General features: G+C 38.9%; 15 protein-coding genes and 3 long non-coding RNA genes across 29 annotated transcripts; 8 read left to right on the top strand and 10 right to left on the bottom strand.

Annotated features, from left to right (window-relative positions):
* Positions 1 to 3,651: 3,651 nt before the first annotated feature.
* LOC139197981 (receptor-like protein kinase HSL1) lies at positions 3,652 to 7,521 on the top strand. 3 transcript variants are annotated; one of them, XR_011583419.1, is made up of 4 exons: positions 3,652 to 6,402; positions 6,480 to 6,910; positions 6,990 to 7,081; positions 7,461 to 7,521. XR_011583419.1 is itself a non-coding variant. In XM_070826200.1 (3 exons), the coding sequence occupies exons 1-3, from the start codon at positions 3,780 to 3,782 to the stop codon at positions 7,002 to 7,004; spliced, it is 3,069 nt and encodes a 1,022-aa protein (XP_070682301.1). In that variant the 5' UTR covers positions 3,652 to 3,779; the 3' UTR covers positions 7,005 to 7,193. The 3 variants fall into 3 exon arrangements, 2 of the variants coding, with proteins under 2 accessions (XP_070682301.1, XP_070682302.1); XM_070826200.1 differs by lacking the exon at positions 7,461 to 7,521 and having other exon boundaries at positions 6,990 to 7,193; XM_070826201.1 differs by lacking the exon at positions 7,461 to 7,521 and having other exon boundaries at positions 6,480 to 7,099.
* A 72-nt stretch (positions 7,522 to 7,593) lies between these two features.
* Positions 7,594 to 13,638, bottom strand: LOC103441047 (nuclear poly(A) polymerase 4-like). Of its 8 annotated transcripts, none has more exons than XR_011583420.1 (12): positions 13,243 to 13,638; positions 13,058 to 13,135; positions 12,269 to 12,376; positions 11,315 to 11,377; positions 11,012 to 11,173; positions 10,596 to 10,709; positions 10,454 to 10,516; positions 10,022 to 10,351; positions 9,775 to 9,939; positions 8,460 to 9,693; positions 8,142 to 8,220; positions 7,594 to 8,059 (listed from the first exon to the last, which is right to left on the bottom strand). XR_011583420.1 is itself a non-coding variant. In XM_008379744.4 (10 exons), the coding sequence occupies exons 1-10, from the start codon at positions 13,372 to 13,374 to the stop codon at positions 8,857 to 8,859; spliced, it is 2,052 nt and encodes a 683-aa protein (XP_008377966.3). In that variant the 5' UTR covers positions 13,375 to 13,618; the 3' UTR covers positions 7,594 to 8,856. The 8 variants fall into 8 exon arrangements, 1 of the variants encoding a protein (XP_008377966.3); XR_011583422.1 differs by having other exon boundaries at positions 8,466 to 9,693; XR_530178.4 differs by having other exon boundaries at positions 8,147 to 8,220; positions 13,243 to 13,628.
* Positions 13,639 to 18,971: 5,333 nt separating this feature from the next.
* Positions 18,972 to 22,344, top strand: LOC139197980 (endoribonuclease YBEY, chloroplastic-like). The gene is made up of 10 exons (XM_070826199.1): positions 18,972 to 19,114; positions 19,241 to 19,299; positions 19,449 to 19,620; positions 19,952 to 20,052; positions 20,226 to 20,318; positions 20,807 to 20,878; positions 20,958 to 21,077; positions 21,181 to 21,231; positions 21,478 to 21,666; positions 21,993 to 22,344. Exons 2-10 carry the CDS (start codon positions 19,270 to 19,272, stop codon positions 22,158 to 22,160), a joined length of 996 nt encoding a protein of 331 aa, XP_070682300.1. The 5' UTR covers positions 18,972 to 19,114; positions 19,241 to 19,269; the 3' UTR covers positions 22,161 to 22,344.
* On the top strand, positions 22,293 to 26,756 carry LOC103441142 (endoribonuclease YBEY, chloroplastic-like). The gene is made up of 12 exons (XM_008379844.4): positions 22,293 to 23,290; positions 23,375 to 23,626; positions 23,710 to 23,805; positions 23,906 to 24,083; positions 24,178 to 24,246; positions 24,336 to 24,436; positions 24,662 to 24,754; positions 25,186 to 25,257; positions 25,343 to 25,462; positions 25,565 to 25,615; positions 25,784 to 25,972; positions 26,180 to 26,756. The coding sequence occupies exons 1-12, from the start codon at positions 22,883 to 22,885 to the stop codon at positions 26,345 to 26,347; spliced, it is 1,797 nt and encodes a 598-aa protein (XP_008378066.3). The 5' UTR covers positions 22,293 to 22,882; the 3' UTR covers positions 26,348 to 26,756.
* Positions 26,757 to 34,868: 8,112 nt separating this feature from the next.
* On the bottom strand, positions 34,869 to 37,570 carry LOC103421114 (early nodulin-93-like). The gene is made up of 4 exons (XM_008359150.4): positions 37,164 to 37,570; positions 36,271 to 36,332; positions 35,555 to 35,630; positions 34,869 to 35,393 (listed from the first exon to the last, which is right to left on the bottom strand). The coding sequence occupies exons 1-4, from the start codon at positions 37,273 to 37,275 to the stop codon at positions 35,290 to 35,292; spliced, it is 354 nt and encodes a 117-aa protein (XP_008357372.1). The 5' UTR covers positions 37,276 to 37,570; the 3' UTR covers positions 34,869 to 35,289.
* A 200-nt stretch (positions 37,571 to 37,770) lies between these two features.
* On the bottom strand, positions 37,771 to 38,934 carry LOC139197979 (calcineurin-binding protein 1-like). The gene is made up of 3 exons (XM_070826198.1): positions 38,650 to 38,934; positions 38,154 to 38,279; positions 37,771 to 38,061 (listed from the first exon to the last, which is right to left on the bottom strand). The coding sequence occupies exons 1-3, from the start codon at positions 38,728 to 38,730 to the stop codon at positions 37,921 to 37,923; spliced, it is 348 nt and encodes a 115-aa protein (XP_070682299.1). The 5' UTR covers positions 38,731 to 38,934; the 3' UTR covers positions 37,771 to 37,920.
* A 615-nt stretch (positions 38,935 to 39,549) lies between these two features.
* LOC103421177 (uncharacterized) lies at positions 39,550 to 41,047 on the top strand. Its single transcript, XM_029106929.2, has 4 exons — positions 39,550 to 39,734; positions 39,991 to 40,047; positions 40,275 to 40,477; positions 40,750 to 41,047. Exons 1-4 carry the CDS (start codon positions 39,692 to 39,694, stop codon positions 40,882 to 40,884), a joined length of 438 nt encoding a protein of 145 aa, XP_028962762.2. The 5' UTR covers positions 39,550 to 39,691; the 3' UTR covers positions 40,885 to 41,047.
* Positions 41,048 to 47,477: 6,430 nt separating this feature from the next.
* LOC114826517 (uncharacterized) lies at positions 47,478 to 54,337 on the bottom strand. Its single transcript, XR_011583644.1, has 4 exons — positions 54,173 to 54,337; positions 53,139 to 53,874; positions 52,748 to 52,946; positions 47,478 to 47,810 (listed from the first exon to the last, which is right to left on the bottom strand). It is a non-coding gene; the product is annotated as an uncharacterized lncRNA (long non-coding RNA).
* Positions 48,368 to 49,911, top strand: LOC139198274 (uncharacterized). The gene is made up of 4 exons (XM_070826747.1): positions 48,368 to 48,600; positions 48,858 to 48,908; positions 49,136 to 49,338; positions 49,614 to 49,911. Exons 1-4 carry the CDS (start codon positions 48,555 to 48,557, stop codon positions 49,746 to 49,748), a joined length of 435 nt encoding a protein of 144 aa, XP_070682848.1. The 5' UTR covers positions 48,368 to 48,554; the 3' UTR covers positions 49,749 to 49,911.
* A 5,843-nt stretch (positions 54,338 to 60,180) lies between the features above and the next one.
* Positions 60,181 to 60,965, bottom strand: LOC139198013 (transcription factor MYB73-like). The gene is made up of 2 exons (XM_070826244.1): positions 60,857 to 60,965; positions 60,181 to 60,479 (listed from the first exon to the last, which is right to left on the bottom strand). The coding sequence occupies exons 1-2, from the start codon at positions 60,963 to 60,965 to the stop codon at positions 60,181 to 60,183; spliced, it is 408 nt and encodes a 135-aa protein (XP_070682345.1).
* Positions 60,966 to 66,294: 5,329 nt separating this feature from the next.
* LOC108171532 (uncharacterized) lies at positions 66,295 to 74,787 on the bottom strand. 3 transcript variants are annotated; one of them, XR_011583642.1, is made up of 11 exons: positions 74,652 to 74,787; positions 74,430 to 74,544; positions 72,952 to 73,743; positions 72,774 to 72,846; positions 72,252 to 72,373; positions 70,504 to 70,600; positions 68,002 to 68,134; positions 67,606 to 67,713; positions 66,959 to 67,503; positions 66,557 to 66,705; positions 66,295 to 66,452 (listed from the first exon to the last, which is right to left on the bottom strand). It is a non-coding gene; the product is annotated as an uncharacterized lncRNA (long non-coding RNA). The 3 variants fall into 3 exon arrangements; XR_011583641.1 differs by lacking the exon at positions 70,504 to 70,600 and having other exon boundaries at positions 66,557 to 66,765; XR_011583643.1 differs by lacking the exons at positions 70,504 to 70,600; positions 72,774 to 72,846; positions 72,952 to 73,743; positions 74,430 to 74,544; positions 74,652 to 74,787 and adding an exon at positions 72,646 to 72,695.
* Positions 74,788 to 75,878: 1,091 nt separating this feature from the next.
* On the bottom strand, positions 75,879 to 77,271 carry LOC139198273 (uncharacterized). Its single transcript, XR_011583640.1, has 2 exons — positions 76,743 to 77,271; positions 75,879 to 76,659 (listed from the first exon to the last, which is right to left on the bottom strand). It is a non-coding gene; the product is annotated as an uncharacterized lncRNA (long non-coding RNA).
* Positions 77,272 to 79,057: 1,786 nt separating this feature from the next.
* Positions 79,058 to 80,652, bottom strand: LOC114826514 (profilin-3). Its single transcript, NM_001404987.1, is given in 4 exon segments — positions 79,058 to 79,407; positions 79,525 to 79,667; positions 79,916 to 80,053; positions 80,442 to 80,652. Coding segments are annotated over 3 exon segments (396 nt in total). The 5' UTR covers positions 80,565 to 80,652; the 3' UTR covers positions 79,058 to 79,407; positions 79,525 to 79,532.
* Positions 80,653 to 82,582: 1,930 nt separating this feature from the next.
* Positions 82,583 to 86,434, top strand: LOC114826515 (ATP-dependent 6-phosphofructokinase 6). The gene is made up of 13 exons (XM_029106927.2): positions 82,583 to 83,053; positions 83,158 to 83,204; positions 83,300 to 83,339; positions 83,582 to 83,644; positions 83,744 to 83,881; positions 84,045 to 84,203; positions 84,330 to 84,383; positions 84,577 to 84,645; positions 84,728 to 84,857; positions 85,028 to 85,293; positions 85,523 to 85,571; positions 85,679 to 85,833; positions 85,990 to 86,434. Exons 1-13 carry the CDS (start codon positions 82,922 to 82,924, stop codon positions 86,191 to 86,193), a joined length of 1,506 nt encoding a protein of 501 aa, XP_028962760.2. The 5' UTR covers positions 82,583 to 82,921; the 3' UTR covers positions 86,194 to 86,434.
* Positions 86,435 to 86,482: 48 nt separating this feature from the next.
* LOC114826516 (serine/threonine-protein kinase Aurora-1) lies at positions 86,483 to 89,256 on the bottom strand. Its single transcript, XM_029106928.2, has 9 exons — positions 89,062 to 89,256; positions 88,606 to 88,722; positions 88,134 to 88,280; positions 87,936 to 88,031; positions 87,706 to 87,801; positions 87,517 to 87,613; positions 87,148 to 87,265; positions 86,865 to 86,937; positions 86,483 to 86,755 (listed from the first exon to the last, which is right to left on the bottom strand). The coding sequence occupies exons 1-9, from the start codon at positions 89,098 to 89,100 to the stop codon at positions 86,654 to 86,656; spliced, it is 885 nt and encodes a 294-aa protein (XP_028962761.1). The 5' UTR covers positions 89,101 to 89,256; the 3' UTR covers positions 86,483 to 86,653.
* A 4,921-nt stretch (positions 89,257 to 94,177) lies between these two features.
* LOC114826249 (oleosin Ara h 15.0101-like) lies at positions 94,178 to 94,582 on the top strand. The gene has a single exon (XM_029106324.2). It carries the CDS (start codon positions 94,178 to 94,180, stop codon positions 94,580 to 94,582), a length of 405 nt encoding a protein of 134 aa, XP_028962157.2.
* Positions 94,583 to 98,491: 3,909 nt separating this feature from the next.
* Positions 98,492 to 100,372, bottom strand: LOC103410787 (uncharacterized). The gene is made up of 6 exons (XM_029106925.2): positions 100,298 to 100,372; positions 99,931 to 100,025; positions 99,687 to 99,825; positions 99,474 to 99,599; positions 99,280 to 99,370; positions 98,492 to 99,022 (listed from the first exon to the last, which is right to left on the bottom strand). The coding sequence occupies exons 2-6, from the start codon at positions 100,011 to 100,013 to the stop codon at positions 98,871 to 98,873; spliced, it is 591 nt and encodes a 196-aa protein (XP_028962758.1). The 5' UTR covers positions 100,014 to 100,025; positions 100,298 to 100,372; the 3' UTR covers positions 98,492 to 98,870.
* Positions 100,373 to 100,521: 149 nt separating this feature from the next.
* LOC114826513 (calcineurin-binding protein 1) lies at positions 100,522 to 109,963 on the top strand. The gene is made up of 19 exons (XM_029106924.2): positions 100,522 to 100,815; positions 100,924 to 100,998; positions 101,366 to 101,485; positions 101,579 to 101,619; positions 101,842 to 102,053; positions 102,187 to 104,057; positions 104,251 to 104,448; positions 104,552 to 105,214; positions 105,394 to 105,635; positions 105,759 to 105,969; positions 106,067 to 106,222; positions 106,551 to 106,708; positions 106,811 to 107,003; positions 107,121 to 107,500; positions 107,695 to 107,875; positions 108,018 to 108,247; positions 108,400 to 109,060; positions 109,337 to 109,415; positions 109,584 to 109,963. The coding sequence occupies exons 1-19, from the start codon at positions 100,813 to 100,815 to the stop codon at positions 109,814 to 109,816; spliced, it is 5,907 nt and encodes a 1,968-aa protein (XP_028962757.2). The 5' UTR covers positions 100,522 to 100,812; the 3' UTR covers positions 109,817 to 109,963.
* The last annotated feature ends 2,800 nt before the right edge of the window (positions 109,964 to 112,763 follow it).

Below are 112,763 nucleotides of genomic sequence, written 5' to 3'. Positions count from 1 at the left end.
CTTAGTTTTCTAAACCAACCGAAAATTACATATTCAGCCACCAAAAGTGCATATGTACATGCTCTATTTTCAAATCGTTTTCTATCTTTCTCCGACTTACCTAACCTATTCACCGTTTATTATGTTATACATAATTTACTTGATATACATTGTTGACTTATTTATTGTAAAAGGTCGGATTTCAGTTATTGTATCTCTTGAATGCTTAAAGCTTTTTGGTTTTTTTGTTGTATAACATTTACTAGATCTATATAGTTTCATTTTTCTTTCTTTTTAATCTATCATCCTTTTTTTGGTTCAAACTTTTAGTCTTGTTAAGTGATTGGTTCTTTGATTTTTCCACTCAATTGACTACTTGTTGAATGGCAACAGTCGTATAGGCGGCCGTGGCAATGAGTGTGTCCAAAAGTTGAGAGGTCTTTAATCTTTATGAAGTTCTTTTGAAAAAGGACATATTTTGACTATCATGCATATTGAGCTGGTTTGGTATTGATGTGCTTTGAAAAAAATATTACTTCTGCTATGCTGTGAAAATAAGCAGATGTGAAATAAAGTAGCTGAGTGTTTGGTAAATTTTTTTGTAAAAGTGCTTTTGGAAAAACAAGCAGTATTATAGTGTTTGATCAACTTTTATGTAAAACAGCTGTGACTGGGTGAAATGACCAAAAAAGATATAATACTAGATGTGCCATTAATTTAATTTTCTTAAGTCTTCCCCTTTTATTTTCTCCATTTGCATCGAGAAGTCTCTCCCACTACCCCACTACTGAACCAGACTAGGCTGGGTCACCGACAAATTCCACTCCCTTTATCGAAGACCACTACCGCAGCAACACCAACTGCAATCCCTCGAACACAATCCTTGCTATCTCGACGGAGATTTGGGAAAAGTCGCGGGAGAGTTCCCACTGAATGGTTTGCTGCATTTTTCACAAGTTTTAAATTGGGGCCACAGCAGCTTGCTGAAAATTATTCAAATGCTTCTATGCCCACCTTATTAGACAAGTGGGTATCCATAGATGAGTATCTTGAAGGGTACTTAGTCGATAGGAGTAGTTGATACGGAAAGAAGATGAAGATGCTTGAACTAGGAATGCAGGATATAAGAACATATTTCAAGCTCTTCTTGTTACGTCTGTTCTGTTAATGTTCATGTTCTGTTCCAAAATTTCAAAAAAGCAAGTGTCCTAGACCAATTGTTTCTGCTATTGCAATCTGATATTGAGAAACAACTACGTGTTAGAGGCTTCATGGTGTACTGTATTGATCGGCCAGCTTCCTTTCACCAATGACGCCTTTACGGGACGCCTCGAGTAGGTCGACGCCGTCAATGTCCATGGCCATGGTGGAGCTCTGGTCTTCCATGTCGTTGAAGAAGTCCATTGTCTCCGGCCTCATCACTCTGAAACCTAGATTACCCAGGATCGTAGATCACCCACATTACCCAAAAATCCAAATCTTCCAATTCTACCTTCCAATCATTCAATTCAATATTCCAATTACCCAGAAATAGAGTTGAAAAAAAGGAAATTTACCTTTTTATTGATGAAGAGTGCTCGAACCAGATGAGAGGGAGAGATTGTGCTCGAACGGAGGGAGAGAGCTGGAGAAAGGGAGTGGGCAAGAGAGAACATTGAAAAGACGAGTGAGGGTAGGTTTGGGAATTTGGAAGTTTCATTTAATGAACATTATTCATCCGTGTTTTGGAGAAAATAAGCCGATCTTTCAAAGCTCATTTTTGTTGCTTCATATTTTCAGCTTATTTTCATCCAAAACTGCAAAAAAAAAATGTTTTTAAGTGTTTACCAAACACCTTTTTGAGCTCAATTTTTTTTAATACCCACTTTTTATAAAAGCACCTTAGTACCAAACCAGTACTTAGTCAATGACCAGACCATGATTATAAAAATTTAATGGGAAAATTAGCTAATTAAAAAAATTTAAGGAGGTAATCAATTAAAATTAAAATTTCGGGAGGGGGGAAGGGAATTGGCAATTGCATACAAGTTCAAGGGACAAATCAACAAATACCTCTATTGATTTTTATACACAAATTAATAGTACAGACAAATTATCTGAAAAAAAGTTGAGGTTTTACCGTAATAACAATTGCAATATGAGGCCTTACAAGGAGCGACCCTCACTGATGTGACTATTTTATTTTCATATACTCACACGCATTTTCATGTGTGGAGAATTTTCAAAGCACACGTATCATTAATATAAATTGGGTGACATAGAGCACGGATGACCGTTAAGCTTCACATGTAAGTCACATGCTCTAATATCATAAAAAAATTAAAATTTCATTGCAAAACTAATAGTAAATATAAAGAGTAACCCAAAGTATGAAATTTCCTGTCACCTGCCATTGTCCTTCTAGTTCGTGGAATTTGTACTCTTTTTGACTTTTGATATAAACTGAACGTAGACATTGAAAATCATTAATTTAAAAAAAATATATATAAGATATAGGCTTAACGGATATTGGAGAAAGGGGTATTCACACATCATTTTTTATCGTTTACATATTTTCGATTGTTAGATTAAATGAATTTAAAAAAAAAGATAAAAATTAATAAAATATGTGCGAATAGCATCATCCTTGAAGAAATGCTTTATAAAAATAAAAAATAAAAAATAAAGCAAAGGCCCATGTTCCTTTTCACATTCACGCATATGCCCCTCAGTCACTTTTCGTAAGCTCAGAGATTATGGACGAAATATGCCACTTAGCTAATCAGCGTCACATTGAAAAATTTATCAAAATGACAAATAAATGTCTCTTTCAACATGTAAAAAAATGTATTTCTAATCTATCTTCTCACGCCATATCAAGAGATTAGTAAAACTCACATCTGCAGCTTAGCATAATCATTAGTATTAGAATATAAGCTTTGTTATCGATATTTCACAATCTACTAGTAACTGCATTACATCACCAAACTAATCAAACAATGAATTTTACTTGAAATATTCTTCAAGAATATTAGATTATAATTAAATCTAACTTGATAGAGATTAGCAGCCCCTAGATTTTGCTTTATTACTTAATATTGTTAAACGATCCATATTTTCCTTAGACAAGAGACAAGAAAATTAAAACAAGACCATATGAAAATTAAAACATACCAAATAATTATTTTTTTTTTCAATTTCTCCCTAAACATATGATTATTAGTAGGTTTGGAATTTTTTTACATGATCTGTTAATTCGACACGAAACGACACAAAAATAACAGGTTTTGAGTCAACCTGTTAACGATTCGGGTCGTTATTAGGTGGCTCATTAAGAACACATTCACAAATCGGGTCATTATCGGATCACCCATTAAGAACATGATGAGATATTATTTGTCAGATCTAGACATTAAACATGACAATTTATTGTACAACCCGTTAACTTGACACAAAATAACATGACTTGTTAATCTGTTAATAACCAATTAAAATAACGAATTTAACACGATAAGACACGTTAAAATAACGGATATGACAAAAAAAAGGAGACGAACACGACTCGTTGTCAGGTTTACTTAATAGCTCCACTTGATGCGTGTCAAAATAAACCTCTAAGTTGACTAAAACAACACAATTATTATCATTAAATCAATGTCTGTGGCATAATGTAATTTTGGCCATTATGGGTGGCATTTCTACACGCAGAAACGCATATAATCCCGCGGTTCACCCCAACCAAGTTTGAATAGCAGCAGTTGCCTCTCCCACATTTTCCCGGTAAAACACCCAACCGGAGCAAACGAACTAAGCCACATGAAATGTCGAAAACACCCCTGCCACTCCCATCCTCCCTTCTCCTCTTCCTCCTCATCTCCCTACCCTTGATCGTAATTTCACAATCCACAGAGCAGTCAATCCTCCTCAAGATCAAAGCGCAATGGGGAAATCCACCGTCCATCCAATCGTGGAACTCCTCCTCCTCACCGTGCGAGTGGCCGGGGATCAACTGCACAAACGGCATGGTCACTGGGCTCTCCCTCCCCGATGTAAACATCACGGAGAGAATCCCGGAGGCCGTCTGCGAGCTCCCAAGCCTCGCAGAGCTCCACCTCGCCTGGAATTACATTCCAGGCGAGTTCCCGAAATTTCTCTACAACTGCTCGAATCTCGAAGTCCTTGACCTCTCGCAGAACTACTTTGTCGGCCCAATTCCCCCCGATATCTACCGGATGTCGCCGTCTCTTAAGTACTTGGACCTCGGAGGAAACAATTTTTCCGGCAACATTCCTGCGGCCATCGGCCGGCTGACGGAGCTGAGGACACTCAGGCTTTATTCGAATCTGTTCAACGGGAGTGTTCCGCTGGAGATCGGGAACTTGTCAAATCTCGAAATATTCGAGATGCCTTATAACGGAAAATTGGCTGCGGCCAGCATCCCAACGGAGTTCGGGAATTTGAAGAAGCTGAAGAGCTTGTGGATGACGGATACGAACTTGATCGGAGAGATTCCGGAGAGTTTTTCAGGCCTCTCGAGCCTCGAGAACTTGAATCTCGCGAGGAACAATCTGGAAGGGAAGATTCCAGGTGGGTTGTTTTTGTTGAAGAATTTGAGCGACTTGTTTCTCTTTAACAACAAATTTTCAGGGGAGATTCCGCCGGCTGTCGAGGCGTTGAATTTATCTCAGATTGATCTGTCTACGAACAATTTGAGCGGCTCGATCCCACAAGATTTTGGGAAGATAAAGAATCTGACTGTTTTGAATCTTTTTTCGAATCAATTAACGGGTGGGATTCCGGAGAGTTTAGGCCTAATTCCGGCGATGAGGGTATTTCAGGTCTTTAAGAACATGTTGAACGGGACCTTGCCGCCGGAATTAGGCCTTCACTCGAAGCTCGAAGCTTTTGATGTCTCCGGGAATCAGCTGAGCGGCTCTCTGCCGGAACAATTATGCAGCGGAGGAGTTTTGCAAAGAGCTGTTGCCTTCTCTAATAATCTTACCGGAGAGTTGCCGAAAGGGCTTGGAAATTGTGATTCTTTGCGGTCACTGAAGGTCTACCACAACCGTTTTTCGGGTGAGATTCCTTTAGGAGTTTGGACCGGACTAACTCTGTCGAGTTTGATGCTGAGTGACAATTTGTTTTCGGGTCAGCTTCCCGCCAGCAAGCTGGCTTGGAACCTATCGAGACTGGAGATTAGCAACAACAGATTTTCCGGTGAGATTCCGGTTCAAGTTTCGTCCTGGGAACGTTTGGTTGTTTTTAAGGCGAGCGGAAATCTGTTTTCGGGGAAAATCCCAGTTGAACTGACTAGTCTTTCTGAGCTGAACACTCTGCTGCTTGACGGGAATCAATTTTCGGGCGAATTACCATCTCAGATCATCTCATGGGAATCCTTGAATACTTTGAACCTCTCAATAAATGCGCTTTCGGGCCACATTCCAGCAGCCATTGGTTCTTTGCCTAACCTGCTATACTTGGACTTGTCCGGGAACCAATTCACAGGCGAAATCCCAGCTGAGTTCGGCAGCTTGAGGCTCAGTTCTCTTAACTTGTCTTCCAACAAGCTTTCCGGCAAAATCCCAGATGTGTTTGATAATCTCGCGTATGGAAACAGTTTCTTGAACAATTCGAATCTTTGCGCCAATAGTCCAGTTCTTAACCTTCCCGGTTGTTACACCAAAGTCCGTGTCTCCCACAAGCTGTCCTCGAAAGTCCTTGCCATGATTCTAGTCCTTTCCATCGCGGTGTTCCTTGTTAGTGTTCTATTGACCTTTTTCGTGGTCAGAGACTACCGGAGGAGAAAGCGCGGTCAGGACTTGGCAACATGGAAGCTCACCTCATTCCACAGATTGAATCTCACAGAGTTCAACGTGTTGGCGAGTTTGACGGATACCAATCTCATTGGAAGTGGAGGTTCAGGGAATGTTTATCAGGTTAGCACCAACTGCCCGGGTGAATATGTCGCGGTGAAAAGGATTTGTAACACTAACAGATTGGATGAGAGGCTTGAGAAAGAATTCAATGCTGAGGTTGAGATACTGGGGACAATTCGCCATTCAAACATTGTTAAGTTGTGGTGCTGCATTTCAAGTGACAATTCCAAGCTTCTTGTGTACGAGTACATGGCAAATCAGAGCCTCGATAAGTGGCTACATGGGAAGAGGAGAAGGCCAGCATCAGGGCTGGGTGTGGCTAATCACATCGTTTTGGACTGGCCGATGAGGTTGCAGATTGCGATAGGGGCTGCACAAGGCTTGTGTTACATGCACCATGACTGCTCTCCGCCAATAATTCATCGTGATGTGAAGTCCAGCAATATCTTGTTGGATTCTGAATTCAAGGCTCGAATAGCAGATTTTGGACTGGCAAAGATTTTTTCCAAGGACGGAGATCATCACACAATGTCCGCTATCGCAGGCTCCTTCGGCTACATGGCACCAGGTAAGAGCTTAAATTGTTCTGTTTAGCATTCATATATTTCGGACATTGCTTACATTGTATGACATTTTGCTTTTCAGAGTATTCTTATACAACGCAAATCAACGAAAAGATAGACGTCTACAGCTTCGGGGTTGTACTCCTGGAACTAACAACCGGGAGAGAACCCAACTGCGGAGATGAGCATACGGGCCTAGCAGAATGGGCATGGCGGGAATACAGCGAGGGAAAGACCATAACTGATGCCCTCGATGGGCAGATCGCAAAACCGTGTTACTTGGAAGAGATGACCACCGTGCTAAAACTAGGACTCATCTGCACCAGCACATTACCTTCAACTCGTCCTTCAATGAAGGAAGTTCTGCACATTCTTCGCGGCCATGGTCCGTCGGAAGGTTTTGAAGTGAGAAAGGTGGGAAGTGACTTTGATGTTTCTCCCCTCCTCAGCACTGCCACCTACCTTTCCAGTTACAAACGCGGTAAAGAGGTGGACGATAGCTTAGTTTACAGTGTGTAATGTACATAATAATTGAGAAGAAATCTCGCCGCGAATATATGCCGGCGGGAAAGCATCGGTAGGGGTTCCATATCGAATTTCCAACTAGTTTCAACTTTCAAGATCAGTATAGCTTTATACATAAGAGACGGGAAGCATTGTAAACACTTTTGGAGTCATAAGCTTCTTAGGGCTGGTTTGGTATTGCTGTGCTTTGAAAAAAAGCTGCTGTGAGAATAAGCGGCTGTGCTGTGAGAATAAGCGGCTGTGAAATAAAGCCAGTAGAATGTTTGGTAAACTTTTTTGTGAAAGTGCTTTTGAAAAAAAAAACAGGATGATAGTGTGTCTTTTCATTAAAGGAGCATTGTAGCTCTGTGTGCTTTGAAAAAACTAGCTTTTTTTCAAAGCAGCAAATAGCAGCTCCAGCTTTTCCTTTGATTTTCAGCTTATTCTCACAGCAGCTTCCAAAATAAGCCATTTTTTTTCAGTTTACCAAACACAAAAATGACCCTCAGCTTTTTTTCACAGTGGCTTTTTTTAAAATCACCTCAATCCCAAACGGGGCCTTAGTCTCAGTTTTGCAGTAAATGTTCACTTGGTACTGCTGTTTCGATATCGTGACAAAATCGAGCTTTTATTTCCACACACAGAGAGAGAGAGAGAGAGAGAGAGAGAGAGAGAGAGAGAGAGAGGGAGAATTGCTAAAAATCTGTATTACAATGGCGGGTTGTACAAACTCCAGAAGTTTGATGAGTGTTTAATTTATATATAGACAATAAGAAAGCAAAACCCCTCACAGCCTGCTCAGCTCAGTTCTTGATGAACTCTTGCCCTGATAAAAGTGACTTCCATACAAATCTATACAGCTCAAATAACAGGGTTCTTGGCGACTGCAATGACACTTTTTCATGAATTCATGGTGCTTAACTTTAGCAGGCCACATTGAAGCCGAAGATACCAAGCCATGCGGCATTCTGTTTTGCACGGATGAAACTTCCACACTACTTTGGAAAGGCATCACACACCTTGAAACCGTAATGAAATCCACCAGTTAAAATGGCACTTACCCTTGTGCTACCTTTTTTTCCTTGGAAAAGTGAGATTCCACCATCAATGATTTGTTGCCGAAAGTTGAAAGGTCATTCCAATGACCTCAGATTTCACCTGTTGCAAAAGAGCCACCAAACAGGCCAGTATAAAAATATAATGGTTTGTTTAAAAAATATTATGAGTTGCAAATGCATGCCTTACTGTTGGCCTCTGCATAGATCCTGACCTAGCTCCATCTTCAAAATTGACGGTACTCCCGATTGCTACAGCTGGCTCTACAATGCAAGATCGAGAATAAAAAGACTTTTCAGGTTCCTAAAAATGTGTTGGAGAAAAGAGATGAGATAAACACGAAGGGTACACAAAACTTGTAAGGTATTAAGCACAGTTACTGGGAACAAATCACGTATAGTGGTGCAGAACCTGCCACCACAATATGCACCAGTTAAAGACATTGTCTGTGCTAAAAAAAGGAAAATAGAGAAAACATGTATAGGAGAGTTTATGTTAAAACCTTAACCTCTTCTGACAAGGCATTTTGAAATACCCTATTCGCATTTATAAAGCACCATTTCCCAAGCAACTCTGGCAATTCCAAAAGTGAATCATCCTGCAAATATCCCCTTCTCCCACCATCTTCTCCAGAACTTTCAGTTTTCTCACTTCCATCTGGTACATTTCCTAATCCAGAGTTCACAAATCAAGTAACTCACTTTGCAATTGAGTTTATGAGTGATAGAAGTGACCCCAATGCACATTCAGCATTCTCCACCCCCGTCTTCCGACTACATGGTTTGACTAGTTCTTGGTCAACATCAATAGCATCTGCTGTCCAATTCAGTAGTCTTCCAGTAGAGCCAGCCTCCAAAGTCTGCATTCAGCCAATGTCACATTTCCAATTCTGTACTTATTTAGGTCATCTCACATGTTTCCTTGGACTCTGAGATAGAAGCTGCACATGGAATTACCAGCTCCTTCCAGGGAAGAGGTTTCTCCAACTGTTCAGATGGTTTTACCTCATAATCCTCTTGTGAAGGCTTGACCTCATTTCTGACTTTGGGGAATTCAGGAACATGCATAGATGTGCACTCGCTTATAGTATTGGATTCGTGCACAACATTATCAACCATTCTCACGTTTCCAACACTTCCCCTTTCACTCTCTAACTGTTCAACAGGCAATCTACTATCAGATTTCTTTTCTGCATCTCCAGTTGCCAGACACTCTAACCTAATGCTGTTACTGAAGCTGGTATCAGGTGCTCCACCTGTACTACTTTCTGGGGCCACAGACTCCATCAATTGTGAACTAACAGATGTCTGCTTCTCGAGTTTGATTGCCCTCACATCCTCTGTTTTATGATCAATTTTCCTCCTGGTATGTCTTTCCGCAGACCCAGAACTACAACCTGCAGAATCTTCATAAGTTCTTTCGTCCTGCTGACTTACATGCATTGATAATCGAGGCCGCTTACACCCATCGGGGAAAACAAAGGGAGGAAGCTGCTTCCGGCGAACATGAGAAACATATATATCCATCCCAGGTTTCCAGAACATGTACATGTTTATTCCTTCCCTGAACTCATCGACTGTTCCACGTATATCAAATTGCTGACCTTCTTTACCTCTCACTCCCTCTTTCCTCTGCAAACCCATAAAGAAAGCACAGTGCGGGCATGGCTTGGATACGTCGACATATTCCTTAGGATATGGATGGCACTGCAGCATCCCTTTTGTGTCTCGCTCTATCTGCACGGAGATAAAATGCAAAACATTAAGAGGAAAACCACAATAAAAGCTTTCAAAACAACTCCAGAAGAAACCGTTTACCTTCAGGGTAAGCTGTCTAAACCGGGATTCCACCCATCCCTTCCACGTCAGCAAGTCATCAACATCAGCTGCAACTATGTCCACTTGTAGATAATTTTTGTATGCCTCAAAGAAGAGATAAGGTTCAAAGAGAGCACTCCACTGGGCCTTATTCAGCTCAATCTCCTGTAATAAAACCAAAGGGCAAAGGCAATCAATAATGAAATAAAACCAGCCAACGCATAAAATATTCAATTCATGCTCTCACCTCACATATCCTATTACCATGGTCAAACTGCTCCGCTATAACACGTAAAGTACTTACTGAGACATTGTAACTAGAGTTCATGCAAGGGTATGCAGGAGTTATTATTGGCATATGATGAAGGCGGTCCCGAGGGTTTCTACGAGGGTCCCATGTAGGGAACCCAAGTTCATTCTCTTCAATTGAACATAAAATTACAGGATTTGGCCAACGCCACTGAGTATACACTCTGAAAAATTTGGAAACCAACACGCTAGGAATTGCATTGGGATAAAGCTGGCATATCCGAGCAACTAAGATAGCCCAATTTACACCACCAAGGAATCCAGTAACCTACACACAATAGAAAAAAAAAATTACGACATTTCATAAGTGTAAAAATAATGAGTTATTAATAATGAAATTCTGAACAGCTCTGAACACAGCAAAACTTACATTTGAATAAACACCACGTCTTTTAGCCCAAAACTTCAAACATCTGAGTGTAGTCCGGAAGTGCTACAGTTAAATAGAGTGTCACACCTTGAGTCAATTAAACCACAAAATAAACCAGGGCAAGAGATAAGACGTGATCAACCTCAACATTGGGGACAAGTTTAAGAATTTGATCTGCAACCCTGCAGCCGTTCAGACTTCGAACAGTTTGCTCATCAACATCATATAGCACAGATCCATATGAGATGTCTACATCCTGTTGACAAGCATGTTCCAACACCACATCAATATCATAGAGAACACCAGGATCACTCTTTGTTATCTCTATCATGGTAGCAGTGTATGCATCTTCAAATGTTAGTAATAAACCGATTTTCCACACTAGTACCAGAACCTTAGATGGCCCAGCTGACAAAACAAGTGAGGAAGGATGCAAGAGAAAAATTACATTGGCTCGGAAATAGTTTTTCATATATGGTCATATGGTCATGAAACACAATGAAATGGATAAACAGAACAAATAGCAATAGATTTTAAGAATATGTGTTCTGTACTCACTTCTGGAACAACCAAAAGAGAGATGCTTGCATACAAAAGATCTATTGATATTCCCTGGAACTTGAATTTCATGACGGGGACATGAGCATCAGGAACTGGTTGAAGTTCAGTAACCTCTTCCAATTCAGCAAGGATACCATGCAATATAATAAAGAAATCTTCCTGCAGAAATAGTCAAGTGTGAGGTAGAGCAGCAGGTAACAATTCTGGTCGAACAAATTAAGAAAGAATCGGTCACAATTCTGGTCAAACAAATTAAGAAAGAATCGGGACTATACATATGAAAATGTATGCATAAATCACCTCTCGATTCACATATGATGGCCCAACACACAAAGTGTCTATGTCAGCTCCAGGCCCATGAACCTGTCACAGAAATAAATACATCAATAATAATACAGGTACCATGGCCATAATGCTACTGGGCACAAGTAGCGTAAAAAGTTCCGCACTCAGTAGTTGGACAATACAATCAAAGCAAGAACAAAGTTAGGTATGTACAATAACATCTAATAAAGTAAAGTTGAGTAAACAATCACAACAGCAGCAAATTCTAAAATAAGACTGATCACATAGGAGTTGTTCACTGTTGTGGAACTAACTGTTGTCATAGATGCTTCTGATGATCCTCAGGTGTTTTATATGTTTGCATGATCACATCCACTGGCAATGGCATCAATTTCAATGAACAAATAAGACTGATCACATAGGAGTTGTTCACCTTGGTGGAACTAACTGTTCTCATAGACTGAAGCATTGATGATCCTCTGATATTTTATATGTTTGCATGATCACATCCACTGGCAATGGCATCATTTTCAATGAACAAAGTCCTAATAAGGGCTTGTTATTCTTATAAGGTTTCATTATAAATGTGAACCGTCCAGTAGATTTTAATATCAGCATTATCCTTGGCTAATTGACATGTACCAGTTTTTTCATTACAAAGCATGGATCCTTGCTTGCCACATCCAAGCATATGAGTGGCAAATCAAATCACCAAAAACGGATAGCATACCATTCTAGATCATAACCCAAATCTGTTCGTGAAACTCCAGAGATAAAATTGTATCCCCCACCATATAAGAACAACATGAGTTACAAGGTACTTGTAAACAGTGTTACTTAGAGGGAAAAATAATCAACTGTGGATCCACTACGAATTCAAACATAACATACCTATAAAAATGATTATACAAAGCAAAAGAAATTGATGTTGCACTACTACTAGAAGTAATCGTTGGAACTGATATTTACCCCAAGACGATAAGACCCAAAAGTAAAAATGACAGCATTCGCGTCCTCCACCATCTGATCCGTGTAGCCTCTTTCAATTGTCAACTGCTTCACCCAGCCTTTCACAATCTACAGTAAAAATAAACTCAGTATAACCATTGGTAACCTCATTGAACGAAAATACAATCCAACCGAAGCAAAATGCAAGCCTTCAAATCTATAGAAGTTTGATATACCACATGGCGTATCAATGACGACAGTAATGGTAAACATAAGCTAAGAATCCAAAGGGAACCAAATAATAAAATTTTGGGCTCATTTGATGTCTAGGATTGGCTTGGACAATCAACTAGATTCAAAGAATGTTGAATAGAAATATAGATGTCAATTTGCATATTTTGTCCAAGTGGATATGATCGAGAAGTCATGAAGAAAACTTGTCCCTTTCAATCCTACCATTTTTGTGGGGATTAGGAGGGATAAGTTTTCTTCATGATTTCTCCATCTTCTTCCATCACTTGGACAGAATATGCAAGTTGGCATCCAAATTTTCATTCAACATTAATTGAATTTAGTCAGTTGTCCAAGCCAAGCCAAGGCAAGGCAATCCTAAGCATCAAATGAGGCCTTTAGGTCACACACAACTGACAGTATGCACAGAACAACCCTACACTGGTAATGCCTTAAATCGACCCGCCAATTGTGATAAAATTCTTAGTCATTCCCAAAATCATCAGAAAAAAAGACTTCCATTGTAAACATAAGGGTCACATCACTGATATGCCAACAATAGAACAGTGAACTATATACCTGATCAATGCGACCAAGAACCTCTTCTCTCTTCGCAGCCTCGTCTTTACTCTCGTAAAGTCCCGAATCAATCAAGTACTACCAAAATCAATAGAACAGATAAAAATAGCAACTTGCAAATCAAGCCAACTAAAAATAACCAATCTTTAGCATCATAAAACAGATTTATGTACGCATCCATGTACCTTTTCGAGTTCGACATTTCGTTGAAGATCATACTCGGTAGGACCGGAAAGGAAGATTGGCCTGGTGGTGCCGTAGTGCTTTGGCGGCTGCTCAGCCGGGGAAGAGGCCACTGGATCCTCAGAACCCGCCATTTCAGCACTCGAACTATCAAGATTGAGTATTTATCGAACCTAATTGAAGAAATTGTTTAGGAAACTGGGGTTTAGAAGGCAATTCGAGAAGAGAGTGTGAGCTGCTGAAACAATCGGAACCCTAATTCGTCGGCGGAGGAGAATCGGAAATCTAATTGGTTGGTGGAGGAGACGGGAGAGAGTGAGAGCGATCAGAATTGGGCAATGAGAGAGAGGATTCAGAAGTGGCGGTAGAGACGGTTAGGGTTCGATCGGATGCGGAATAGATTAAATTAAAGACCCTGCGCACGTTACGTCCAGCTAGTCTGTTCCGTTTATTAAAATTACATTAAACTCTCAAAATTTTGATTTATTTCACTTCATAGATTTTATTATTTTATCACAAATGGTTTCTGACAATATTTTTTTTTATTTTATCAAAAGTAGTTCATAAAGTTAAAATCTATCAATTTAATCTGTAAAGTTTACAACACATCAATTTACTCATTCCCTTAAATTCTCTAATCTTCCTCCACCCTCACTCCCTCCAATTTATCTGTCTTCAACGGCGTCCATCTTCGAAGTCTCGCTTCAAATCGAGCAGTTGTCCATTGCAGACTTGGGAAGTAATGCAGTGAATTGCCATCAACCTATCTTGTAGCCCTAGCCTCTGACCTTCCCATTCAACATGCCACATTTGCTACTCTTACAAAACTTTGGTGAATAGGGTTGGGTTAATACCATGAGTTACGAGTTTGAAGATATATTTTTTTAATTATTGTAATAATTTTGGATCTTTCTGCTTAATAATAATAAATTTAAAAAAAAAAATTTGGTAGCCAAAAAACGATTCTAGTTTATTCTAGTCACGAAAAATAACGAGAATGACTTTACACCTAAACCATTGTAAAGTTTGGGAGTTCGATAAAAAACAAAGTTTCGGGGGTTAATTGTGGAAAACAATCTTTTAGCCGCTAATTTCATAAAAATGATAACATTTGGGTGACATTTGTATTAAAAAAAAAACGATTCAAAAGTTTTTATAAGAAAAAAAATATGTTTAGCCGGTAACGTCACTGTCGCTGTCCGTTTGCTATTCACAAAGCGGGAAGCGACTAACCAATCACCGCACTCACATTGCCTCAAGAGCTCCGGACGCCTAGATACATGCGCCTCCACCCACTACTTCCCCTCCTCCGCCGCTCTAATGGCGCGTTACATCCCACGCGCCGCCCTAATTTCCAGCTCATCGTTTCCATCTGCGCCGGGTTTAATCTCCACTCCAAAAACACACCGCATTGAGGCCTCCGTATCATAGGTATTTGGCCGGAGACTTCACTTGACGCTCGGAGACAAATGGAGGTGTGCAGCCAGACCGCCACTGTTAAAAGGACGAAACTGCAGTTCGCAGAAAGGCGAAAGAAAAGGTTCGGCGGCGGTCCCTGAAAAGCAAGGAGAAGGAGCTCGAGCTCGATGTCAGTATTGTAGAAACTCATGATTCTTTAACAAGTCAATAGCATATTTAGACTGGTGAAGAAAGAGTCCTGTAGCAGATCTGTGCACCTCAATTCCCAAAAAGTAGTGAAGATCACCCAAATCCTTGACAGGAAACATAGTTTGTAATTGAGAAATGATGGAAGTGCAGACAGAGGTAGAGCTCCCGGTGATGATAATGTCGTCGACATAGACTAAGATGAAGGTGATGGTAGAATCCTTTTTGATAAACAAGCTGGTATCAGAGGAAGAAGCCAAGAATCCCAAGGACAAAATAGCTTTGTAAAAGGCTTCATACCAGGCCCGAGGGGCCTGTTTTAAACCATAGAGAGAACGCTTGAGTTTACACACATGGTGAGGGTAGTTGGAGTCAACAAAACCAGGGGGCTAGATCATGTAGACATCCTCTTTTAAAGTACCATGCAAGAATGCATTACTGACATCAAGCTGATGAATGAACCAGTCATAGGAAACTGCAATGGACAGTAAAATGCGAATGGTAGTTGGTTTAGCAACTGGACTGAAGGTCTCAGTAAAATCGAGGCCCTCTTGTTGATGGAACCCTTTAGCCACCAGCCTAGCCTTATACCGTTCTATTGAACCATCTGGTCTATGCTTGACTTTAAAAACCCATTTGCAACCGACTAAATTCAAGGCAGGCTGAAAAGGAACTAGATCCCAAGTCCCAGTATGCTGCAAGGCTTGAAACTCGGCCTCCATGGCAGCCAGCCAGTGCGGATGCTTGGAAGCTTGTAAAAATGTGGTAGGGGTTGGAGGAAGACAAGTAATGGAATCAACAGAAGCAGGAAGAGAGTGTTTAGTAGCAGTGAAAACCTTCGGCTTGTGAATTCCAGCTTTAGCCCTTGTAGTCATTGGATGAAGATTAAGAGGAGTAGGTGTGGGAGTAGGGGAGGAACCCGCTGGTATAGGACAGGGAAGAGGAGAGGAAGAAGCAGCAGAGGGTGAAGAGGTAGAAGATGGTTGTAAAACACTGTCGGGATGTGCCAACTGAACTGTACTTGGGGAAGAAGAAACAGGAATAGTCAGAGGTATAGGGGCAGGAACAGTACTTGGAGGAGAAGCATCAGAAGACAGAGGAGAACCTGAGAACAACCCAGTCTTGAACGGAAATAAGTGTTCATCAAATGTAACATGTCGAGAGACATACAACTTATTAGCCACAGGATCAAAGCATCTGTAACCACTATGATGAAGACTATATCCCAAAAATACACACAGTTTGCTCTTGGTATCCAGTTTATGCGATGAGTAGGGCTGCAACCAAGGATAGCAAGCACAACCAAAAGCCTTCAAATTATGATACTTATGAGGCGCTTGAAATAGTTTCTCCCAAGGACTAACTGAAGAAGCTTGAGGTGGCAGGCGGTTGATGAGGTACACAGCAGTGTGAAAAGCTTCTACCCAGAATTTTGGTTCCAAACCACTCTGAAAAAGAAGAGTCCTGCCCATTTCGACAACATGGCGATGTTTCCTTTCGGCACACCCATTTTGTTCAGGGGTATGAGGGCAACTTAATTGATGTGTGATCCCTTGTGCATTAAGAAACCCCTGAAATTCCTTGCTTAAAAATTCACCACCAGAATCAGACCGTAAACATTGTATTTTACAATCGAAAAAGGTTTGAACTTTGTGTACAAAAGTCTTGAAGACAGAGCAAACATCAGACTTATAGAACAATGGATATAACCAGCTGTATTTCGTGTAATCATCTACTACAATGAGATAGTATTTATAACCAGTACAGGAGGAAGTGGGAGAAGGACCCCAAACATCAGTATGGAGTAAATGAAATGGCCTATTTGAAGTACACGGCAAAATGGAAAAGGGTAGTTTAGAGGCCTTTCCCAACTTACAAGCAGTACAAATAGAATCTGTGTTAACAGAACCAATCACAGGTAGTTGGTGTTTATTCACAACATTATGAAAAACTAGACTCGACGGATGACCGAGGCGTTGATGCCAGACATGAGCATCCGCTTTAGTAATCATCAATGCATGAGGAGAGAGAGCAATGCCTGAGATTCCATTGGATGCATCCCAGTAGAAAGGATATAAGCCACCTTCACAGGGGCCCTGGAAGAGCATCTTCCCAGTACTTAGGTCCTTGATATAGAACCCAAACGGATCAAAAGTCAGAGAAGCCCAATTATCACAAACAAACTTGTAAACAGATAACAAGTTACGTGAAGCTTTGGGAACTAACAACACATCATTAAGTCGAAATGTAGCATTCATAGTGCGAATTAAAGCAGATCCAGTGTGAGAGATACACAGACCTTTACCATTACCAACAAAGAGTTGATCATTGCCAGTGTAGGGAATGGCAGAATTGAGAGAAGCAGGATCCGGAGTTACATGATGAGAAGCACCACTATCAGTTAACCAATAGCTTGGTGGAGGAGAAGTAGAAGCGGTCATACCAAGAGGAGGTCCAGGATGAGATCGTTGAGATGCAAACTGAGAGAGCTTCTCACAATTGAGAGCTTCATGACCAGATTTGAGGCATAACTGACACTGAAGAAACCGACCAGAGTAAGAGGTATTATTGTGCTGACCAAATCCATTGTGCTGACCAAATCCTGTAGATCTTGAATTTGGACCCGAGCCAAGCAGACCACTAGAATTGTTAGGAGTATGACGATTGCCTCCAAACGTGCGATTGTTATGATAGCGATTACGATTCTGAAAGCGACCTCGAGAATTACCTCGGTAAGAGTTGATACCAGAAGATCCTTGTTGAGCCGTATAGGCGTGAAATGGTGCAGATGATGAAGAAGAGGCTCTGGTCTTTCGTTTCTGAAGAGAAATTTCCTTACCAAGAAGTAATCCATGAAGTTCATCAGTGTTGATAACCTCAGTTCTTGTTTCAATAGAGTCAACGAAGGAATCATACTCATCAGAAAGACCAGAAAGGATGTAGGCAACAAGATCGGATTCAGAAATCGGATCGCCAGCCGCTGCAAGTTTATCAGAGATCTCCTTGAGAGAGTTGAGGTAATCCGTCATCGAGGAGTCACCTTTCTGAATTGTTTGGATCTTCGAGCGTAAGCTGTGAATATGAGTACGAGAAGCACCAGAAAAACGACGTTCAAGAGACTGCCAGAGAGACTTGGAATCATCCATGCCAACCGTCAAAGGAAGGAGATCTTCAGATAAAGTCGAATTGATCCAAATCATCAAGAGTTGATCGCGTTCACACCAAGTTTCATACACCGGATTAGGAATTTGAGCGCCGGAAGAATCAAGCACAAACGGAGAAGGACACACATCAGTGCCATTGACAAGCCCTAAAAGCTTGAATCGCTTCAGAACAGGGAGGAAGAGACTACGCCAGGTGATGTAATTGTGACGAGTGAGTTTCGTCGCCACCATACCAGTAATGTTCTGAACGATAATCGAAGAGAGAGATTGAGCTGACAAATTTGGACCGTCGACATGAGAACCTGATGAAGCAGCCGGAGAAGAAGAGGTCGCAGCCATCCAGAAGAGTAGAGAAGAAAAATTCAAGAATTTCAAGAAATTGAAGAAATTAGGGCAGAGAAGATCTGTTTGGGAGAAGAGAAAGAGGTGAGAAAATTCAAGAAGATGGAAGCGGTGGATCGAAGTCGGTAGACAACGGCGAAGATACCATGTAGAAACTCATGATTCTTTGAGAGAACAATTAGAGATAGAAAGAGAAAGAATTTTAGAGAGAGAGAGGATTGAATAGAATGATTTTCATTATATTCAGACTATGTACAATACAATATATATAGATACAACCACCTACTCTATCAACTATATCTTAACAGATAAGAAATCTTTTTAATCAGATATGGGCTTAGTTGGTGGTCCTATTGTATCCTTAACAAGTATTTCTATCCAAGAAGCTTTGAACGATCCCGAAATCTTGGTATGTAACTATCAGTCTATCACCAACTGTTTGTATAAATGTCTCTTACGTAATACCAGTATAGCTGATTGGCTGAAGTGAAATGGAGTTTGAAAATTGCAGAGAATTGTGGAACTGCTCCGGCTGGATGCTCCGGTGGCAGTGAAGCTAGCGTTTGATTGGCTGAAAGATTCAATGTATAAAACAAGGGACAATGCTATAGGCGGTGTTGCGGGATATGAAAGTGTGGAGCTTTCGGTGCTTCTTTGCTATAACGAGTTTATCGGGAAACTTAATAAGGAGTGGAGAGCGGAGGACAATGCTACTGATGTTATTTCCATGTCCCAACACGTCCCTGATCTTAAGCTTCCCATGGTACTACTGTACTAGCTCGTTCGATAATTTATATCGTTTTCTTTATTAGAGTGAAAGCATGCATTATTAGTACATTGTATGGTTTGAAGCTTATGTTGGTGGACATTGTGATTTCTGTTGAGACAGTGGCAAGACAAGCGGAGCAAAGAGGCCATATGCTTCTTGACAAGATGCGCATTCTCATGGTTGGTTTAAGAACATTATTATTAGTGTGTTATACGCTTCTTGAACTTATGCTTCTTCGAACAAATGTGTGGTCTTCAGATATTAAGGAATTTGAATTTGTAACTTTCGGTCGTAGTTTGATAACTATAATTACTAAACCCTCCTGTAGGTACATGGATTGTTACATCTGTTAGGATTTGATCACAAGGTTAGTGAAGACACTGAAGTGGAAATGGAGGAGGAGGAGGAGGATCTTCCCTTAAAGAGTCTTGGGTGGAAGGGAAAAGGGTTAATTCAGAGTGCATATGATGCTGCGACCCATTCCGATGGGCTCAAACTAGGTGGTAAACCTTATCTTTCTACAGCTTCACTTTTACATCCTTATTTTATGGAAATTATTTTATTTGTTAATCATTAAACTCTTCATTCAATCTGTAGCCGCAATTTGCTTGGTTAAACTTTGTGATGAGATAATCTTACATCTGAGTTGTTAAAGACAGAAAGAAAGAAGGAAGCCCTCAATACTATAAGCAAATGTTCAGATATATATTCAGTGATATGGATGGCAAGTTTGGGCTTATTGTGTCATACGCCTGTATTTTATTTTACTTAGCTTGTAGGTTTGTAGCCTTGCACCGACTGTTTTTATATTGTTTTATCTTGATATACAAGGCACCCTTCTCAACAGCAAAAGCCAACTGAGCTCAACAAATGTCAAGGCTATGAAAGAGGCCTCATCAAGGGCTGTGAAAATAGTGATAGCAACCGGAAAAGTAAGAATCTCATTTTCTGTTCATTATCAGCAGGAGACATTGTAGAAATGTATTATAAATTTTACTTATTCTGGTGTTCTACTGTTGGTCAGTGTTTCTTGGTACATGATTCTTGATTGTTGAATTGTGTTGATTAAAAAAATCTTCTAATTGTTGACAGCTCTTTGGAACAGGCTCGGCCAGCTGTGATTCGCGTTTTTAAGGGGGTAGATTTAACTGGAAAAGATGGCATTGTTTCAGAATTTTCTCCTGGGGTTTTCTTGCAGGTTCTCTTTTTTCCTTTGAAAATTTCATCTCAAGCTTGCTGCCAAGTTATGTGTGATGAACATGGAATTGTCTTCACTTGATAGAAGCATGCTTACTCCTGTCCAGAGAACTGCTATCTTAACGTTTTAAGTTGCTTTGGTTATATCTCACACATGAAATAATTTTCTCACTTTTATCTGCCCTCAATCTACATGTGGTACTCTCTTTTGTAAGCTTGATAAGGACAATAGAGGGAACCGTGATATCCATTCCTGTTCCCTCTTAAACATTTACATACTCTTCGTCTGTCACCAAACTTATGTAAATTCCACCACCTCAAGTATCTTATGAATGACTTGATATCTGTAATGGTTGGTCAAGCTTTTAAGAAACAAAATTCTCAATGGTTGTTACCTTTATCATCTCTCCCTCTTAGGACTGTTTTTTGTCCGGCTCGAGTTGATATTAATACATTTTGTCCTTATCGTCTGCCTCAACTTGATTCCAGGGATTGCTTGTTTATGGTACACAAGGTCGGGAAATTTTTAGAAGGAATTTGGATACAGATGTATGCAGAGAGGTAATAGTTTGGTGAGGCGTGCATGAATATATTATTCATTGGCTTGTAATGAAATAAAAGACCAGATGTTTATGTGCAGGCATGTCGTAACTCTCTGGAAAATGAGGTTCCTCTTATAACATTCACCAAGGATCATTGCTTATCCCTTTATGATCACCCACTTGTTGATTCCATGCATACTGTATATCACGAGCAAAAGGTGCCAAAAGTTTGTTTCATCATGGTCATAAATAATAGCTTACTGGCTGAGGTTTCATTTTGCGCCATTTTATATAACTTACATGGAAAGTATTCATTTACAGGCGGAGATCATGCCTTCAGTTGAGCATCTCATGGCTGCTGCTGGTATACAGGTACGGCCCTCAAGGAGGAACAATACTGTCCCCATCCTCTCTAACAAAGAGAAAAAAAAATATTAAGCTTAGTGTTTTGCTCTTAATTTCTATTGATTCATAAAAGATTGAGGTTTTAGTCAGAAATCCATTGTCTAGCGTCTCCAGTTCATACACTTGGTCTCATTTGTAAAATTTTGATTGAATTAATATCCTATAGTTCTTGCTTCTTTCAGTTCTTGTAATGTCGCACGCCTCAATATACAGAAACTAGTCTTCATGGACACTGCTGAGGGAGTAACAACTGCTATGAGGCCATACTGGTCAGAAGCAAATGGAGATGGTGCCAGAGTTGTTCAAACCGTGCCTGACATGCTTGAAATTGTTCCCCCTGGAACCTCAAAAGGAAGTGGAGTGAGCATGCTGCTCGATCATTTGGGAATCACTCCAAAAGAGGTATGGACAACAAAGCTGTTCTCCTATCTCCTTTTTTTTAGCGTTTTTCTTGTTTTAATGGGAGTTGTTCATGTTCCTCAACTTGACCGGCACAAGGATTATCACCACAGATTGAAAAGGGGTATTTGATATTTCACTGCATCGTTCTTACCATGATAAGCAGTATGCGTTGTTCCAAGAATAGTTCAAACAGTATGTTTAACCAACCGACACAAGTTGGCGATGTTGGTGGATGATAAGGCCACTGTCATTGACTTTATTTACTTCTTGTTTGCATACAAATATCGTTGTCATTCCTGATTGATTCTTTTAATTTGTTTTTTCAGATCATGGCTATTGGCGATGGGGAAAATGATATCGAGATGCTTGAGCTGGCTTGTTTAGGCATTGCTCTTGGTAACGGAGTGGAGAAGACAAAAACTGTGGCTAACGTAATTGGTCTCAGCAACGACGAAAACGGCGTAGCTGATGCAATATACCGGTATGCATTGTGAGCTTCTCTTCAAGACAGAGGAACCGGAATACAGACATAGCTTAATAATTGTGAGCTTCTCTACCGATATCCAACCTGCGAAATTGCTACTGAGGTCAATTGTATTTGTACGTGGAGTCATTCCTCCATCCACAACACTTGTCAATAATTTTTGCCAAAGATGGAAAAGAAAAGATTGTCATTCATGGACGATGAATTGTAACTGAGAGGTTTTAGTTTGTTCGTGGAGTGTGAATTAGATAAGAGTGCAAATGTTTGTCTTCACTAAGTTTCACTGGACTTAATTAATATTGCAGTCTCGTGTTTGTTACCCACAAAGACTAGCTTTAATGAGATTAAGAGGCACTCGTCTCAACTAAGGCCTCGTTGGACGGTCCTAGTAAGACCCCTCGAAAACCAGAGAACTACTAGACTGTCCTCTCTTGCGACCTCGTCCTGCTCGAGTTCTCTGACAACGATTCCTCGTCTTTAAGTCCTAGACCCCCTTCTCTGCCCTCTTCCGCCTCGTCTTTTCCTCCAAGAAGTCTCGTCCGAGATAATCCGATGAAACGAACGCATAATTATGTTACGTTGGTCCGTAGTGTAAATTCAAAAATAAAACAAAGGAGGCATTTAAGTTCGTGCCGTCTCCGTCAGATTGTCGCTCATTTACAACACAAGGTGCGATCGAAGCAGCCACTCGCACACACTCCCTCGCGAGCTCCAAAAGCCTTGGCCCCATAAATGCTCCTCCGCCTCCCTACTCTCCTCCGCACCCTCCACCCTCCCTCCCCGTCCTCCGCCACTCAAATGGCGCGTTACATTCCGCGCGCCACCCTAATATCCATCACCCCTCTTCCCATCCGACAAACCACCGCCTCATTTCCCGCGCTCATCCATTCAATCTCCCCTCCTGAAATGCACCGTTTCAACACCTCAAAAACTTCTCTATTCGGCCGGAGATTTCACTCTCTGTGCGGACACGAACGGATACGAGCAGCCAGACCGCCATTGCTACGGGGACCAATCTTCTTCTCACAGAGAGAGTACCGAAAGGTGAGACGGCGAGCCGCAAAAAGCAAGGAGAAGGATATCGAGCTTGACGTCAGCATTTGCATCGAAGAAGGATTGCCAGACGATCCTGAAGTGCTGGTAATCTCCGACCGCCCACCAGGTGTTTGTGTAAATGCCTCTTTATATAAGCTTGGCCTGATTACCTGAAGTTTGAACTTGCAGAGTATTGCGGAATTGCTTCGTCTGAATGTTCCAATGGCAATGAAGCTGGCATTTGATGGGTTGAAAGGTTCAGTGTATAAAACAAGGGACAATTCCATAAACGACGTTGGTGGATTCGAAAGCATAGAGCTTTCGGTGCTTCTCTGCAACGATGAGTTCATCCGAAAACTTAACAAGGAATGGAGAAATGAAGACCATGCCACCGATGTTCTCTCACTGTCGCAGCATGTCCCAAATCTTAAGCTTCCCATTGTACTAGCTCATCACTTTTTCTGTTTTTTGGTTCCATTTCTTTTTGCATAACTTTAATCACTGAAGCTTTGTATCGTGTGCAGCTTATGTTGGGTGACATTGTGATTTCTGTTGAGACAGCGGCAAGGCAAGCGGAGGAAAGAGGCCACACGCTTATTGATGAGATACGTGTTCTCATGGTTAGTTGGTTTAAGGATTTTTTTCGTAGGAGAACCAATTAATTCAGAGCAATGCTTTTTAGTGTAGTTTGATGACTTTAATCACTGAATCCTCCTGCAGATACATGGGTTGTTACATTTACTAGGATTTGATCATGAGATTAGTGAAGAGGCAGAAGTGGAAATGGAGAAGGAGGAGGAGCTTCTTTTAAAGAGTCTTGGGTGGAAGGGGAAGGGATTAATTCAAAGTGCGCATGATGCCGAAACCCAAACAAATTCCCATGAGGAAAAACCAGATGGTAATCTTTTACGGTTTCATTTTCACATCTTTTGTCATTGGATTTGCCAATATAAGTTTTTAGTGGAGTAATCTTACTGGTGAATTGTTAAAAGACAGGAAGAGAGAAGGCAGCCTGCGATTTTATAAACCAAAGTTCAAATGCATTTTCTGTGATATGGATGGTAAGTTGGCGGTTACTGTAATCTAGCGCCTTCATTGTGCTATGTTAAGCTCAAAATGAACTTTATATATTATTCTCTTGATATTCAAGGCACCCTTCTCAACAGCAAAAGTCAAATTAGTTTAACAACTGCGAAAGCTCTCAAGGAGGTCTCATCAAGGGGTGTGAGAGTAGTGATAGCCACTGGAAAAGTAAGAACAACATTTTTTTTCTTCATAATGATTATCAGCATATTATGCTCGAAAATGTGTTTTCATTATGTTTGCCAATACGATTTTTTGCTTATGATTGATTTGTTCAAAAACTTTTGGAATCTAATGTTTTACTGTTGCTCTAGCCTGCAGTGTTACTTTTTATGTCAGTTTATATATTGATGTATGTGTTGCTTCTAAATATTATAATTCACATTGAAACAGTCTCGTTCAGCTGTGATGAAAATTTTTAAGGAGGTAGAATTAGCTGGAGAAGATGGCATTGTTTCAGAATTTTCTCCTGGGGTTTTTTTGCAGGTTTATCTTTTCTTCCTTGCAAATTTCATTCTCACCATGTTGCAAGTTCATCTGATGACCGAACTATTCACTTGCTACATGCTTAGTCTTCTGTTGAATGTGTTTCCATAATTTTCTCACTTGTATTTACCCAATAATCTTCTTAGACCTAGATGTTTTTTCTTCCTTTTGTAAGCTTGATGAGGACACTATACTGAACTGTGCTAACCATCCCTGCTCATCTTAAATGTTTTCATGTTCTTTTTCTGTCACCATAGGTAACTCCCTGATGAGTTTTACTTACTGAATCTTGGCAATTGCCGGTCATACTTTTAGGAACAGACTGCCGTACTGACTATTGCTTATGCTAGTCTTTTTCAGAACTGTACTTGCTTCTGTCTTGGGTTGATATTCGTACATGCTTCTTATTGTCTGCCTCTACTTGATTACAGGGGTTGCTTGTTTATGGTAGGCAAGGTCGGGAAATTTTTAGAAAAAATTTAGATACAAGTGTCTGCAGAGAGGTAATACCTTGGTGGGGATTTCTAGAATTTTGGGGTTTCACTGGAAATCTGTCTAAACAAAAGACTGTATGCTCTTTATTTGCAGGCGTGTCTCTACTCTTGTGAGAATAAGGTTCCTCTTATTGCGTTCAGCAAGGACCGTTGCTTTTCTCTGTTTGAGCATCCATTACTTGACTCAGTGCATACATTGTATAATGAGCCAAAGGTGCTATAAAAAATCAATGTTTCATCATGATGATAAATATTCTTTATCGCCTGAGCTCCCCCCTCACCATCCCCTTTTTCGTATATGGAACGATATTTACAGGTGGAAATCATGCCTTCAGTTGAGCACCTCTTGGCTGAAGCTGACATACAGGTGCGGATTTGATTGTATTACGAAAATATGCAAGCCACTAGCTCTCAGCTTTGATCTTAATTTTCCTTGAATCAACTCTTCTTGTGGATAACTAGAAGTTTCTTCGGTCTCAAACCAACTGCGACCCTAACATGAAACTAATTTATTGTTGGTCTTTTGCATATACAGAAAGTGCTCTTCATGGAGACCCCTGAGGTAGTGGCTACTACTTTGAGGCCATACTGGTCACAAGCAACTGGAGATCGTGCAACAGTTGTTCAAGCTGTGGAAGGGCACCTTGAAATTGTTCCCGCAGGAACCTCAAAAGGAAGTGGGGTGAACATGCTTCTTGATCATTTAGGAATCACTCGAAATCAGGTACAGAGTTATCTTCTTGTTTTAGCGTTTATTGTTTTAATCGGAGTTAGTCGTATGCCTATACAGAGTTATCTTCTTGTTTTAGGAATCACTCCAAAATCTTACAATCTGTGTTGGTGCTGATATCGTGTTTTGCATGTTTCCTTGTTTTAGTTATGTACCAATTATGATTTCATTCCTGATTGGTTCTAATAATATATTGTTTAGATCATGGCTATTGGCGATGGAGAAAATGATGTCGAGATGCTTGAGCTGGCTTCTTTGGGCGTTGCTCTTAGTAACGGATCAGAGAAGACAAAAGCTGTGGCTAATGCAATTGGTGCAAGCAATGATGAAGATGGTGCGGCTGATGCCATTTACCGGTACGCATTTTGAGGTTCAGTTTTGACAAAGAAGAGTTAGCATAGACAATTCATAGCATAATGAACGGATGGCTCATGCAACCTGCCGGATTCTTCAGGACAAGTCTTCCCGGTTAAAGTGATGGAAATTGTCATTTTTTTACGTTTTGGAAGAATTTTTTGGTATTTGCATACTGAATCGCCCTCGGTCCAAAAGAAAAATACTTTGGTTAGTGTGATCCCCGACGAGTATTTCATCTATCAAATGTTAATTTCGGGTGCAATAGTAGTCGGGTGAATTAGGTCGAAATACTATTTCTTTCTCTTCTCCAAAATGGTGTTTTAAGCATTGGATTGATCAAGTAAGGCTCTCAACTAAAGAATTCATGTGTATTGAAAGAAGAACGCTCCCATATAAGAAAATACTACATGTATTTCTCAAAGGTTCTGGTATCTCAATCTCATCAAACGATTCGGTGGCCACATCAAACAGCACTATGGAATCTTCGCAGAGCTTTTTTATCGCGGGGCAGAAGCCAGTGCACGGAACCATTGACGAAAACGTTCCTAGGACATGGGTTGCTCTTACCGAGAACAGGGCAACCAGCAAAAGAAACAGCAGGAGGAGCTGGAAGAGGACTAAGAATCCTCCAGGATCCCCTGGCTAAGGAGTAAATTCAACGCCATACGGGGTGTTACTGGCATGACCACAAGAAAACCTGTCCCGGAAAATTCTCAGCACCTTGCGCGAATCATAGCCGAACGCAGACGCGGTTACAATACAAAATATCGGCAATGTATTTTGGTCTAGTTTTGGTCCAAGGGAAGGTACAAATGGTAGGAGGGAGGGGGCAAAGTCACAAACATTTTACTGCAGGGTTGCCAATTTATTATGGGGCATGTGGGGGAGCAGTAGAGGTCATTAGCAGTGTTCTAAAAATCGGCTTAGGCGGTGAAGACCCACCGTGATTTAGGGCAAATTGTTTTGAAAAATAGGTCTGGAGCTAGGCAGCCGCCTAGGTGGGCTAGGCCAGTCTTAGGCAGCGGGCTAGGTGGTTCCTAGGCAGTCCTAGGTGGATTTGGTTTTTTATTTTATATTATTTATTTATTAATTGTGTGCTTTTTTATTTTTTAGTTTCATGGTGGTATATTTCTGAAAATGGTGTACCTAATTTGCAAATGATGGATTGACTACAAGTTTATCCAATTGTGAAATGAATTGGAGAGCTTTTGAGGGGATACATACAAAAAATAAATAAATAAATAAACTAGATACAATAACGTTAAATAATTTAGTCTATGTCCAATCCAATGCAAGGATCATGAACAAGAAAATCTAGTCCATCATCCAAGAATACTCCTCATTATGATTATATGCTTACTGTTTTTTAAATATTGAGCTTGTTGGATGGACATACTTTATGTATTCTTCTACTTCTATTTTTGCATTTTGTCATTCTTTTATTATCCATTTAAGTATAGTTTTTTTTAAGTGTAAATAGGCACCTATTTACAAGATATATAATAAATTTATATAAATTTGTCTAGGCTGCCTAGGCATTAGGCCCCTGCCCGCTGCTGAACTAGCGCCTAGCATTTTTAAAAACCTTGGTCTAGGGGTGGGCAAACGGGTATAGGAACTGCGGGTCAATCGGGTAATCAAGGTTCAGGGTGGGTATGGGCCGGTTCTAAATTTTTAATAAGAGAAACGGGGCGATCAAATTTTAGGGGCAGGCCGGTTTCAGAAGTATAGAAAAACGGGTACCCGAACCAGCCCGTTTGTAATTGCGTCACATAGCTCTCACCAGTCACCCCTCCACTCCTCGTTTTTATTATCTTTTTCCATGCGAAATCAAAAATTTCTCACTACAACTAGAAACCAAATCTTTCTTTAACCTCTTCAAGTTTATAAAGTGGCATCGTTTCGAGACCATCGTTATCACCGTCACCAACCATGGCATCATTGTCGAAGAAGATCACCCTCAAGAGCTCGGACGGTGAGTCATTCAAGGTAAAGGAAGCGGTGGCGCTGGAGTCACAGGCCATCAAGCACATGATCAAGGACGATTGTGCTGACAACGGCATTCCTCTGCGCAATGTCACCAACAAGATTTTGGCCAGGGTCATTGAGTATTGCAAGTAGCATGTCGACACCGCCAACCTCGACGAGATCAACAAGTCATCCTGATGGTAGGACGACATCTTCTACGCTCTCTGCAGCGCCTACGTCCTCGTCTCCTCCGTCGCTCTAGTCTCTCTCTATCTAACTTCATATATTTAGTGCATATGATTCGATTTCATGCTTCTTTTCAAAGATTTGAGGATGAGAAGAGGCAGATCTGAGTTAGGCAGTGTCGAATCTCATTGTGGGTGGCGATTTTGAACTGGGCTTGGTGGCAATTTGGTACTGGGTTCTGGAGCTCTATATCAAAACCGAAAAAAAAATAAAGTAAGAGGACCTGTTGTACCCGACCTATAACAACTGACCTCCGAAATATATATTTTCGGGAAATAATTCCGATGATAGGCCCAAATTAAACTCTTGTTTATTTAACTACCATAATTCATAATTCTTTATCTAAATTTATGAATCACTCACAAAATCTATAACCAAATTCAACATCCAAAACATAAGATTTAATTTTACAATTAATCACCAAACTTCTTTTCCTAATTCAAATTCCCAACAAAAGATTTATCTTAACTATTTAAGGCTACATCTAACCCCTGTTAGACTGCTTACGTGCCCTTGATGTGGGATCAAGTATTTCGTAGTTCACCTTTCATTGTCAATCCATTTCCAAAGACATTCAAGTAATCGAAATAACCAACATTGGGTTCAATAATCGAAACACATCAATTAGATGCCAAATCCATATTTAGAATATCAAAATTTGCACAAAATGACATCATCGGCCCACTGGCCACGCCCCGAAGTGGGTGGCGGTCGGCCGCCCCGACTCGTTGGAAAATTTCACTATTTCTAAAAATTCTCAAATTTTATAGAAATGTAGAGCAAGCCAAGGGGAACAATGTTTATACCTGGACCGAAGTGCAATTCAGCCGGAAAACACCTTAAATCATCACAAACTCGTTGAAAACCCCGGAAAGATGGGTTTTGATTCGACCTTCATACGTAGTCCTACGCCTCCACCATTGCTTGGGCCTTGTTCCTGGCCTTCAGAGGAGTACTTTGGTGGTGGTAGTGGTGGTCGAAACCTGCAGAAATGGGCGATCTCGCTGTGACCCCGTCGGAACCCACGGGTTCCATTTTTCCCAAATCAGGATCCAATCGAGGTGGATTTTGGGTGGAAATGAACGAGGGAAGGTTAGGGAGTTGTTTGGTAGGGGTGATAGGACGTAATTTGCCGGAAAAATGGACGGAAAACCCGTCGAAAATTATTGTAGGCAAGGGTCGGGTTAGAGAAGAAAACCTGGCAAGGGATTCAGTGTGGTTCTTCTCTCTCATTTCCCCTCCTTTCCTGCTCTCCCCATTGGTCACCCCTCATTTCCCTCCTTTCTCTGATTGGCCTCCTCCTCTTTTTTCTTCCTTCCTTCCTTTTTCCTGTGGCCTATTTCCACCAAAACAGAATCTGGAGCCTTCCAGATTCATGGCAAAATGACTAGTTTGCCCCTACCTTCGTTCGTTTTTATTTCATTCGTTATAACTCTGTTTCACGAACTGTTTTCACCTACGCACTCGGAGGGTCGTCCTCTATCCAAATATGTCAAAAAAAGCCGATAAAGTATATGAGTATAAAATACGTCCTAGTATAATTACGTTAAACCAAATAGGGCATTTTCGTCTTTTTAACTTAACGATAAATTTTTCAGCATAATTTATAATAACTTCCGGAACAAAACTATAAAAGTTTTCAATTCATTTTTACATACCCATAAATCGATTTATTTTCGATTTTTCTCCACATATTCATATATTAAATTTTCAAGGTATTACACGGCCCAAATCTGTTGTACCTGCCACAGACCGTCCCATTTCTTTTAAACCCCGGTCCGGTCCGACCCATTTCTTTTAAACCCTGATTTGGTCCGGTCCGATTCCTTCAAAATTTGGCCCAGCCCGGCCCGTGCCCAACCCTACCTTGGTCACAAACATTAGGTTTCATTTGACACATCGTATAAGACCATTATAGAGCATTAATAAAACGGAACAGGTGTTTGGTAAGTTTTGTATTACATAAGCACCAACTTATTTAATCTGTCCCCACCTATTTTTTAGTGTTTGTATATCGAGTCACCGTCTATCTAAAAGAAAGGGTACTTCAATTAGGGTACTTAATGTACAACTAATTATATTTGTGAAAGATAATTAAAAGAAAAAACAAGAAGATATATATATATATAGGGTTAATCTCAGTTTACTACCCTAAAATTTCTTGGTTTTCAACATTTAGTATATTATGTTTTTTTTTGTCCCAGAATGGTACCTAAAGTCATAATTCTAGGGTAGTAAACCAAGAAATTTTAGGGTAGTAAACTGAGATTCTCGGAAAGATCCAATCGGAAACTGCCCTTGGATGATTCCAAGTGCCTTTGCATCTTTGATTATGTTCTCCCTCACCAGCTTGCTCTCAGCTTCAGTGAGTTCTTCATCCTTCTTCGCCGGAGTAGCGAAACCCTTCTCGACAACATCCCAGAGTTCATGAGATTGGAATATGGTCTTCATCCGAATCTGCCAAAAATCGAAGTTGTCTCTATTGAATACCGGTGCTTGAAGATCAGCACCACTTGACCTAGCCATATGAGACTCGATTCAAGATCATTGAGATTTCTTCTCTGAATTTTCCTTCAGCAACGAAGCTCGACGATTAGTTCGAGTTCTTTGATGCGCTCTTCACAGATTCACGCCTAGTTGCAGATGGTGCAACCTGGCTCTAAGGCCATGTTAGATTGTGTGATTTAGTGTACTGTGATTCAATGGATATAAGAAGGAATTTTTTGAAGAAGAATTGAATAATTTCAGAGAGTTTCACAGTGATGGACGCCTCACTTATTTCATTGAATTGCTCACTCTCTCTCATACAAATCAATCCAATATTACCGTTTCAACTAGAAGGAATATTACCCTTCTCTCTCTTCTAAGAGAATGAAACAATCCTAGCCCTTCATGACATCTATCCTATGAGATAGTTACAAGTGTCACAAAATATCACTAACTCTAATTAATCTAGAGCATTCATTTGGAATATGATCCAAGGGCTCTGATTAAAACAAATAAAACATAAACTTATTTAAGCTAAAATCACTTAAATACCAACACGTCGTACAAATACGGGCACAAAACGAATGCACGGTACTTATTTTGAAGATACACTTCATCCTTGGCCAAAGAAAAGAAACGGGGCAGGCAGAAAACAGTACATAATAACGAAAACAAAAACTCATCTACTAAGAAGCCAAGCTACACAATCATGTGCCGTAATAAAAACAAATTATTGCGAATTGACGAGATTCGTTGCAGCTCTCGATAACTAATGAAATGATAAGCCCATGAGGGGTTTATTGCGGGAGGGTTCAGTTCACTATCCCCAACAAGTATTCACCTATCAAATGTTAATTTCGGGCGCAATAATGGTCAGGTGAATTAGGTTGAAATACCATTTCTTTCTCTTCTCCAAAACGGTGTTTTAAGCATTGGATTGATCAAGTAAAACAAGGCTCTCTACAAAAGAATTCATGTGTACTGAATGAACAGCGCTCTCATGTAAGAAAACGCTACGTGTGTTTCTCAAAGGTTCGGTAGCTCAACCTCACCAAACGATTCAGTGGCCATATCAAACGGCACTATGGCCTCTTCGCCAGAGCTTTTATCGCGGGGCAGAAGCCAGTGCGCGGAACCATTGACAAAAACCTTCCTAGGACGTGGGTTGCTCTTACCGAGAACCCGACAACCAGGAATAGAAACAGCAGGAGGAGCTGGAGGAGCTGGAGGAGCTGGAGGAGGAGGACTCCAGGAGCCCCTGGCTAAGGAGTAAACCTCAATGCCATACGAGGTGTTTCCCGGCAGGACCACAAGAAAACCCGTCACTGAAAATCCTCAAAACTTTAGTTATTGAATCACCGTCTGTCCAGAAGAAAAAGTACATTAATTAGTGCACTTCATTTGCAACTATTTATCATACTGAAAAGCCCTTCAAACATCAATCTATAGAAAAATCCATCACCTATCAACTGATCGCATGGCTACGATGGCGTGACCGTTGGCTAACAGTCACATTTCAAATTCTTTTTTTTTTTTTTTAAACTTTTTTACACTTAATATGATTGGGATCAAATAAGACCAGATCCAACGATAAAAATTAAAAGCATTCAACAGCTCAAATTTAATGGTTACAATTTTTTAAGAAATAATTAGGTCTAAATCCTAATATTCTAAGCCCCGTGCATTTGGAGATGGTCTCATTGTCAAGTGCATTGACAATTGGGCTAAAAGCCTTTTTTTCTTCTTTTATTTATTTATTTGTTTTTTTGAAGACTTGCATATATACATATATTCGTAAAGCGTATTGCTAGGGAGACTAAATTTGTAGACAAAATTTTGAAAACTAAAGGACATGAAAGTTAATGATTGGTTTATTACTTAAGCATTGATAAAAATGCTCATTCATATTGATGATACATCACTTAGTTTGTCTCTATAGCATTACCCATTTGTAAAAGATAATTAAAACAAAAAAAATAATATATTTATCATCAATACTTTTATAATTCCAAATCCATACATTTGAAGGAATGTAACACAATAATTTGAAGAAGGAATGTTAATTTACAAGTGAAAAGAAAGTGCTAACTAATTAAATCCAGAAAATTACTTGTTGCTTGCTCGCTGCTGCTTCTGCTTAGTAAGAATAAGCATCAGATTGGTCAAGTAAAATAAGGCTCTCTGCAAAAGAATGGAATAGGATTCTCTCCCCTCCTATTTCTTTCATTTCCTCTCACACTCTTCTTTTTGTCTTATTCTCTATATAAAAATTTCACAAGATGTAGACGTAGCGTAATCGCAACCATTTAAATAGGAGGGAATGGAATGGGAGAGAGATTAGGAGGGGAGAGAATCCTACTTCCAAAAGTGAATTCATGGACTCGTATTGGTACGATCGATCAGCCCTAGAACATTTTACTTGTTTAGTCTTAAAATCCACTGTCTGCATCCATTCAGATCGACCATCCTCAGTAGGCACTTTAAACACTTGTTCGCCATTGCTTTTAAAAGCGAAGTGTTCGGGAGGAGAGTACACCAACTTGTTCAAGGTTACGTTGTATAAATTAGTCCACGATTCCACCGTACCATACTGTTGCATGACCCATAACTTGTCATCACAAACGTTAGCTCTTTCCCATTGCATCTTAACTAAGGCAAGGGAATCCTCATATACTGAAACAACAAGGTCGTCATAAGGTAAACCGGCACCTGGTGTTTTTATCAAACGTTTCGGTATCTTAATTAATCTCGCCAAATGATTCAGTTGCCATATCAAACGACACTACAACATCTTCACTAGAGCTTTGATCACGGGTGCACAGCACCATTGACAAAAACATTCCTAAGACATGGGTGGTTGTTATAACAGAAAGCATGTCAACCAGGAAAAGAAACAGCAGGTGGAGCTAGAGGAGGAGGACTAAGAATCTTCCAGGAGCCTCTGGCTAAGGAGAAAACCTCAATGCCGTACGGGGTTCCCGGCAGGATCAAAAGAATGTGAATTACTAAAAATGATTCTCAAAACTTTGTAGTCGTTGGTGCGCAAATCGTAGCCAAACGAAGTGGAAATATAATAGGGCAAGTTAATAACGTTTTCTTCTTCTTCTTCGTTGGTCCAAGGGATGGTAATGGTAGAAGGGGGGCAAATTATTGCGGGGACTTCGGGGGTGAAGTCCTCATCATTAGCAAGGCATATGAGGCTGTTGCAAGTCCCGGCCAGATCGTAATCGGAAGAAGTAAGTTCGCCGTGAGTCGAACGGTAAGTGAAATTAAGCAGGCTTATCCCAATACAGCAAGTATCCCTTAAAATGGAAGGGTCCTTACAGTAGATGGAGACTACCGACATCACCATCATCATCATCAGCAAGTTGGTCATCATCATTATCAGCAACTTGGTTTTGGTTGAGGAGGATGCGGCGTCAGAGATGGGCGTCAATGATGGACGGGCTTTGGATCAGATATTTCCAAGACTTGCACACGGCGCACTTGATCACAGATTTTACCGACGGCAACCTCGCCAGGATTTCCCTATGATTTCTTCGAGGAGTAATTCCCCATCAATTTTGAAGCAGTCGGTGGTTTTTACGTCTGGTAGATACTGAAAGGCGGCGTCGGTGTTGGCATTCCGGTGGTTCTCCTCTACCGACGAAGATCACAACTTCCTCTTCTTCAGGCGAGGAGGAGTTGGTGGTGAGTTGTGTGGTGGCCATGTTGTTTGTTGTTTTTGATCAAAAACGCTGCTGCGCTTTTTTCACTACAAATTTAGGCGCTTATTTAAGCTAAAGCATAAATAAAAGATAACCCAATTCAAGTCAACCAAGAGATGAACATGTTTTCAGCAATAAATGGCAGAAGTTTGTTTTCAATAAAATGAACAAAACACAGATCAGATTGCCAAACTGAGAGCCTTGTCATACATCGTCATACAAATATGCCACAATACGAATCCACGGTACTTATTTTGAAGATATTCTTCCATGGCCAAAGAAAAGAAACGGGGAAGGCGGAAAACAGTACAGAATAACGAAACAAAAACTCATCTACCAGGCAGCCAAGCTACGACAGTCATGTGCCGTAACAAAAACAAATTATTGTGAATTGACGAGATTCATTGTAGCTCACGATCACCATAACGAATGATATGATGAGCCATGAGGGGTTTATTGCCGGAGTGTTCACTATACCCATCAAATGCACAATTTTTTCAAAGACGGGGGCACCTTCATATCGTTTTGAGCCACAATTGCATTATATTACTGCTCGCGCTGGCGTCTCAAGCTGTCTTGCAACAGGGCATTTTTTCTCGCACATGCCAAGATGGTTTTATCAACGGTGATGAAGTATGTAGAAATTGTTGCTGTTCATCAAATACATTAAAATGTCAATTTTTTCATGGTCCAGACAATTAAAGCTCTATGAGGAAGAATTAATACTTAAAAGCTCTATCTGGTAAGTAAATTGCCACAAAGCTAGAATCTCTGTAAGCCATGCAAAAAAAATTAAATAATTAAGTCATACCAGCACTGATGATGAGTGCTTGAGCGGTGTAGTTGAGGTTATACTTTGCCCAAGGTACCGTACGAACAGCACCCAACTGGGAATATGAAGAACAAGTAAATAGTAGTCATTAAAAAATATACCAAGATAGCAAGATCTCCCTCGAACTCAGGGTAAAAAACAGACTAGTAAAAGATATCCTAGACTCCTAGTGTAAGAGGTTCTCAAATGTAAAATGGGCCAATCTGGAAAGGACACAACATACACAGCCATACCCATTATTCTCAGAGAGGGCTATTTCTATGACTCGAGACGACGACCACCCAAGTTTGGAGCAAGTCCACCAAGACACAGCCTCCAAACATATACAATCTGTGTGAACTATACTACAGAGTTACTACTGACCTAAATTTTTTAAAGACAAAGCTGCAAGACCATTTCCTTTTTCTCACAGACAACCATACAATTTTGTTAGCGAGCATTTTCAAGTTCACATGGAAACCCACGGACATTCAAAATTCATAGATGTTTGGTGAATTTTACACTCAACTACGAAGGCAATACCAACAAGTTTAAGAGCATAACCCAAGAGGACATGAAGAATAAAAACAAGCAGTAGCAGAGAGTAAGAAACGAAGAATAGGATTCAGTTTTGTTGTTCAAAGCAGTGGTTATACAGCCTACCAATTTCTAACTAACAAATAAAATTATGGAAAGTTGGGGAATGCTACACATACCGTAGCCACACTTGAGATAACAGCCGCAACAGCACCATACTTGAATCCCTCCTGAACACCCTCTGCAGATAATGAAAATGTTAAGTGATATCGGACATTGTCCAAATGTCACATGCATTACCTATTATCACGTCGTAATCGATTAGCCATAAGTCTCTCTCTCTCTCTACAAATACGTTGCTGATGAATCGATCTACTGCACATACACTCTACTCAACTAGAGATGAACCTAAAACCAATTGGCAATGGGTAGCAATGCCCAAGATCAGTTAAAATATGAAGCAAGGCTTTAACCATCCCATGTGGGATTCCCGCTCTCAACACGCCCTCTCACACGTGGGGTCACTCAACCAAACACGCGAGCAACCCATGTCGAGTGATTGAACATGCATTCTACTCAATAGACATGAACCTAAAGAACCAATTGGCAATGGTGGGGATGCCCAAGATTAGTTAAACTATTAAGCACGGACCTAATAAACCGCTGTGGAATCTCACTCTCAACACGCTTCCTTACATGCTATCGCGTACGGCGGTTGGGCCTTACACGCAAATACACTACATCATTTACTACAGATAATGTAAGCATCCAACCTAACATCAGCGAGCAATGGACCCAAAGGTTTCCAACTAATTACGCAATAATTTACTTCCCCAATGTTAAATTCACACTCCCAATTCCCCAAACACAACATAGCTAGATTAAATTCACCTCAACTTAAACAAAAAGTTCCCAACTTTTACAAAACAACAGATCAAATTCTTGATTAACTTCAAATAATCAAAACATTACAGATTAAAAAACCAATCAATAAGTAACCTAGAACAATTTAAACAACCAGATGCTCCTGCTAATTGTAATTAATGGAAAGGATTAAGTAAGAAACGCAAACCGTCGATGCACTTCTTGGATCTCAGCAGCTTCGCCTCTTCAGCTGGCGAAGGAATCACCAGAGCATCCTTGCGGTTCACCCACATGTCCCTCAGTTCCGATGGAATCCCCATTTCTTCTCTTCTTCTGCAACTTCTTTTTTTTTTTTTTTTGGTCAATCTTCTGCAACTTCAATTACTCCAGATTTAGAGAGAGAGATATAGAGAGGAGAGAGAAAGCATGTAGCGGTGTGAGTAGAGTGAGGATCCTCAAATGACGAGGCGAGAGCGCCTGCGATTCTGCCACGTTTTTTTCGTTTAATCTATGGGCTGCTTTACTTTCTTGTCTCTGTCTCCCTCCCCACGCATGTGATTGTTGCTTTTACCCAATAAATATATAAATTCTAGATTTGGATATGTATGTTGGATTCGATGCCTTTTTTTGGATAATGTCTTCTCGCACTGCACATTGTATTTCATGTTATTCTTTTAATTTTCTAATGCACATTTAGTCGTTAAATTTAGTAAAATATTGTATTTGTTTGATGTATTTTCTATTTTGAAAAGCTAATAGTTTAACTTTTTAATCAACCATTATAAATATATACCCTACGACTCTTTATTAGAGGATTACGATATTAGACATAAATATTTACGCTCGGACTCCTTATTAGAGAGTCCTTGCAGACTTACTTTAGGCGAGTCTGCTTAGCCTTTCTTTAAATATATATGTTTTGACTATTATCTCACAAAAATATTAGTGAGAGAAAAGTTATAAAACTAAAATTCTACTAGAGACTGATTCCTCCTATGTGGATTAGAAAATTGTACACCGAGTCCGAGAATTGCACAAATTATGGGGTGGTGCCGAAATCCAAACCTGAGTTGCAATAGATGGCAATCGCTGACACTGCCGTCCACCTGCATGGCAATAGAAACAACAATAACTACCTATTCAGAGACAAAAAGGAAGACTGCCATCGAAAAATGTTCGTTGAAGATCTTACGCTCACCTGCGCGTTCTCTATAAGAGGATCTTCTAGGACGGATTCTAACAGCTCAGCGGCCTTTCTGTATTCTTTGACTTGCAACTTGTGATTGTGAAGCCCTTCATGATATGTTTGTGAAAGACGGAATTCCTACCAAGACCAAACTAAACAGTATGAACTCTATCTAATTACTGATCGGAAAAGGAAACATCTTCGGCTGAGAAAATCCAAACGCTTCTGAATCGGGCTACCATACAAAAAACCCGCATTCAATTCACATTTTCCGGCTCACTCATTTGTTGAAACAATGATAAGAAGTACAATAAGCTTCCCAAATATATAATGCTACACAGAAGTCAAATTTCTCTCCTCTGTTCTCATCAAGTTGACTTCTGCTAACAATGCTCGAAATTTACCCACAATAATACAATCCCATAAAATCCCAACTCATTGACCTAATCCAACAAAAAAATAGCTGAACTGTGAAAGAAAACGTAGAGAGAGAGAGAAGGAGGCATGCCTGAGCTTCTTTCGTGGGAGGCTCCCAATTGCCTTTGGACTCCGTATGATTGATAGCTGCAATCGAGAACTGAAAAAGCATAGAAATTCAGAACACAAACACCGAAACAGAATCGAAAAAAAACTAAATTAAATTAAATAAGCTCGATCGAACGAAAGAGGCGTTCGAATTACTCATCAATTCGAATGCAGTTATTAAGATAAACTTTAATTGAAAAAACAAATGTCGATGCATTAAGATAAACTTTGATTGAAAAGCCAAATGTGGGGTGCGTGAGTTGTATTCAACAATACGTGGACTGCTAACAAGCCTTATTTAATAATCACAATTAGGCTTAAATGTTAAAATGGTCCATATGTTTTAGTCATTGAGTCAATTTAGTCACTGTGTTTTCAATTTAACCAATTTGATCATTGTGTTTATCTCCGTTAGCCAATTAAGAATATTTCCATCTAATTTCTGTAAAAAAAATTATAAATTATTATAAACTTATTTATTAAATTATTTATTCAATTTAAAATATTTAAAAATTAAATTATATTAAAAGAAAAAGAAAAAATTTTCTCCTCCCAACTCCCCAACCTCCTCCCTAACACTACCCCCTCTTTTTTCTATGTCACAACCTTAATCATTTTTCAGATTGGAAGTTTTATCTCTTATATGTGTTATTTCTTATTGATTTTTATTTTTTGTTAAAGAGAAAACGTAATTATATTTAGTATAATTTTTCTTATAAAATTTTTAAAAGAGATTGAATGAAATGTTCTTAATTAGCTAACATAGACAAATACAAGAATTAAATTAGCCAATTCAAAAATACGAGAACTAAGTTGGTCATATGACTATAACACCGAGATCATTTTAATATTTAAGCCTCACAATTCAGAATCACAGGTTAAAAAAATAAAAAATTGAGAATCACATGTCATAATAATTTCTCCACCCTGAGGAGACTGAAAGTGAAATAAGATATGAAAAGCTAAAACCCTAGAGCCGGCAAAGGCCCTCCGACGGTTGGGTTGTGTCCTCGTCAGTGAGCAAAATGGCTCGTGGCGGCGGCGGCCGTTCTGGTTCCCGCTCCGGAGGTGAGAAAACACAGAATTCGATCTGTTTATGTTTATGTTGTTGATCCCAGCTTATTTCTCCATCTTATCTGTGGCTCGCAAGGTTTTGGTCGATCTTCCTTTAATAGCCACGTTGGTTTTCCCTTCTTTTTTGGGATCCGTATATAAAACTATGGTCTGGTTTGGCTTGGTAGTTAATTATTCATTTGCATAATTTTGGGGGTTTTCCCAAAACCCTAACCTAACCTGATAAAATAATTTCATGTTTAATCTGCAGGATTCAGATCCTCCCGCTTCCGTTCCCGTTCCTGTTCCTCTGGCACAAGTTTAAAGAGTACGTACGAATTTAGTTGTTTTCAATTCCGTTGCATGCTGGTGGGTGGGTGGGGCTTCAACACTTTGATAGTATTAATCTTCATGATCCGCACTTCCCCGTCACGTTAATTAGGTTTATCTCGTAATTAATTGCCGGTATCATTTCATTTCGTGGTCTATCATCAGTTCTCTCTGTATAATTACAAAACTATTATGTAATGATAATATCTAAATTAATTCTGTTAGGTCCTAGTGCCCCTGATGAGGTGGTGGTGAGATATTCGAACGGCGGCCCTGTTAGGGTTGTTCGTCCTTCAGAAGTTGAAGGAGCTGCGTTTCAGAGTAATTTATATTCCGAGTATGATAAATACGGGACTCCTTCCGGATCCTTGCCTTGTGAGGGATTTGAGTTTTGTAGCTGCAAAAAATTGCTTATGTCTGCGATTGAGGTATTTATACTTCTCTCAGTCTTCTTCTTCTTCTAGTACCATATACAAGTTTCGTCTTGCACGTAGCTTATAGCTTTTACATGATCTCCATCAGTTTTCTGGAATCGGAAACCGAATGATATAACTAGAGCACTTGTTACGTCAGTTCCTATGAATAAAATCAACTTCTGCGTGATTGGCTAGCCCTGTATTGCGATTAAATAGAGAAATCAAGCCAATATTTTGAATGAAAACCTCTTCATGTTTATTTATTTTTATTGTTTTTATGCTAGACAACCCTATTTGATGGGTGTAACAGTCCCATCGGTTTGTCTTGCCGCCTTCTCTTGGAACTTTATTGTGGTGTTGAGGTGGACATTGGTGCGTTAAAGAAAGGCTCGACTTGCAGTGGTCCGGTTCAAAAATGAACATGCTCAACAATTGCTTGCTCAAAGCTCTGGATATTGTGAAACCCTTTCTTATGTCTTATTTGTTGTTTTCATTGCTTTTTCATACATGGTTTGTAATCTCTTCATAATTCCAACGTGACATGCAATGCACTCCTAATTCCATATGCTTTTGTCGATGCAACGGAGTGGCTTAATTACTTTGTGGTATCGAATTGGAGGTAGTCATGGATGTGGTATGCTTCTTGCGGGAAGATCGATGTAAACATTTATTTGTCGTCAAATTTAATCTCTGCTTACCGAACCGAGTCTGGGGGCAAAAATTGGGGCAGTTCTTGAAGTTGAAGATCCAGCAGAGGTTGGATTTCGAGGTTTCCTGAGATTAAGGGTGGATTTTGACGCATTACGGCCCTTAATTACATGTCGTTCAGTACCATGCCCAGCTAGGGGTTCCTATGTGATTCGATTCAAGTATGAAGGATTGAGAATTTTCTGCTACCGTTGTGGGAGGTTAGGCCACTCGAGTGCGTGTCCTCATCCAGCGCCACCGCTACCATCTGGCGAAACCCGGAAATTGCATTGACAACACTCGAAAAATTATCTCGATATCAAACGACGTAGTACTAGACTGCCTACGTATCCTTGATGAAATCAAAAGACCTAGTTCGTTAATGTTTTGAATTTTTGGGGCTTCTAGCAAGTGAATGACCTCACTAAAATTTGGTACTTTTGGATTTGTGGGGTTGCGTCTAGATTGAATTTCTAGATTACTTATGTATCTTTGACGGAATCAAACCGGCGTAGTTCTAGCGTGATTTGATTTTGATGGGTTTTGTACCATTTGGATTTCGGATTGGCTTTTTGCCATTTTAGAATGATTTTGTGTTACTTGAGAAATGTGGGACAACTCTATGCCGTTTGAGACTTAACACGGTTTCGTGCCGATTGAGACTTGACGCGACTTCGTGCCATATGAGACTTGATGCGGCTTGTGTCATTTTTGGCTTAATATGTGAATGACGGATTAATTTGAAAGGATTTGGGCCCTTTGTACGATTTCGAATTCAAGAACTTGATCGAGTGGGTGATTGACGCATTGAAGAACCCTCACGGCTTTCGTACCATTAGAAAATTTGGAATTTGGAGTTGGGAGTTGTAGGCTTGATACCATTTGGGTTTGGATAATTAATAGGTCAAAAGACCCATTAACTTGGAATTTGTGTGTGATGATTTGAAAGGAAAAGTTCGGCTAAGCCGCACAAAATGGGTAACCTAATTTAGTACCGAATTCGCCATCCACGAGATTTGAACCCAATACCTCTCACTCCCAAGCGAAGAGGAATACCATCAGACCGTAATACTGAATGGCAAAATATCAAAGTTAGACAACTTCAAAAGTAGTGAATAAGGCATCTGGGAATTTTAAACGTTGAAGTGTTTCCCTTGTAACAATGATAAAATTCAAAGTGAATTTGACAAATGGCTCGGTTAATTCCGGACAAGCTCGCCCAAATTTTGTCTATAATTTAGTGTCCCTAGCATTACTCATGATAAAATTCACCACTCAAAACTCGAAAGTGGTGAATATCTTTAGACAAGCTCGCCCAACTCATGGTCTGGTAAACCAAACTACATAGTACAAACACCCGTTTCACGTAGGCATTCCGTAAAGGAGAAATAATCACACATAAGATTATAAAGGCTTAAACAGTTGTTGATGCTCAACTCAGTTAAAATCTGAGAGAGGTTGTGTGTTTGTATTTATAGGAATGAATTACATCAAAGAGTTACAAGTCAAACTGATTACAACTAACTAGTCTATATCAATCCCGAAATATAAGAGATAATACAAGAGTATATCTCCAACTCTTATCAGCAGCATCTGTAGTGGAAGAGTCACAGCAAACAACTAAGTTATGGTTTATCACGCCCCCGCAAGCTAAGCGGTCGACCAAGAACGGGAAGCTTGGAAATTAGAAATTGAAACCGAGTGGAAGACAAGCCTTTGGTCAGAAAATCTGCTACCTGATCCGGAGATGCAACATATCCCACAATAATTTCCTTCCGAGTAACCTTCTCACAAACATAATGGTAATCAACTTCAACATGACGCATGCGTGCTTGATATACAGGGTTCGAAGCAATGGCAAGAGCAATTATATTATCACACCATAACTGAGGGGGTGTAAGATAAAGATGAAGATCATGAAATAAATTGCGAAACCAAGACAAAGTAGCGGCAGTATAAGCGAGTTGACGATACTCAGCTTCAGTGCTTGAGCGAGAAACACCACGTTGTTTCTTGGAGCTCCAAGAAATTAAATTAGATCCAAGAAAAATACAATAACCGCCTGTGGAACGACGATCATTAGGATCACCGGCATAGTCCGCATCCGCATAAGCTGTGATAGATAGGGAACTTGGACGATAGAGCAAGCCATGATCATGAGTGCCCTTAAGATAACGCAAAATGCGTTTGACAGCAGCCCAGTGTACCGTTGTGGGAGAGTGCATGAACTGACATACCTGATTGGCAGAGAAGGCAATGTCGGGACGAGTAAAGAGCAAATACTGAAGGGCACCCACGACACTACAGTATTCAATAGCATCAGAAAGAGGATCTCCTTCGTGAAGAAGCAAACGACGACCAGAAGATGATGGCGTTTGGATGGGCTTGCAGTCGGCCATGTGTGTTCGTTGAAGAAGGTCCCTGATATATTTAGCCTGGGACAAATGAAATCCAGATGTGGTACGAGTAACCTCCATTCCTAGAAAATAATGTAGGGGCCCAAGATCTTTCATAGAGAAAAGGGAGCCGAGCTGAGCAATGAGTTGGGCAATCTGCGAACTACTATTTCCAGTGACCAAAATGTCATCAACGTAAATCAAGAGATAAATAATGGTGGTGCCATCAAAGTAAGTAAATAAGGATGAGTCAGCTTGGGAAGCAACGAACCCGAGTGCCTCTAGATGATTGGAGAAGCACTGAAACCACGCCCTGGGGGCTTGTTTGAGTCCGTAAAGCGAACGTTGCAATTTGCAGACATGAGTGGGAAACTGAGGATCAACAAAGCCCTGGGGTTGTCGCATATAAACATCTTCAGAGAGGGAACCATGTAAGAAGGCGTTCTGAACGTCCAACTGTCGGATAGACCAATTGTAGTGCAGTGCAACAGAAAGAATTAAGCGGATGGTGGCGTGAGTAACCACAGGACTAAACGTTTCGGCGTAGTCAAGGCCTTCCTGCTGATGAAAGCCATTAGCAACAAGGCGGGCTTTAAAGCGTTCGATGGAGCCATCGGATTTGCGTTTGATTTTGTAAACCCATTTATTTGGAAGAACATTAAGATGTGGTTGAAGCGGCACAAGAGTCCAAGTGTCAGTGCATTGGAGAACGGTGAACTCCTCAGCCGTGGCCTGACGCCACCGAGGACATTTGTTAGCCTGTGTAAAACTAGAAGGTTCAACCAAAGTATTAGTGACAGCAAGTAAAGCATAGCGGGGATTAGGTTTACGAATGCCATCTTTGGCTCGGGTAAGCATGGAGTGAGAAGGTAGAGGAGGTGTCAGTGGCACAGTGCTCGTGGTCCCAATATTCGCAGGGGAAGGTAAGGATGGGGAAGGGTTAGAGGTATGGGAAATAGTGGAGTCTGAAGGAATAGTGGATGATATGATAGGGATAGTAGGGTTGGCAAGCGGTGGAGTAGGAGTAGATAAAGGTAGAGGTGGGGTAGGATTAGGTGGCAAGGGTATAGGGTGGACACGGTGGGTAATGTGGGCGAGTGGGTTTGTAGGTGGCAGGAGAGAAGGAGTTGGCAAGGGAATAGGATTGAGATGGTGAGAGGTGGTGGGATTTGAGACTGTAGGTGGCAGGATGTGGTCAATGTTGATCATGTCAGGGGATGGAGCATGCAGAACCGGAGGAACGACCATATCCTTATAGGGAAAGCATTTTTCATCAAAAATAACATGGCGAGACATAAAAATTTTGCCTGTGGATGGATCAAAACAACGATAGCCCAGCTGATTTAAAGAATATCCAAGAAAAATACACTTTTTAGACCGAAATTGAAGTTTGGTGAGTATATGGGCGAAGATATGGGAAGCATGCACAACCAAAAACCTTTAAGAATTCATAGTTATGAGGAGTGGAGAATAATTTTTGAAAGGGAGATGCATTATGTAAAACTTTGGTGGGCAAGCGATTAATCAAATAATTGGCAGTGTGAAAGGCTTCTACCCAAAATGTGACAGGGATGGATGCATGAGCAAGAAGAGTAAGGCCAATTTCAACCATATGTCGATGTTTACGTTCGGCAAGGCCATTTTGTTCAGGGTGACGAGGACATGTAAAACGATGATGAATGCCATGAGAGGATAAATAGGTTTTAAAGACATGATTCATATATTCACCACCACCATCCGTTTGCAAAGATTTGATTTGTCTACTAAACATATTTTCAACGAGTTTCTTAAAAGTGACAAAAGTATTAAACACGTCGGATTTTAGTTTTAAAGGATATATCCAAGAGTAGCGCGAATAATATTTAAATCCATCAATCGAGTAAGACGGGGAAGTCCATACATCCGAATGAATTAAATCTAAAGGAAATTGGGAATTTGAACTGGAAAGCGGGAAGGGAAGCTTGTGACTTTTGCCTAGAGGACAAGAATGACATAGAGCAGAAGTCACATGGCCATGAATTGGCAATTTATTTCTAGCAACTAAAAACTTTAAAATAGAAGAAGAATGATGCCCTAATCTAGAGTGCCACACTGCATCAGAGACGCGACCACCATAAAATGCAAAAACGCCATGTTTATTGTTTGATGAAAGACTGGAAAAAGGATAGAAGTCGTTCTTACTCCGGCCTTGCAAAAGGATCCTCCCTGTCTGAACACGATAAGAATGGGGATATAAGGTTAGGGAGCAGTGGTTATCCATAGTAAAACGATTGATAGAAATAATATTGGTAGAAGCATTGGGACAATATAAGGTGTTGGAAAGATTAAAGGTATGGGAGGGAGTGCGAATATGTGAGTGACCAACTTTAGAGATATGCAAACCTGTGCCTCCAACTACACCATTCACATGGTGATTTCCATTGTACTCTCGGGGATCAGCCACTTGTGTGAGATCATTCGTAATATGAGCATTAGCTCCAGAATCAAAAAGCCAATTTTGAACTTGAGGGGGAGCCACGGGGAGATGGTCAGGAGCATGAGCAGCGGCAGCAAAGGCTTGAAGCTTGGGCGCAGGAACGCGACCTTCGTATGCCATGTTCATACGATTATAGCAATTGATAGTAGAGTGACCAGGTTTGTGGCAGATTTGACACTGAACACGACCATTGGGATTAAAGCCATGACCTTGTTGAGGGCCAACACCAAGAACACCATCATGAGGAGCACGAGCTCCTGGTTGTCGAATCACGCCATGACCACCTTGAACAGGACCACGGCCGCCACGACCCGCAGCAGCATGAAAACCACGACCACGACCGACCTGAAAACCGCGCCCTCCACGGCCAGCAACGAGAGCAGTAGGGGCAGCATCAAGGTGGACCACCTGACTCATCTTTTGACGACGTTCGGCACCGAGAAGCAAGGCCTCCAAAGCACCATAGGAGATGGCATCCTCTCGAGCTTGAGCAGACGAGACGGTGCTTTCAAACGCAGGACCAACGTTGTTGAGAACAATGGCTACCAAGTCCGAGTCAGAAACAGGAGACCCCGAGAGAGATAGAGTGTCAGCAAGAGAGTTCACACGATCCAAAAAATCAGCAATAGATGAATCACCACGATGTGTGTTCATCAGATCACTCCGGAGTTGCAAAAGACGACCAGTTGATGTGGAAGCATAACGCTCACGGAGAGAAGTCCAAGCGGAGTGAGAACTAGTTTTGCCAATAAGAGTGGCCAAAACAGTGGGGTGAACGGAATTGTTGATCCATGATATAACCATGGCATCCTGCTGCATCCAGAGTTCGAAAGCGGGGTTGACAATATTGGTGAGATTGCCGTCAGTATCTTTGAGAAAAGCCGAAGGGCACTGACTAGTGCCATCAACGAAGGAGACGAGGTTCCTGCTACGAAGCAGGGGTAGCATTTGCGCATGCCAAAGAGGATAGTTGGTACGATCAAGCTTGATCGTAAAAAAATTGGAGACATTAGGGATAGCGGAAGGGGTTAGGGCAGAAGAGGAGTCAGAGGGGGAAGACGCAGAAGAGGCCATGGCGAAGAAGGAAAAAAATTCTAGGGTTGTCGTGAGACTTTCTTAGCTCTGTGATACCATAAAGGAGAAATAATCACACATACGATTATAAAGGCTTAAACAGTTGTTGATGCTCAACTCAGTTAAAATCTGAGAGAGGTTGTGTGTTTGTATTTATAGGAATGAATTACATCAAAGAGTTACAAGTCAAACTGATTACAACTAACTAGTCTATATCAATCCTGAAATATAAGAGATAATACAAGAGTATATCTCCAACTCTTATCAGCAGCATCTGTAGTGGAAGAGTCACAGCAAACAACTAAGTTATGGTTTATCATTCCGGAGATAACGACACCAATTACATATGTTTTCAAGTATAAGAAGGAAGAAAATAAACTTTGGGGATAATGATTGTAAAATTAAAAGACTATCATTCACAACGACAATCCATATCCAGAGCATGAGTCGAAATTAAATTGTAACGGTCAAACAAAAGAAGGAATTCAACGTGAATTCCGGCTGATGCAAGCCAAGTCTCCAAAAACAGCAAATCACAGGAGGGGAATGGGGAGATAATCAACTCTCACCGAAGCAATTAGAGACCCTGCTCGATAAGGTAATCGCCCAGCCTCTCAACGACTATGTTGCACTGCCCAGGAGTCACAGGCTCATCATATACACCGATTAACAGGGCCTGGCTGGTCTTCTTGATAGTAATTCCACCCGAACCCTGACATAGTAGACCCATCACGTCAATAGAAATATCACAGAGTTAAACAAAATCAAACATCTGCACCTATAAAGTAGCAGTACGTGGTTTCAAAATCTAAACAATATGCGTTCTGAGGGTTTAGATTTACACTCTAATCTAAACAGTAATACAGTAAAAGTAAATCAAGCATCTGATTCAAATCAAGAACAATTACTCCGAGTTAATCAGATAAAAAACCACATAAACACTTTAGTTAAGTTCATCATTTCTCTATCAAGTTCAAATCCTATGCATGTCATCGATCGGATTAGAAAAAGTTAAAGAGAACGTAACAAAGGAGAATATTCCTGAGAGAGTTCGTTGTATGACCAACTTCAGTTTGACAAGACTCACTTGAGTTCGTTGTATCTAGTATAATTTTTCTTATAAATTTTTTAAAAGAGATTGAATGAAATATTGTTAATTAGCAAATATAGACAAACACGAGAATTAAATTAGCCAATTCAAAAATACGAGAACTAAGTTGACCTTATAACTATAATATCGAGATCATTTTAATATTTAAGCCTCACAAGTCACAATTCAGAATCACAGGCTAAAAATAAATAAAAAATAAAAAAATTGAGAATCACATGTCATAACAATTTCTCCACCCTGAGGAGACTGAAAGTGAAACAAGATACGAAAAGCTAAAGCCCTAGAGCCGGCAAAGGCCCTCCGACGGTTGGGTTGTTTTGGGTTGTGTCCTCGTCAGTGAGCAAAATGGCTCGTGGCGGCGGCGGCGGCCGTTCTGGTTCCCGCTCCGGAGGTGAGAAAACACAGAAATTCGATCTGTTTATGTTTATGTTGTTGATCCCAGCTGATTTCTTCATCTTATCTGTGGCTCGCAAGGTTTTGGTCGATCTTCCTATAATAGCCGCCTTGGTTTTCCCTTCTTTTTTGGGATCCGTATATAAAACCATGGTTTGGTTTGGCTTGGTAGATAATTATTCATTTGCATAATTTTGGGGGTTTTCCCAAAACCCTAACCTAACCTGATAAAATAATTTCATGTTTAATCTGCAGGATTCAGATCCTCCCGCTTCCGTTCCCGTTCCTCTGGCACAAGTTTAAATAGTACGTACGAATTTAGTTGTTTTCAATTCCGTTGCATGCTGGTGGGTGGGTGGGGCTTCAACACTTTGATAGTATTAATCTTCATGATCCGCACTTCCCCGTCACGTTAATTAGGTTTATCTCGTAATTAATTGCCGGTATCATTTCATTTCGTGGTCTATCATCAGTTCTCTCTGTGTAATTACAAAACTATTATGTAATGATAATATCTAAATTAATTCTGTTAGGTCCTAGTGCCCCTGATGAGGTGGTGGTGAGATATTCGAACGGCGGCCCTGTTAGGGTTGTTCGTCCTTCAGAAGTTGAAGGAGCTGCGTTTCAGAGTAATTTATATTCCGAGTATGATAAATACGGGACTCCTTCCGGATCCTTGCCTTGTGAGGGATTTGAGTTTTGTAGCTGCAAAAAATTGCTTATGCTTGCGATTGAGGTATTTATACTTCTCTCAGTCTTCTTCTTCTTCTTCTAGTACCATATACAAGTTTCGTCTTGCACGCAGCTTATAGCTTTTACATGATCTCCATCAGTTTTCTGGAATCGGAAACCGAATGATAGAACTAGAGCACTTGATACGTCAGTTCCTATGAATAAAATCAACTTCTGCGTGATTGGCTAGCCCTGTATTGCGATTAAATGGAGAAATCAAGCCAATATTTTGAATGAAAACCTCTTCATGTTTATTTATTTTTGTTGTTTTTATGCTAGACAACCCTATTTGATGGGTGTAACAGTCACACCGGTTTGTCTTGCCGCTATTTCTTGGAACGTTATTGTGGTGTTGAGGTGGACATTGGTGCGTTAAAGAAAGGCTCGACTTGTAGTGGTCCGGTTAAAAAATGAACATCCTCAACAATTGCTTGCTCAAAGCTCTGGATATTGTGAAACCCTTTCTTATGTCTTATTTGTTGTTTTCATTGCTTTTTCATACATGGTTTGTAATCTCTTCATAATTCCAACGTGACATGCAATGCACTCCTAATTCCATATGCTTTTGTCGATGCAACGGAGTGGCTTAATTACTTTGTGGTATCGAATTGGAGGTAGTCATAGATGTGGTATGCTTTTCCACGAGTTTTTATTCAATCTTCTTGCGGAAGATCGATGTAAACATTTATTTGTGGTCAAATTTAATCTCTGCTTACCGAACCGAGTTTGGGGGCAAAAATTGGGGCAGTTCTTGAAGTTGAAGATCCAGCAGAGGTTGGATTTCGAGGTTTCCTGAGATTAAGGGTGGATTTTGACGCATTACGGCCCTTAATTACATGTTGTTCAGTACCATGCCCAGCTAGGGGCTCCTATGTGATTCGATTCAAGTATGAAGGGTTGAGAATTTTCTGCTACCGTTGTGGGAGGTTAGGCCACTCGAGTGCGTGTCCTCGTCCAGCGCCACCGCTACCATCTGGCGAAACCCGAAAATTGCATCGACAACACTCGAAAAATTATCTCGATATCAAACGACGTAGTACTAGACTGCCTACGTATCCTTGATGAAATCAAAAGACCTGGTTCGTTAATGGTTTGAATTTTTGGGGCTTTTAGCAAGTGAATGACCTCACTAAAATTTGGTACTTTTGGATTTGTGCGGTTGCGTCTAGATTGAATTTCTAGATTACTTATGTATCCTTGACGGAATTAAACCGGCGTAGTTCTAGCGTGATTTGATTTTTATGGGTTTTGTACCATTTGGAATTTGGATTGGCTTTTTGCCATTTTAGAATGATTTTGTGTTACTTGAGAAATTTGGGACAACTCTATGCCGTTTGAGACTTAACACGGTTTCGTGCCGTTTGAAACTTGACGCGGCTTGTGTCATTTTTGGCTTGATATGTGAATGACGGATTAATTTGAAAGGATTTGGGCCCTTTGTACGATTTCGAATTCAAGAACTTGATCGAGTGGGTGATTGACGCATTGAAGAACTTTCGTGGTTTTCGTACCATTAGAAAATTTGGAATTTGGAGTTGGGAGTTGTAGGCTTGATACCATTTGGGTTTGGATAATTAATAGGTCAAAAGACCCATTAACTTGGAATTTGTGTGTGATGATTTGAAATGAAAAGTTCGGCTAAACCACATAAAATGGGTAATCTAATTTGGTACTGAATTCGCCATTTATAAGATTTGAACTCAATACCTCTCACTCCTAAACAAAGAGGAATACCACCAGACTGTAATACTAAATGGCAAAATATCAAAGTTAGACAACTTCAAAAGTAGTGAATAAGGCATCTGGGAATTTTCGACTTTGAAGTGTTTCCTTTGTAACAATAATAAAATTCAAAGTAAATTTGACAAATGGCTCGGTTAATTCCGGACAAGCTCACCCAAATTTGACAAATTTGCAAATTTTGTCTATAATTTAGTATCCTTAGCATTACTCATGATAAAATTCATCACTCAAAACTCGAAAGTGGTGAATATCTTTAGACAAGCTCGCCCAACACATGGTCTGGTTAACCAAACTACATAGTACAAACACCCGTTTCACGTGAATTCCGGCTGATGCAAGCAGAGACGGAGCCACAGTGGGGTCAATAGGGTCGCACGACCCCTTGGAAGCCATGGAAATAACCTTAGAGGTCCCTTGGAGCTGCTGGTGCGACCCCTTAAAACTGTGGGTGCGACCTCTTGGAGCTGCTGCATTTTTCTGGGTTTCTTCTGGTTTTCGTTCGGTTTGGCGGAAGAGGAAGACGAAGACGAAGACTCTCTCTCTTCCTTTCACACCACGTGACCACACACTCCTTATTTAATTTTTTTTCTTAGTTTCTCTCCAATCAGATTTGTACAGCTAGCATCAAATTGCTTGCTTTGTGTAAAAAGCCATAGGCTGTCAGTTCAATATTAAGTCTTGGTGCAGATTGCAAAGTTCCATGCGTCCACATCCACATATTTGACATAAATTAATGGTAATGATGTGTGTGCCCCCTTTCCACATCAACATATTTAACAACTTTATTTCTCTTTATATTCAACATAAATTAATATGATCTCTAAAAAATATTATTATGAACCACCATATTGACATCAGAATTTTATGTTTATTATGAACCATCCAACCCAATTTTATGTTTATTTTTGGTTGTAGGGAAAGTAAAGGCACCTTTCAGTATGGTAACTATCGGCGAGAGGCTGATCACGCTATCCTACCAAGACCTGATGAAATGACGATATGCATGCCGTTTTTGTTAAAAAAAAATTTTGCGCTGCGCGCGCTATTCTTGTTGACCCCCCAAACATTATTTCCTGGATCCGCCACTGGATGCAAGCCAAGTCTCTTAAAACAGCAAATCACAGGAGGGGAATGGGGAGATAATCAACTCTCACCGAAGCAATTAGAGACCCTGCTCGATAAGGTAATCGCCCAGCCTCTCAACGACTATGTTGCACTGCCCAGGAGTCACAGGCTCATCATACACACCGATTAACAGGGCCTGGCTGGTCTTCTTGATAGTAATTCCACCCGAACCCTGACATAGTAGACCCATCACGTCAATAGAAATATCACAGAGTTAAACAAAATCAAACATCTGCACCTATAAAGTAGCAGTACGTGGTTTCAAAATCTAAACAATGTGTTCTGACAGTTTAGATTTACACTCTAATCTAAACAGTAAAACAGTAAAAGTAAATCAAGCATCTGATTCAAATCAAGAACAATTACTCCGAGTTAATCAGATAAAAAACCACATAAACACTTTAATTAAGTTCATCATTTCTCTATCAAGTTCAAATCCTATGCATGTCATCGATCGGATTAGAAAAAGTTAAAGAGAACGTAACAAAGGAGAATATTCCTGAGAGAGTTCGTTGTATGACCAACTTCAGTTTGACAAGACTCACTTGAGTTTTAACATTTATCACGGCGTTGAGGTGCTGAATCTTGCCGAATGCGATGGAAGCTTCAATGAACCAACTTCTTCCAATTTGATCCGTATTTACCAGACCAGAGAACTTCTTAGACAGGAATATGCTTGCAGTGTTGTACATTACTGACAAGATAGCATTGCATATCACCTGTGCTGCTCATCCGAATAGTGTCCTGCAAGCATATGATATAATTACATACTGCACAAAACATGAAATTACAAAATCTCTAGACTGATCCATAAAGTTATTGACTTGTGAAAACCTAATTCTTTGTTTGATTGGAAAAAATGTACCGAGCTTTACAGTTTGGGGTAAGCATGATCGAGCATCAAAGCTATTTATACATGAATACCGATTGACTTACAGAATCCCCAGATTGATCAATCCAGTTCTTCCCTTGGGAAATACACTGAGAAATAGCCTTCACTCCCTCGGCAACCAATAAATTCCAGCACTGCTTGCTTGAACTTTCTTGTGTGTCTATGTCAGAAGCATAGCGAGTAAGGATTTACAGGAATCAAGGCATTCACCAATCCCTGGAGCTGCCATAAGGATTTGCAATTTCCGCTGATGGCAATTCAAATAAACATCAACATCCATAGGTCTCTGATGCAAGAGACCTCTATTAGCAGCCTCCTCTAAAAGCAAATGAGCCACAGGGAAAGCACCATAGTTATTTGTTGTTTTTTACTAAATCTGGACATATCACCATATTCGGTATCCCATGGATTGGCTTGATCAGGACATGAAACAGAAGTATCAGTAGAATCTTTGCTTCCCGATCTACCAGCAACAATAGCTTTGTAATAATATGACCGATGTCTCATAAGTGAAGAACTTGAGCTTTTCACAGAGCTTTCCGATATAGTAAGCATTTGACCAATCTTGCCTGATACAGAAGAAAGCAGAGACAGATTACCATTTGATGATGGCACATGAGGTGGCTGGTTTTTGTCTGGAAAAATGAAACTAGGTAGAAAAGGGGGCATACTTGTGAGCAAAAGCTCTTTTTAAAGTGTCTCGTTGATTTCCCACAAAACATCGTCCATGCTGCATCCTTCACAGATACAACAGTTCGCTGATCATAAAATGGCACCACTCTGATGGATATCATGGTACACCAATGCCAATAACTCGTGTATCTCAAGACTGAGCCACAAAATGAGAAAAAATCATCACATTGATCAATCACATCCCGAGGGTATTCTAATATCCAAAATCAAAGCGAAAAAACAACTAGCTTTTTTTCTCGTTTGCCTTTATGGCATGCTAATGGAAAAAAATATATATATATTTGGAATCCCAAAGGACCTGTATGGCCAACATGAGCAGAAAGAGAAAAGACAACACCCCACTCCCCACCAATACAATAATATATAGGAAAGAAAGGGGTCTAACCTGCTGAACTGATGTCTTTGCCAGAGCCAAACTCATTAATAGACACCGTCTACTCCTCCTTCGACTTGTCTCAACTCTTTGAGGTAAAGTAGCGTTCTTTCTCCATCCTGCCATCATTTAGCAACAAGTCTACTTCCTGTAAACAGGATCATTACAAATGGAAACTTTTCGACACAAAAATCTTTTGGTTCCTATAGAATTCACAAATCAGAATGATAGACAACAAGCATCCATTTGAGGTATATGCATCCATATAATGTTCAGTTTCTTTTGGCAATTCGATACACTTCCTTCGTCCCATGTTCAATGGGATTGATCACTTCTATCCCTTAACTGCACAAAATTTGAAATTATGGGTATATAACTATGTATGAATAGGCAAAGCTCCATAGCAAATATAGGAGGCTTATGAATTGGTCCAATGGCATGAAGGAAAACAAAAGGTGAGGAGAATAGGCAGATGCAAAAGATGATGAGCATAGGCTGATACATTTTTACTACACGAATCATACACATAGTCTAAGCATTCGAAAATACTAGCGATAAAGTCTTATCTTTCATTAGTCAATCAATCAAGCAAAGAAAGAAAGCTACAACGCCTTGTCATTAGAACCCTTGTGATAATTTGTAATGGTGAGCATAGGCACATGCAATGTATGCAAACACATGGAATTTAAATAAAAAGGGAGAGAGGGGAGGAGCTCACAGAAGAAGCCTTTGCATAAGGTAGTATGTACTGAAAAACATCAGCACAATGTTCCTTTGTCTGGCAGTCACCGGGGCTAGTATTTTTGTGCCTACAGTACTCATCTTCATAGGATGAATCACATCAAATATTTGGACCATATTTAACCCAATCATTGTGCAAAATTTGGACAATTAATTAAATAGCAAGGCAACAAAATATAATAAAAATATATATGAAAAATAGAACTTTAACGAAAAACTTCGGTACTGTTCACTTTACCCTTTATTTTGTCCTTATCGTGAAAACTAAAATTTTTCAAGTCTTTTTCATTTGTTTTCTTTATAAAAAATTCAACATCAAAGGCAAAGCCAGCATTCCCTTAATTAATAAAAATATTCAACTGTCCCATCAAGTCTCAAATAAACAAACTTCAAATAGGAGAAGTCCAAAAAGTCCGAACAAAATTTTAAACAAAGTCCTTCTGAAAATAGTATTTTTCCGGGGCTCGCCTTGATCATCCGTATTCATGCAAATTTCAAAAAAAAAAAAAAAACTCTCCAAGATAGATCCTTTGGAGAAACCAAGATGTGCATTTTCGACACCGTCTGCAAGCTCACCGTATTTGTGGAGCTCTCCCACATCCTTATGGCTCTTCCTGCTCTGAGAGAGGCGCTCAAGACGTTGACTCTGTATGAGGCCCTGGATTGCATGTTGAAGAAAGAGGGAGAGAAGTGGGACCCGAGCAAGGGCTACAAACAACAGGACCGCTCTAGGGATGAGATGACAAATGGCTAGTGCAAGGAGATAAGGACCAGAGTGTGTGGAGACGCAAAGGGATAGAAACCAGAGGAATCGGTCGGAGAAAGCAAATCCAAATAAGAAAAGGAATCGGCGGGGGAGAGCAAATCCAACAAGGAAGAGGAATCAGCGGGAGAGAGTGAGGTACCTTCGGGCGAAGACGACTGAGCGGGTAATACTAATTTAATTAACAAGAAAATTAGTATTACCCGCTCAGTCGTCTCCGACCGAAGATACCTTGCTCTCTCCCGCCGATTCCTCTTCCTTATTGGATTCGCTCTCTCCCTCAGATTCCTTTTCCTTCTTGGATTTGCTTTCTTCAACCGATTCCTTTGGTTTTTTTATCCCTTTGCCTCTCCACGCACTATGGTACTTATCTCCCTGCACCAGTTATTTGTCATCTCATCCTTGAAGCAGTCCTGCTATGTGTAGCCCATGCTCGGGTCCCACTTCTCTCCCTCTTTCTTCAACATGTAATCCAAGGCCTCATACGGAGTCAACGTCTTGAGTGCCTCCCTCATAGCAAGAAGAGCCTGAAGGATGTGGGAGAGCTTCACAAACATGGTGAGCTTGCACACGGAGTTGCAAATGCGCATCTTGGTTTCTCCAAAGGATCTATCTTGGAAAATTCAGAGGCATTATCCAGATGCATGCGAAGTTTGACAACCCCGTGGCCATCTTGACATCCTCCGTCAAAATCACTCGAAAAACCTTGGCATTGTGTTTCCTATGTCCGAAGCACATCTTGGACAACCTCCACGCAGACACCGTGCCGTTCAGATGGACCATGTTGATTTTGTTTGGATTTTTTCTTTCAGGAGCAAAAACGGATATCACATCTTTTATAGTGTACACCTAGGGTTGTAGGGAGGAGTTCATGCCAACAGCCATAATATGCTCACATCTATCGGCCAGATGGCTTGCTCAAAGCTCTGGATATTGTGAAACCCTTTCTTATGTCTTATTTGTTGTTTTCATTGCTTTTTCATACATGGTTTGTAATCTCTTCATAATTCCAACGTGACATGCAATGCACTCCTAATTCCATATGCTTTTGTCGATGCAACGGAGTGGCTTAATTACTTTGTGGTATCGAATTGGAGGTAGTCATAGATGTGGTATGCTTCCACGAGTGTTTGTTCAATCTTCTTGCGGAAGATCCATGTAAACATTTATTTGTCGTTAAATTTAGTTTGCAAATTTAGTTTACCTAACATTACTCGTGATAAAATTCACCACTCAAAACTCGAAAGTGGTGAATATCTTTAGACAAGCTCGCCCAACTCATGGTCTGGTACACCAAACTACATAGTATAAACACCCGTTTCACGCAGGCATTCGGGAGATAACGACACCAATTACATATGTTTTCAAGTGAGGAAGAAAATAAACTTTGGGGATAATAATTGTAAAACTAAAAGACTATCATTCACAACGACAATCCATATCCAGAGCATGAGTTGAAATTAAATAGTAGGAATTCAACGTGAATTCCAGTTGATGCAAGCTAAGTCTCCAAAAACAGCAAATCACAGGAGCCAATTGGGGAGATGATCAACTCACCGAAGCAATTAGAGACCCTGCTCGATAAGGTAATCGCCCAGCCTCTCAACGACTATGTTGCACTGCCCAGGAGTCACAGGCTCATCATATATACCGATTAACAGGGCCTGGCTGGTCTTCTTGATAGTAATTCCACCGGAACCCTGATATAGTAGACCCATCACGTCAATAGAAATATCAGAGTTAAACAAAATTAAACATCTGCACCTATAAAGTAGCAGTATGTGGTTTCCAAATCTCCCCATCTTCGACGCAAAATTCTATATTAGTACCAAAACTTAACCACAATCAATCAAAACGACATTCATGTGACAAAGAAGTTCTGTATTCCACCATCTCTGAATTTAAGCTAGTAGCAATGGCATCTGGTAAGAGGGCATACTTGTGAGCAAAAGCTCTTTTTAAAGTGTCTCGATGTTTTCCCACAAAACATCGTCCATGCTGCATCCTTCACAGATACAACAGTTCGATGATCATAAAATGGCACCACTCTGATGGATATCATGGTACACCAATGCCAATAACTCGTGTATCTCAAGACTGAGCCACAAAATGAGAAAAAATCATCACATTGATCAATCACATCCTGAGGGTATTCTAATATCCAAAATCAAAGCAAAAAAACAACTAGCTTTTTTTCTTGTTTGCCTTAATGGCATGCTAATTGAAAAAAATTTGGAAAATCCCAAAGGACCTGTATGGCCAACATGAGCAAGAAAGAGAAAAGACAATACCCCACTCCCCACCAATACAATAATATGGAGGAAAGAAAGGGGTCTAAACTGCTGAACTGATGTCTTTGCCAGAGCCAAACTCATTACTAGACACCGTCTACTCCTCCTTCGACTTGTCTCAACTCTTTGAGGTAAAGTAGCATTCTTCCTCCATCCGGCCTTCATTTAGCAACAAGTCTACTTCCTGTAAACAGGATCATTATAAAATGAAACTTTTCGAGACAAAAATCTTTTGGTTTCTGCAGAATTCACAAATCAGAATGATAAACAACAAACATGCATTTGAGGCATATGCATCCATATAATGTTCAGTTTCTTTTGGCGATTCGATACACTTCCTCCCATGTTCAATGGGATTAATCACTTCTATCCTTTAACTGCACAAAATTTGAAATTGTGGGTATATAACTATGTATGAATAGGCAAAGCTCCATAGCAAATATAGGAGGCTTATGAATTGGTCCAATGGCATAAAGGAAAACAAAAGGTGAGGAGAATAGGCAGATGCAAAAGATGATGAGCATAGGCTGATACATTTTTACTACACGAATCATACACATAGTCTAAGCATTCGAGAATACTAGAGATAAAGTCTTATCATTCATTAGTCAATTAATCAAGTAAAGAAAGAATGCTACAACGCCTTGTCATTAGAACCCTTGTGATAATTTGTAATGGTGAGCATAGGCACATGCAATGTATGCAAACACATGGAATTAAAAAAAAAAAAGAGGAGAGAGAGGGGAGGAGCTCACAGAAGAAGCCTTTGCATAAGGGAGTATGTACTGAAAAACATCAGCACACTGTTCCTTTGTCTGGTAATCACCGGGGCAAGTATTTTTGTGCCTACAGTACTCATCTTCATAGGATGAATCACATCTAATTTCTGGACCATATTTAACCCAACCATTGTGCAAAATTTGGACAATTAATTAAATAGCAAGGCAACAAAATATAATAAAAATATATATGAAAAAGGGAACTTTAACTAAAAACTCCCGGTATTGTTCATTTTACCCTTTATTTTGTCTTTATCATTAAAACTCAAAGTTTTCAAGCCCTTTTCATTAGTTTTCCTTATAAAAAATTCAACATCAAAGGCAAAGCCAGCATTCCCATAATTAATAAAAATAGTCTCAAACAAACAAACTTCAAATAGGAAAAGTCCAAAGAGTCCGAACAAAATTTTAAACAAAGTCCTTCTGAAAATAGTATTTTTCCGGGGCTCGCCTTGATGACCGCGTGAAGGTTGTCCAAAATGTGCTCCGAACATGGGAAGCAGAATGCCAAGATTTTTCGAGTGATTATGAAGGAGGATGTCAAGTTGGCCAAGGGGGTTATCGAACTCCGCATGCATCCGGATAATGTCTCTGAATTCTCCAAGATAGATCTTTTGTAGAAACCCAAGATGTGTGTTTTCGACGCCGTGTGCAAGCTCACAGTGTTCACGAAGTCGAAAATGCACATCTTGGGTTTCTCCAAAGAATCCATCTTGGAGAACTTCAGAGGCATTATCCGGATGCATGCGGAGTTTGACATCCCCTTGGCCATCTTGACATCCTCCTTCAGAATCACTCGAAAAACCTTGGCATTGTGTTTCCTATGTCCGGAGCACATCTTGGACAACCTCCACGCGGCCATCATGCCGTTCAGATGAACCATGCTGATTTTGTTTGGATTTTTTCTTTTAGGAGCAAAAATGGGCAGTGAGCAAAAACGAATATACGTAAATAATATTAAACAATATTAAATAATATTAAATTTAAACAACATTAAAGAACACAATCTTCAACATAGTACTACTTGAAAAGATTGAATTGAAAGAGATATTGGAGAGAGCAAAGCTGAAGGTGTGTGAATTATAGCCCAATATCCACCATATTTATGGACATTGGAAGCTGAAGATAAGAAGTGTCACGCAGATAAAAATCATATCTAAAATTCCCACGACCAATTACATCTCGACACGTGGCACTCAAAATCTTATCTGAAAAATTATTAAGATTACATATCGACAGGAAATCTGAAGAGTTGCTCACATATCGACACGTGACATTCAAAATCAGAGAAGTAAAATTATTGAGATACCATATCGATAATAAATATGTAAAGTTACTCACATATAGACACGTGGCACTCGAAATCCGAGACGTAAAATTATTGAGATTCCATATCGACAACAAATCTGAATAGTTACTCACTTTAGCAACATGAGTCTCGAAAATTTATTGAGATATCTCATTGTCCGTATGGTCGTTGAGGAGCCTGCCGATGGTGGCCCACTTATTTCCGTAATTGGCATGCGCCTCGTCCGTGATCTCATCCTCCTCATGAGTGAAGGCCCGTTGCTTCACCTCCGGCGATTGCTGGTTGTACCACTGTTGCCAGCAGGACTTGCCTGATCGTCCTGGCATCGACTTGATTGTCACTGACCAGTTGCGAGAGCACCGTGGAGGTGAACGAGCTGCCGTAGCTTCTCGTCGTTGTCGCGGCTCCACAGACCTTTTACCCGATCCAATTCTCCCTGCGCCATCACAGAACACTCCATTGTTACCTATTCAACTCGTTGATCCATATAGAAATCCATAATCCTAGCTAACTCTAGATAAAAACTAAGTCAAAATTCAAAAGGGATAAATAATCTACGAAATTGGAGGAGAGAGATTAGGAGAGGCGGTGTGGGGCAGGAGAAGGAGTCTCCGCCCTGAGAGGCTTAACAAAAAAAATAAAATTTGATTTGATTTGATTTTCAACTTGTAATAATAAACGGGCAAACGAGTATAGTTAAATGGGTAAGTGATTATGGTTATGGTTACGATTACCCGTTTATAAGATTATCCAATGAGTAAACAATTATACGGGTATTAATCTAAACGATTATGTGCAAATAACTGCGGTTACCCGTCTGCCATAACCGTTGTTCATCCCTAGTTAGAACAAGAATGTTAACATTGGGGTTCTCGTGTGCTCCCTCCCTCCTATGCGTTAAAATCTTTTGCAAGCCATGCATGACGGATCGGCCGCTTGCGGTACATACGTCATTGTGGTGTTTTAACGTGTTAATTCACTTGGCATGGAAATTGTCCTATCTGACCAAAATAATCATCGTGGTGGTGCCGCTTCAACCCGTCTAATAATGTTTATCAACGCTTAGGTACTAATCCAATCATCAACCTTTATGTCATTTGGTATGTAAAATTTTGTTTACAAGTTTGATCTTCTTAGCATTACCGTTTGAGTAAAATGAGAGAAACCAAATTTTTATCAACTACAACCATATTTGTCGTCAATTCTCTTACACTATGTTTGGATGAAGAAATTTAAGATTATTAAGGAATTTTAAAATGACGGAAATTGAATTGACGGGATTTTATTTTCTAGAATTTGTGAATTTTCTTATTTGGTTAGCCTAAATGAACAATGGAATTGAATACGGAATTTGTTATTTTTAAGCTCTCAATCATAGAAATTGGGAAATGACACCTATTTACATGGAATTTTAACTTGGGAATTGGGAGTCCCAAATTCCAAGTTTTTTTCTACGCGGAAATTCTAAATTCCTTTGTTTATGAATCCAAACAAAGAAATTGGTGCATGTCAATTTACAAATTCTGAATTTTATCCAAATTCCAAGTTTATTTCCCTCATCCAAATATAGTATTACAGTGAGAACTAAATGAAGTTCATAAATCTCAATATCAAGGTTCACATCTTAATATTTTATTGTAAAAATAGAAATAAAAATGAATGAAAAAATTAGAAAAAAAACCATTAGGATTTTATGTACAAAAATTTCCTCTAAATCTCTTAAACTAACTTAATATATATATATATATATATATATTCATATTCATATTCATATATTTAAGCCTACAAAGAATTATATACACCAGCTACTACCAGATACAAAGAGTTGTATATTTTGTGGGTTGTGGGAAAAAAAAAGTCTAGTATTAATTTTTTATTTTAAAATAAACACTATCCAACCAACGATTAAGATCAGGAAACAAACATTCTTACTCTTATTGTGAGCCATTAAATTACATGACATAAATATGAATTATGATGGGGAAGTTTTCCAATTATTGAGCCTGAAAAGGATGAACAAATAAAAGTGTCGCCGCATGTGACTTCATCAAATGCTGATGATTATGTGACTAACATTCACACCATGTTCAATATTTTGCATTTCGGGAGGGCGATACACCCATGACATTTGTGTAAGATTTATGTGGAGTTTGACGAATATCAACTGTTTACTTGGACGACTAGCAACCTATTTTTACTAAGAATAAGGTGGCTGGAGATGAAGGGTAGAAGGAATGAATGTATGGACAACGATTAGAGAGAGATAGGGAAGAGAGAGGGATCAAAGATATGAAACCCATGAATTGTTTATGTTGTTTTTCTTACTTTTTCGTTTTTAAATGTGTTATACAATGTTTGGAAATTGAATTTTCTGTTGTTCTTCTTGTTTCAATCTATGTGACACCATTTGATTGAATATGTGAGTTTTATATTTGTGCCATGTCGGCCATAAGTGGGCCCTAATTATGCCACATATACAAGCGGAATACAGGGAACAAGTTAGAGTAGAGTGAATATTGAGTTTCAGAGAGTAAAATGACGACTTTTGAGTTTTATGAGGCAAACTGAGGTTGAAAATCGAGTTTCAAAGAGCAAAGTGGTGTCGTTTGAGTTTGAGGGAGAAAAACGCAATCAAAATCAAATTTTCAAGAGTAAAACAACGAATTTTGAGTTTTAAAGAGCAAATTATGATCAAAATTGAGTTACAGGAAGCAGCATAGATAAAATAATAATAATAATAATAAAATAAATAAATAAATAAATAAAGGACTCTGCCATCGTTCTCTCCGCTCACCGATGTCACAGACCAATCCATCCCTGATTACCGTTGAAAACAGAAAAATAAAGCCAAAACTCATAACTTTACAAGCTGAATTACTTTGTGGCTTTTTTTTTTTTTTCTTTTTTCTTTTTTTTTTTTTTTTTTTTGAAAATTGGGCTGCAAGTTTTATAACTAGCAACACATAGTTACAAGAGAGAGACTCACATACAACACAAACACAACAACAAAAGTATGGACCAAAGTACAACAAAACCAAGCCCAACAGAAAACAGAAAAAAAAAAAACACCGAACAGCTTGCATCCTCTGCCGCTGCTGCCATCCGAAGGACCTCCAGACTCGAACTAGTTGCCAAATCGAGCCCTGAAAATGGCTAAAAAGAAGGCTTCAACAACCACCAAAGAGCACATTGAAGATCTGCACCACAAATCGAAGAAAGCTCGCAGGAAACAACCCATAAGCAACAGAGGCAACAAGGCCAAGTCGAGGCAAGAAGGTGGTGACAACACCTGAGCATCAAAAAAATCCGAAGCTTTACACATCTCCCTCCTAAATAGGAATCGCAAAGATTCGCATTTACGGTGTGGATTAGTGGAAGCCGACCTAGAGGATGAGAGTACTGGAGGAGTGAGCCAAGTGGAAAGGGTGGAGTAAGGTTGGGCAAACAGGTCCTGGACCCGCGGGTAGGGGCGGGTAATGCGGGTACGGGGCGGGTACATATATTGTAAATTCAAAACGGGGCGGGGCGGGTCCATTTAATTAATGGGGCGGGGCGGGTACAATTTTCAAATAAAGCGGGCCCCCGGCCCGAACCTTTTCCATCGTTCAATTATAGGGATTGAATCCCCACCGTTTATTTTTAACACCGCCACATTTCGAGTCCCCGACTCCTCTCGACCTCAATCTCTAGATCCAGATCCAGACCAAAGTCCTCTCGAGTCCTCCACTCATTTCGAGTCCCCGACTCCTCTCGACCTCAATCTCGACCTTGACCTCGATCTCAACCTCGACCTTGAATTCTTCGTTTTAGCAACCATTTCCAGCTTCCAGAATCCAGATCTCGACGCCTCCAGTCGTCAGGGGTCTGTCGGTCGCCAGATTCCTTTCCTATTTCAGCCATGCCCGGGAAGGACGACGCTCATCCGAGAAGGAGAAGAACCTCAAGCTCTTCCTCAAAGTCAAATTGGACGAGTGCGCGGCCAAAAACACCATCGCCAGCCTCACCGTCGTCATTCACGAGGTACTCAATCGTTGATTTTCTTCTTCTTTTGCTGCTTAATTTTTGGGGTTTTCCGATTTAAATGCATGCAATTCATAATCCCGCGGATGTATACTTTTATTTTACCTATTTTGTTGTTCTTGAATAATTCCAGGCCGTGCTTACTAATGGATCCAGTTTTCTTATTTGTCTCCGGTGGCTCTTCAACTGGGAGTCTGGTGGGATACTGAAAATTAAAGAGAGAGAAAGAGAGAAAAAAAAAAGAAAAAAAAAAGAGTACCCGTTGGACCCGTAGGAATCGGCCCGTTTTATACGGGCCGGGTTAAGTCCGATTCTCATTTTCAAAATAGCAAAACCCGTCCCGCCCCGGCCCATTGTATTTTCAAGCGGGTCTGGTCCGGTCCCTCCAATTTTAGGCCCGGCCTGGCCTGTGCCCAGCCCTAGTGTGGAGTGATGAAAACAAAGTAGGTGGAGGGAAAAGGAAAGGAAGAAAGGGGAGTTGAGGAAGGGAAACTAGAGGCAGCAGTAGAGTAAAAAACTAGCAGGGACAAAAGGAAAGAAAAGGAAAACAAGAAGAGCAAAGAGCTACCACCAACCCTAGTCATAGCTAGGATCAGTGGCAGCGAGGAGGAGAACAGAAGCTGGAGATGCACTCATACGCAGACGGTGAGAAGAACTTTCATGAAGGAAAGGAGAACTCTCACGAAGGAGAGAACGAAGTTCTCTTTTGTATATCGAAGTGGAGGTAATCTTCTTGCGGAAGATCGATGTAAACATTTATTTGTCGTCAAATTTAACCTCAGCTTACCGAACCGATTGTCTACTTATCTGATTTTTTTGTTTTTTATCAGAATTCGCTCTCTCAGCTTAAGGAGAGTGTCTATTCAAATTTAATCCCAGCTTACCGAAACGATTTCGATTTCTAGAATTTGATCGAATGGGTGATTGACGCATGAAGAACCTTCATGGGTTCATACCATTTGAAATTTTGGATTTTAGAGTTGGATTTGTAGGTTTTATACCATTTGGGTTTGGATGATTAATAGGTCAAAAGACCCATAACTTGGAATTTGTGTATGATGATTTGAAAGGGTGAGTTCTTCTGAATCATACAATAAGCAACTTAATTTGATATCGAATTCGTTATCCACGAGATTTGAACCTTAGATTAGAGGTGCAACTTAGGTTGGGCCAATCCAAACCCGCCCATGTCCAACTCGACTTTAAACCTGAACAAGCGGGTATTTTTTTAGTTATAACCCGTCCAAACCCAACCCAATTTCAACCCGTTTATTGATTGGATTGAGTTGGACTGATCATTTGCCCATCCATTCCCAACCCGACTAACCAAACTCAATCTAACCAGATTGTAACCTATATCAATTAATGCTCATACTACACCCAAGTAAGCCAAGTCCAAAAACCAACGCCCTTTCTAATATTTTTTTTAAAAAATTCCTTTTATAATTACTTAAGCTTTTAGGTAATAAGAGGCTTTGATTAGTCAGCTGATATTCGTAGTCTCTAAATCCTAAAGCTTTAGAGTAGATTGTTAGTCTCCAAAACCTAAAGTTTTAGAGTAGATTGTTAGTCTCCAAAACCTAAATTCATTGTGTCTCGAAGCAATTGCTCAACAACTTTGATTGATTTATGAATTTAAAGTTAGCTAGCTTTGATGCTACTTGGCTCAACTTTTTTATGAATTCTTAAAAACTAAGTTGTTACAAGATTAAACTTAAAAAAGTTGGGTAACCCGAACCCAACCCAAGTGAACCCTAACCCAATTAAACCCGAGCTCAAATGAACCCGAATGAAACCCAACCCAAACCCGAGCCCGAATTGTAAAAGTTGGGTTATGATTGAGTTGACCTTCCAACCCACCCGAATTGCACCCCTATCTAAGACCTCTCACTTCCAAGCGAAGAGGAATCCCACCAGACCGTAGTACTAAGTAACAAAATATCAAAGTTAAGACAACTTCAAAATTAGTAAATAAGGCATCTGGGAATTTTCGACTTTGAAGTGTTTCCTTTGTAACAATGATAAAATTCAAAGTGAATTTGACAAATGGCTCGGTTAATTCCGGACTAGCTCGCCCAAATTTGACAAGTGATAAAACTCACCACTCAAAACTAACTACATCGTACAAACATCCGTTTCATGCAGGCATTCCAGAGATACCTCCGGAGATAACGACACCAATTACATATGTTTTCAAGTGAAAGGAAGAAAATAAATTTTAGGGATAATAATTGAAAAATTAAAACACTATCATTCACAACGACAATCCATATCCAGAGATCCCAGAATGCAAAGACAAATGGCTTTCACACATAATATCCATCACATCCCAAGCAGCAACAACTTTGTTTTCAAACCAAATTCACCATGACTTCAAATTAAATTGTAACTGTCAAAACAAAAGAACGAATTCAACGTGAATTCCAGTTGATGCAAGCCAAGTCTCCAAAAACAGCAAATCACAGGAGGCAATTGGGGAGATAATCAACTCACCGAGGCAATTAGAGACCCTGCTCGATAAGGTAATCGCCCAGCCTCTCAACGACTATGTTGCACTGCCCAGGAGTCACAGGCTCATCATACATACCGATTAACAGGGCCTGGCTGGTCTTCTTGATAGTAATTCCACCCGAACCCTGATGCTGATAGAGTAGACCCATCACGTCAATAGAAATATCACAGAGTTAAACAAAATTAAACATCTGCACCAATAAGATATTATTACATGCTGCACAAGACATGAAATTACAAAATCTCTGGACTGATGCATAAAGTTATTGACTTGTGAAAACCTAATTCTTTGTTTGATTGGAAAAAAATGTACCGAGTTTTACAGTTTGAGGTAAGCATGATCGAGTATCAAAGCTATTTATACATGAATATCGATTGACTTACAGAATCCCCAGATTGATCGATCCGGTTCTTCACTTGGGAAACACTATAGCCTTCACTTCCTCGGCAACCAATAAATTCCAGCACTGCTTGCTTGAACTTTCTTGTGTGTCTATGCCAGAAGGATAGCGAATGTTTGATCCTGATTTCAATAGTAAGGATTTACAGGAATCAAGGCATTCACCAATCCCTGCAGCTGCAATAAGGATTTGCAATTTCCGCTGATGGCAATTCAAATAAACATCAACATCCATAGGTCTCTGATACAAGAGACCTCTACTAGCAGCCTCCTCTAAAAGCAAATGAGCCACAGGGAAAGCACCATAGTTATTTGACGTTTTTTTTAATAAATCTGGACATATCACCATATTCGGTATCCCGTGGATTGGCTTGATCAGGACATGAAACAGAAGTATCAGTAGAATCTTTGCTTCCCAATCTACCAGCAGCAACAATAGCTTTGTAATAATATTACCGATGTCTCATAAGAGAAGAACTTGAGCTTTTCACAGAGCTTTCCGATATAGTAAGCATGTGACCAATCTTGCCTGATACAGAAGAAAGCAGAGACAGATTACCATTTGATTATGGCACACGAGGTTGTTGGTTTTTGTCTGGAAAAATGAAACTAGGTAGAAAAGAGGGCATACTTATGAGCAAAAGCTCTGTTAAAATGTCTCATTGATTTCCCACAAAACATCGTCCATGCTGCATCCTTCACAGATACAACAGTTCGCTGATCATAAAATGGCACCACTCTGATGGATATCATGGTACACCAATGTTAATAACTTGTGTATCTCAAGACTGAGCCACAAAATGAGAAAAAATCATCACATTGATCAATCAAATCCCGAGGGTATTCTAATATCCAAAATCAAAGCAAAAAAAAAACACTAGCTTTTTTTCTTGTTTGCCTTAATGGCATTGAAAAAAATTTGGAAAATCCCAAAGGACCTGTATGGCCAACATGAGCAAGAAAAAGAAAAGACAATACCCCACTCCCCACCAATACAATAATACATAGGAAAGAACGGGGGTCTAACCTGCTGAACTGATGTCTTTGCCAGAGCCAAACTCATTAATAGACACCGTCTACTCCTTCGACTTGTCTCAACTCTTTGAGGTAAAGTAGCATTCTTCCTCCATCCTGCCATCATTTAGCAACAAGTCTACTTCCTGTAAACAGGATCATTATAAAATGAAACTTTTCGACACAAAAATCTTTGGGTTTCTACAGAATTCACAAATCAGAATGATAAACAACAAACATGCATCCATATAATGTTCAGTTTCTTTTGGCAATTCGATACACTTCCTTCCTCCCATGTTCAATGGGATTGATCACTTCTATCCTTTAACTGCACAAAATTTGAAATTGTGGGTATATAACTATGTATGAATAGGCAAAGCTCCATAGCAAATATAGGAGGCTTATGAATTGGTCCAATGGCATAAAGGAAAACAAAAGATGAAGAGCATAGGCAGATGCAAAAGATGATGAGCCTTAGTATAACATTGGGTTAAAAAAAATTAACATATGAAAATTTGAAAACCCTGATAATTCGGGATAATGAAGTGTGAATTACCCTTAATATTAATATAAATCACCAACACAAATGCTTGGTGTAGAACAGGGCCACATCTACTACCTTTAGTTGGGAAGAGAGAGAGTTATTCTCCCCCAAGTAAAGGAGTGGTTGAAAATATCTTGAACCATGTACTTTCTCTATATATGAGAGAGTGTAGAAATGTATGGAGTGCTTTGAACTCTAAACATATAGTCATCTTTTGAGTTTTAAGAAATACCAAATCATGAAATAAATAAAAATTAGTGTGGACTCTATTGGAGCCAATCTCTGAATTTTAAAGTTTAATTTTATTTTTCTCCTCCTTGCCAAAAGGGTAGTGGAGCTCATTATGCATTCCGAGAATGTGTCACACATCCACTTTTTCAAAAGTGGAGGTTAGCAGTAAAGAAAGCGAAGTTGTTTTAAGATGGTACGCGAAAACCCATCTAGTTTTTCGCTTTGTGTTGTAATTTTTATTCTCAATATTTTTTGTTGGATTCTAGACAAAATCGTATTTGAATTATATTATTGTTAACTTATTATGAGGTTTAACCTACTTCCTTACTATAAATCGTTTGTAAAAAGATGAACCCTAAAACCTGTGCTATCGCATCACTCATTCAAGTCTATTGCCTTTAGCTCCCAACCTCAAAATTGAAACGAGAGAGAGAGGCTTTACTGCAGCGAGTCGGGTGATGACCGACTGGTGACTGGTTATTGACTCACAAGCCTCTCTCTCACATTGGTGACTGGCTAATGCAGCAGCGTATCAATATTCATGTCTCTCTCATCCCTCATTACCGTACCATCTGGCTGACAGCTGTGAGCATATTCTAGCTGGGGCCATGAACTGCTCCCTACAACCCTAGGTGTACATTATAAAAGAGGTGATATCCGTTTTTGCTCGCGAAAGAAAAAATCCAAACAAAATCATCATGGTTCGTCTAAACGGTGCGGTGACCGCGTGGAGATTGTCCAAGATGTGCTCCGGACATGGGAAGCACAATGCCAAGATTTTTCGAGTGATTCTGAATGAGGATGTCAAGTTGGCCAAGGGGGTTATCGAACTCCGCATGCATCCGGATAATGTCTCTGAATTCTCCAAGATAGATCTTTTGTAGAAACCCAAGATGCGTGTTTTCGACGCCGTGTGCAAGCTCACCGTGTTTGCGGAGCTCTTCCACATCCTTCTGGCTCTTCCTGCTCTGAGGGAGGAAGAGATGTGGAAGAGCTCCGCAAACACGGTAAGCTTGCACACGGCGTCGAAAACACGCATCTTGGGTTTCTACAAAAGATCTATCTTGGAGAATTCAGAGACATTATCCGGATGCATGCGGAGTTCGATAACCCCCTTGGCCAACTTGACATCCTCCTTCAGAATCACTCGAAAAACCTTGGCATTGTGCTTCCCATGTCCGGAGCACATCTTGGACAACCTCATCACAATCACCGCGCCGTTCAGACAAAACATGATGATTTTGTTTGGATTTTTTCTTTCGCAAGCAAAAACGGATATCACCTCTTTTATAGTGTACACCTAGGGTTGTAGGGAGGGGTTCATGCCCCCAACCAGAATATGCTCACAGCTGTCAGCCAGATGGTACAGTAACGAGGGATGAGAGAGAGGCATGAGTATTGATACGATGCTGCATTAGCCAGTCACCAATGTGAGAGAGAGGCTTGTGAGTCAATAACCAGTCACCAGTCGGTCATCACCCAACTCGTTGCAGTAAAGCCTCTCTCTCTCGTTTCAATTTTGAGGTTGGGAGCTAAAGGCAATAGACTTGAATGAGTGATGCGATAACACAGGTTTTAGGGTTCATCGTTTTACAAACGATTATAATAAGGAAGTAGGTTAAACCTCATAATAAGTTAACAATAATATAATTCAAATACAATTTTGTCTAGAATCCAACAAAAAATATTTAGAATAAAAATTACAAAACAAAGCGAAAAACTAGATGGGTTTTCGCGTACCATCTTAAAACAACTTCACTTTCTTCACTGCTAACCTCCACTTTTGAAAAAGTGGATGTGTGACGCATTCTCGGGATGCATAATGAGCTCCGCTACCCTTTTGGCAAGGAGGAGAAGGAGAGAAAAAAATTAAACTTTAAAACTCCAATAGAGTCCACACTAACTTTTATTTATTTCATGATTTGGTGTTTCTTAAAACTCAAAAGATGACTCTATGTTTAGAGTTCAAAGCATTCCATACACTTTTACATTTCTACACTCTCTCATATATAGAGAAAGTACATGGTTCAAGATATTTTCAACCACTCCTTTACTTGGGGGAGAATAACTCTCTCTCTTTCCAACTAAAGGTAGTAGATGTGGCCTCTTCTACACCAAGTATTTGTGTTGGTGATTTATATTAATATTAAGGGTAATTCACACTTCATTATCCTGAATTATCAAGGTTTTTAAATTTTCATATGTTAAATTTTTTTTAACCCAATGTTATACTAAGGCCTTCTCCAATCCTGAGTTAAAACTCAAATTTCCACTTCTATTTTCCCCAAAACTCAACCCAACCCAATGCTAAAATGTGGCGTAAAACCTAAAGCTCAAATGGAAGCCAAATTTAGCCCAGGATTAGTGGGGCTGGCCCATCATATATGTATATTTTATTTAGTTTTATTTTTATAAATTCATTGAATCCAACGGTTAAGATCTAATTTGATGAAATTCAAAGGTAAAAAAAAAAATTAATGGTCCAAATTTAAATCTAATGGCTACAGTAATTAAAAAAAATCGTTGATTTGTTTCATATTTTTTTCATAGTGTTTAACGAGTTTCATGGTATCGATTAGTGATTTTTCAGTATTTGTTAGAATCTAAATATCTTTAGGTTAAAATGTTCATAGAATTAAATTATGATAGTCTACATAATTTTTTATTTTAAAAAAGTTAATTTAAGAAAAAAAATTAGTCTAAATTCATTCTTTAATAATTTGAGGTTAAAATTTTAGGCCAGAATGATTGGAGCAGAAAAACTGTTTTTGGGTTAAAATTTAAATTTTCTGGACTAAAAATTTTAGATTTTAGACCAAGAATTAGAGATGATCTAAAGTTTGAGATTTTTGTGACACTTTTATACTTCTGCTATCATTGGACAAAAATAAATAATAATAAACAATGGAATTTGATAGTTTCATCATTAACAGTGAATGAAAGTTGCGAAGAAACTTGAGAGGTTTTATGCTCCGACCATTGAAAAGATTATTTGCGTTTTTGAAATAGCGTTTTAATATCTTTATTTTAATGGTCTTCTCGTGACAATTGCGAAATGAATAAAGGAAATGATTCCTCGCGCTTAGTTCTTACTAGAATTTGTACCCGCGCGTTGCTGCAGGATTGAAAACTATATGAAAGATTATGCAATTTCAATCTTCATAAACAATGTTTGAGTCAAAAACTGAGTTACCAATGCCAATGCAAATTATACACAACCTCATCATGGATGAAACAAATTTAAATATCAAAAGAGAAACCTATTTCGTCTATTAAAAATATTAGGAAGTTCTTTGGATACGAAAAAAACACAAATTGCTTCATGTCCAAAAACATTAATGGGAAATGTTGTTTACTGCAATGCTAAAAGTTGTCCTCTGCTATGTTGATCATTAAGGAAGCATCCCAAGCAAGGGAAAAAAAAATTGAAATAAATTTATAGACAGTAGAATCATATCATGAACAAAATAAGAATAATGCGTGTTTACCTAGTGTTTTTGTGTGCAGAAAGAAGTCTGCTTTTGCACGAAATGGAGATGACCTTCTCTGGCATTTCTATAGGACGCAATCAAACTTTTGTGCGTTTCCAACTTGCCTTGCAACTAAGTTTCTACAAAAACAGAAAGAATTCAAGAAAGTAATTAGACCAAGGCATAAGAGATTATAAGAAAAAGTATAGAAAATATAAACCACATATACCACTTATTATACTACTTTGTATTCCGAATACACCTAAAAATATATCGCTTTCTAGTGAATGGTTCGGTTTCAATTAATTCCACTTTAGTTTCTTTCAAACCCTTCAACTTATCCTTGACTCTTTTTTTTTTAACGGCATCATAATTAAGAGTTAGCTAATAATAAATATACAAATTTGTTAACCTTTAGTTGACCCTCAACATGTGCTCGGAAGAGGGCTCTTCCAACATTCTGAAATCATGTCAAGAGTTAAAAAGGAGCAAGAAAAAACTAATGTAAGAGCTCTGTAAAATTGAGGCAGAGCATATTACCTTATAGGGCCTCTTTAAAATAAGGTGGACCAAATTCTATTGCCATGGTTTCATCATCCAATTTGTCAACCATCTGAAAAATGAAGAGAGAGTATCTACATAACTAAAATCTGAAAAGTAATAGCAAAAAATGAGTCGGTTGTTTAAAACAACTATCTAGCTAAGACAACATCTATACCTGCATATAATTCACAACTTCTGAGACAAAACAATGTAATAAGGAATTTCCACCAAGTTCCTTTTCAGAGATCCACCAGTCCCTCTCAAAAATCCCACTTCAATGAAAAGGAAGTTAGGCCACACTATAAAATGCACTAATCCAGCTTTTTTCAAAAATGATATTCTAAGAAGCTAAATGCTTGAAGAACTTAAGAAGATAATATATAAATTAATACTAAATTGTAATATTAAATCTACATATACTAAAGTAAAGTTATCATAAATGCGCAAAAATAAATCCAAACAAAAACTTGAAACTAAAAACCAAATGGTTATCAAACAGCTCCTAAAGGAATACACATTTTGGATTTATTAAATGGAGTTTTTCAATACCTTCAACTAAGTGAAACTAATATACAAATACTAAAGAATAATGTTGCATAGCTTTACTTCAATCTTCTCAAAATTGATCATGACACCCCCTTTTGTACCACATGGAATATCCCTTGCCTACAATGTTGCTAACAGAAGCTTTCAAAACTATAATGAATGGAAGGACAAAATCCTCAATCTTCCAAACATGGATTACCAAAGTTACCTAATCAGTATGCAGGGTCACTTGAACGGGTTCAAAATGGGTGAACCTGAAATTTGAAATAATGAGAAGCAGGCAAATTTAAGGCCCTATGCAAGCAACTTCTCAATGCACATCACATGGATCTATAATTGTCTTCAGAAGAGCGCTTCCTCTCCAATATACCCCAACATGACCTTCTGGGATTGATATCAGTCCTTGGTTGATACCCAGGTTCTGGTTCATAACTGTATTTATTAATATTCACATAATCATGAGACACGATTAGATTATTAGGTTCACAACTAAATTAAAAAAACATTCACATAATCATGAGACATCATTCCAACTCATTTCATAAACCCAAAAGAAAATCTAAAATGAAACTATGATTTCCACCACAAAGAAGTTGGAATTCTCTACTGTCACCACCCTGTTTTCTCTGCCCAGAAATTGGAAGAATCCAATATTGGACCCATATTCTCACACGAAATAGCAAAAAAAAAAAAAATTATGAAGTTTGAAGAAATTGGGAGCCAAAATTCCATAATTAACCAAAACAAAGAAAAATATCTAAAACCCAGATTTGAAAACATAGAAATAAACATATATGCCACTCGCCATTTCAGTGGCTTCTGGTTCTGTAAGGTGATTTATTTGACTGATGCAGGGTATACGAAACCAAGCGTAAAATAAATGGAGCATGTTCAGAAAATATCCCAGATGAAAACCCAAAAAATCAGAAGAAAGAAGACCAAAAAAAAAAAAAAACAAAATACAAGTTCCTAAATTTCTTTTTGAAGTTTTATCAGAAATTTGTAAATCAAAATTAAATTTCAATCCAAACTCAAATTGCAAAAAAATCAGAGCATACAAATTTAATAACCCAAAAGGTTAATGAAACCAAAGCTATACTTGAGTACCTCACTCAAAGTTTCACTTGGGTGTGCAGCATATGCTTCCCTGTAAGAAACAGCTTTCCGCAGGCGCTTCCCACGACCAACAGCTGTTTCTTCCTCACTTTGATATTTCTCCCATCTACAAATCCAACTAAATGCAAGTAAGTCCTTAATAAATCAAGAAAATGGGAGATGGAAAGCACTTGGTACACAGGAAACCTCATCACAAACACTAAACAATTCAACCTTCCCTCGAAATCCAGACGCCAATTTCATCGGTTCCTCCGATTTCCAGAAACCAATCTAAAGCACGCAGCAATCCTAGTAAAGAAAAGGACAGAGAAAGAGAGTAGGAGAAGCAGCGATCTTTTTTTTTTTTTTTGGATGATAGAAAGGGAGGCAGATTGTCTGCCCTCCTGTTGTTGTGATCTTCCATCACGTCCTTCTATTTTGTGCGATCATGGTTAAGCCACATCAATATTCTTTATTTATTTTTTAATAGAAATAATAAGATAAAAAATAATAATCTTTTAATAGAGATAATAAGACAAAAAATAATAAAAATAAAAAATGTTGACGTGGCTTAACCGTAACCGCATAAATAGGAGGGCATGGAAGGTCACCGCAATTAGGAGGGCAGATAATCTGCCCTTGATAGAAAGCGAAAAACAGCAGAAGAGTCGAGAAGCGGAAGTCGAAGCAGCGATGATGGACGCGTTGGATAGGAGGGCAAACCCGTCTTTTTGCTATGTAAAATGGAAAAAAAAGCTGATATCAAAGGAATTAGATGGCATTTTCGTCCTTACACTGTTAATGAACAGTGTTTTTGGTTGAGTTTTAGTATATGTATAATTTTACAACACAAATGATTGCCTTTTGTTCCATGACTTCATACAGGATTTGGATCCTCTCCTAAGCTTAAGGAGAGGATCTTCCTGACCAAGACACGTGGCCCGTTAGATTTTCTATAATTATTATAATTTTAAAGAAACCCCCTGTTTGTAGCCTTTGGATTTTCATCCAACAACCCACGTGTTTTGGTCAGGAGGTTCCTCTCCATAAGCTCAGGAGAGGATCCAAATCCCTTCATACATGTTAAATGCACATTTCATTCTGTCGATGTAATAATTCATAAGAATGAATGTTCAATAAACTTGATAGCATAAAATAATCATGTCTATGTACTCTGGTGCGGATTTTGCTTTCAATCAAGAAAATACCATTACAAAATTCTTTCATTGGAATAAAGAATCTTGGAAAATTAATGGTCTTAACTTAAAAGCCAAGGTCCTGGCCTATATATAAATATCTCTTAGGCCATCTTCAACTAAGGGTTGCCCAGATTGCTCGTTTTAGTCATCTGACCCTTGAAGATATTAATATTTTAATGAACAGTATAGGGTTATATTTGCCTCCGTCTCCAACCGATGACCATAGGGCTCATTTTAGCACTGTCACAAAAAACCGTCTTCAACCGAGGGCCAAAGGGCCAAACATAATTTATTATTTAAATTTAAAAATTACAACAACTTAAATTCAAATCTAACAACAACTTAAATTTAAAAACTACAACTTATATGTAAAAACTACAACTTAAATTTAAAAACGATGAATTAAATTTAAAAACTACAAATAAAATTTAAAAACAACATTAACTTGAATTTAAAAACTACAACAACTTAAATTTAATATCCATAATCAACATCATCTTCATCATTCGCCATTGTAAGGGTATAGTCAGAGGTAAACAATTGCCGCCGGGTCATAATTATTTTTTTTCCTATCAAAATATGCCTTACTCATTGGAGTGTAATTCGAAGTGTTCATTTTCATATTCTTATCACTCATCTCTTCTTGTATTTGTTTGACTTGTTCTTCATGCATACTTTTCCTTTCTTCCGCCTCAAGAGCATTTTGCTCTGCCATTAATCGCAATGAGGCCACCACTTCATGTTGAGCAGCGTAATCATCATTTGCCTTGCCCTTTTTCCTTCAATCTTCGCGCCTTGTTTCGTCCCATAGCCCTAGGTATGGAACATTCATCCGAAGATGGATTTTCTACCCTTGTTTGTTGAATGGTTGGAGATCCATCTTCATCCATATGTGCAGCTGAGGATGCAGTTCCGAACACCGGTGTATGAGCTATACGTGGTAGATCTTCAAATAACACCCACCCTTTACAAATTTTCCAACAACTGTGAAACTGAAAGGCTTTCGAGCTGCTCTCCTTATACAATTCATCCGCTTGACGTACCTAGAAAAAAATTAAAGGAAATTAATTTATGAAATTAAATGTAATATAATTAAATATTTAAAATAAATTGTGAAAACACTTACTTCGTCGTAGTAATTAGCGCCGCTTTCATGTTTACTTGTGGCTGCTAACAATGCTTGATGTCATTTGTTCAAACTTGGCTGAAGATATTTCTTCCATCTTGAAGAACAACTCTCGTGGTTTCAAATATTCACTGGAGTGGTACCTTCATAGAACTCTAAGTATTTTTTGGACACACGAGTCCAAACATCGTCATTTGTTTGACAATTCCCCCTCTCACTATCTTCCAACACCCATCTATAAGCATTGCAAAGAGCTTCATCTTCTTTTTGGGTCCAAGCCCTACCTTTCATTGCAGACGAGGCCATTTGAAAATTATTGAAAAAATTGAAGGATAAATTTTTGAAAGATGAAAGAAAATATAAGAATTGAAATGGTGAAAATTTTGTGAGGAATGGTGAATGAATGGTTTAGATATTTATAGGGAAAAAAATTAGAATTTTTGAGATTTTTTTTTTTTTGAAAAGGCCCAAAAAACCTATATATATAAAAAAAAGAATCCAACAGTAACTGGCGCTAGCCAGCCCTCCAGCCTTCCAGCCCTTTCAGATTCCTTGCAACCCTCTTAGAGTCCACAAACCCTCTAGCCTAGCCCTCGGTTGGAGACGGTTTTTGAGTTATTTTCGGCCCTCTGGACCCTTCGGTTGGAGATGACCTTAGGGCTTCCCATTCATAGATAAGTATTATCATCACTTCCTATACGTGTTTTCTAAGACATACTTCAACTCTTGGAGTAAAACTCAAAATTTAGGTTCTAAATTTATCCAAACTTACTCCAACCCTTGGAACAAATATGAGTTTAAATCCCAAACTCATTTATGGCACAAATTTAGCCCAGAATTTTCCCTGGATTAATGGAGCTGGTCCACCATATATGTGTACTTTGTATAGTTTTATATTTATAAATTTATTAATTCTAATGGGTAAGATTTAATATGATCAAATCTAACGGTAAAAAAATAATAATTAACGGTCTAAATTCAGATCCAATGGCTAAAGTAATTAATAGAAATTATTTTATGTGTTTCATATTTTTTTCATAGTATTCCACGAGTTTCCTGGTGTTGGTTTAGAGGTTTTTCAATATTTATTAGAATCTAAATATTTTTCGGTTAAAATGTTCATAAAATTAAATTAGAATAATCTATATAATTTTTTTTAAAGAAAAGTTACTTTAAGAAAAAAAAATTATCCTAAATTCATCATTTAATATTCTCGGGCTAAAAATTTAGGCTTCATTGGATTAATAGTCCCCGTGGTGATAGGGTAGTCCAAAGGTACCTAAGGTCAAAAAATTAGGACTTAAGCTCTTGTGGTGAAATTTATTAGGATTTAAATCCAAAATTGAAAATTTCATTAAACTCTTCGTTAATTGAGGCTCACATGTGAGGCTAAAAAGATAAAAATAGCATCACATGCAAACCTAACGTACTTACAATTAATATAGAGTTCCGTTTTAGCCTCATAATTGTGGCTCATGTACTAATAATTAACAGAAAGTTAACAAAATTTTAATTTTGAACATAAATCCTAACAGACTTCACCATAGAAACTTAAATCCTAATTTTTTTTACCACAAAGGTTATCTTCCTATTACCACATGGACTAATAATCCAATTAGGCCAAAAATTTATCCTAGAAGGATTGAAAAAGAAAATTTGTTTCTGGGTTAAAAATTTTAAATTTTAACCTAAGAGTTAAAAATGGTCTAAGAGTGCTATATATGTGGAAAAAGTATCATCTCCGGATCCCTTCCACCAAATCCATCAATCCAGACCATTAAAATTTGATCAAACGGCTAAAATTATTATAACTTTTAAAGGGAACCCCTGTTTTTAGCCGTTAAATTAAATTTCAAGAACCCGATTAGTGGATTTGGTGAAAGAAATCCGGAAAGGATCCCTTTCCATATATGTGTACCTAGCTAGGGCATTAGTGTTATGCGCTATGCCCAAATATAGCTCTCTCCACTTCAACTATGACAGGAGGTGATGGTAAACCTCAGTGAAAAGTGCTGATGAGAAGCAGAGAACGGCTTCCAAAGCCGGATGTATGGGGGAACAGAATTAGTAGCCACCTTCTTAAGCATCTGGGAATTTTCGACTTCAAATTTTTCCCTTTGTAAAATGATAAATTTCACAATAAATACAAATGTAAAACACGTCGTTAGACGCATAATAATATTGAAGATTGCTCAAATACCCTCACATCAACAAACTCAGCAAATGGCTCGGTGATTCGAACCCATTGGAAATCCACAAATTCCACTTGTTAATTGCATTGTGGAAATCCACAAACTTTGCTCAAAACCCAAAAGTTCCCGGAATGCAAAGCAAATAAATTTTAGGGAATGAAAAGGCAAAGCAAATAATGTTCCCCGTCTTTCGCCCAACTCATGTTCTGATAAACCAAACTACTTAGTACAAATACGCAAGGCATTCCGGAGATAACAGCAGCAATTACATGTGTTTTCCAGTGAAAGGAACAAAATAAATTTTAGGGATAATAATTGTAAAATCAAAACACTATCATTCACAACGACAATCCATATCCAGAGATCCCAGAATGCAAAGACAAACGGCTTTTACACATAATATCCATCACATCCCAAGCAGCAACAACTTTGTTTTCAAACCAAATTCACCATGACTTCAAATTAAATTGTAACTGTCAAACAAAAGAACGAATTCAACGCCAATTCCAGTTGATGCAATCTAAGTCTCCAAAAACCCATAAATGAAAACAGCAAATCACAGGAGGCTATTGGGGAGATAATCAACTCACCGAAGCAATTAGAGACCCTGCTCGATAAGGTAATCGCCCAGCCTCTCAACAACTATGTTGCACTGCCCAGGAGTCACAGGCTCATCATATATACCGATTAACAGGGCCTGGCTGGTCTTCTTGATAGTAATTCCGCCCGAACCCTGATGTAGTAGACGCATCACGTCAATAGAAATATCAAAGAGAAAAACAAAATCAAACATCTGCACCTATAAAGTAGCATTATGTGGTTTCCAAATCTCCCCATCTTCGACGCAAACTCTAAGTAGCAACACTGAACCACAATCAATCAACACGACATTCATATGACAAAGGAGTTCTGTATTCCACAATCTCTGAATTTAAGCTAATAGCAATGGCATCTGGTAAGAGCAGGATTCCAAAACCTCACCTTCTTTCCTCGAATGACAGCGCCGGGTTCACCCTGGATCACCATATACTTCGTCCCACCAAGGAATAATCCAGTTGGGGCAAGTGTTCCGGGTTGATCGAAATCTTTCAGAATTGCAGCAATCTCCTCAGGCTTAAACTATAACAACAATCAAACAACAAAATCACGCCAGTGAACAATATACTCGGCAACATAACAAAAAAATAAACCAATTTGTTCTGAGCATTTAGATTTACACTCTGATCCAAACAGTAATACAGTAAAAGTAAATCACGCATCTGATACAAATCAAGAACGATTACTCCGAATTAATCAGATCAAAACCCACATAAACACTTCAATTAAGTTCATCAATTCTCTATCAAGTTCAAATCGTATGCATGTCATCGATCGGATCAGAAACCGATCGACCGAACCAGTCAGTGATAAAGTTACTTTTCGAAATCAGATCCAGTGAACGAAGTAAATCTAGAACTTAAAAAGCGAAATAAACACTAAGAAAAAAGAGAGAGAGAGAGAGTCGAACCGCAGGGAAAGAGGCGCTCTGAGACCAAACGCTGCCGTCTTGGCCGAGGATAGCGGCGGCGGTGAGGCGGTTGCCGTCGATATCGCACATCAGGTGGTCGTCGACGTACTGCTGCCACGACATCGTTTCGGGATCCCGATTGATCTTCTTCTCTCTTCTGGCGTTGAAAGCTTTTGCGGTGGAAAGGGGGGAAGCTTCTGGAGCTCAACGGAAATGGGAGATAAATATCTCGGGTGCCCTCCTACTTTCTGAAGCGGGTTTGTCTCTGGAGGTTACACGTGGCGCGACGTGAGTTGCCTGTTATTGTATTATATTGTTTTCTTACCGAATCCAGTGTGAATCGGGTCCATGCCTTTTCTCTGGGATTTACGACTCTATAATCTTAAGATTTGTCGGTCTAATTATGTTCATGGGCCAAAATAATTAAGTTTGGAGTTTATTGTTTGGAGTTCATTAAGTTTGACATCCATTGCCGTCACCCCACTCCACATCCAACTCAAGTATTTACCCGTTTTCAACCCTCTATTGCTAAAGAGAAATGTTTAATGGCATGTTTACGTAAGGGTAATCGGAATAAAAAAAGGAATTGAATTTCGATTACGGAGTATTCCGGTATTTACTTAATATTAAGGAATAAGAAAAGTGGTGGAGCCCACACGAAACAAGGAATCCAATTCCTAAAATTGGAGGAACGAGATTCCCTAGTTTTGTGAGGTATTTGAATTCCCTGGGGGCAAGGGAATTGGGAATGCATCTTTTATTTCAATTATGCCTTCACTTGTTTCTTATTATCTCAATATTGCCTTTCATTTGACACTCATTATGTCATTTTTAATAAATAAATAAAACCTATTTATATATTTTTATATAGATAATTTTATTATATAAATTTAATTAATTAGTATGAAAATAATTTATTTATGTAAGGGCAATTTAGTCATCAACTTAGTTTTCATTCCGATTGAAATGAATTAGTAAACAATTTATATGGACTCAACATCATTCTTGCCATATTTTAATAAATAAATAAAACCTATTTATACATGCTTATATAGATGAATTTTATTATATAAATTTAATTAATAATTTAATTTAATTAATTAGTATGAAAATAATTTATTTATGTAAGGGCAATATAGTAATCAACCTAGTTTTCATTCCGATTGAAATGAATTAGTAAACAACTTATATGGACTCAACATCATTCCTACTCTGATTCCTGACAATTTTAGTAAACACCTTCAACAGGAATCTGATTCTGATTCCACCTCATTTCAATTCCTCCTCAATCCAATTCCCTATCAATCCAATTCCTTTCAATTTAATTACGGATTAGTAAACGCGGCCTTAGTGTGCTGAAAATGTGGTTTGGTATATTAAATTTCATAATATAAATTATTAAAAATAATTTCAAGCATGTAACTACTTATATTATAATGCTTAGTTACTGTACTATTTTACCAACATATTGAAAAATATCTTATTGTTTAAGTGCATGATATGCATTGATTGCAAATTAACATGTTGGAAACAAGGTTCTAAAAGGCGGTAAGCTCTAGTCGAGCAGCAGGTTGGGATCTAGCACCTAGACTGCTAGATGAGGGCATATAGAAAATTAGGCGGATTTAAGTAAATTTATTATATCTGATATAAATAAGTGTCTATTTATATTTAAAAAACACAAATAATTAGATTGAGATACATAAATTGCAAAATAAAATGACATATAAATTATAAAGTATTATAATATATTGAAAACATAAGGAACAAACATATAATGAATCTTCATCCAAGTATTCAACAATTCTTTTACATTTTATTGAAAAATTAAAATTCAAAATGAAATTATTGATGTTCTGTTTAAGTCGGGGTCGCGACCTTAAGCGGGTTCAGACGCGCTAGGTGGACCTTTAAGCTTGTCTAAGCACACTTTCTTGATTTTCAAATGCTTAGGGACTAATCGGGACAGTAACTAACCGCCTAACGTCTAGATATAATCTAAATGGCGCTAGACGAGCATTTTTAGAACAATGGTTGGAAACAAAAATTTCATTCGGCACTGTGTAAAACTACCCAGTTCAAAAAACATATGCGAAGCCCATCAATTTGCTTTAAAAACCAGGTGCCTAAAGCGGGCAATTACCAATAACTAAACCGGCCCCCTGATTTCCCTCTCAAAACCAAAAGCTCCTCTCCTTTTACCGCCACCGAAATCCCGCCACCTGTTTCCGCTTACCAGAAACTCCCACCGCTCGAATTGACCATCCCCAACACGCCGTCGCTAACACATGTCCGATATTTGACTACGCGCTCCGTCCCTCCCGGGTCCAATCATTGCGGAATATAAATACCCTCCACATCATCCAATTTACCATATCAACTTCCCTCCTTCCTCTATCCGTACGCTCCGATATTTGTTCTGCTTCCTTCGAATTACGTACATTTTCCGTCAGAGAATAAAAGTCAGAAAATAATTACAGATGGGCGATTTGAAACCCGCCGCGAAGGCAATGTGTCCCGCCGGAAACGTGCAGATGAAGGTGGTCAAGGGCGACTTCGGCTACGTGCTCGAAGACGTCCCCCATCTCTCCGATTACTTGTCCGATCTTCCTGTAAATATCCTCGCTTTCCCCCCTTTTTTTAATTTTTTAATCTGCATTTACGTTTATTTTCTGATTTTAATCGATTTATTGGGGGTGTTTGGTTGCGGGTGCAGACTTATCCCAATCCGTTGAGGTTCAATCCTGCTTATTCAGTTGTAAAGTACGTAAATTTAATCCATACCCATGATTTCTGGTTTTGTTTGGTATCTGATTCGATGCAAAAGACTGACTCTTTTGTGATCTTACTGTTTTTAGGCAGTATTTTGTTAACGTCGATGACACCGTTGCTCAAAAGGTAATTACCCTTTTCTTAATTTTATAAATTATTCAAAATAATAATAATAATTAATGTATTGATGTAATTTCATATAGAGGGTAGATCACATTCTGTATTATTTTTGTATAATGTCAATTAAATTCTGTTTATTTAATATATATATATATATATTTTTTTTTTTTTTAATTTAACAGTTTTTGGGATTGGTTGTTATTTGTAAGTGTGAGCTTGAAATGCTATGGTTTTCCTCTGGCTTACAGATTGTTGTTCACACGGATAGTCCGAGGGGGACTCACTTCCGGCGAGCAGGACCTCGCCAGAAGGTAACACTTTTTTGCTCTCTAATTGCTACCAAAGTAACAATACTATGAAATGTGTTTGTATTTGAGTGAAATGCGTTCATGTGTTTTGGTTTGGTTCAGGTTTATTTCGACCCGGCTGAAGTTCACGCTTGTATTGTAACATGTGGTGGTTTGTGCCCGGGACTCAACACCGTGATCAGGGAAATTGTGTGTGGACTTTATCACATGTATGGTGTCTCGAAAGTTCTTGGGATAGACGTGAGTGTTTACATTACCATAATCTCGAGGTTCAATTTGTTTTTTTGGACATCGAAAAAGAAAATAGTCTGTTATTCCTTTTGTAAAATAGACATGAATGTATGTTGACATTTCTCGAGGTTCAGTTTGTCATACTGACAAATTATACAATTACATGTATTAGGGAGGATACAAGGGTTTCTATGCCCGAAACACCGTTACCTTGACACCCAAGGTTGTCAATGACATCCACAAACGTGGTGGTACTATCATTGGTACATCGCGAGGAGGACATGATACTGGAAAGATAGTTGACAGCATTCAGGATCGTGGAATTAATCAAGTAAGGATTTGTTCTTCTCAACTATCGTTCTGCGTCATATTAGCTATATATATCGTACATTCAAACATAATATCTCACAGACAAGGCACGGAGACGAATTCTCATCGCATGCGTTTTGTGATACAGGTTTTCATAATCGGAGGTGATGGAACTCAAAAAGGAGCAGCTGTTATATATGAGGTAAAACTACCCTCCACAAAAATATGAAAGTTTGATACATTGGCATAAAGTAACTGTTTCTGACTTGTTTGATAATATGTATGTTACAATCTTATTTGTTTATTTGCTATTGAAATTTAAGTAATATAGAATTTACTCGTCATTGTTCTAATGTCAGAACTATTTCTTTAGCAGTTTAGTTTTCATCGTGCAGGAAATTAGGCGGCGTGGCCTCAAAGTTTCTGTTGCAGGAATTCCGAAAACCATAGACAATGACATTCCGGTACTTCTTATACAGAACATATGATCTAATTTTGGTTTCTGCTTTCGTTGTTTCAGGCAGTAATTTTATTTTCTTCATTCAGGTCATAGACAGATCTTTTGGCTTTGATACTGCGGTTGAGGAGGCTCAACGTGCCATTAATGCAGCTCATGTTGAAGCTGAAAGTATTGAGAACGGTATTGGTGTTGTGAAGCTAATGGGACGCTACAGTGGTAAGTATTCTCACACTGCGCCTAAAGATGTTTAATGTCAGACTCATGGCAATATATATCCTAATCGATGATATTTAATTGGGAAGAAATTGTAGAATTTTATTCGCACTAGTTATGTTTTGCTACCAGCCTTGTACAGCTTTCCGTTTAAACTGGAATTCCTGATGCAGGTTTCATAGCTATGTATGCTACACTTGCCAGCCGAGATGTGGACTGTTGTTTGATTCCAGAGTCTCCCTTCTATCTTGAAGGGAAAGGTGGCCTTTTTGAGTACATTGAAAAACGACTAAAAGAAAATGGGCATATGGTTATTGTGATAGCTGAGGGTGCAGGACAAGATCTTCTGTCAGAGAGCTTGCAATCCATGAACCAGCAGGATGCTTCAGGAAACAAGCTACTTAAAGATGTTGGGCTATGGATTTCTCAGAGGATAAAGGTATCCCGTGCAATCTTTTCTCCCCGCTTTATTTTCTGCATATCATATAAATTTTCTCTTTATCTAAGAATCTACTGTCATAAAAGTCACAAGTCGTTCTTCTCCATTTGCAAGTAAAAATCTCATCTGTGACTGGCAACTGAGGAGTTGATAGCTGATGCAGAGATATTACTAAAGAATCTGTTTAAATTTCCTTTGTTTGATTAACGGTTGTTGGGTTATGTTTCAGAGTCACTTCGGAAGACAACAGAAGCTTGCCATTAATCTTAAGTATATAGGTCAGCAGCCGTAGATTTCCCTCCCTTAATTGTTTCTGTTTCCCCATTCAAAAATTCACCAAATCAATGTATGGAATAGCATCTAACCGGTCAAATTGTTTTTCCAGATCCAACGTACATGATCAGGGCTATTCCAAGCAATGCAGCCGACAATGTCTACTGCACACTTCTTGCTCAAAGTGCTGTTCATGGAGCAATGGCAGGGTACACAGGCTTCACATGTGGGCCTGTCAATGGAAGGCATTCTTATATTCCTTTCAATGTAGGTTCCCCATCTCTTTCATAGTTATCGCTTCTTATTTTCGCCTTCACTGCATCTTCTTCAATTTCATGCGATGTATCCCAATAGAAATGTTGATCCGAACAGTTTAAAATGAAGACCCATCAGTGATTGATCTGTTTGATTTTCGATATGCAGCATATTACAGAGAAGCAGAACAAGGTTGTGATTACTGACAGGATGTGGGCGCGACTCCTTTCTTCAACCAACCAACCGAGCTTCTTGAACCCTAAAGACGTCAAGGAAGTCCTAGAAGAGGAAGAGCCTCCAACCCAAATGTTGGAAGGGGAAAACTGTAAAGATAACAAGTTCGCAACAAAAGACATCCCTTCCATGTCATGAAAACATGCATGCGGCTCTTCTCCTTAACATGTCTAAGTTATAATCCTTAGTCAGATGATGATTGATGTACCATCCCCAGATTGCGGATGATGGAAGTTCAAATTGACTTCTTATATATGTAGACCATTGATTGTTCGCTTGTATCTAAAGTTTTTTAATTAAGCAAGTTGTACGAAAAAGATGTATCGGTTGGTTTCTGCTTCCACGGATTTGCATATCAGAACTTCACTCTGTTGGATCAGTGTTGTATTCAAATTTTATTTATTTTCGTATCCAAAAATGGACCGAGTGGAGAGAATAACAAAGAATTTTTATTAACAAACAAATTTATATCAATAGATTCATACAAGTATTGCATCACAAAGTTGGCCGACTAGAAAAACAATGTTGAGATGAGAACATAAAAATCGACTGCCATTATCTCCTCCATTAGGAATTTGACGGTATCTGGCATGGTGGATTATATCCTATATACGCCAGAGGGCTCGGCGTTCTGAACAATCCATGGATGTTCAAGAAGCTTGTGTAACGGCAGGCGTTGAGCAGAATCCTTGACAAGCATCTGCATTTAGAAGCGAAAAAATTCAGGCATTGAGCATAACCCCTTTATTTTGAAGCGACAAAGATTACCAAATACTCGAATTTTAAGTGCACAAAATGAGGGCAAAAACCTGACTAATGAGGTCCTTTGCATGAGCAGAGACAATTGGTTTCGGAGGAAACTTCAGATCCACTTGCACAATCCTGTGAAGACAAATAGAAGAGCCGTATTAGCCATGTACCATATCCTATTGCGAAAATTTGCATCTTAAGATTGGTGTTAGCGTAAAATGGATGTCACTCTATGCAGAATTCCTCACCACTCATACACAAGTTACATGGGGAATAGGAAATTAGGTGATCACAAAAGCTATTTTGTGAACTTTAATAATCATTTTGCAGTCTACATTTTACCTTCTATATGTGTCTGAATGCTCCTTGGCCTCGAAAGGTGGGACTCCGTATAGGAACTCATAGCACAGGATGCCAAGGCTCCAGATATCCACACTAGCATCGTGCTCTACACTCTCCACTGTTTGATGACAAGTTTCAAAAGCCCAGAAGTGTTAGAAAGGTAGTAGATATAGTAGGGGTGTTTTTCACAGAAAAATGCTATAAATGGTTTTCTATACAAGTTGCACAACGATAAGAAATGGATGCGAAAGATTATCAATTTGGACACACTGTTCCAAAAGCATGATATATGGCAACATAGCAAGTGAGTTTAAATAAAGACAAGTCCTTCTAGCATTTGCATAAGAACAGTGTCTTCTATTAATATACCCATCTCAGGAGGGAGGTAATCAAGAGTGCCGCACATGGTCCGCCTGCGGTTGAATGTGTGCACTGACCACCCAAAATCTGCTATCTTGAGTTCACCCTATCAAAGGAGATCCACATTGATTCGATGAACATCATATATGTATTGGAAAATATAGGGAAACATATAAAAGCATTGATGGCAGTCGGTACCTGTGCACCAATGAGTAGGTTTTCTGGTTTGATATCTCTATGAATTACGTGCTTTCCATGGCAGTATATAAGGGCGCGGGCTAATGATGCAACATACTGCCAATACAACATACATACACACATCAGAATTCTAGCCCAATTTTAAAAAATAAATGACCTAACATGGTAAAGTATTTATTTCAAAGCACAAATGTAAATGAATTACGAAACACCACATGAACACAACTTACAGTGGCAGCACGTCTTTCACTGAAGTATTTACACTTCTGTAGTTCCTTGTACAGTTCACCTTTAGCAGCATATTCTAATATCAAATAAACTCGTTTCTGCAATAAATACATTTCCAATGAAGGGGTAAAAAAACCTTTCTTCCACTGAGTAATACAGGTTTAAGATGTTGAAAAATAAGTAGCTTAGGAGTAATATACCTGATCGTAAAAGTAGCCGTAGAGGCGTAGGATATTGGGATGTCGAAGATGACTTTGTATCTCAACCTCACGACGAAGCTGATGTTCAACCTGAGACTGCTGCAGCTGGCTCTTAAAGAGGACTTTGAGTGCGACGATGTGATTGCTCTGTTCAAAGGATACATACAGATCAAATTGGGTACACAATTGAATCTAGGCAAACGTATAAGAATGCATATTGTAAACCAAAATCTTCATTAGATTTCCCTATTCATGCCAATCTTCACAACAACCAAAGAAACGACAGATCAAGAACGAAATGCAAGCCCGAACCTATAAAAGATTAATTCCTTCACCAAAATAAACCAACCAAGATCGAAACACCTAATATCCATGAATTGAGCACAAGTACCAAACAAAAAAATAAATAGCAGCTGGAGAAAATCAAAATTTGCAAAATGCATGCCCATTAAAAAGAAGAAAAGGAACATACCCTCTTCTCTCTTGCCAAATAGACGTGACCAAACTTTCCTCGTCCGAGAGGCTTTCCGATATCGAAGTCGTTGAGCGTCCATCTTCTTGTCTCCGTCGCCGAAACCTCCGAAGATGCCTGTTGAAAGTTAAAACCGAACCCATTTTTCAAAATCCACATAAAATACAAAAATCAAGAAATAAATAAATAAACATTTCACCAATGAGCATTTTAAATTCTCGAAAATTGAAGCTAATTGATCAACCCCAGATTCCTAAATCTTCGAACCAGAAAACCCTAGTGTCAAAATTTGAATTTTAAAAATGCAATCTCAAAATTCACATAAACCTAAAGAAACCATTATCTTCATAGGATCGAAAAGAACTGAAAAACCTAGAATTCGAATTGGGGGATTCAAAAACCCCTAACGGTTGAAAAAAAAATTTGGAACTTGAAAGGGGTTTCTTTAATTCTCACCTTCTCTTGGGGGGCCTGGTTCTCCGCAGCAATCGCCATGAGAGAGAAGAGAGAGAGAGGGGGAGACAGATAGAGAAAGAATGACAGAGGGAGCAAGATTGAAGGAAAGGGGAATGCTAAAGAAGGGATTGAATAAGCACTTCGCAACGGTCGAATTCCCAGTTGTCGCCACGTGGTCCTCCCGCTCTGGCTTTTGTCTGGGACTTTTCAAAATTTAGGAAGTAATTACCTGTTGCCGTGTAGATTATAGTCCTGTGAATCTTGCGGGACTTACTAAAATCGACGGTGCCTGTTTCTTTATTCGGATGAGGAGCGTATTAGTATCGAGTCTTGCTAATGTCACTGACTGTGAAAGTTAGAAGGTGACAATCACTCCAAGCAAGCTTCTTTTGGACAGATCGGAACGCTCGAGATTTTTGGAAGGTCGGAACTTGCGTGTGTCGAAAATGGCTCCGAATTTGAATACGTAATTAGAAAGGGCAATGACTCAAAATTGAGGACTTGGTTGATGATGTTCTTCAGCATTGAACACCTTGATATATCTTTCATGTTATTAAAAGTAATTTTTCTCAATTGAAATGGTTCATTTAGCATTCTGAAAATTGAACAGTCAAAATTTAAACATTAAGATCTAACTGTGATAAAAGGATAAATAACATGCAGAGGCATTCATTATCACGAAATATTGTTTTTAATTAATAAAAAAAGGATTCATTGGTGGTTTCGTCACGATAGTTTACTTTTTTGGGAGTCGTAAATACTCATAAAGGCATTTCAACTTCCCCTCACCATCATCGTGTGATTCATTAGTACCATAAATCGAACCATGATGTGACCTGTGGAATATGGATTGGAATTCATTTTCAATCATTGAGCAGTATAATGGAATATTGTTGAAGTTAGTCATTGTGGGTAATCCAAGTTAACACTATAGCTAGCCACACAAGAGAAAGCAAGAATGCCAGGTGGTTTTGCTCCAAATGGAACTCTATTTTGGCCATGAGGAATCGTTACTATAAATAGAGAGGGTAGTGTATCATTCAAGGCCCCTCCAAATCACCACACAAAACTGTCATGCGCAAACTCTTGTTCTACACGAAACTTCTCAAACACTTTGAGATTTTTATGTTCCTTTTTTCTTGCCAACACATCTTCAGTTTGGATTAACAGCACTGTAGTCATAGAATCAGCCAACCGAAAAGCACCTTCAGTTTGGATAAACAACACTATTTCGAGACCGACTGGTTATCTATCCAAGTTTTGGCTAGCAAGGTATCTCCGAATCCTTGTTGGAGAGGTTATCTCATTAGCCTTCTCGGTGAAGTGAGGTGTTACCAGGTTATGACATTCGACACACTCAAAGTCGAATTTGATATTGAACTTTGCAGAACTGGCAGCCTTGTCTTCAGGCTCTAAAACCCAAAGGCCGAGATGTGTTCCTTCCTCGGTCGCAGTCGCAAGATTTAGAAGTCATCAGTGCACCCAACACCACATCAACATTCATTCACTCCCCGGCCATGCTTGGCCGACGAGTTGGCACACCTCGCATTCAACCGAATGCCGTAGTTAGCTTATTAGCTATTCGGCCTATGTGCCATGTAGGCTAGGTAGTTTTTAGGATCAACATTTTGGCACACTCGGTGGGACCCAGTGCTAAAGCTACGAAGTTCATGACCATTGAAACATGGTAAACCAAAAAGAAAACAACTATGGATAAATCAACTACCAGTTTTGCACCTATAATCCAGAGTCCAGTCCAAAGTAATATATTACCACAGGCACATGATCTTCTTGTTGCTGTGACACCATAATCTACAGGCATGGCTTACCGAGAAGTGGAAATAAATCTCAACGGCCATAACATGATGTCGTAGTATTTACTCAAACTACAAGGGTCGCCAATGATAGACCTATTGAGGGACTAGTAGAGGATTGTGACAATGAAGACGATGAGACTTATGGCGTACCGTCTAAGTCATTTTTTCGGAAGAACTATCTTGACAACTCGAGCACATCGCTAGTCGAGAGGCAGGTGGCTTAAGCATTAAGCAAGACATAGCAAATGTGAGCCACACAATGACGAACAAGTTGCTCGAGAATCTAATTTACGAGGTTCGAGAGAGTAGGTTTGCCGATAAACAGAACATACCACATCTTTAAAGAAAAATGCTCCCTTAGGAGGAGAAAGACCGCTACCAGTGCAGGCCGACGTAGAGTTTAACCGAATCAAAACAATTGATTTGGAAAAACTATATGGAGAAACTAGTACTAGTTCGGCAAAGAACTGGAGTAACATTTACCGACATGGATGAAGTTCAGAAGATGATTGATTCAGCCTTAAAGAAGGGGCCAAAAGTTCCAAAATTTATCCATCCCTACCCTGCTTTCGTCGAAAGATTTGAGTATCCCAAGGATTCAAAATCCCAGATTTTGGCATTTTCACTGGGGAATCATCTTTGTCCTCATTGGAACACGTGGCCAAATTCACTGCCCAATGCGGAGATATCAACAACAATTGCCACAAAATGCGGTTGTTTATCTTATCATTGACAACCACGGCATTTGCATGGTATATCAACCTTTCATCGAATTCAGTGCAAAATTGGGAGGAATTAGGCGAGAAATTTCACAAGTAATTATATCGGCTAGGGATGGAAGTGTCAGTATCATCCTTAGCCAGAATGGCTCAGGCATCTGATGAATCACCAATGGAATACCTTACCAGATTTAAATCAACCAGGAATTGGTATCGAGTACCCCTTCCTGAGGCCGAATACATTCAGATTGCCCAAAATGGTCTAGACATGGAATACAAGAAGAAATTCCTGGGAGCAAACTTCCAAGATATGTATGAGTTGGCCCAGCATGTTGAGCAATATGATTATTTGCTCAAAAGAAGAAAAAATCTCGAAGACACCAATTCGAGGAACAATGTACAAGAATCCGTTAGTGAGCTATGCATCGGCTGGGGCGATAAGTCCCAATATATTAGTGTGGATGCAGTTGAGATCGTGATTAACAAGCCTTATGTGACTACACGTGGCTTACATCAGAAGTAGCTACACATCACATGTAGATTGTGGCTACAAAAGTAGCTACACGTCACATGTAGATTGTGGCTACACGTGGCTTACATAAGAAGTGCCAATATACACTAATTGAATGAGCATTTGAGAGATTTTATTTTGGCTAAATTGGATTGTTCATCCCCGTGGTCATAGGACACTTGCATGATGACTCCCGTGGTGAAAAAACTAAGAATTAAACCTCTATGGTCTAGAATGTTAGCAAATTTAGTCCAAAAGTAAGATTTCTGTTAAATGACTGTTAAAAGTTGGGGTAAAACTGTATTTTCAGTTCCAATTGACATTGAATTGGGGTTTTTTTTATTTAAAAAATTAAACATTATTTTTTTTGTTAATTGTTATAATAAAAATATTTATTTTAAATGTTAATTGGAACTGAAAATACAGTTTTACCCATACTTTTAACAGTCATTTAGCAGAAATCTTACTTTTGGACTAAATTTGCTAACATTCTTGACCACAGGGGTTTAATTCCTAGTTTTTTCACCACGGGGGTCATCATGTAAGTTTCCTATGACCACGGGGATGAATAATCCAATTTGGCCTTTTATTTTGGTGAGCGGTGACAATTTGTACAGAAAAATTTGTTTTAGAAAACTTTGCACTTTTATCAAACTCTTCAAATCTAATTATTTTATATTTTATATTAATTATTTATTTTTACAATTATTTTTTGTCTTTCAACTTACGTAGCCTACTATTTGATTTTATTCATAAAAAGAATTAATGTGAATAGTGAGAGAGAGGTTTCTAAATTTGTGGAGAGAGAAGGATGTCTTAAATTTGAAAAAACGAAGTGATTTTATCACACATTTTTTTCAGCCTTCACACACATCTTTATTTATGGCTATCAAATTGAATAAATTAAGCGAAATCAATGTTAGATTAGACAAGGTGTGTGAGAAGTTAAAAAATAGAACAATACTTGACTACTTAAATGATGAGTAGAAGTTCCTACTTTTGTTTATGATTAAAACTGTTTATATTATAAATTACTTTATCCAAACCACCTCTGCAAAAAATTAATTAAAACTAAGGTTGTTTAGTCATCGGTCTGCAACGAGATTGGTAAAAGCATTACGAATCTATGTATTTGTTACAATAGATTAACTAAACGACCTTAGTTTTTTTTTTTTTTTGCAGAGATGATCTTTACAATGTAATTCATAATATGAACGGTTCTGATTAATAAGTACAAAACTTTGTAATTCGAACACGAAATTTTTTGAGTAAGATAATTCTTACTTATCCGTGAGTAACCAATCATTGTTCTGAAACATATGTGTTAAAATCACTACCGTAGCGGAATCCAAAATCAACTTGCAGTTTTGAACCCAAGGACAATGACTATCTAGTGTAAATGAGTTTTTCTTTCTAACCTGACTCGATGCCAAATGGCCCTCAACTCAAAATCGGAGAGATGCTCTCTTTTCATTAATTCAATAATTAGTGCGTTAAGTGTGATTAAGTGGGGATTACACTTGAGTAGGCTTAATTTAGGATAAAGATTAAACTTCTAATCTGAAACAGAGCGTAACATTCGTGAAACTCTTATTTGTAAATGATAACTGCCAAGGAAAAACCTTAACTAATTTGGTATATAATTTTGTGGGTGTTGTATTTTGATTAATTAAGAAAAGTTAAGATCCGAGTTCTTAATTTGTGTGAGATGGACTAATAAGATATAATAATGAGGATCGCAAAATATGAATGGTAAGGTTTAGATTCGTGACTCTGAACATAGAGATCCGGTGAGAAATCTCAGTTCCTTTTCCTTCTCGAACTCACTAGTTGCCAGCTAGCCCTCGCCGCACATGAGAGCAAGGATGCCACGCATTATTTTCTTCAACCAACGTGTTTCACTCGTATGAATTCAAACTCAGGCAACAAACTACGTGGCATACAACACCAACCTCTTGTACTGCCGCGTGTCCACCCATGATGCATCCACCTCCCTCTCTCCTCATATTTATTCATCTCTCAGTCGATCAGAACACTTGACATTCTGAAAGATCACAACTGTGTTCACCATGGCCGATCAATCACGACAGCAACAACTGACCCGAAAGCTCCACGACCAAGACCAGGACCAGTGGCAGCTGTTGGCCCCCTCCTCCTCCTCCGCAGCCGGCCAGACTGGCAAGTTCCTGACCGCGGGCGCAGCTGGTATCACGCTCTTGATGTTATCCGGGTTAACTTTAACCGGGACAGTGATGGCCCTCATCATGGCCACCCCGGTTTTGGTCCTGTTTAGTCCGGTTCTAGTACCGGCTGCTATTGTCCTGTTGCTGACGGCAGCTGGTCTTGTTTTCTCCGGCGGCTGCGGCATGGCAGCAATACTGGCGTTTTCGTGGATGTATAAGAATGTGTCGAGTTACGTGGCTGCTAAGAAAAGGGGTAACCCGTATGGGCAGTTCGCACAAATTGGTTTGTAGATTTGATTGTGATTTTAGAGGGACTATCTTTTTAAGTTTTACTTTGTAAGCCACAGGATGTGGCAGTTGATGTTAGATAAATGATGTTTAATGCCGTCCCAGCCTCCTCTTTTCCGTCAAATTCAATTCACTTGGATGAGGAAAATAAACTTAGAATTTTGATTAAAGACATAATTTATAAATTGACATGCACCAAGTTCTTGTTTGGAGTCATAAACTATTAAGAAATTTAGAATTTCCGTATGAAAAAAAAACTTGGAATTTGGGACCTTCAATTTTTAAGTTTAAATTCTATGTAAATAGATGTCATTTTTTAATTTTTATGATTGAGAGTTTAAAAGCAACAAATTCTGTATTCAATTCCATTATTTTTTTAAGTTACCCAAACAAGAAAATTCACAAATTCTATAGAATAAAATTCCATCATTTAAATTTTCGTTATTTTAAAATTTCTTAGTAATCTTAAATTTCTTCATCCAAACATAATGTAAGTCTACTATAATTTACGGCAATGTCCTGGCCTTCTAAATTTGGATTAAAATGATGACTTTAACCTCGTGATCGTGAGTTTATTTAACAGAAAACTGGCGGAAGTTCAGGTTTGTACCCCTATATTGCCAACGATGTTCACCGCAATCCCTTAATTATTAGGTTTTTCACACGAGGATCGCGTTGAAAATACCCTCTCACTTTGATCGAACCCATTTGCGAAAGGGAAAATGCAAGCTCCTATTCCATCCCAACCCAAATTCAACCATTTCCCCAGCTTATAAAAAGATAGTTCCCATTTGCGAAAGGGAAAATGCAAGCTCCTATTCCATCCCAACCCAAATTCAACGATTTCCCCAGCTTATAAAAAGATAGTTTATTTTTTTATTTTTTTATTTTTATGTCAAAAGTTAGATTAGCCATCGACGGAGTTGGAACTCACGTTGTCATATAAAAATTCAACACATTTTCACCACTGTGGTAAAGGATCACTTGTATAAAAAGATAGTTGGGGTTGATAAAAAGATACAGGTTTTACCATTGGGGTTTTTAAATTTTAGGGCTTAGATTTTAACCTGCGTTTTCAAAATCTAATATAAATTTTAAATCATATTGAAGTAATTATAGCACATTATTATTATTTATAAATTTACTATTCGAAATTCTTTACTCAGTTATAATTAATGTATATTTTTTGTGCTTCAATATGATAAAAATTCATTCAAAATTCAAATTATTATTAATAAAAAATTCAACAACAAAACAAAAATAATTTATATACATAATTTTTGGTATTTTATTTTATTCTTAGGTACGGAAGTATTTATACATAAGTTTCAATATGAATATATCGGTACATAATTTTAGGTACTTTATTTTACTCATAAGTGTAGAAGTATCGATATGTAAGTTTCAGTACAAATGTGTCTGTAGGTAACTATAGTCTCTAAACATACATATATACGTAATATGCATATACATATATACGTAATATGCATATACATATATACGTAATATGCATATACATATATATGGAGAAATTCATGCACAATGAAAAATATATGATAATATATGACTACATTTTTATTATTTATGGGAATCCATATATAACCTTCAAATAAAAAACTCAATAATTATTAGAGCCTATTTAATATTTAAAAATTACAATTAAATGTCAAGGATTAAAATTAGTTTTTAATCTTAGACAAGGTTTTATTCAAAAAGTAATCTTAGACAAGGATTAAAATAGAATTTTTCGTTTAGTAGCCTGAGCTTAACTTAGTGGTGGGTTAACTATATAGTAGAGGGACTTGGATCATCTCTTGAGTCCAAAGAGAGGATCCTCCTGACCAAGGATCTTGGACCGTTAAATTTTCATCCAACGATTATAATTATTATAATTTTAAAAAGACCTTATATTTATAGCCATTGAATAAAAATTCAACGGTCCAAGATTCTTGATTAGGAGGATCCTCTCCTTGGGCTCAGGAGAGGATGGCTTAAACAATTCAAATTCAAACTACTGTGTAGTGGGTATAGAGGCGACAGAACTAGTTTGCTGCCTTTATGCATGGCTTTGTATTAGTGTCCCGACGCGTGCCGAGAGAGAATGGAGGAATATGTTGTCTCTACTATTTCACACGTGTTTCATATCTACATACTCCAAACGCATGCAAATCACTACGTGTCACCAAAAAGCAAATTTATAAACCCCCTTCACAGATACACTTTTTCACCGAGGGAGTCCGTGAGCAAAACATGGCTGATCAATCAAGACAAACGAGCCAGAAGCTCTACGAGTCGGCCCCGGTCTCATACCGGGCCACCAAGTTCTTGATCGCGGTCACAATCGGTGCTGCGCTCTTTGTCTTGTCCTGCTTAACCTTGACCGGGACAGTGTTGGCCGTGATCATGGCCACACCAGTTCTAGTGCTGTTTAGTCCGGTACTACTCCCGGCTGGGATAGTCCTTTTTCCTCACAGCCTCCGGTTTTGTTTTGTCCAGCGTGTGCGGCATGGTGGCCGTGGCGCCATTTTGGTGGTTGTATACATACACGTATAACTATGTCGCGGCGAAGCAAAGGGCTCACGGGTATGGGCAATTCACGATACTTGGTGTATAGTAATGGTGGCTGTGGTGTTTTAGTTTTTTATTAATAGATTATGTAGGTTTATGTGTTTTTGTTAATGAAGAGACTCCTCTTTTGTTCTTGTTTTCTCTGCTTTCATGTCCTGTGCTTGTGGAGTTAACTAGTTGTATTTGAGACACATGACGCGCTTTTAAGTTGGTAACTTTATACTTTATAATGTTAATCAGCACTTCCTTGAGTTTGGCAAGTTTTCATGAATTATCTTACGTTTGAGACATTAGATTAAAACTGCATTCGGTTTTTACTTTTTAAGAAATCTCTGGAGTAACAAATTTAATGATTCAACGGCGAAGCGACAAACTTTTCACAAACTAGAATCTCACAGATCTTCCTGCATTACATAATTGAACATTGTAGTCGCCCTTTAAGAGAAGGCCTTCTAGTACTGAGGTGCTTTTATAAAAAAATGGGTATAAAAAAAATTGAGCTAAAAAATGTGTTTGGTAAACATTTAAAAACAACTTAACTTATTTTCACAGTTTTGGGTGAAAAAAAACTGAAAACGTGAAGCAGCAAAAATAAGCTTATTCTAATAGCACAGCAGAAGCAATTTTTTTTTTTCAAAGAACATAGAAGGCATACTGACAAAGAACATAGAAGGCATACTGAATTTGTTAAGAGTTTAGACAGGAATAGCGGTTAATTGACAAGGCAACTTTATTCTTATTAATTACTTGAAATTAATTAACAAAAGCTTCATAATTATATATAAAAAATGAATAAATATTAGACACTTAAAAGGGCAAATTTGGCATCGCGCAGTCTTGTATTCTACACCTCGTATAACGCAGCCTCCCGACGGCGTCGTTCTTCACCTCACTGTTTCATTTGGCTTCACACAGGACTTAACGACTCCAAAGTTGCAAGGATGGTTTCATTTCATGTTGGGGAGCCTGGCTGTGAACTAGAGGTTTATAGCTTAAACCCTATAAGGTTGGAAAATGATTGGTAATTAAAATTTTAGGGTGTTAATGTAATGTCTTAAATGTGAAGAGTTTTGTGAAAACTCACTAAACTTCAGTTGTGTTAATATAATCAACTCATTTGTGGATCTTGTTTATGCTTTCCCTACAAAATAATCTCGTGATCCAAGAGGTCTTAATTGACATATCATTCTGGCAAAAGCTCACTTAGAACGGAAATCGATTAGTTATTTAATTATTAATGTATTATTGTAAACATTATGTTTGTTGTAACTTTGTATTTGTTCGATCTAGAGTGAGTCTTTACAAGAATAATCTTTCAATGACTTTAAAAATAATCCATCCAAATTATACCACATCAGTGTATTCATTCGATCCGAGAAGAATGAGATGACTATTTTGAAGTGTTGATAACTGTTTACATTTGAGAAAAAATAAAGAAAAATAAGAATGTAAATTAAGGGACTGAATGTGCTATAAGTAGCTACAAGTGATTTCATCGTCCGAGTGCATGCCAAATTTGAGATAATGTGCTAAATCTTCCCAACAGGTAACAGAAAATTAAGAAGCACCACCATTCGGATTGTAAGCCAAACAAGAAGTGCTTCCTCCAAAAGTTGCTTCTGAATTCAAATCTCTATACTTCAATGCGCTGTAAAGTGGAAATGCAGGATGATACCGAAATACCAAAATTTGACGAAGCCAGCTGCTTTTGTGAGTCCGATGTTCAAGAATCTTTAGAAGCATTCTCATCCACCCGCGGCAGCAAAAACGGTGGAAGGAATGACGGTACGGTGAACGCCAAGGCCAAACACACCACTACAAAGCCTACAACCCACCAAGCTTTGTACGGAATCCCCAATAGTAGTTCATCACAAACTGCCACCAACATAAAAGAGATGAACTTTGTTACAAAAGCAAATTGTAACAGGAAAATCTACAGTAAAGAAGAGGGAGATTGATAAAGAAAAACATTTACATACGGGAGCTGTTATTGGCAAGCCATGCAACTTAAAGTGCAGTTTGCAGATGGCTTTTCGAGTGCCAATACCAGCTCCTTTTTCGTACCAACTTCTCGTGCAAAGTTTACTGTAATTAGTGGCATGATGGCAGCAATTGATTGATATCTGCATTACCTATGTTGAATATGATGTGTTCCCTCTCTTGCACATTTGGTATTGCAACAACCCCCTCAGGCTCCACACTCACCAACACAGACATTTCACCCTGAACAGTCATCAGAGTTCAAAAGCTTACAGGGCATCTCGGAAAATGCAAGTTATAGTGCAACAATGCATCCAATTCAAAGGGTCAGTGGAAAAAATCGAACCTGATCATCAGAGCCAAGACTCTCAGTCTTGAAAATAAGCTTTTCCGTATTTAGTAATCTTCGGTTCCCGGTCAGCGCCGATTCCAAGTCCCCTTTCTTGAGTTGCAAGGAAAAGCTAGCCGGTATCTATTAACACGCATCAACAGAAGTTATGGAACCCATAAGAGGATTGCTGAACAGCACAAAGCAAATTAAAAGTTGAGAAATACATACAGAAGCAGGATATGATATCTTCACTTCATACGAAGTATAAGGCTTGAGTCCATGAAGCCGGTAAAGGCATGAACCCGAATGCAGCGGTAGAGTCTCCCTCCACAGCTCTTCACCAACCTTCAAAACTTTGATGTCTGTCCTGTAAAAGGTGTAGAGCAGTGAATTGGGTTTAAGCCAATGCGCCTAGAGAACGAAATCAACGCAGAAAAATTTGCAAATTGGGTTTCATTCGGGTAATACTAACGCGTTTGCCTCGCTTGAATTTGAGCAGCTGATGATGATGCAGATAATGCAGAGGCTGATCAAAAGATTACGAATTCGACGCATAGCTTCCTGAACCTGACCAACCAGAATAACACATTTCAGCGGTTTTCCTTCTTCATTGGCGCATTTCATCAAACATTTGGTGGGTAACAAAAACCGCAGAGTAATCAAGCTAATAACTTTATATAAAGCAAGAAATAAACAACCCCACTGGAGCTCCATAATCTACGAAGCAAAGATACTGTCGTTTTGGTTGAAGAAAGAACACAATTCTTCCAGCAATTTCATTTGATCATTCCAAATCAAAGAACGACAGTTGTTTTTGCATTCAAGCTAGTTTTCCTTACCTTTCTAGGAAACCAAACAGAAGAATGATCGATCGGCGGCAGAATTTAGGGCTTACAGAATCCCGCAGTGGGCTTACAGAATCCCGCAGTGCTAGATTGCATATTAATTTTCTCGGGAATCGATCAGTGAATATTTTCTCAGGAACCAATCAGTCGGCAACCAGCTCTAAACGAAGCGTTCAGAAAGCAGCACTATAGAAGAAGAAGAAAGCACTAAACGCACCGTTTCGGTCGTTCTAAATTTCTTATTACGAGTTAACTTAAAAAAAAAAAAAAGTTTCTTATTACTTCATAAAACCGCTAAAACGACGCACTCCGGTTGCCGTTAATCGTCTTCCTACCGAAATCTCCCTCGCTCAATAACAATAACAGCTACTCAGCCAGCTCTGATCGAATTATATTTTTGGGGTTAATTTTGCAGAGCAAAAACCCTAATCCCCTTTTCAGTAGATAGAATTAGTATTAGCTGAACAGAGTCCCTCTCTGCAACTGTTGCTGCATTCGAATTTTCGACAATGGTGAGTAATTCGAACGCTTCTTTTATTCGATCGAGTTTATTTTATTTAATTTAGTTTTTTTCGATTTTGTTTTCGGTGTTCGGGTTCTGAATTTCTATGCTTTTTCAGTTCTCGATTGCAGCTATCAATGATACGGAGTCCAAAGGCAAATGGGAACCTTTAGCTCCCACCAAAGAAGCTCAGGCATGCCTCTCTCCTTCTCTCTCTCTCTACTTTTTCTGTTACAGTTCAGCTATTATTGGGTTGATTTAGCTCAATGAGTTGGGATTTTCTGGGATAGTATATTAATTTCAAGCACCTTTAGCAGAAGTCAATTTATTGCGGTCAAAGGAGAGAAATTTGAATTCTGTGTAGCATTAATATTTGGGAAGTTTATTGTACTTCTTATCATTGTTTCAATAAACTGAGTGAGCCGGAAAATGTGAATTGGACCCGGGTTTTCTGTATGGTAGCCCGATTCATAAGTGTTTAGATTTTCTCAGCTGAAGATGTTTTCTTTTTCTGATCAGTGATTAGATAGAGTTCATACTGTTTAGTTTGGTCATGGCAGGAATTCCATCTTTCACAAACATATCATGAAGGACTTCACAAATTGCAAGTCAAGGAATACAAAAAGGCTGCTGAACTGTTAGAATCCGTCCTAAAAGATCCTCTTATAGAAAATGCGCAGGTGAGCGTATGACCTTCAGCGGACATTATTTAGATGGCAGTCTTGTTGTTTGTCTATGAATAGGTAGTTATACTTGTTTCTATTGCCATGCAGGTGGATGGTAGTGTTAGTGATTGCCATCTATTGCAACTCAGGTTTGGATTTCTGCACTACTCCATAATATACTTTGTGCAATTCTCGGAGTCGGTGTACAAATTTCTATTTCACATAGGAGGAATCAGTCTCTTGTAGAATTTTAGTTTTGTAACTTTTCTCTCACTAATATTTTTGTGAGAATAAAAAGGATAAAAAGAAAAAAAATGAACAAGATGTCCATAAACATCTTTCTCCAATTATATTTTTCATGCCGACTGCAGATTTTTGGCTCTGAAGAACCTTGCCAATGTTTACCTTCAACAAGGTTCAGCATATTATGAGAATGCTTTACGATGTTATCTTCAAGCTGTAGAGATTGATACCAAAGATTCTGTTGTCTGGAACCAGCTGGGAACATTGTCATGCTCAATGGGTTCTCTCAGTATATCCCGTTGGGCATTTGAGCAAGGGCTTATATGTAGCCCTAATAATTGTGAGCAATTTATGATGTTTGAATTATTTTTCTCTACATCCATACTAAAATACATGTCCTATATTCATAATGATGGGCTCAGCACCATATTTTGACAGAGTAATATTATGTCTTCTCTGAAATTTTTATGCAGGGAACTGCATGGAGAAATTATTGGAAGTTCTTATTGCTATTGGTGATGAGGTTGCATGCCTTTCTGTGGCTGAGTTAATTTTGAGGCATTGGCCATCACATTCTCGTGCTTTGCATGTCAAGAGAACCATTGAGGAGTCCGAGCCAGTTCCATTTGCTCCTAGAGGTATAGATAAGCTAGAACCTAAACATGTCCGTCTAAGATTCGTTGACAAGAGAAAAGCTACTGATGAAAATCTAGAGGAGGGCGCTGCATCCAAGAAGCTGAAGCAGACCATAGATCTGAACCTTGCAGAAGCTTCTTGGGCTGCTCTTGTTGATGCACTCTTGGATATCTTACTCCCGTTGAATGGGTGTCAGTCTGAGATGGGGGAAGCAAAATCATACCGATCTGGAGATGTCAGATTAATTTTGCATTTACCTCCTAGTTCAGAGAGTACCATAGGATTTGAGGAAAGGAAAGGGTTTAACTTATCCCCAATCAGTGGAAATGCTGTATTTGGTGATTGTAACACTGAACGAACAGGTGTTGTTTTAGAAAAAGCAACAAATTTTCTAGACTTCCAACCACAGGAAAGGCGGAGTACTCGTCTTGAAAGGCTTAGAAGCCGTAAACCGGGGAAAGAAGATATTGAATTTGCTAATGGTAAGGATCAGGCCAAGGCTGTACTTCAATATCTAGAACCTTTTGTTGCTGGTAGATCAGGAAGCAAAGATTCTGGTCATAGTTCTGTTTCATGTCCTGATCAAGCTAATCCATGGGATACCGAATATGGTGACGTGTCCAGATTTATTAAAAAAACATCAAATAACTATGGTGCTTTCCATGTGGCTCATTTGCTTTTAGAGGATGCTGCCAGTAGAGGTCTTTTGTATCAGGATGCATTTGTTAAGTTCTTGGAGTTGGAAAGAATTACAAGGAATTGGGGGAAGGATAGGAGCCCTGAATGTTGTCTTTTTCTTGCTGAACTTTATTATGATCTTGGGTCGATGTCTTCCGATGTTTCCAGGCTATCTGAATTCATGTCTGAGGCATCTTATCATCTTTGTAAAATTATCGAATCAGTAGCTGTGGAAGATGAATGTATTTTTGGGCTTAAGAGATTCTTTGGTACTGATGGAATGTCCGTGAACACCTCTGTTCGTCAGGATGTATCATTAGGTGGTTCTTTAACAAGTAACAGTTCCTTCTGGGTTCGTTTTTTCTGGTTAAGTGGACGGTTGTCTGTTTTGGATGGCAACAAGGAAAAAGCCCACCAAGAATTCTGTATTTCATTGTCTCTTTTGGAAAAGAAGGAAAATACGAATGATTCCCAATGTGTGATCCGCCTTCCATATTGCAAGGTTGTTAAAGAGTTAACCATTTATAGAATTCTCCATGAAATTAACATTTTAAAGGTTGATTTCTTGATGAAGAAGACTTTGGGTGAGATGATTGAGAAGGAAATGTACATGGAGTGCATGTCCTTGCTTGTTCCACTTCTATTTGCAACAAAAAATGCTCCCCCTGATGCATTACCCTTGCGCTTAGCTGATAAAGGCGGAGAGGAAATTACTTCTGTTGAACTATCAGCACTAGACATTTTAATCAAAACATGCGAGAAGACAAAGCCTATGGATGTTGATGTTTATTTGAATTGCCATCAGCGGAAATTGCAAATCCTTATGGCAGCAGCAGGGATTGATGAATGCCTTGGTTCCTGTAAATCCTTACTATTGAAATCAGGATCAAACACTCGCTATGCTCCTGACGTAGACACCAAAGAAATTGCAAGCAAGCAGTGCTGGAATTTATTGGTTGCAGAGGAAGTGAAGGCTATTTCTCAATGTGTGTCACAAGTGAAGAACTTGATTGATCAATCTGGGGCTTCTGTAAGTCAATCAATATTCATGTATAAATAGCTTTGATACTTGATCATGCTTACCTCAAACTGTAAAATTCAGTACATTTTTTCCAATTAAACAAAGATTTAGGTTTTCAAAAGTGAATTAACTTTATGGATCAGTCTAGAGATTTTGTAATTTCATGTTTTGTGCAGTATGTAATTATATCTTATGCTTGCAGGACACTATTCCGATGAGCAGCATAGGTGATATGCAATGCTTGCTCTTGTCAGTAATGTACAACGTTGCAAGCATATTCCTCTCTAAGAAGTCTGATCTAGCAAATACTGATCAAATTGAAAGAAGTTGCTTCATTGAAGCTTCCATCGCATTCTGCAAGATTCAGCACCTCAACGCCATGATAAATGTTAAAACTCAAGTGAGTCTTGTGAACTCAAGTTGCTCATACAATGAACTCTTTCAGGAATATTTTTTGTTTCAATCTCCTTACCTTTTTTAAATTTTCGGATTTTGCGTCGTAGGTGGACTTAATTGTGACAATGCATGATTTACTCGCTGAGTATGGGCTTTGCTGTGCCGGGAAGGGTGGTGAAGTGGAGGAAGGAACTTTTCTTAAGTTCGCAATTAAGCATCTGTTGGCCTTGGATATGAAGTTTAAATCTAACGTTAACTCATCAAACCAGGAAACAACTCAATCTAGTGAGCAGCTTTGCCTAAATTGTCCTGCCAAAATGTCTCCCAAGGAATCAAAATCAGATACTGATTTGGAAATGGTGCACACTCGAATAGATGATACAAGTGCTGTAGGAAAGGATGCTTCTGAAGGGATACCTTCCAAAAGCACTTCACTTGAGAATGCCGTAGATAAAGACAGCATGGAATTGGAAGGTGGAAAGCCACATGTAGATGGGTCAGGTGGCAAGTTCAACAGATCCGAAGAAAGTGATCACTTAAATGAAGCTGGAGATGAGCTCATTGAAGATGAAAGGGAGGAACTTGAGTTAAAAATTGATTATGCATTGGATCAGTGTTTCTTCTGCTTATATGGTCTAAATATTAGATCTGATTCATCCTACGAAGATGAGTTAGTTGTGCACAAAAATACTAGCCCCGGTGATTACCAGACAAAGGAACAGTGTGCTGATGTTTTTCAGTACATACTCCCTTATGCAAAGGCTTCTTCTGTGAGCTCCTCCCTACCCTCTCCTTTATTTTTTTATTCCATGTGATTCCGTACATTGCATGTGCCTATCCTCATCATTACAATTTATCACAAGGGTCCTAATGACAAGGCCTTGTAGCACCCACAGCTATTTAGTTTCCCCAACCTTTATTTGGCTACTTGTATACCTGTATGTTGCAGAGGACAGGATTAGTTAAAGTTCGACGAGTGCTCAGAGCCATACGCAAACATTTTCCACAACCACCAGAAGATGTTTTAGCTGGAAATGCAATAGATAAGTTCTTAGATGATCCTCATTTGTGTGAAGATAAGCTCTCAGAAGAGGCTGGGTCTGATGGTTTTCTTGAAACCATAACAAAGATTATACTCCCGGATGCGAATGCGAGAAACCTTAAACAACAGAAGACATCACCAGTTGGGAGGTATAAATAAATAGATTTCCTAATTTGTATTCGAAAATAATTGTTCTCTCAGTTGAGGGTTAATTCATAAATTTCATAATTCTTAGAAGTGATCTTTCTAGTTGTATTATTGAATAATGGCAGCTCGGAGCCGTATCTGGATGTCTATTGCAACTTGTATTATTTCCTTGCCCTGTCTGAGGAAATGAATGCTACTGATAAATGGCCTGGCTTTGTGCTTACCAAGGAAGGGGAAGAATTTGTACAACATAATGCAAAGCTCTTCAAATATGATTTACTTTACAATCCTCTACGTTTTGAAAGTTGGCAGAGACTCGGAAATATCTATGATGAGGTAGTTTTTGTTGTTTATCATTCTAATTTGTGAATTCTGTAGAAACCAAAAGATTTTGGTGTGGAAAAGTTTCATTTTATAATGATCATTTTTACAGGAAGTAGACTTGTTGCTAAATGATGGCAGTAAGCACATCAATGTGGCAGGATGGAGGAAGAATGCAACTTTACCGCAAAGAGTTGAGACAAGTCGAAGGAGGAGCAGACGGTGTCTATTAATGAGTTTGGCTTTGGCAAAGACACCAGTTCAGCAGGTAAGACCCCTTTCTTTCCTATATGTTATTGTACTGGTGGGGAGTGGGGTCTTGTCTTTTCTCTTTCTTGGTCATGTTGGCCATACAGGTCCTTTGAGATTTTCGTATTTTTTTTCAATTGGCAGAATGTAAGACCAAATAAGAAGTCTAAAATTGTTTTGATGGGGGCCATCTTGTGCTGGATCATGAATAGATTTTTTATTTCTTAGCATGCCATTAAGGCAAACAAGAAAAAAAAGCTAGTCCTTTTTGCTTGATTTTGGATATTAGAATACCCTTGGGATGTGTTTGATAAATGTAATGAATTTTTTCTCATTTTGTGGCTCAGTCTGAGATACACGAGTTATTGGCATTGGTGTACTATGATAGCCTTCAAAGTGTGGTGCCATTTTATGATCAGCGAACTGTTCTACCTGTGAAGGATGCAGCATGGATGATGTTTTGTGAGAACTCAATGAGACATTTTAAAAAAGCTTTTGCTCATAAGTATGCCCTCTTTACTACATAGTTTCATTTTTCCAGACAAAAACTAACCACTTCATGTGCCATAATCAAATGGTAATCTGTCTGTGCTTTCTTCTGTATCAGGCAAGATTGGTCACATGCTTACTATATCGGAAAGCTCTGTGAAAAGCTCAAATTCTCTTATGAGACATCGTTGTCATATTATGACAAAGCTATTGCTCTAAATCCATCAGCTGTAGATCCAGTCTACAGGATGCATGCTTCGCGCTTGAAGATACTTTGTGCATGCGGAAAACAAAATCTAGACGCTTTAAAGGTTGTTTCTTCTTAGAGATGTCTGCTCAACTGATTTCATTGAAATAATTTGTGGACTTGGAGACTTTTTATATCCTACTATTGTACATGTTTTGAAATTAATCTTTGGCCCTTTCAGGTTCTTTCAACATATGCCTTTAGTCAATCAAGAAAGGATTCTATCATGATGATTTTAGGTAACATGGATTCTGAAAATTCATATTCGCCTAAGGATAAAAGCACACAAGAAAACACTGGGGAGAAGAATGAAGATTTACTCAAATTAGAGGTGTGGAACATGCTTTACAGCGATTGTCTTTCTGCCCTTGAAACTTGTGTTGAAGGGGAGCTTAAACATTTTCATAAAGCCAGATATATGCTTGCTCAAGGTCTGTTTAGAAAGGGGGAAAGTGGTGCATTGGAGAGGGCAAAGGACGATCTCTCCTTTTGCTTCAAATCATCTCGCTCATCATTTACAATAAATATGTGGGAGATTGATAGCACGGCCAAAAAAGGAAGGTACAACTTTAATTCTGTGCAACAGTTATGTTTTTCGAAAGTTATAGGAAAAACCCCATTTCAATAGTTTAAAACAAAACCATCTAAGGGAAAATCCTTCCAGTTCAGTTCAGTTTGTTTGTTGTCCATGTTGTTAGGTAGCTTGAAATTATAATTCATATGAAACTAATGGGATATTCTTCTCTGTTTATCAGGCGGAAAACTCCTGGTGTTTCTGGGAGTAAAAAGTCCCTTGAAGTTAACTTACCTGAAAGTTCTCGAAAATTTATTACTTGCATTCGGAAATATCTGTTGTTCTATTTGGAACTGTTGGAGAAGACTGGAGACATCTGTACTCTTGAACGTGCTTATATATCTCTTCGAGCTGATAAGAGGGTAATAATTTAACCTCTAGTACATTAGTAGTTCAAATTACTGCTAAAACGGCATTGCCTCATCAAGCTGTTCTTATTCTGTTGCTGATGTATTTTTTTTCTCCATCAATTTAAATGGGATCTGACTTGATTCCAAAATTCAGTTTTCACTATGCATTGAAGATCTTGTTCCAGTTGCACTAGGGAGGTATGTTAAGGCCCTGATTTCATCCATACGTCAAGCTAAGACTGTTGGCTCTGGTGCTACAAGTAATTCCGAGCACATATTGGAGAAAGTGTTTTGTTTGTTCATGGAGCAGGGGAACTTATGGCCAGAAATATGTGCTTTGCCTGAGATTAAAGTCACAGAGACGTCGGAAAGCAGTTTATATGGGTAAGTTGAATCTCAACTGCTTTCTAAGCCTCGATCCTCAAATTCTAATTAAACTTGAGTGATTAACTTCAGAGTCCTGATCTATTTATGTTATTATTTTAAACAAGATGGTTCTCCTTCCAGATTCTAATGATCTCCTCGTACTTCTGCAGATTTCTTCATGAACATATAACAACATTGGAGAAAAATGGCAAGCTGGACACTCTTGAAGCCATAAATGAGAAGATACGGAAGAGGTTTAAGAATCCAAAATTGTCAAACAGTAACTGTGCAAAAGTTTGTAGGCATGCTTCCATTGCTTGGTGTCGATCTCTTATACTGAGCTTGGCACAGATCACTCCCACGCAGTCTGAAATCACCAGTGAGATTCAGGTCCTTAAGCCATCAGATATGCTGGAAAATAGCGAGCTGCTTTGTGTTGATCTACAAACAGATGAATTATGGAGTTCAGCATTTGAGGACCCAGCCCATTTCAAAAGTCTCGAAGAAAAACGGAATCCTATTTTCTCTAAAATAAAAAATTTGATAGTTAAGAAAGCTTCGGATGAGAATTTGGAGGTTGCCAGCTCTCTGCTTCGATCTTCTTATAATTTTTATCGTGAGAGCTCCTGTGTGATGCCCTCATCTGGTGTCAACTTGTATTTGGTTCTGTCTTGGTTAGCAAAGGATACACAATTGAGGCCGACCATGGATGGCGCCGAAATCCTTGACCTTAGCATTCCAAGAAAGCTTCTCTTGTGGGCTTACACATTACTGCATGGCCGTTACACAAACATCTCTTTTGTTGTAAAGCATTGTGAAGAAAATGCAAAGGTATGGAAACTCAAACGCCAAAAATCTAATTTCTCTGTAGCCAGATCTTTCTCTTTTTGGGTTTAAACTTGACTGCAGCAGTCTGAAAACATTCAGAAGGGCCCGATGACACCATAAAATGTGTTTCTCTTGGTTCTTTTATGTTAAGAAACCCAAACATAATGTCATTTAGAATACGTCCGCATAAAAGCAGAACAACTTCTATACAAGTTTGAGGTAATTAAGGAAATAAATTTGAGTAACCCGTGACAAGTTTATTGTGGTTGTGTTTTGCAGACTAAATTGAAAAAAGGAGCTGGAACCTCATCAGTGTCCCCGAACACAAGCATACCCAATACCGGCATTGTGCATACAGGTGATTCAACTTCTTTCTTCCATATTTCTTGTCGAACACAAAGTACTCGCATTAAAAGTGTGCTTCTCAGCTTTCGGGGGTGAAAAAAGCATTGTTATCTTTAGATTGTTGGAGTTCCGTGGATGTAATATTTTAACTCACGCAACCACTGAACATTACTGGTTGCAGGTATTGCGAGAGATGGAGCCGACCATACTGGAACCGGTGACGCAGAGGCCACTCCAGTGAAAACCATGGCACCCACCTCATTTCCCGAGGACTCCATTCAATCTGCCAATCCATCACCTTCCAGCATACATCAAGCGGGTTTATTTGCTTCTCCCTTACTGCAGCATTGCAATAACAGCGTTACAGAGAGGAGCAATACAACAGCAGATGGAGGAGGTTCGGACATAAGTTGAATTGCAATCGGCGAATTACATGTAGCTAATTGTATCAATGTTGTAGATATGTTCTCCTTGTTAATCTCACTAGGCTAATGTGATACCCAACTGAAAGCAACGTGCTAAATGGCTGATATCAATGATATACAACAAGGCTTTTGGAGAGTTAGCAATGTACTTGTATTTTCAAAACCCCAAAAGGCCAAAACCTACTAATTCAAACCCCAAAACTCACGCCTAAATAGTAAGTCGTCTAATTTTACGCCCAAAAGGTCAAAAATGCAAAATCTTTTACTCCTAAGGCTATCTCCAACCTAAGGAAAATTCCAAATTTAGCTCCGTATTTTTCACTATTCATCTATACGTACAAGGTTAGGCAGTTGTTTCCTCCAACGATAAGGGACTTATAATTTCTGCCCCCAACTTTATAACTTGTTAAACTTTTGTATTTCGTTGATCTTTTTTTTTTTTTGCTAATAATTTTGGAATTAGTTTTTGTATAATCTATCTTATTTTATTTTTACGAACATTTTGATGTAAAAAAATTCACATTCTGACCAACAAAAAAATTGTTGATAAATTGAAGTTTTTTTTATGGATTAATGAACAAAGGACGTGTATTTATAGAGTTTTGGAGGAATTTTGGTGTCGGATCTGACTTAGATTAATTAATAATAATATTTTAATTCATGAATTTAAATTTAAACTGTTAGATTTAAAAATAATGTAACTGGGTGCGCCACATTGGATCAAAACCCAGAAGGCGCGACAGCCATTAAATGGCAACGGCATGCCAACCTGGGCTGTAGAAACCATGTTGCTAGTGCACTCGCCCACTTGGGGTGGGAAGCAACCCCAAATTCCCACCCCTAAATCCAAAATCCCTAAATTCTCACCCCCAAAATCCTTGGAGAAGTTTTGGACTCAAATTTAGGATTTTTTTTTCTGTTTTCCACCCCCGCACCACCCCCAATTGGAGATGGCCTAATGGCCTAAATCCACACCTCAAATCCAATAGTGCTAACTCTAAACTCCAAATTATTAAGATGCATTGCTTCCATTCGAATGCACTAAGGTGCATTAAGGTGTGCGTTTATATAAGGAAAATGAGAGTTATTCATGTTCCTCATAAACCCAGTGTTTACCTATTCAATGGGAATGAAAGGTGCTGTGGTTTCAATCCGAAATCAGGAATCACATTCATGATATTCAAGGAATTGAATTCCGAAGACAGGTCCGATTGGTAAAAGGTGGAATACAACAACAACAACAAAGCCTTTTCCCACTAAGTGGGGTCGGCTATATGAATCCTAGAACGCCATTGCGCTCGGTTTTGTGTCATGTCCTCCGTTAGAACCAAGTACTCTAAGTCTTTTCTTAGAGTCTCTTCCAAAGTTTTCCTAGGTCTTCCTCTACCCCTTTGGCCCTGAACCTCTGTCCCGTAGTCACATCTTCGAACCGGAGCGTCAGTAGGCCTTCTTTGCACATGTCCAAATCACCGGAACCGATTTTCTCTCATCTTTCCTTCAATTTCGGCCACTCCTACTTTACCTCGAATATCCTCATTTCCAATCTTATCATTTCTTGTGTGCCCACACATCCCACGAAGCATCCTCGTCTCCGCCACACCCATTTTGTGTACGTGTTGATGCTTCACCGCCCAACATTCTGTGTCATACAACATCGCTGGCCTTATTGCCGTCCTATAAAATTTTCCCTTGAGCTTCAGTGGCCTACGACGGTCACACAACCCGCCGGATGCACTCTTACACTTCATCTATCCAACTTCTATTCTATGGTTGAGATCTCTCTCTAATTCTCCGTTCTCTTGCACGATATATCCTAGGTAGCGAAAACGGTCGCTTTTTGTGATCTTCGCTAGATTGCTCCGATCATTAGTGTGGATAAGTATATAAATGGATATAGATAGGAAAGCAAACACAAGATGTACGTGGTTCACCCAGATTGGCTACGTCCACGGAATAGAGGAGTTCTCATTAATTGTGAAGGGTTTACACAAGTACATAGGTTCAAGCTTTCCTTTAGTGAGTACAGGTGAATGATTTAGTACAAATGACATTAGGAAATATTGTGGGAGAATGATCTCGTAATCACGAAACTTCTAAGTATCGGAATGTGGTATCGTCTTGACTTGCCTTATCTGTCTCATAGGTAGATGTGGCATCTTCTCTGGAAGTACTCTTCCTCCATCCAGGGGTGGTATCTTTAACTGGTGGAGATGCACAAGGTAATGTATCAATTTCACTTGAAGCTTACTTGTAGTTTCAGGCTTGGTCAAGCGCGATACAAACCATGTAGTAGGAGTCCCTCAAGTTGCCGAGCTAGGGGATTTGCTGAAAGAGGTGACAGACAAGGTAAGCAATCAGAGCTCCGGCTGATTGTTCACATTCTCCCTATCTTGCAGGCAGCATGAAGGATAAAGAGAAGAAAAATGAGAAGAGATGATATGGGATACTTTTGCTTTTGAAGAAGTAACTTTCCACAGGCTTATTCTTGAACTGAGCTGGAGGGTTTTCTGGTTTCCTCCAGAGTATAAGGCCGACTGAAGAATTTGAGGGTCAAAACAAGTCCATCAAATCTAGAGTACGTTCGACCCTACTGATATGGGATACTTTTGCTTTGACAGAGTAATGGATGTATCGGCACGTGTGCTGTTACGCTTGTCTCCACATGCTTCCTTGTATCCTTCTCACTTGCCCTATCTGTTCCTCAGGCAGATGCGGTATCTTCCCTGGAAGCATAAGATGTTGAAGATGAGTACTCGAGAGCAATGCCAGGTAAGTAAGTTCCAGGCAGTCAGTTCCTGGCTGGAAGCTTGATTCCAAGTGCTGACTGATTGCTCTCTTTCTCCTTGTCTTGCAGGTAAGAACAAGGCCAAAGGAAAAGACAGGGAAAAAGCATGATATGGGATACTCTTGCTTTTAACCCTGATGATATGAGATAT

The sequence above is a fragment of the Malus domestica genome, chromosome 08 (genome assembly GCF_042453785.1).
Source record: "Malus domestica chromosome 08, GDT2T_hap1".
Taxonomy (NCBI): domain Eukaryota; kingdom Viridiplantae; phylum Streptophyta; class Magnoliopsida; order Rosales; family Rosaceae; genus Malus; species Malus domestica.
This window is presented reverse-complemented; position numbering and strand designations above follow the sequence as displayed.

Coding starts and splice junctions, on each gene's coding strand:
- LOC139197981 (XM_070826200.1), top strand. CDS start 3,780: ATGTCGAAAACACCCCTGCCACTCCCATCCTCCCTTCTCCTCTTCCTC. Junction 6,403..6,479: donor CTTCGGCTACATGGCACCAG/GTAAGAGCTTAA, acceptor TTTGCTTTTCAG/AGTATTCTTATACAACGCAA.
- LOC103441047 (XM_008379744.4), bottom strand. CDS start 13,374: ATGGCGGGTTCTGAGGATCCAGTGGCCTCTTCCCCGGCTGAGCAGCCG. Junction 10,710..11,011: donor CTCTTTTGGTTGTTCCAGAA/GTGAGTACAGAA, acceptor GCTTGTCAACAG/GATGTAGACATCTCATATGG. Junction 9,694..9,774: donor TTAGACAGCTTACCCTGAAG/GTAAACGGTTTC, acceptor ATCTCCGTGCAG/ATAGAGCGAGACACAAAAGG.
- LOC139197980 (XM_070826199.1), top strand. CDS start 19,270: ATGCTTCTTGACAAGATGCGCATTCTCATG. Junction 21,078..21,180: donor CTGTATATCACGAGCAAAAG/GTGCCAAAAGTT, acceptor ATTCATTTACAG/GCGGAGATCATGCCTTCAGT. Junction 21,667..21,992: donor TGGGAATCACTCCAAAAGAG/GTATGGACAACA, acceptor TTGTTTTTTCAG/ATCATGGCTATTGGCGATGG.
- LOC103441142 (XM_008379844.4), top strand. CDS start 22,883: ATGCTCCTCCGCCTCCCTACTCTCCTCCGCACCCTCCACCCTCCCTCC. Junction 23,627..23,709: donor CAAATCTTAAGCTTCCCATT/GTACTAGCTCAT, acceptor TATCGTGTGCAG/CTTATGTTGGGTGACATTGT. Junction 25,616..25,783: donor TGGCTGAAGCTGACATACAG/GTGCGGATTTGA, acceptor TTGCATATACAG/AAAGTGCTCTTCATGGAGAC.
- LOC103421114 (XM_008359150.4), bottom strand. CDS start 37,275: ATGGGGATTCCATCGGAACTGAGGGACATGTGGGTGAACCGCAAGGAT. Junction 36,333..37,163: donor ATCCAAGAAGTGCATCGACG/GTTTGCGTTTCT, acceptor CATTATCTGCAG/AGGGTGTTCAGGAGGGATTC. Junction 35,394..35,554: donor AGCACTCATCATCAGTGCTG/GTATGACTTAAT, acceptor TTTGATGAACAG/CAACAATTTCTACATACTTC.
- LOC139197979 (XM_070826198.1), bottom strand. CDS start 38,730: ATGCTTTTTCAGTTCTCGATTGCAGCTATCAATCATACGGAGTCCAAA. Junction 38,280..38,649: donor CTCCCACGAAAGAAGCTCAG/GCATGCCTCCTT, acceptor TGGTCTTGGTAG/GAATTCCGTCTTTCACAAAC. Junction 38,062..38,153: donor CTCTTATAGAGAACGCGCAG/GTGAGCGTAAGA, acceptor ATTGCCATGCAG/GTGGACGGCAGTGTCAGCGA.
- LOC103421177 (XM_029106929.2), top strand. CDS start 39,692: ATGGCTCGTGGCGGCGGCGGCCGTTCTGGTTCCCGCTCCGGAG. Junction 39,735..39,990: donor TTCTGGTTCCCGCTCCGGAG/GTGAGAAAACAC, acceptor TTTAATCTGCAG/GATTCAGATCCTCCCGCTTC. Junction 40,478..40,749: donor TGCTTATGTCTGCGATTGAG/GTATTTATACTT, acceptor TTTTTATGCTAG/ACAACCCTATTTGATGGGTG.
- LOC139198274 (XM_070826747.1), top strand. CDS start 48,555: ATGGCTCGTGGCGGCGGCGGCGGCCGTTCTGGTTCCCGCTCCGGAG. Junction 48,601..48,857: donor TTCTGGTTCCCGCTCCGGAG/GTGAGAAAACAC, acceptor TTTAATCTGCAG/GATTCAGATCCTCCCGCTTC. Junction 49,339..49,613: donor TGCTTATGCTTGCGATTGAG/GTATTTATACTT, acceptor TTTTTATGCTAG/ACAACCCTATTTGATGGGTG.
- LOC139198013 (XM_070826244.1), bottom strand. CDS start 60,965: ATGCATGGCTTGCAAAAGATTTTAACGCATAGGAGGGAGGGAGCACAC. Junction 60,480..60,856: donor ACAACGGTTATGGCAGACGG/GTAACCGCAGTT, acceptor GTGATGGCGCAG/GGAGAATTGGATCGGGTAAA.
- LOC114826515 (XM_029106927.2), top strand. CDS start 82,922: ATGGGCGATTTGAAACCCGCCGCGAAGGCAATGTGTCCCGCCGGAAAC. Junction 85,294..85,522: donor GGATTTCTCAGAGGATAAAG/GTATCCCGTGCA, acceptor GTTATGTTTCAG/AGTCACTTCGGAAGACAACA. Junction 85,572..85,678: donor CATTAATCTTAAGTATATAG/GTCAGCAGCCGT, acceptor TTGTTTTTCCAG/ATCCAACGTACATGATCAGG.
- LOC114826516 (XM_029106928.2), bottom strand. CDS start 89,100: ATGGCGATTGCTGCGGAGAACCAGGCCCCCCAAGAGAAG. Junction 88,723..89,061: donor ACCAGGCCCCCCAAGAGAAG/GTGAGAATTAAA, acceptor AACTTTCAACAG/GCATCTTCGGAGGTTTCGGC. Junction 87,266..87,516: donor TTACCTCCCTCCTGAGATGG/GTATATTAATAG, acceptor GTCATCAAACAG/TGGAGAGTGTAGAGCACGAT.
- LOC114826249 (XM_029106324.2), top strand. CDS start 94,178: ATGGCCGATCAATCACGACAGCAACAACTGACCCGAAAGCTCCACGAC.
- LOC103410787 (XM_029106925.2), bottom strand. CDS start 100,013: ATGCGTCGAATTCGTAATCTTTTGATCAGCCTCTGCATTATCTGCATC. Junction 99,826..99,930: donor AATTCAAGCGAGGCAAACGC/GTTAGTATTACC, acceptor CACCTTTTACAG/GACAGACATCAAAGTTTTGA. Junction 99,023..99,279: donor ACACATCATATTCAACATAG/GTAATGCAGATA, acceptor TGTTGGTGGCAG/TTTGTGATGAACTACTATTG.
- LOC114826513 (XM_029106924.2), top strand. Junction 102,054..102,186: donor TATATGTAGCCCTAATAATT/GTGAGCAATTTA, acceptor ATTTTTATGCAG/GGAACTGCATGGAGAAATTA. Junction 104,449..104,551: donor TGATAAATGTTAAAACTCAA/GTGAGTCTTGTG, acceptor TTTGCGTCGTAG/GTGGACTTAATTGTGACAAT.